The 133,312-nt window shown below is 36.7% G+C and overlaps 1 protein-coding gene across 2 annotated transcripts; it reads right to left on the bottom strand.

The window, feature by feature from the left end:
- Nucleotides 1-42,205: 42,205 nt before the first annotated feature.
- LOC100367740 (polycomb group RING finger protein 5-A-like) lies at nt 42,206-94,587 on the bottom strand. 2 transcript variants are annotated; one of them, XM_085504803.1, is made up of 10 exons: nt 94,333-94,587; nt 54,233-54,369; nt 48,352-48,448; nt 48,069-48,124; nt 47,437-47,508; nt 46,255-46,393; nt 43,489-43,549; nt 43,211-43,309; nt 42,928-43,008; nt 42,206-42,706 (listed from the first exon to the last, which is right to left on the bottom strand). In XM_085504803.1, exons 2-10 carry the CDS (start codon nt 54,336-54,338, stop codon nt 42,659-42,661), a joined length of 759 nt encoding a protein of 252 aa, XP_085360929.1. In that variant the 5' UTR covers nt 54,339-54,369; nt 94,333-94,587; the 3' UTR covers nt 42,206-42,658. The 2 variants fall into 2 exon arrangements, with proteins under 2 accessions (XP_085360929.1, XP_085360928.1); XM_085504802.1 differs by lacking the exon at nt 94,333-94,587 and adding an exon at nt 91,650-91,697.
- Between the last annotated feature and the right edge of the window lie 38,725 nt (nt 94,588-133,312).

Genomic DNA, 133,312 nt, shown 5'->3' with positions numbered 1-133,312 from the left:
GATTTCCACACCCCAGACCGTGTTATTAGATACTACTGGTGATTTCCACACCCCAGACCGTGTTATTAGATACTACTGGTGATTTCCACACCCCAGACCGTGTTATTAGATACTACTGATGATTTCCTCACCCCAGACCGTGTTATTAGATACTACTGGTGATTTCCACACCCCAGACCGTGTTATTAGATACTACTGATGATTTCCACACCCCATACCGTGTTATTAGATACTACTGATGATTTCCACACCCCAGACCGTGTTATTAGATACTACTGGTGATTTCCACACCCCAGACCGTGTTATTAGATACTACTGGTGATTTCCTCACCCCAGACCGTGTTATTAGATACTACTGGTGATTTCCACACCCCAGACCGTGTTATTAGATACTACTGGTGATTTCCACACCCCAGACCGTGTTATTAGATACTACTGGTGATTTCCTCACCCCAGACCGTGTTATTAGATACTACTGATGATTTCCTCACCCCAGACCGTGTTATTAGATACTACTGGTGATTTCCACACCCCAGACCATGTTATTAGATACTACTGGTGATTTCCACACCCCAGACCGTGTTATTAGATACTACTGGTGATTTCCACACCCCAGACCGTGTTATTAGATACTACTGGTGATTTCCACACCCCAGACCATGTTATTAGATACTACTGGTGATTTCCACACCCCAGACCGTGTTATTAGATACTACTGATGATTTCCACACCCCGGACCGTGTTATTAGATACTACTGGTGATTTCCACACCCCAGACCGTGTTATTAGATACTACTGGTGATTTCCACACCCCAGACCGTGTTATTAGATACTACTGATGATTTCCACACCCCAGACCATGTTATTAGATACTACTGGTGATTTCCACACCCCAGACCGTGTTATTAGATACTACTGGTGATTTCCACACCCCAGACCGTGTTATTAGATACTACTGATGATTTCCACACCCCAGACCATGTTATTAGATACTACTGGTGATTTCCACACCCCAGACCGTGTTATTAGATACTACTGGTGATTTCCACACCCCAGACCGTGTTATTAGATACTACTGGTGATTTCCACACCCCAGACCGTGTTATTAGATACTACTGGTGATTTCCACACCCCAGACCATGTTATTAGATACTACTGGTGATTTCCACACCCCAGACCGTGTTATTAGATACTACTGATGATTTCCACACCCCGGACCGTGTTATTAGATACTACTGGTGATTTCCACACCCCAGACCGTGTTATTAGATACTACTGGTGATTTCCACACCCCAGACCGTGTTATTAGATACAACTGATGATTTCCTCACCCCAGACCGTGTTATTAGATACTACTGGTGATTTCCACACCCCAGACCGTGTTATTAGATACTACTGGTGATTTCCACACCCCAGACCGTGTTATTAGATACTACTGGTGATTTCCACACCCCAGACCATGTTATTAGATACTACTGGTGATTTCCACACCCCAGACCGTGTTATTAGATACTACTGGTGATTTCCACACCCCAGACCGTGTTATTAGATACTACTGGTGATTTCCACACCCCAGACCATGTTATTAGATACTACTGGTGATTTCCACACCCCAGACCGTGTTATTAGATACTACTGATGATTTCCACACACCAGACCATGTTATTAGATACTACTGGTGATTTCCACACCCCAGACCGTGTTATTAGATACTACTGGTGATTTCCACACCCCAGACCGTGTTATTAGATACTACTGGTGATTTCCACACCCCAGACCGTGTTATTAGATACTACTGGTGATTTCCACACCCCAGACCATGTTATTAGATACTACTGGTGATTTCCACACCCCAGACCGTGTTATTAGATACTACTGGTGATTTCCACACCCCAGACCGTGTTATTAGATACTACTGGTGATTTCCACACCCCAGACCGTGTTATTAGATACTACTGGTGATTTCCACACCCCAGACCGTGTTATTAGATACTACTGGTGATTTCCACACCCCAGACCGTGTTATTAGATACTACTGGTGATTTCCACACCCCAGACCATGTTATTAGATACTACTGGTGATTTCCACACCCCAGACCGTGTTATTAGATACTACTGGTGATTTCCACACCCCAGACCGTGTTATTAGATACTACTGGTGATTTCCACACCCCAGACCGTGTTATTAGATACTACTGGTGATTTCCACACCCCAGACCGTGTTATTAGATACTACTGGTGATTTCCACACCCCAGATTGTGTTATTAGATACTACTGGTGATTTCCACACCCCAGACCATGTTATTAGATACTACTGGTGATTTCCACACCCCAGACCGTGTTATTAGATACTACTGGTGATTTCCACACCCCAGACCGTGTTATTAGATACTACTGGTGATTTCCACACCCCAGACCGTGTTATTAGATACTACTGGTGATTTCCACACCCCAGATTGTGTTATTAGATACTACTGGTGATTTCCACACCCCAGATCGTGTTATTAGATACTACTGGTGATTTCCACACCCCAGACCGTGTTATTAGATACTACTGGTGATTTCCACACCCCAGACCGTGTTATTAGATACTACTGGTGATTTCCACACCCCAGACCGTGTTATTAGATACTACTGGTGATTTCCACACCCCAGACCATGTTATTAGATACTACTGGTGATTTCCACACCCCAGACCGTGTTATTAGATACTACTGGTGATTTCCACACCCCAGACCGTGTTATTAGATACTACTGGTGATTTCCACACCCCAGACCATGTTATTAGATACTACTGGTGATTTCCACACCCCAGACCATGTTATTAGATACTACTGGTGATTTCCACACCCCAGACCGTGTTATTAGATACTACTGGTGATTTCCACACCCCAGACCATGTTATTAGATACTACTGGTGATTTCCACACCCCAGACCGTGTTATTAGATACTACTGGTGATTTCCACACCCCAGATTGTGTTATTAGATACTACTGATGATTTCCACACCCCAGACCATGTTATTAGATACTACTGGTGATTTCCACACCCCAGACCGTGTTATTAGATACTACTGGTGATTTCCACACCCCAGACCATGTTATTAGATACTACTGGTGATTTCCACACCCCAGACCGTGTTATTAGATACTACTGGTGATTTCCACACCCCAGATTGTGTTATTAGATACTACTGATGATTTCCACACCCCAGACCATGTTATTAGATACTACTGGTGATTTCCACACCCCAGACCATGTTATTAGATACTACTGGTGATTTCCACACCCCAGACCGTGTTATTAGATACTACTGGTGATTTCCACACCCCAGACCGTGTTATTAGATACTACTGGTGATTTCCACACCCCAGACCATGTTATTAGATACTACTGGTGATTTCCACACCCCAGACCGTGTTATTAGATACTACTGGTGATTTCCACACCCCAGATTGTGTTATTAGATACTACTGATGATTTCCACACCCCAGACCGTGTTATTAGATACTACTGGTGATTTCCACACCCCAGACCATGTTATTAGATACTACTGGTGATTTCCACACCCCAGATTGTGTTATTAGATACTACTGATGATTTCCACACCCCAGACCATGTTATTAGATACTACTGGTGATTTCCACACACCAGAGCATGTTATTAGATACTACTGGTGATTTCCACACCCCAGACCGTGTTATTAGATACTACTGGTGATTTCCACACCCCAGACCGTGTTATTAGATACTACTGGTGATTTCCACACCCCAGACCATGTTATTAGATACTACTGGTGATTTCCACACCCCAGACCGTGTTATTAGATACTACTGGTGATTTCCACACCCCAGACCGTGTTATTAGATACTACTGGTGATTTCCACACCCCAGACCATGTTATTAGATACTACTGGTGATTTCCACACCCCAGACCATGTTATTAGATACTACTGGTGATTTCCACACCCCAGACCATGTTATTAGATACTACTGGTGATTTCCACACCCCAGACCATGTTATTAGATACTACTGGTGATTTCCACACCCCAGACCGTGTTATTAGATACTACTGGTGATTTCCACACCCCAGACCGTGTTATTAGATACTACTGGTGATTTCCACACCCCAGACCGTGTTATTAGATACTACTGGTGATTTCCACACCCCAGACCGTGTTATTAGATACTACTGGTGATTTCCACACCCCAGACCGTGTTATTAGATACTACTGGTGATTTCCACACCCCAGACCGTGTTATTAGATACTACTGGTGATTTCCACACCCAGACCGTGTTATTAGATACTACTGGTGATTTCCACACCCCAGACCATGTTATTAGATACTACTGGTGATTTCCACACCCCAGACCATGTTATTAGATACTACTGGTGATTTCCACACCCCAGACCGTGTTATTAGATACTACTGGTGATTTCCACACCCCAGACCGTGTTATTAGATACTACTGGTGATTTCCACACCCCAGACCATGTTATTAGATACTACTGGTGATTTCCACACCCCAGACCGTGTTATTAGATACTACTGGTGATTTCCACACCCAGACCGTGTTATTAGATACTACTGATGATTTCCACACCCCAGACCGTGTTATTAGATACTACTGGTGATTTCCACACCCCAGACCGTGTTATATGACACATTGGCACTAAGTAACACTATTGAATTATTTATACTAAATGGAAGACATATAGGATACAAATTATGTTATTTCACCTTCTACGAGTGAAATTGTACAAGCATAGTTACTCAACTTCATGAATATATAATGAACTTCAAAATTCATAGCAGCAGATCACTGCACATTTTCTACAAAACTGTAATCACCACCATTTCTATTGAACAATAGCAACAAGAACCAATGTTGTATACTAACAAATTGTGAAAAAGACTTCACAAAACAACCTTAGGTTAGACTAATGAGTTTCGCCAAATTATCGAACAACTTAAAGTCGATTGTTTGATGAACAAGACCAAAATCAATTCTAGGAGCTCAAAATCTCTCTACCAGTGTTATAAATTCGCACAAATAATGTGGTAGACAAAGTTAACAGTGCTGTAAAAATCAGTATAGACAACGTACATTATATGTACATAAATAAATGCAACATTATCATTAAGGCTGTGTTTCTTTGACACTGGTATATGTGATAGAACACATAATGATACTGTATTGCTGGCACTTTCACAGTGATAGTTTTAGATGTATTAAGGATGTATTAGAGGTTTCTAGGACATAAAATTCACAATAATTATTTATCAAACTATATATTTCACAAAAGCTCATAATTCACATTAAAATGTAAATTAAATGTGACCACTGTTTATGCATGTTCCATTTATGATAGAGCTCTGAAATGTTCATATAATATTAGATATACTTATAGATTCTATAAAATATAAAAAGTTCTCTTTGATTAACATGTAACAAAAAACTACATCCTTAACCACCAACATTCAGCATTTCATTCCCAAATTGAATAAGTATTAAATGTCTTGGTATTGAGCTGTAGACTTATTCACTCTGCATGGCTTTCACTTTTACATCTTTAATTTTCTAGAAATTTAGAGTCAATTGGTGACCTTCACTTTTATCATGCTTTTCGACCCTTCCTCTTGTGAGATAGGTAGAAACAAACTTGTCTTGCGCATATTTCTAGTACTTATTCCTATACTCTCAATTGACAGCGAGGGCACCATAACTTGAATCCACTTTTGGCTTCTTACTATGTACGATTTAAGATGCCGGTAAACTTTAGGAAACAGAACGTAAAACCACAGTAAACCTTGCCGTGCTCTCGTTTGAGTTGCCGCCCACGCATAATTATTATTTTAGTTACCAGACTCGCCCAGATTATTGCAGGACGGCATTAGATAACACATCCACCCAAATTGCCAATATTTGCATATCATGACGTGATATTTTATATTATTACTATTACTACAAGCAGAAAACAATTGTTATAAAAACAATATTTGTCGCCCAGCATAACACTTGCTGGTCTTGGGACACTGCTGACACTACGTATGTATTATACAATGTAATTCAAATGATAGCATCATGGGTACAATGTATTATATCAGAAAAAGTCGCTATAGCAGATGAAATGAACAAAGTGGGTAGTCTAGTCTGGGAAGTCTAATTGTTGCCCTTCACAAGCTTAGCAATGATGTACAGAGAATATCCAGGAAGCTGAAATGCCAATGATGCAATTGCAATTCACAAGAAACCCTGTGATACAACTACAGAGGCATTGCAACAAGCAGCACAACTGGCAAATGTTTGGCATGGCTATCAATGTAGGAATTACAAACTACCTGATAGATAGATAGCCATATATTTAGATATATACCTGATATAATACACAACATTTTGATTGATATTAATTTACTGAAGGGTGCGTCTTTTGAGGAAACCTGGGGTTAGTGTGACGGTGTTCGATCGTGCATGTTTAATGTCGGGATAGCGCATTGCCACGTGTCCCTTTGATAGGAAAAAGGTTACACATCCTTAATCACGCACTCGCACATAAAAAGTATCTAGATATAGTAACATTCAATGTCATGAACTGTCGCTTTCTACAAAAATATTTTTTAAAAGATGAACTACGATTATTCATTACGTTGTAATATCGATTTAAATTACAGAGACCAGCGGCTGTTTAACTGTTTGAAGTTTTATCGAGAATGGCACTCCAAAAATACAAATACCGAATCTCAACGCGTCTGGAAGGAGACATTTTCACAACATCAGAATTGATTATGATACTCACGTTCTCTGCATCTTTACTTTGTGTACCAACGTTACGTTGTACTTGGTTACGCTGTTATCGACTGTGTAAGAGTTATCTGCCATGGTCGCCGAAATTACCACATTCACAACATTCTTTTCGTAACATATGACCTGACCCGAATTACATCTACGCGGAAAACCTTGTTAGGAAGTCCATTGCTTTCTTGGTTGTTCAAGTTCCCTGTCTCCCTACCCCCCTGAACCCTAACAGTACGAGGTGTTAACTATGATATAGAAATTCCTCTCAATACAATGTGAAACCCTACAGTAGAATATTTGCATAGCGGATTTTTTCGACGTTTTTCTCATTACTACTGTAATGAAATTACTCTCATATTACAAACGTTGGATACACTATATATTGGATTGTATTGTGACGACGAAGAGATGATTAAGCTTGAATCAGTGTATCAGGGTTAAAAGTAAACACAGAAAAAACTGAAGCCCTTTGGCTTGGGCCCTGGAAAAGTCGAAAAGACACACCTTTTGGTATTAAATGGCCTAAGGAGCCAATCAAGATTGTTAGTGTTTATGTTTCCTATGATACAAATTGGGCTGCTACTTTAAATTACGCCAAGCCAATGGAACATTTACAGTTAACCTTGAATCTGTGGAAGCAAAGAAACTTAACTTTAATTGGTAGAATACAGATTGTGAAGAGCTTTGCTATATCAAAGTTTGTGTATCTTATGAGAATGGTCTCTGTACCAAAGACAGTTTTACTTGAGGTAAATAGAAAGTGTTTCAATTTTATTTGGCAAGGTCATGACCGGGTGGCCCGCAATGTTATGATCGCAGACATAGGAGAAGGTGGCTTGAAAGCCCCTGATATCTTTACAATGTATGGTACATTTCGTATAATGTGGTTGAAAAGGTACTTTGACCCTTCAGTGACCCATGCATGGAAAAAAATATTCTTAAAAAGGTTAAAGCCTGTTGGAGGCAACTTAATATTTAGTTGTAACTACGGACTTGAATATTTGAAAATCAACCTGTCCGAATTTTATCGTGAAGCCTTGGTAGCTTGGTCTACTTTTCAAAATTTAGATATTAAAAATCAAATATCACATCATATAATTTGGAACAACAAGGATATCCTAATTGATAACAAATCTGTGTTTTTCCCTACAATTGCCAATAAGGGTATCAGTTGCATTGGTGATTTATTTCCAAATAACACACCCGTTAGTATTGCTGTCTTATCTGCTAAACATAAGGGACGACGTCAAAAGATCGATGTCGGATAAAAAACTTAATTCCTTTAGTTTTTTCCAAACCCTCCTACCCCCCACTGAAACTTAATTGATAAATATATTGGTCATGGCGTCAGACTACATTCACCATTAAATACAAAATGATAATCGGACAGTAGTATTGCATAGCAGTTGGGTGTCGGGTGGGTGTAAACAGATTTTACAAATGCACCTAAATTGACGCACAGATTTACACTCGAAACAAACCATTTTTCTGTGTTTTTTCCTTTTTCGGTTAATTCTGTCCATGATTGGATAGAAAAAATGAACTACAAATACTCCAAGATTATTTTAACTTCATTAAAAAATAAAATCGTTTTTGTAGGATGGAAACTTTTTGAAGTCAAAACCCCCCACCCCCAAACTAAAGGAAATAAGTTTTTTATCCGACATCGATCTTTTGACGTCGTCCCTAACCTAACCAGACTTAAAATATATCTTGTGAGTTGTGTTTTTAATGCAATTACAAAAAACACGAGGGAAGCTTGGTCACATGTTTCTTATCCTATCCGAAGGTTTTCGTACGATTCAGTGCCAAATATTTGTATTGACGGTAAGAATATACTGGCATCTGTGCTTAGTAAAAATTGTATAAAAAATAACTTTCTTCGTGCAAAGACTATTTATCCAAATAGTTCAGAGTATTTTATAAAAGATTTTAAACTCAACTTTGCTGCAATGTCTAAATATTACGTTTTACCATTTAGGACAGCAATCGACACGAAATCAAGAGAATTTCAATTTAAGTTACTACATAAAATTCTGTTTACTAATTATGATCTTTTTAAAATGAAATCATCAAAAGTTAGTAGTCCGAATTGTTCGTTCTGTCATCAGGAAACGGAAACTATTTACCATCTTTTTTATTATTGTAAATATACAAAAAAAATTTGGTTTGCCTTTAGTGATGTATTTAAAAACATCTTTGGTCCAGATGCTCTTTCCCTCAGGCAGATAATTTTAGGCTGTACTGATTTTTCAGTGTTGGCAAATATTTTGTAATTTTAGGGAAGCAATATATTTATAATTGTAAAATGAGTAAGAGTATACCGAGTGATGTATATTTTCGTAAGGTGGTAACTGAAGCATGCGAGATTGAAAAGCTCGAGCTATATCTAAAAACAAATTGGAATTACATTTACGGAAGTGGTCTATTATCTCTGATAGTGTGTAATTTTTTTTGATTTCAGTGAATTAGCAATTATCTTGTTTTGTTTTATTTTTGTTACTCTTGTTTGCTTGTCTTTGTCGTTTTGTATTATGTAATTAATGTTTACTGTAATGTATGTAATTAAATGAAATAAAATTGTGTAAAGGAAAAAAAAAGTTTGAATCAGTGTTCGCTGGGGACGTTGACTGACATGAGACATCGCCCCCACATGATTCGAGTATTTTACAGTATTGAGTTTTTAAAAGTGTATACGGCATAAGGATATTGTCCCACATGATCCTAAGAGTTTTCCAGAGTTGTCAATTAATGTACTGTTTTTGGAATAGTTTATTTATAAATGTACTGATTTAACAAATAAGATAAACAGTTTAAGATTTCACTAAAACAGGAATGTATTATAAATGACTTAAATAACTAATTATATTTATCTTGCTATCATGGGAAACAATTTTAGAAATTTTTCTCATTCGACAAATTATTACAAAATACGCCACTCAGAACCATAGAAAAACACAAAAACTGTTTTCATACTAATTAACATAAAATAGTTACGTAATTCATTCTTATCACTCATAACCATTCTGATGTTATATCAACTCAATGTTATATCAAAAGATTGTCTTTGAGACTGTAGTAGAACATCAGTTTTATGTCATTATTTTTGAGCTAAAAATAAATTCGCCTTATATGTTTGCGACATCAATGTGACATGCATAATATTGTTATTTCAAAACGTATTACGGGGGTCTAACTTTTGTGTTTGTATCTTATATAATGAAGATTACATTATTAAAAATAAATAAATGGCAGAATATCGCTTGCTCGCAAAACAATCCAAGATCTACATACCAATGTCAGTGTCATGAAGGCATGCGAGAGAGGTCATGTACTAGTTACCTATAACATCTATTTCCAAGAAAATTAATCGATGTTTTACTTCATCTACTACTTAAGTACAAGATCTACAATTACGTACCCCCAATCGCCGCAGTAACAACTTTTCTGTCGAAGGTTTTAGAACATATTCTTTTTGCTATAAATAAAGAGCACATTTAATGTGATTATCTGACACTCAGTTCGGTTTAAAAAAAAGTGACTCTACCGACATGTATGCGTTTCTGCTGAAGGAAATTATTCGTCATTAATGGGTAGCCGTGTTCAAATTATTGAACAGGGTAAACCATTAGAGCAATTTTAATTAGCTCAATAAGACGTACCAGTGTATTTTGCGAGTGTTTTAATTAATTTGTAGCTCTATCGCGTCTCCTCAATGTCTCTAATAGATTCTGCGTTTAAAGCGCTTTGGTCTTCGTGCAGAGCGTGTTCGAATTTCATGTAAATAAACAATGTATTTTACACGCGTTGTATACGTCGCTATGAGTCCCATATCTAACAGAACGCGGCACGACTGCCGCCCTTTAACCATGTGAAGTGTATTTATAGAAATTCGGGAAAGCTCATCGACCAGCGAGATACTGTCTAATTGATGTATGGCCTTACCCGCGCCGGCACTTGAATAAAAAAATGTTTTTTTTTTTAAAACAATTGACAGCCTGAAATTAATAAACAATCAAAATATATTGGTACAGTTGCCATGGAAATAACAATTTCTGATATTATATGAATTCGAATAATCTATGAATGGATTCTCTTGAAAGTTTTTGAAGATGTTGCCCTTTACACAAGGTCAAAACCATGGAAACAAGCAAATTCTAGAACTATTTATATTTTATACCTGAAAAAAGTGGTAAATGGCCCGGATGCTTGTAAAGTTTCCACCAATGAAGGATTACCCTGACACATGACTTGACATTTTGAGAAACAACTGCATGTGCCAATCGGTTGGAGGTTGTTTGAGATTCGGATCTCGTTGCCATAGAAACTTGAACGTGTTTAATGACTATTCATTGCAATATAACTAGAGATCCGTATTCATTTGTCATGAAGAAATGTTTGAAGGATTCTTCACCATTGCCATGTAATAATCATTGTATGGTACGTCAAGTGAATAAATATTACTGTCATCGCCATATTGTTCCGAACACCAAAACAGCAACATTGCCAGCTAAGTTGCTGATTGCTTTGGTGTGCGCGTCTAAAGATCGTTATCTTACTTGACCTCCTCGGATCAACTCACTTTTAAGAGGCGGTGCCACTCGACTCAATGTGGGCAGTGTAAGTAAGCTCAAGTTAACACCGGTTTATTATTAAATAGCTTGTTCAATGTTCATTAACATTGATTAATAAAAATAAGTTGAACCAATAACTTGATTGTGTCCCCCACAATTAGTTCCCATGACCGACAACAGTTGTGTCGCAAGGAAGCTTCGTATATAGATTGCCACATCTTTCTTACCCAAGCCAAAATCATAATGTACCAATTTCAGGTGAGATATCGTGGCAGGATTCGCCAGTTTTATGTTGAAGTGGTTCCAGGTTATGCTGCTCTGGTGAAACTAATCAAAGAGAAAATAGTTTCACTTGAAAGCTGTGACTTTCAAATCACCTATCGCAATGAACCACAGGGAGCCCAGGAACTATAATCAACTGTAATACGCAGTCTCTATGAGCGCGGGGGGGGGGGGTATCCGCTGGTATCTAGTGTAAGAAATAGACAAGGGATGAAGACTCCAGTCAGCTCACATTTTTTAAACTCGAAAAAACAGACGAAAAGAATGAAAAATAAAATCTAAAAAAAATACCAGGTTGAAGAATATTAGTTGCTCCTTCAAATTTCGCCAAAGCCTTGCCTACATTTTACCGATATCTGCAGAATAAATCAAGAAAACTACACAAATTGACTCCATTTGTCGGAGAAAGTTACTCCGAGTTATATGAAATTCAAGGACAAGCGACTCCACACCCGTTTCATGTAGTACCAGCTGTGATACTAATAGTTTATATATCAGCCTTTTATATTAGCCAGCCGGATTCTAAAAGTAAATCCTCTTGTTAATTACGTGTGTTTAATTAGTCTTGTTACCATGGTATTTATAGAGCCAATCACGACATAGTATTTTCATAGACATGGCCAATCACTGATCGTAAGTTTGTCCTTCAAGCTTTCCCGCCTTTTTTCACTCTGTTTTTGTGGGCTATGTTTCCTATGACGTTCGATTTAAGGGTATATAAGAATGAAACACACGCTTCTCGATATGTATTTCTTCAGTTTGTAACTCGTTACTATGTTCCAGCATTCGCTGTTGAATAAACCATTAGTTTATTAGTTTCTTAGACGAATTGCTGTCTCCGTGTCTGACATTTGTATACCCCCGCTCAAGGAGTCCGGTTTTTAACTGCATTCCCCCACAAGGACAAACTTACGATCAGTGATTGGCCATGTCTATGAAAATACTATGTCGTGATTGGCTCTATAAATACCATGGTAACAAGACTAATTAAACACACGTAATTAACAAGAGGATTTACTTTAAGAATCCGGTTGGCTAATATAAAAGGCTGATATATAAACTATTAGTATCACAGCTGGTACTACATGAAACGGGTGTGGAGTCGCTTGTCCTTGAATTTCATATAACTCGGAGTAACTTTCTCCGACACATTAATTGGTCCATAACACATGCACATTCACCATTCAGATAAAGTGACGGGGGAGACCAGCATGCCATTAGGGGCACGTAGCATGACTTGCTATCATACATTTGTACGTTGGTGTTAAAAGTGGGGGAGCAATGGGGGAGAGCTGGTACAGATTACAGAAAATAAAAACAGCATTTTACGCTCCATTTACAGTAAAAAATAGGTTTTTACATTTTACAGATAAAGCAAATTCCTAATTACATTTTACATTTTTATAACATTTTTGATAATTTGAGTTTAAGAATAAAAATTGGAAATTGAATTATGACATCTAATTTGGAAAATGCTTTATACGCTTCCAAAAAATATCTTTTGTACAAATTACGGACGAATAAAATAGCTACATTTCACACCTTGCCCATGTCTACAAATTTACGTTTTTTTTATTTATTTAAATTACATTATTACGAAAACAAAAACAATTGATTACAGCTTAAGAAAATACCCTTTGTTGACCCTCTTAAAAGCACCTAACTTTACTTGTTCTGAGTTTGGGCTGTTATCAGTTTATACTATGATAATAAAGGGGAAACATGTGATTGAGTAAGAGGTTGAAGGTCGTATCCGAAAATGTCAATAAGCTCGGTGATTTAGATTTTCGGTGTAACATTCTAGAAAAGCATTGACATTGACAGACGGTACCTGACCTCCCAACACACCGTGACATCCTGATCCCGATATGCAGTACATCTTTCCTATAAATCGCGCACTGATTCGAGCTGCTGTTTCGGCTGAACGCACACGTGACGTCACCATGACGTAGTTGAATGTAATGCAATTTTGGATGTGTAATCATTCGTCATTGAAAATACAGCAAATCTCATAGAAATGACCGAGATGAAAACAATATCGAGAGAGAGAATCGGATACCCTTAACCGTGGTGGCGCTCTGCATTTTAAATATTTTTCAATTTTGCCCTAACAATTTCATTTGGACGTAAAAAATGCGGCCGGCTACATAGGGCTATAATTTCACAGCTAGTTGGGCACCAGCCACAAACCGCAGAAGAATTCATTTTCAGTATTTTTAATGATTGGATGAATGAAAGACTGAATGATTGGATGAATGAAAGACTGACTGATTGGATGAATGAAAGACTGAATGATTGGATGAATGAAAGACTAACTGATTGGATGAATGAAAGACTGAATGATTGGATGAATGAAAGACTGACTGATTGGATGAATGAAAGACTGAATGATTGGATGAATGAAAGATTGACTGATTGGATGAATGAAAGACTGACTGATTGAATGAATGAAAGACTGAATGATTGGATGAATGAAAGACTGACTGATTGGATGAATGAAAGACTGACTGACTGATTGAATGAATGAAAGACTGAATGATTGGATGAATGAAAGACTGAATGATTGGATGAATGAAAGACTGAATGATTGGATGAATGAAAGACTGACTGACTGGATGAATGTAAGACTGAATGATTGGATGAATGAAAGACTGAATGATTGGATGAATGAAAGACTGAATGATTGGATGAATGAAAGACTGACTGATTGGATGAATGAAAGACTGACTGATTGGATGAATGAAAGACAGACTGACTGGATGAATGTAAGACTGACTGATTGGATGAATGAAAGACTGAATGATTGGATGAATGAAAGACTGACTGATTGGATGAATGAAAGACTGGATGAATGAAAGACTGAATGAATGAAAGACTGACTGATTGGATGAATGAAAGACTGACTGATTGGATGAATGAAAGACTGAATGATTAGATGAATGAAAGACTGAATGATTGGATGAATGAAAGACTGACTGATTGGATGAATGAAAGACTGAATGATTGGATGAATGAACAATTGAATGATTGGATGAATGAAATACTGACTGATTGGATGAATGAAAGACTGACTGATTGAATGAATGAAAGACTGAATGATTGGATGAATGAAAGACTGAATGATTGGATGAATGAAAGACTGACTGATTGAATGAATGAAAGACTGAATGATTGGATGAATGAAAGACTGAATGATTGGATGAATGAAAGACTGAATGATTGGATGAATGAAAGACTGACTGACTGGATGAATGTAAGACTGAATGATTGGATGAATGAAAGACTGAATGATTGGATGAATGAAAGACTGACTGATTGGATGAATGAAAGACTGGATGAATGAAAGACTGAATGAATGAAAGACTGACTGATTGGATCAATGAAAGACTGACTGATTGGATGAATGAAAGACTGAATGATTGGATGAATGAAAGACTGAATGATTGGATGAATGAAAGACTGACTGATTGGATGAATGAAAGACTGACTGATTGGATGAATGAAAGACTGACTAATTGGATGAATGAAAGACTGGCTGATTGAATGAATGAAAGACTGAATGAATGAAAGACTGACTGATTGGATGAATGAAAGACTGAATGATTGGATGAATGAAAGACTGAATGATTGGATGAATGAAAGACTGACTGATTGGATGAATGAAAGACTGACCGATTGAATGAATGAAAGACTGAATGATTGGATGAATGAAAGACTGAATGATTGGATGAATGAAAGACTGAATGATTGGATGAATGAAAGACTGAATGATTGGATGAATGAAAGACTGACTGATTGGATGAATGAACGACTGGATGAATGAAAGACTGAATGAATGAAAAACTGACTGATTGGATGAATGAAAGACTGACTGATTGGATGAATGAAAGACTGATTGATTGGATGAATGAAAGACTGAATGATTGGATGAATGAAAGACTGACTGATTGGATGAATGAAAGACTGACTGATTGGATGAATGAAAGACTGACTGATTGGATGAATGAAAGACTGGCTGATTGATTGAATGAAAGACTGAATGAATGAAAGACTGACTGACTGGATGAATGAAAGACTGAATGATTGGATGAATGAAAGACTGAATGATTGGATGAATGAAAGACTGACTGATTGAATGAATGAAAGACCGACTGATTGGATGAATGAAAGACTGACTGACTGATTGGATGAATGGAAGACTGAATGATTGATTGGATGAATGAAAAACTGAATGATTGGATGAATGAAAGACTGACTGATTGGATGAATGAAAGACTAACTGATTGGATGAATGAAAGACTGACTGACTGATTGGATGAATGAAAGACTGACTGATTGGATGAATGAAAGACTAACTGATTGGATGAATGAAAGACTGACTGACTGATTGGATGAAAGACTGACTGATTGGATGAATGAAAGATTGACTGATTGGATGAATGAAAGACTGACTGATTGGATGAATGAAAGACTGACTGATCGGATGAATGAAAGAATGAATGATTGGATGAATGAAATATTGACTGATTGGATGAATGAAAGACTGACTGATTGGATGAATGAAAGGCTGACTGACTGGATGAATGTAAGACTGAATGATTGGATGAATGAAAGACTGAATGATTGGATGAATGAAAGACTGACTGATTGGATGAATGAAAAACTGGATGAATGAAAGACTGAATGAATGAAAGACTGACTGACTGGATGAATGAAAGACTGACTGATTGGATGAATGAAAGACTGAATGATTGGATGAATGCAAGACTGAATGATTGGATGAATGAAAGACTGACTGATTGGATGAATGAAAGACTGACTGATTGGATGAATGAAAGACTGACTAATTGGATGAATGAAAGACTGACTGACTGATTGGATGAATGAAAGACTGACTGATTGGATTAATGAAAGACTGATTGATTGGATGAATGAAAGACTGAATGATTGGATGAATGAAAGATTGACTGATTGGATGAATGAAAGACTGACTGACTGATTGGATGAATGAAAGACTGACTGATTGGATTAATGAAAGACTGACTGATTGGAAGAATGAAAGACTGAATGATTGGATGAATGAAAGATTGACTGATTGGATGAATGAAAGACTGACTGATTGGATGAAAGAAAGACTGAATGATTGGATGAATGAAAGACTGAATGATTGGATGAATGAAAGACTGACTGATTGAATGAATGAAAGACCGACTGATTGGATGAATGAAAGACTGACTGACTGATTGGATGAATGAAAGACTGAATGATTGATTGGATGAATGAAAAACTGAATGATTGGATGAATGAAAGACTGACTGATTGGATGAATGAAAGACTAACTGATTGGATGAATGAAAGACTGACTGATTGGATGAATGAAAGACTGACTGATTGGATGAATGAAAGACTGACTGATTGGATGAATGAAAGACTGACTGATTGGATGAATGAAAGATTGACTGATTGGATGAATGAAAGACTGACTGATAGGATGAATGAAAGACTGACTGATCGGATGGTTGTAAGAATGAATGATTGGATGAATGAAATATTGACTGATTGGATGAATGAAAGACTGACTGATTGGATGAATGAAAGACTGAATGATTGGATGAATGAAAGACAGACTGATTGGATGAATGAAAGACTGAATGATTGGATGAATGAAAGACAGACTGATTGGATGAATGAAAGACTGACTGATTGGATGAATGAAAGAATGAATGATTGGATGAATGAAAGATTGACTGATTGGATGAATGAATGACTGATTGATTGGATGAATGAAAGACTGAATGATTGGATGAATGAAAGACTGAATTATTGGATGAAGGAAAGAGTGACTGATTGGATGAATGAAAGACTGACTGATTGGATGAATGAAAGAAAGACTGATTGGATGAATGAAAGATTGAATGATTGGATGAATGAAAGACTGAATGATTGGATGAATGAAAGACTGACTGATTGGATGAATGAAAGACAGACTGATTGGATGAATTGAGACTGACTGATTGGATGAAGGAAAGATTGACAGATTGGATGAATGAAAGACTGACTGATTGGATGAATGAAAGAATGACAGATGGGATGAATGAAAGATTGACTGATTGGATGAATGAAAGACTGATTGATTGGATGAATGAAAGATTGACTGATTGGATGAATGAAAGACTGATTGATTGGATGAATGAAAGACTGACTGATTGGATGAATGAAAGATTGACTGATTGGATGAATGAAAGACTGAATGATTGGATGAAGGAAAGACTGACTGATTGGATGAATGAATGACTGAATGATTGGATGAATGAAAGACTGACTGATTGGATGAATGACAGACTGAATGATTGGATGAAGGAAAGACTGACTGATTGGACGAATGAAAGACTGAATGATTGGATGAATGAAAGACTGACTGTTTGGATGAATGAAAGACAGACTGATTGGATGAATGAAAAACTGACTGATTGGATGAATGAAAGATTGACTGATTGGATGAATGAAAGACTGAATGATTGGATGAAGGAAAGACTGACTGATTGGACGAATGAAAGACTGAATGATTGGATGAATGAAAGACTGACTGTTTGGATGAATGAAAGACAGACTGATTGGATGAATGAAAGACTGACTGATTGGATGAATGAAAGATTGACTGATTGGATGAATGAAAGACTGACTGATTGGATGAATGAAAGACTGGCTGATTGGATGAATGAAAGACTGAATGATTGGATGTATGAAAGACTGAATGATTGGAAGAATGAAAGAATGACTGATGGGATGAATGAAAGATTGACGAATTGGATGAATGAAAGACTGAATGATTGGATGATTGAAAGACTGAATGATTGGATGAATGAAAGACTGACTGATTGGATGAATGAAAGACTGAATGATTGGATGAATGAAAGACAGACTGAGTGGATGAATGAAAGACAGACTGATTGGATGAATGAAAGACTAAATGATTGGATGAATGAAAGATTGACTGACTGGATGAATGAAAGATAGACTGATTGGATGAATTGAGACAGACTGATTGGATGAATGAAAGATTGACTGATTGGATGAATGAAAGACTGACTGATTGGATGAATGAAAGACTGACTGATTGGATGAATGAAAGACTGACTGATTGGATGAATGAAAGACAGGATGATTGGATGAATGAAAGACTGGATGATTGGATGAATGAAAGGCTGACTGATTGGATGAATGAAAGACTGAATGATTGGATGAATGAAAGACTGAATGATTGGATGAATAAAAGACTGACTGATTAGATGAATGAAAGACTGAAAGATTGGATGAATGAAAGACTGGATGATTGGATGAATGAAAGACTGAATGATTGGATGAATGAAAGACTGACTGATTGGATGAATGAAAGACTGACTGAATGATTGGATGAATGAAAGACTGAATGATCGGATGAATGAAAGACTGAATGAATTGATGAATGAAAGACTGACTGACTGATTGGATGAATGAAAGACTGAATGATTGGTTGAATGAAAGACTGAATGATTGGATGAATGAAAGACTGACTGATTGGATGAATGAAAGACTGAATGATTGGATGAATGAAAGACAGACTGAATGATTGGATGAATGAAAGACTGAATGATTGGATGAATGAAAGACTGAATGATTGGATGAATGAAAGACAGACTGAATGATTGGATGAATGAAAGACAGACTGATTGGATGAATGAAAGATTGACTGATTGGATGAATGAAAGACTGACTGATAGGATGAATGAAAGACTGACTGATCGGATGGTTGTAAGAATGAATGATTGGATGAATGAAATATTGACTGATTGGATGAATGAAAGACTGACTGATTGGATGAATGAAAGACTGAATGATTGGATGAATGAAAGACAGACTGATTGGATGAATGAAAGACTGAATGATTGGATGAATGAAAGACAGACTGATTGGATGAATGAAAGACTGACTGATTGGATGAATGAAAGAATGAATGATTGGATGAATGAAAGATTGACTGATTGGATGAATGAATGACTGATTGATTGGATGAATGAAAGACTGAATGATTGGATGAATGAAAGACTGAATTATTGGATGAAGGAAAGAGTGACTGATTGGATGAATGAAAGACTGAATGATTGGATGAATGAAAGACTGACTGATTGGATGAATGAAAGACAGACTGATTGGATGAATTGAGACTGACTGATTGGATGAAGGAAAGATTGACAGATTGGATGAATGAAAGACTGACTGATTGGATGAATGAAAGAATGACAGATGGGATGAATGAAAGATTGACTGATTGGATGAATGAAAGACTGATTGATTGGATGAATGAAAGATTGACTGATTGGATGAATGAAAGACTGATTGATTGGATGAATGAAAGACTGACTGATTGGATGAATGAAAGATTGACTGATTGGATGAATGAAAGACTGAATGATTGGATGAAGGAAAGACTGACTGATTGGATGAATGAATGACTGAATGATTGGATGAATGAAAGACTGACTGATTGGATGAATGACAGACTGAATGATTGGATGAAGGAAAGACTGACTGATTGGACGAATGAAAGACTGAATGATTGGATGAATGAAAGAGTGACTGTTTGGATGAATGAAAGACAGACTGATTGGATGAATGAAAAACTGACTGATTGGATGAATGAAAGATTGACTGATTGGATGAATGAAAGACTGAATGATTGGATGAAGGAAAGACTGACTGATTGGACGAATGAAAGACTGAATGATTGGATGAATGAAAGACTGACTGTTTGGATGAATGAAAGACAGACTGATTGGATGAATGAAAGACTGACTGATTGGATGAATGAAAGATTGACTGATTGGATGAATGAAAGACTGACTGATTGGATGAATGAAAGACTGGCTGATTGGATGAATGAAAGACTGAATGATTGGATGTATGAAAGACTGAATGATTGGAAGAATGAAAGAATGACTGATGGGATGAATGAAAGATTGACGAATTGGATGAATGAAAGACTGAATGATTGGATGATTGAAAGACTGAATGATTGGATGAATGAAAGACTGACTGATTGGATGAATGAAAGACTGAATGATTGGATGAATGAAAGACAGACTGAGTGGATGAATGAAAGACAGACTGATTGGATGAATGAAAGACTAAATGATTGGATGAATGAAAGATTGACTGACTGGATGAATGAAAGATAGACTGATTGGATGAATTGAGACAGACTGATTGGATGAATGAAAGATTGACTGATTGGATGAATGAAAGACTGACTGATTGGATGAATGAAAGACTGACTGATTGGATGAATGAAAGACTGACTGATTGGATGAATGAAAGACAGGATGATTGGATGAATGAAAGACTGGATGATTGGATGAATGAAAGGCTGACTGATTGGATGAATGAAAGACTGAATGATTGGATGAATGAAAGACTGAATGATTGGATGAATAAAAGACTGACTGATTAGATGAATGAAAGACTGAATGATTGGATGAATGAAAGACTGAATGATTGGATGAATGAAAGACTGACTGATTGGATGAATGAAAGACTGACTGAATGATTGGATGAATGAAAGACTGAATGATCGGATGAATGAAAGACTGAATGAATTGATGAATGAAAGACTGACTGATTGGATGAATGAAAGACTGAATGATTGGTTGAATGAAAGACTGAATGATTGGATGAATGAAAGACTGACTGATTGGATGAATGAAAGACTGAATGATTGGATGAATGAAAGACAGACTGAATGATTGGATGAATGAAAGACTGAATGATTGGATGAATGAAAGACTGAATGATTGGATGAATGAAAGACAGACTGAATGATTGGATGAATGAAAGACAGACTGAATGATTGGATGAATGAAAGACTGAATGATTGGATGATCGAAAGACTGAATGATTGGATGAATGAAAGACTGACTGATTGGATGAATGAAAGACTGACTGATTGGATGAATGAAAGACTGACTGATTGGATGAATGAAGGACTGACTGATTGGATGAATGAAAAACTGACTGATTGTATGAATGAAAGACTGACTGATTGGATGCATGAATGAAAGACTGACTGATTGGATGAATGAAAGACTGAATGATTGGATGAATGAAAGACTGACTGTTTGGATGAATGAAAGACAGACTGATTGGATGAATGAAAGACTGACTGATTGGATGAATGAAAGATTGACTGATTGGATGAATGAAAGACTGAATGATTGGATGAATGAAAGACTGACTGATTGATTGGATGAATGAAAGACTGAATGATTGGATGAATGAAAGACTGACTGATTGGATGAATGATAGACTGACTGTTTGGATGAATGAATGAAAGACTGACTGATTGGATGAATGAAAGACTGACTGATTGGTTGAATGAAAGACTGACTGATTGGATGAATGAAAGACTGAATGATTGGATGAATGAAAGATTGACTGAATGGATGAATGAAAGACTGAATGATTGGATGAATGAAAGACTGAATGATTGGATGAATGAAAGACTGACTGATTGAATGAATGAAAGACCGACTGATTGGATGAATGAAAGACTGACTGACTGATTGGATGAATGAAAGACTGACTGATTGGATTAATGAAAGACTGACTGATTGGATGAATGAAAGACTGAATGATTGGATGAATGAAAGATTGACTGATTGGATGAATGAAAGACTGACTGATTGGATGAAAGAAAGACTGAATGATTGGATGAATGAAAGACTGAATGATTGGATGAATGAAAGACTGACTGATTGAATGAATGAAAGACCGACTGATTGGATGAATGACAGACTGACTGACTGATTGGATGAATGAAAGACTGAATGATTGATTGGATGAATGAAAAACTGAACGATTGGATGAATGAAAGACTGACTGATTGGATGAATGAAAGTCTAACTGATTGGATGAATGAAAGACTGACTGACTGATTGGATGAATGAAAGACTGACTGATTGGATGAATGAAAGACTGACTGATTGGATGAATGAAAGACTGACTGATTGGATGAATGAAAGACTGACTGATTGGATGAATGAAAGACTGACTGATTGGATGAATGAAAGACTGACTGATCGGATGGTTGTAAGAATGAATGAGTGGATGAATGAAATATTGACTGATTGGATGAATGAAAGACTGACTGATTGGATGAATGAAAGGCTGAATGATTGGATGAATGAAAGACAGACTGATTGGATGAATGAAAGACTGACTGATTGGATGAATGAAAGAATGAATGATTGGATGAATGAAAGATTGACTGATTGGATGAATGAAAGACTGATTGATTGGATGAATGAAAGACTGAATGATTGGATGAATGAAAGACTGAATTATTGGATGAAGGAAAGACTGACTGATTGGATGAATGAAAGACTGACTGATTGGATGAATGAAAGAAAGACTGATTGGATGAATGAAAGATTGAATGATTGGATGAATGAAAGACTGAATGATTGGATGAATGAAAGACTGACTGATTGGATGAATGAAAGACAGACTGATTGGATGAATTGAGACTGACTGATTGGATGAATGAAAGATTGACTGATTGGATGAATGAAAGACTGACTGATTGGATGAATGAAAGACTGACAGATGGGATGAATGAAAGATTGACTGATTGGATGAATGAAAGACTGATTTATTGGATGAATGAAAGACTGACAGATTGGATGAATGAAAGACTGAATGATTGGATGAATGAAAGATTGACTGATTGGATGAATGAAAGACTGACTGATGGGATGAATGAAAGATTGACTGATTGGATGAATGAAAGACTGATTGATTGGATGAATGAAAGACTGACTGACTGATTGGATGAATGAAAGATTGACTGATTGGATGAATGAAAGACTGAATGATTGGATGAAGGAAAGACTGACTGATTGGATGAATGAATGACTGAATGATTGGATGAATGAAAGACTGACTGATTGGATGAATGACAGACTGAATGATTGGATGAAGGAAAGACTGACTGATTGGACGAATGAAAGACTGAATGATTGGATGAATGAAAGACTGACTGTTTGGATGAATGAAAGACAGACTGATTGGATGAATGAAAGACTTACTGATTGGATGAATGAAAGATTGACTGATTGGATGAATGAAAGACTGAATGATTGGATGAAGGAAAGACTGACTGATTGGACGAATGAAAGACTGGCTGATTGGATGAATGAAAGACTGAATGATTGGATGTATGAAAGACTGAATGATTGGAAGAATGAAAGAATGACTGATGGGATGAATGAAAGATTGACGAATTGGATGAATGAAAGACTGAATGATTGGATGATTGAAAGACTGAATGATTGGATGAATGAAAGACTGACTGATTGGATGAATGAAAGACTGAATGATTGGATGAATGAAAGACAGACTGAGTGGATGAATGAAAGACAGACTGATTGGATGAATGAAAGACTAAATGATTGGATGAATGAAAGATTGACTGACTGGATGAATGAAAGATAGACTGATTGGATGAATTGAGACAGACTGATTGGATGAATGAAAGATTGACTGATTGGATGAATGAAAGACTGACTGATTGGATGAATGAAAGACTGACTGATTGGATGAATGAAAGACTGACTGATTGGATGAATGAAAGACAGGATGATTGGATGAATGAAAGACTGGATGATTGGATGAATGAAAGGCTGACTGATTGGATGAATGAAAGACTGAATGATTGGATGAATGAAAGACTGAATGATTGGATGAATAAAAGACTGACTGATTAGATGAATGAAAGACTGAATGATTGGATGAATGAAAGACTGGATGATTGGATGAATGAAAGACTGAATGATTGGATGAATGAAAGACTGACTGATTGGATGAATGAAAGACTGACTGAATGATTGGATGAATGAAAGACTGAATGATCGGATGAATGAAAGACTGAATGAATTGATGAATGAAAGACTGACTGATTGGATGAATGAAAGACTGAATGATTGGTTGAATGAAAGACTGAATGATTGGATGAATGAAAGACTGACTGATTGGATGAATGAAAGACTGAATGATTGGATGAATGAAAGACAGACTGAATGATTGGATGAATGAAAGACTGAATGATTGGATGAATGAAAGACTGAATGATTGGATGAATGAAAGACAGACTGAATGATTGGATGAATGAAAGACAGACTGAATGATTGGATGAATGAAAGACTGAATGATTGGATGATCGAAAGACTGAATGATTGGATGAATGAAAGACTGACTGATTGGATGAATGAAAGACTGACTGATTGGATGAATGAAAGACTGACTGATTGGATGAATGAAGGACTGACTGATTGGATGAATGAAAAACTGACTGATTGTATGAATGAAAGACTGACTGATTGGATGCATGAATGAAAGACTGACTGATTGGATGAATGAAAGACTGAATGATTGGATGAATGAAAGACTGACTGTTTGGATGAATGAAAGACAGACTGATTGGATGAATGAAAGACTGACTGATTGGATGAATGAAAGATTGACTGATTGGATGAATGAAAGACTGAATGATTGGATGAATGAAAGACTGACTGATTGATTGGATGAATGAAAGACTGAATGATTGGATGAATGAAAGACTGACTGATTGGATGAATGATAGACTGACTGTTTGGATGAATGAATGAAAGACTGACTGATTGGATGAATGAAAGACTGACTGATTGGTTGAATGAAAGACTGACTGATTGGATGAATGAAAGACTGAATGATTGGATGAATGAAAGATTGACTGAATGGATGAATGAAAGACTGAATGATTGGATGAATGAAAGACTGAATGATTGGATGAATGAAAGACTGACTGATTGAATGAATGAAAGACCGACTGATTGGATGAATGAAAGACTGACTGACTGATTGGATGAATGAAAGACTGACTGATTGGATTAATGAAAGACTGACTGATTGGATGAATGAAAGACTGAATGATTGGATGAATGAAAGATTGACTGATTGGATGAATGAAAGACTGACTGATTGGATGAAAGAAAGACTGAATGATTGGATGAATGAAAGACTGAATGATTGGATGAATGAAAGACTGACTGATTGAATGAATGAAAGACCGACTGATTGGATGAATGACAGACTGACTGACTGATTGGATGAATGAAAGACTGAATGATTGATTTGATGAATGAAAAACTGAACGATTGGATGAATGAAAGACTGACTGATTGGATGAATGAAAGTCTAACTGATTGGATGAATGAAAGACTGACTGACTGATTGGATGAATGAAAGACTGACTGATTGGATGAATGAAAGACTGACTGATTGGATGAATGAAAGACTGACTGATTGGATGAATGAAAGACTGACTGATTGGATGAATGAAAGACTGACTGATTGGATGAATGAAAGACTGACTGATCGGATGGTTGTAAGAATGAATGAGTGGATGAATGAAATATTGACTGATTGGATGAATGAAAGACTGACTGATTGGATGAATGAAAGGCTGAATGATTGGATGAATGAAAGACAGACTGATTGGATGAATGAAAGACTGACTGATTGGATGAATGAAAGAATGAATGATTGGATGAATGAAAGATTGACTGATTGGATGAATGAAAGACTGATTGATTGGATGAATGAAAGACTGAATGATTGGATGAATGAAAGACTGAATTATTGGATGAAGGAAAGACTGACTGATTGGATGAATGAAAGACTGACTGATTGGATGAATGAAAGAAAGACTGATTGGATGAATGAAAGATTGAATGATTGGATGAATGAAAGACTGAATGATTGGATGAATGAAAGACTGACTGATTGGATGAATGAAAGACAGACTGATTGGATGAATTGAGACTGACTGATTGGATGAATGAAAGATTGACTGATTGGATGAATGAAAGACTGACTGATTGGATGAATGAAAGACTGACAGATGGGATGAATGAAAGATTGACTGATTGGATGAATGAAAGACTGATTTATTGGATGAATGAAAGACTGACAGATTGGATGAATGAAAGACTGAATGATTGGATGAATGAAAGATTGACTGATTGGATGAATGAAAGACTGACTGATGGGATGAATGAAAGATTGACTGATTGGATGAATGAAAGACTGATTGATTGGATGAATGAAAGACTGACTGACTGATTGGATGAATGAAAGATTGACTGATTGGATGAATGAAAGACTGAATGATTGGATGAAGGAAAGACTGACTGATTGGATGAATGAATGACTGAATGATTGGATGAATGAAAGACTGACTGATTGGATGAATGACAGACTGAATGATTGGATGAAGGAAAGACTGACTGATTGGACGAATGAAAGACTGAATGATTGGATGAATGAAAGACTGACTGTTTGGATGAATGAAAGACAGACTGATTGGATGAATGAAAGACTTACTGATTGGATGAATGAAAGATTGACTGATTGGATGAATGAAAGACTGAATGATTGGATGAAGGAAAGACTGACTGATTGGACGAATGAAAGACTGAATGATTGGATGAATGAAAGACTGACTGTTTGGATGGATGAATGAAAGACAGACTGATTGGATGAATGAAAGACTGACTGATTGGATGAATGAAAGATTGACTGATTGGATGAATGAAAGACTGACTGATTGGATGAATGAAAGACTGGCTGATTGGATGAATGAAAGATTGACTGATTGGATGAATGAAAGACTGACTGATTGAATGAAAGAAAGACTGAATGATTGGATGTATGAAAGACTGAATGATTGGAAGAATGAAAGAATGACTGATGGGATGAATGAAAGATTGACGAATTGGATGAATGAAAGACTGAATGATTGGATGATTGAAAGACTGAATGATTGGATGAATGAAAGACTGACTGATTGGATGAATGAAAGACTGAATGATTGGATGAATGAAAGACAGACTGAGTGGATGAATGAAAGACAGACTGATTGGATGAATGAAAGACTAAATGATTGGATGAATGAAAGATTGACTGACTGGATGAATGAAAGATAGACTGATTGGATGAATTGAGACAGACTGATTGGATGAATGAAAGATTGACTGATTGGATGAATGAAAGACTGACTGATTGGATGAATGAAAGACTGACTGATTGGATGAATGAAAGACTGACTGATTGGATGAATGAAAGACAGGATGATTGGATGAATGAAAGACTGGATGATTGGATGAATGAAAGGCTGACTGATTGGATGAATGAAAGACTGAATGATTGGATGAATGAAAGACTGAATTATTGGATGAATAAAAGACTGACTGATTAGATGAATGAAAGACTGAATGATTGGATGAATGAAAGACTGGATGATTGGATGAATGAAAGACTGAATGATTGGATGAATGAAAGACTGACTGATTGGATGAATGAAAGACTGACTGAATGATTGGATGAATGAAAGACTGAATGATCGGATGAATGAAAGACTGAATGAATTGATGAATGAAAGACTGACTGATTGGATGAATGAAAGACTGAATGATTGGTTGAATGAAAGACTGAATGATTGGATGAATGAAAGACTGAATGATTGGATGAATGAAAGACAGACTGAATGATTGGATGAATGAAAGACTGAATGATTGGATGAATGAAAGACTGAATGATTGGATGAATGAAAGACAGACTGAATGATTGGATGAATGAAAGACAGACTGAATGATTGGATGAATGAAAGACTGAATGATTGGATGATCGAAAGACTGAATGATTGGATGAATGAAAGACTGACTGATTGGATGAATGAAAGACTGACTGATTGGATGAATGAAAGACTGACTGATTGGATGAATGAAGGACTGACTGATTGGATGAATGAAAAACTGACTGATTGTATGAATGAAAGACTGACTGATTGGATGAATGAAGGACTGACTGATTGGATGAATGAAAAACTGAATGATTGGATGAATGAAAGACTGACTGATTGGATGAATGAAAGACTGAATGATTGGATGAATGAAAGACTGAATGATTGGATGAATGAAAGACTGACTGATTGGATGCATGAATGAAAGACTGACTGATTGGATGAATGAAAGACTGAATGATTGGATGAATGAAAGACTGACTGATTGGATGAATGAAAGACTGAATGATTGGTTGAATGAAAGACTGAATGATTGGATGAATGAAAGACTGACTGATTGGATGAATGAAAGACTGAATGATTGGATGAATGAAAGACAGACTGAATGATTGGATGAATGAAAGACTGAATGTTTGGATGAATGAAAGACTGACTGATTGGATGAATGAAAGATTGACTGATTGGATGAATGAAAGATTGAATGATTGGATGAATGAAAGACTGAATGATTGGATGATCGAAAGACTGAATGATTGGATGAATGAAAGACTGACTGATTGGATGAATGAAAGACTGACTGATTGGATGAATGAAAGACTGACTGATTGGATGAATGAAAGACTGAATGATTGGATGATTTTATGCTTGAATGATTGGGTGAATGAAAGACTGACTGATTGGATGAATGAAAGACTGACTGATTGTATGAATGAAAGACTGAATGATTGGATGAATGAAAGACTGACTGATTGGATGAATGAAAGACTGACTCATTGGATGAACGAAAGACTGACTGATTGGATGAATGAAAGACTGAATGATTGGATGAATGAATGACTGAATGATTGGATGAATGAAAGACTGAATGATTGGATGAATGAAAGACTGAATGATTGGATGAATGAAAGACTGAATGATTGGATGAATGAATGAAAGACTGACTGATTGGATGAATGAAAGACTGACTGATTGGATGAATGAAAGACTGACTGATTGGATGAATGAAAGACTGACTGATTGGATGAATGAAAGACTGAATGATTGGATGAATGAAAGACTGACTGATTGGATGAATGAAAGACTGAATGATTGGATGAATGAGAGATTGAATGATTGGATGAATGAAAGACTGACTGATTGGATGAATGAAAGACTGACTGATTGGATGAATGAAAGACTGACTGATTGGATGAATGAAAGACTGAATGATTGGATGAATGAAAGACTGAATGATTGGATGAATGAAAGACTGAATGATTGGATGAATGAAAGACTGACTGATTGGATGAATGAAAGACTGAATGATTGGATGAATGAAAGACTGAATGATTGGATGAATGAAAGACTGAATGATTGGATGAATGAAAGACTGACTGATTGGATGAATGAAAGACTGAATGATTGGATGAATGAAAGACTGAATGATTGGATGAATGAAAGACAGACTGATTGGATGAATGAAAGACTGACTGATTGGATGAATGAAAGACTGAATGATTGGATGAATGAAAGACTGACTGATTGGATGAATGAAAGACTGACTGATTGGATGAATGAAAGACTGACTGATTGGATGAATGAAAGACTGACTGATTGGATGAATGAAAGACTGACTGATTGGATGAATGAAAGACTGACTGATTGGATGAATGAAAGACTGACTGATTGGATGAATGAAAGACAGACTGATTGGATGAATGATAGACTGACTGATTGGATGAATGAATGAAAGACTGACTGATTGGATGAATGAAAGACTGACTGATTGGATGAATGAAAGACTGACTGATTGGATGAATGAAAGACTGACTGATTGGATGAATGAAAGACTGACTGATTGGATAAATGAAAGACTGACTGATTGGATGAATGAAAGACTGACTGATTGGATGAATGATAGACTGAATGATTGGATGAATGAAAGACTGAATGATTGGATGAATGAAAGACTGACTGATTGGATGAATGAAAGACTGAATGATTGGATGAATGAAAGACTGAATGATTGGATGAATGAAAGACTGAATGATTGGATGAATGAAAGACTGAATGATTGGATGAATGAAAGACTGACTGATTGGATGAATGAAAGACTGACTGATTGGATAAATGAAAGACTGAATGATTGGATGATTGAAAGACAGACTGAATGATTGGATGAATGAAAGACAGACTGAATGATTTGATGAATGAAAGACAGACTGACTGAATGATTAGATGAATGAAAGACAGACTGAATGATTGGATGAATGACAGACAGACTGAATGATTGGATGAATGAAACACTGAATGATTGGATGAATGACAGACTGAATGATTGGATGAATGAAAGACTGACTGATTGGATGAATGAAAGACTGACTGATTGGATGAATGAAAGACTGTCTGATTGGATGAATGAAAGACTGAATGATTGGATGAATGAAAGACTGAATGATTGGATGAATGAAAGACTGACTGATTGGATGAATGAAAGACTGACTGATTGGATGAATGAAAGACTGAATGATTGGATGAATGAAAGACTGACTGATTGGATGAATGAAAGACTGAATGATTGGATGAATGAAAGATTGAATGATTGGATGAATGAAAGACTGACTGATTGGATGAATGAAAGACTGACTGATTGGATGAATGACAGACTGAATGATTGGATGAATGAAAGACTGACTGATTGGATGAATGAAAGACTGACTGATTGGATGAATGAAAGACTGTCTGATTGGATGAATGAAAGACTGACTGATTGGATGAATGAAAGACTGACTGATTGGATGAATGAAAGACTGACTGATTGGATGAATGAAAGACTGACTGATTGGATGAATGAAAGACTGAATGATTGGATGAATGAAAGACTGACTGATTGGATGAATGAAAGACTGAATGATTGGATGAATGAAAGATTGAATGATTGGATGAATGAAAGACTGACTGATTGGATGAATGAAAGACTGACTGATTGGATGAACGAAAGACTGACTGATTGGATGAACGAAAGACTGAATGATTGGATGAATGAAAGACTGAATGATTGGATGAATGACAGACAGACTGAATGATTGGATGAATGAAACACTGAATGATTGGATGAATGACAGACTGAATGATTGGATGAATGAAAGACTGACTGATTGGATGAATGAAAGACTGACTGATTGGATGAATGAAAGACTGACTGATTGGATGAATGAAAGACTGAATGATTGGATGAATGAAAGATTGAATGATTGGATGAATGAAAGACTGAATGATTGGATGAATGAAAGACTGAATGATTGGATGAATGAAAGACTGAATGATTGGATGAATGAAAGACTGAATGATTGGATGAATGAAAGACTGAATGATTGGATGAATGAAAGACTGACTGATTGGATGAATGAAAGACTGACTGATTGGATAAATGAAAGACTGAATGATTGGATGATTGAAAGACAGACTGAATGATTGGATGAATGAAAGACAGACTGAATGATTGGATGAATGAAAGACAGACTGACTGAATGATTAGATGAATGAAAGACAGACTGAATGATTGGATGAATGAAACACTGAATGATTGGACGAATGACAGACTGACTGATTGGATGAATGAAAGACTGACTGATTGGATGAATGAAAGACTGTCTGATTGGATGAATGAAAGACTGTCTGATTGGATGAATGAAAGACTGAATGATTGGATGAATGAAAGACTGAATGATTGGATGAATGAAAAACTGACTGATTGTATGAATGAAAGACTGAATGATTGGATGAATGAAAGACTGACTGATTGGATGAATGAAAGACTGAATGATTGGATGAATGAAAGACTGAATGATTGGAAGAATGAAAGACAGACTGATTGGATGAATGATAGACTGACTGATTGGATGAATGAAAGACTGACTGATTGGATGAATGAAAGACTGACTGATTGGATGAATGATAGATTGACTGATTGGATGAATGAATGACAGACTGACTGATTGGATGAATGAATGAAAGACTGACTGATTGGATGAATGAAAGACTGACTGATTGGATGAATGAAAGACGGACTGATTGAATGAATGAAAGACTGACTGATTGGATGAATGAAAGACTGACTGATTGGATGAATGAAAGACTGAATGATTGGATGAATGAAAGACTGACTGATTGGATGAATGAAAGACTGACTGATTGGATGAGTGAAAGACTGAATGATTGGATGAATGAAAGACTGAATGATTGGATGAATGAAAGACTGACTGATTGGATGAATGTTTGACTGACTGATTGGATGAATGAAAGACTGACTGATTGGATGAATGATAGACTGACTGTTTGGATGAATGAATGAAAGACTGACTGATTGGATGAATGAAAGACTGACTGATTGGATGAATGAAAGACTGACTGATTGGATGAATGAAAGACAGACTGAATGATTGGATGAATGAAAGACTGAATGATTGGATGAATGATAGACTGAATGATTGGATGAATGAAAGACTGACTGATTGGATGAATGTTAGACTGACTGATTGGATGAATGAAAGACTGACTGATTGGATGAATGATAGACTGACTGATTGGATGAATGAATGAAAGACTGACTGATTGGATGAATGAAAGACTGACTGATTGGATGAATGAAAGACTGACTGATTGGATGAATGAAAGACTGAATGATTGGATGAATGAAAGACTGACTGATTGGATGAATGAAAGACTGAATGATTGAATGAATGAAAGACTGAATGATTGGATGAATGAAAGACTGAATGAGTGGATGAATGAAAGACTGAATGATTGGATGAATGAAAAACTGACTGATTGTATGAATGAAAGACTGAATGATTGGATGAATGAAAGACTGACTGATTGGATGAATGAAAGACTGAATGATTGGATGAATGAAAGACTGAATGATTGGAAGAATGAAAGACAGACTGATTGGATGAATGATAGACTGACTGATTGGATGAATGAAAGACTGACTGATTGGATGAATGAAAGACTGACTGATTGGATGAATGATAGATTGACTGATTGGATGAATGAATGACAGACTGACTGATTGGATGAATGAATGAAAGACTGACTGATTGGATGAATGAAAGACTGACTGATTGGATGAATGAAAGACGGACTGATTGAATGAATGAAAGACTGACTGATTGGATGAATGAAAGACTGACTGATTGGATGAATGAAAGACTGAATGATTGGATGAATGAAAGACTGACTGATTGGATGAATGAAAGACTGACTGATTGGATGAGTGAAAGACTGAATGATTGGATGAATGAAAGACTGAATGATTGGATGAATGAAAGACTGACTGATTGGATGAATGTTTGACTGACTGATTGGATGAATGAAAGACTGACTGATTGGATGAATGATAGACTGACTGTTTGGATGAATGAATGAAAGACTGACTGATTGGATGAATGAAAGACTGACTGATTGGATGAATGAAAGACTGACTGATTGGATGAATGAAAGACAGACTGAATGATTGGATGAATGAAAGACTGAATGATTGGATGAATGATAGACTGAATGATTGGATGAATGAAAGACTGACTGATTGGATGAATGTTAGACTGACTGATTGGATGAATGAAAGACTGACTGATTGGATGAATGATAGACTGACTGATTGGATGAATGAATGAAAGACTGACTGATTGGATGAATGAAAGACTGACTGATTGGATGAATGAAAGACTGACTGATTGGATGAATGAAAGACTGAATGATTGGATGAATGAAAGACTGACTGATTGGATGAATGAAAGACTGAATGATTGAATGAATGAAAGACTGAATGATTGGATGAATGAAAGACTGAATGAGTGGATGAATGAACGACTGAATGATTGGATGAATGAAAGACAGACTGAATGATTGGATGAATGAAAGACAGACTGACTGAATGATTGGATGAATGAAAGACAGACTGAATGATTGGATGAATGAAAGACAGACTGAATGATTGGATGAATGAAACACTGAATGATTGGATGAATGACAGACTGAATGATTGGATGAATGAAAGACTGAATGATTGGATGAATGAAAGACTGACTGATTGGATGAATGAAAGACTGTCAGATTGGATGAATGAAAGACTGAATGATTGGATGAATGAAAGACTGAATGATTGGATGAATGAAAAACTGACTGATTGTATGAATGAAAGACTGAATGATTGGATGAATGAAAGACTGACTGATTGGATGAATGAGAGACTGACTGATTGCATGAATGAAAGACTGACTGATTGGATGAATGATAGACTGACTGATTGGATGAATGAAAGACTGACTGATTGGATGAATGAAAGACTGACTGATTGGATGAATGAAAGACTGACTGATTGGATGAATGAAAGACTGACTGATTGGATGAATGAAAGACTGACTGATTGGATGAATGAAAGACTGACTGATTGGATGAATGAAAGACTGACTAATTGGATGAATGAAAGACAGACTGATTGGATGAATGATAGACTGACTGATTGGATGAATGAAAGACTGACTGATTGGATGAATGATAGACTGACTGATTGGATGAATGAATGAAAGACTGACTGATTGGATGAATGAAAGACTGACTGATTGGATGAATGAAAGACTGACTGATTGAATGAATGAAAGACTGACTGATTGGATGAATGAAAGACTGACTGATTGGATGAATGAAACACTGAATGATTGGATGAATGAAAGACTGACTGATTGGATGAATGAAAGACTGACTGATTGGATGAATGAAAGACTGACTGATTGGATGAATGAAAGACTGACTGATTGGATGAATGAAAGACTGACTGATTGGATGAATGATAGACTGACTGATTGGATGAATGAATGAAAGACTGACTGATTGGATGAATGAAAGACTGACTGATTGGATGAATGAAAGACTGACTGATTGGATGAATGAAAGACTGACTGATTGGATGAATGAAAGACTGACTGATTGGATGAATGAAAGACTGACTGATTTGATGAATGAAAGACTGACTGATTGGATGAATGATAGACTGACTGATTGGATGAATGAATGAAAGACAGACTGATTGGATGAATGATAGACTGACTGATTGGATGAATTAAAGACTGACTGATTGGATGAATGAAAGACTGACTGATTGGATGAATGATAGACTGACTGATTGGATGAATGAATGACAGACTGACTGATTGGATGAATGAATGAAAGACTGACTGATTGGATGAGTGAAAGACTGAATGATTGGATGAATGAAAGACAGACTGAATGATTGGATGAATGAAATACTGAATGATTGGATGAATGAAAGACTGACTGATTGGATGAATGAAAGACAGACTGAATGATTGGATGAATGAAAGACTGAATGATTGGATGAATGAAAGACTGAATGATTGGATGAATGAAAGACTGACTGATTGGATGAATGATAGACTGACTGATTGGATGAATGAAAGACTGACTGATTGGATGAATGATAGACTGACTGATTGGATGAATGAATGAAAGACTGACTGATTGGATGAATGAAAGACTTACTGATTGGATGAATGAAAGACTGACTGATTGGATGAATGAAAGACTGAATGATTGGATGAATGAAAGACTGAATGATTGGATGAATGAAAGACTGAATGATTGGATGAATGAAAGACTGACTGATTGGATGAATGAAAGACTGAATGATTGGATGACTGAAAGACTGAATGATTGGATGAATGAAAGACTGAATGATTGGATGAATGAAAGACTGAATGATTGGATGAATGAAAGACTGAATGATTGGATGAATGAAAGACTGACTGATTCGATGAATGAAAGACTGAATGATTGGATGAATGAAAGACTGAATGATTGGATGAATGAAAGACTGAATGATTGGATGAATGAAAGACTGAATGATTGGATGAATGAAAGACTGACTGATTGGATGAATGAAAGACTGACTGATTGGATGAATGAAAGACTGACTGATTGGATGAATGAAAGACTGACTGATTGGATGAATGAAAGACAGACTGATTGGATGAATGAAAGACTGAATGATTGGATGAATAAATGAAAGACTGTCTGATTGGATGAATGAAAGACTGACTGGATGAATGAAAGACTGAATGATTGGATGAATGAAAGACTGACTGATTGGATGAATGAAAGACTGAATGATTGGATGAGTGAAAGACTGAATGATTGGATGAATGAAAGACTGAATGATTGGATGAATGAAAGACTGACTGATTGGATGAATGAATGAAAGACTGACTGATTGGATGAATGAAAGACTGAATGATTGGATGAATGAAAGACTGAATGATTGGATGAATGAAAGACTGACTGATTGGATGAATGAAAGACTGACTGATTGGATGAATGAAAGACTGACTGATTGGATGAATGAAAGACTGACTGATTGGATGAATGAAAGACAGACTGATTGGATGAATGAAAGACTGAATGATTGGATGAATAAATGAAAGACTGTCTGATTGGATGAATGAAAGACTGACTGGATGAATGAAAGACTGAATGATTGGATGAATGAAAGACTGACTGATTGGATGAATGAAAGACTGAATGATTGGATGAGTGAAAGACTGAATGATTGGATGAATGAAAGACTGAATGATTGGATGAATGAAAGACTGACTGATTGGATGAATGAATGAAAGACTGACTGATTGGATGAATGAAAGACTGACTGATTGGATGAATGAAAGACTGACTGATTGGATGAATGAAAGACTGACTGATTGGATGAATGAAAGACTGACTGATTGGATGAATGAAAGACTGACTGATTTGATGAATGAAAGACTGACTGTTTGGATGAATGATAGACTGACTGATTGGATGAATGAATGAAAGACAGACTGATTGGATGAATGATAGACTGACTGATTGGATGAATTAAAGACTGACTGATTGGATGAATGAAAGACTGACTGATTGGATGAATGATAGACTGACTGATTGGATGAATGAATGACAGACTGACTGATTGGATGAATGAATGAAAGACTGACTGATTGGATGAGTCAAAGACTGAATGATTGGATGAATGAAAGACAGACTGAATGATTGGATGAATGAAATACTGAATGATTGGATGAATGAAAGACTGACTGATTGGATGAATGAAAGACAGAATGAATGATTGGATGAATGAAAGACTGAATGATTGGATGAATGAAAGACTGAATGATTGGATGAATGAAAGACTGACTGATTGGATGAATGATAGACTGACTGATTGGATGAATGAAAGACTGACTGATTGGATGAATGATAGACTGACTGATTGGATGAATGAATGAAAGACTGACTGATTGGATGAATGAAAGACTTACTGATTGGATGAATGAAAGACTGACTGATTGGATGAATGAAAGACTGAATGATTGGATGAATGAAAGACTGAATGATTGGATGAATGAAAGACTGAATGATTGGATGAATGAAAGACTGACTGATTGGATGAATGAAAGACTGAATGATTGGATGAATGAAAGACTGAATGATTGGATGAATGAATGACTGAATGATTGGATGAATGAAAGACTGAATGATTGGATGAATGAAAGACTGACTGATTCGATGAATGAAAGACTGAATGATTGGATGAATGAAAGACTGAATGATTGGATGAATGAAAGACTGAATGATTGGATGAATGAAAGACTGAATGATTGGATGAATGAAAGACTGACTGATTGGATGAATGAAAGACTGACTGATTGGATGAATGATAGACTGACTGATTGGATGAATGAATGAAAGACTGACTGATTGGATGAATGAAAGACTGACTGATTGGATGAATGAAAGACTGGCTGATTGGATGAATGAAAGACTGACTGATTGGATGAATGAAAGACTGACTGATTGGATGAATGAAAGACAGACTGATTGGATGAATGAAAGACTGACTGATTGGATGAATGAAAGACAGACTGATTGGATGAATGAAAGACTGAATGATTGGATGAATGAATGAAAGACTGACTGATTGGATGAATGAAAGACTGACTGGATGAATGAAAGACTGAATGATTGGATGAATGAAAGACTGACTGATTGGATGAATGAAAGACTGAATGATTGGATGAGTGAAAGACTGAATGATTGGATGAATGAAAGACTGATTGATTGGATGAATGAAAGACAGACTGAATGATTGGATGAATGAAAGCCTGAATGATTGGATGAATGAAAGACTGACTGATTGGATGAATGAAAGACAGACTGAATGATTGGATGAATGAAAGACTGACTGATTGGATGAATGAAAGACAGACTGAATGATTGGATGAATGAAAGACTGAATGATTGGATGAATGAAAGACTGAATGATTGGATGAATGAAAGACTGAATGATTGGATGAATGAAAGACTGAATGATTGGATGAATGAAAGACAGAATGATTGGATGAATGAAAGACTGACTGATTGGATGAATGAAAGACTGACTGATTGGATGAATGAAAGACAGACTGAATGATTGGATGAATGAAAGACTGAATGATTGGATAAATGAAAGACTGAATGATTGGATGAATGAAAGACTGACTGATTGGATGAATGATAGACTGACTGATTGGATGAATGAAAGACTGACTGATTGGATGAATGATAGACTGACTGATTGGATGAATGAATGAAAGACTGACTGATTGGATGAATGAAAGACTGACTGATTGGATGAATGAAAGACTGACTGATTGGATGAATGAAAGACTGACTGATTGGATGAATGAAAGACAGACTGAATGATTGGATGAATGAAAGACTGAATGATTGGATAAATGAAAGACTGAATGATTGGATGAATGAAAGACTGACTGATTGGATGAATGATAGACTGACTGATTGGATGAATGAAAGACTGACTGATTGGATGAATGATAGACTGACTGATTGGATGAATGAATGAAAGACTGACTGAATGATTGGATGAATGAAAGACTGAATGATTGGATAAATGAAAGACTGAATGATTGGATGAATGAAAGACTGACTGATTGGATGAATGATAGACTGACTGATTGGATGAATGAAAGACTGACTGATTGGATGAATGATAGACTGACTGATTGGATGAATGAATGAAAGACTGACTGATTGGATGAATGAAAGACTGACTGATTGGATGAATGAAAGACTGACTGATTGGATGAATGAAAGACTGAATGATTGGATGAATGAAAGACTGAATGATTGGATGAATGAAAGACTGAATGATTGGATGAATGAAAGACTGACTGATTGGATGAATGAAAGACTGAATGATTGGATGAATGAAAGACTGAATGATTGGATGAATGAAAGACTGAATGATTGGATGAATGAAAGACTGAATGATTGGATGAATGAAAGATTGAATGATTGGATGAATGAAAGACTGAATGATTGGATGAATGAAAGACTGAATGATTGGATGAATGAAAGACTGACTGATTCGATGAATGAAAGACTGAATGATTGGATGAATGAAAGACTGAATGATTGGATGAATGAAAGACTGAATGATTGGATGAATGAAAGACTGACTGATTGGATGAATGAAAGACTGACTGATTGGATGAATGAAAGACTGACTGATTGGATGAATGAAAGACTGACTGATTGGATGAATGAATGAAAGACTGACTGATTGGATGAATGAAAGACTGACTGATTGGATGAATGAAAGACTGACTGATTGGATGAATGAAAGACTGACTGATTGGATGAATGAAAGACTGACTGATTGGATGAATGAAAGACTGACTGATTGGATGAATGAAAGACTGACTGATTGGATGAATGAAAGACAGACTGATTGGATGAATGAAAGACTGAATGATTGGATGAATGAATGAAAGACTGACTGATTGGATGAATGAAAGTCTGACTGATTGGATGAATGAAAGACTGACTGATTGGATGAATGAAAGACTGACTGATTGGATGAATGAAAGACTGACTGATTGGATGAATGAAAGACTGACTGATTGGATGAATGAAAGACTGACTGATTGGATGAATGAAAGACAGACTGATTGGATGAATGAAAGACTGAATGATTGGATGAATGATAGACTGACTGATTGGATGAATGAATGAAAGACTGACTGATTGGATGAATGAAAGACTGACTGATTGGATGAATGAAAGACTGAATGATTGGATGAATGAAAGACTGACTGATTGGATGAATGAATGAAAGACTGACTGATTGGATGAGTGAAAGACTGAATGATTGGATGAATGAAAGACTGATTGATTGGATGAAGGAAAGACAGACTGAATGATTGGATGAATGAAAGACTGAATGATTGGATGAGTGAAAGACTGACTGATTGAATGAATGAAAGACAGACTGAATGATTGGATGAATGAAAGACTGACTGATTGGATGAATGAAAGACAGACTGAATGATTGGATGAATGAAAGACTGAATGATTGGATGAATGAAAGACTGAATGATTGGATGAATGAAAGACTGAATGATTGGATGAATGAAAGACTGAATGATTGGATGAATGAAAGACTGAATGATTGGATGAATGAATGACTGACTGATTGGATGAATAAAAGACTGACTGATTGGATGAATGAAAGACTGACTGATTGGATGAATGAAATACAGACTGAATGATTGGATGAATGAAAGACTGACTGATTGGATGAATGAAAGACTGACTGACTGATTGGATGAATGAAAGACTGAATGATTGGATGAATGAAAGACTGAATGATTGGATGAATGAAAGACTGAATGATTGGATGAGTGAAATACTGAATGATTGGATGAATGAAAGACTGACTGATTGGATGAATGAAAGACAGACTGAATGATTGGATGAATGAAAGACTGAATGATTGGATGAATGAAAGACTGACTGATTGGATGAATGAAAGACAGACTGAATGATTGGATGAATGAAAGACTGAATGATTGGATGAATGAAAGACTGAATGATTGGATGAATGAAAGACTGAATGATTGGATGAATGAAAGACTGAATGATTGGATGAATGAAAGACTGAATGATTGGATGAATGGAAGACTGAATGATTGGATGAATGAAAGACTGACTGATTGGATGAATGAAAGACTGAATGATTGGATGAATGAAAGACTGAATGATTGGATGAATGAAAGACTGAATGATTGAATGAGTGAAAGACTTAAGCTTATTCCCAAACATATCAGTAATTTCTAGAAGATGTGCTCGCCCAATTCAACATGTTCAATTTGTGTTGCGTCGATACCATGGTGCTAGTAATTAACTGCAGTCTCATGTACTTCAATTGGAGTACATTTCCCAGGGTATTCATACAGCAAGTGACTATTTATTGTGAATGTGTTACTGTAATACAACTAAAGTTATACTAAAGTTATACAACAGTCAATGATAATGTATTTAGGTATTTCAGATTTGATGTGCTATTTTGCTTACTGGAATGTACCGTAGTCATTGGGCACCATGGCCAAATTAGTCTATATTAATTTTATTTTTATTTTATTTTTCCATAATTTTGAACATTTTTGAAAAAATGTAAAAACAACTTATGCAGCTATATCAAGGATACCCTCTACAGGTAGCTACTGATGTAGATTTTATCATTCAGTCCATCCAGCCTCTGCCTCGTTCAGATATGGTAGCATATTAAAAATAAACAAATACACATTTATAAATATAATATAATTTAATATTTATATTGTAATCTAATACCTTCTACTATCAACAGCCAAATATTTGTGTTGTGTGTCTTTCCAACAACAACAACAACAACAACAAACACATTTATAATTTTACACAAGTAAACATAAGCGGTGCTCTCCAACATTAAAATGTCCCACTTTGCATACACTGTACTAATAAAATTGTACTCTATTCAGTATCGGCAGTTCATTATATAAACTATTGCTGCTCAGGATATTTACAAAACATTCGACAACAAAATATAACAACGGACTGTCATCTTGACAATCAAATTTACATAAACCAGGAGTTATGTGTCATTCCTCTGAAGTTAAGTTATATACGATATACAGTAGTGATTATCATGGTTTTGAATTGTGTGATTGTTGCCAAGGTGATAAAAGTCAAATATTGGCATTTTGTCCACAGGTGCCACTGTCACGTGAAATTGATTTTCGGTCTGTATTGCAACGTCATCGGGTATTTCTGTGAAATGAAATAGACAATTGTTATGTATCTAATATGCATATCTTGTGTCATGTATATCCATTTTACCTTATTAGTGAGACATGGGATCGTTCAGGTTTTCTCGCCACTAGCGTCTAAAACTACCGGTACTATGAGATGACATCATTACTGATGCAACTAATCGAATCCACCCTAACAACCAGCAACAAAATTATAATAGCATGGTCAAGTTCACTTACCTGCAGCTTCCCTCGTGTTCTATATATAAATTCCAGTGTATGGTCTTTGCCCATTATTTCACCATTACATAGTAGATCAAGCTGTAATAAAACATTTTATGGTTAATAACAATTTCTGTATTGTCCAACATTGTCTTACTCAAAAAGTGATGACAACTTATACAACACCAAATAAGGGATTGCCATACACATTCTGAATAACTACATACTGTATAGCACGTGTATTTCAAATAACCGTTGTAATGTAATACTTTGCTGTGTCCGTATTGTAGTAATTTCTTACCTCCAAATCTTTGGAAAGTTCAAGTTTGCGAACAATAAACTTCTTGATTAATCCAACAGTTGCACGGGACGAACATCTAATAAAGCGGCGTGGCAAGGCCTGGCATGAAAGAAGTGAGTTACATTTTCTAATTATATTACGAACACAACAAGTTAAATCAAAATTATAATCTAGAGTGAAATGATTTAGTATTTTGTAGGTTGTTACTATGCATGTCAGTCGCGATGACTAGCGCCCTCAACATTCACTGCCCTATCATGAAAATCCATCGGACTCACCTGAATCATAGTAATGGCGGCTGTGTTTGTATTGTTATTATTTTCACCTTCATCCTGTGGACTGAAACATCAATAAATAATAGATAAAGACTATATTGAATAATTTATGTCATGTTTTAATATGTATGGCCAATACAAAGTACTATTACAAGCATTGCTCAAAGAAGGTTATTAAACTGTAATTTTAATGTAATAAAAATACAGTTACATACTCAGTAGTGCAGAATTTGAATTTCTATCCCATAATGCATTGTATATTGTGCAGTGACATACTCAGTAGTGCAGAATTTGAATTTCTATCCCATAATGCATTGCATATATGTGCAGTTACATACTCAGTAGTGCAGAATTTGAATTTCTATCCCATAATGCATTGCATATATGTGCAGTTACATACTCAGTAGTGCAGAATTTGAATTTCTATCCCATAATGCATTGCATATATGTGCAGTTACATACTCAGTAGTGCAGAATTTGAATTTCTATCCCATAATGCATTGTATATATGTGCAGTTACATACTCAGTAGTGCAGAATTTGAATTTCTATCCCATAATACATTGCATATATATGCAGTTACATACTCAGTAGTGCAGAATATTAATTTCTATCCCATAATGCATTGCATATATGTGCAGTTACATACTCAGTAGTGCAGAATATGAATTTCTATCCCATAATGCATTGTATATATGTGCAGTTACATACTCAGTAGTGCAGAATTTGAATTTCTATCCCATAATGCATTGTATATATGTGCAGTTACATACTCAGTAGTGCAGAATTTGAATTTCTATCCCATAATGCATTGCATATATGTGCAGTTACATACTCAGTAGTGCAGAATATGAATTCAACTCCAGCTTCCTTATATTGTTTGTTTACACAAATTTTGAAAACACTCGACTAATACTATTCATTAAAAGTTATTTTAGCTAGGTTATACAATTATTTTGTTGAGAACATACTTTACAAGAGAAAAAGTTTCACCCATTGTTCTAACGATGGATTGGGGTCGTCAGGTTGCAAAAACAAAACAATTATTTCATTAATTTGGTGAAGTCTTCTCTCTATAAGCTGCCTTTTTAACACAATGAGCGATTAACATGAATTTTGGAACAGAGTGGTACAATAGGGCCATGCTCCCTTCACTAGACAAATTTAGCATTCATTTTCAAACAAATATTCTCAGCAAATAAGGTTCTCAATGGGACATACTAAAACTATATAAAACAAATGAAACGCACGAGTATCATTTAAAAAAACATCAATCTAGGGAGTCTTGTCTCATTGGTCCTGTTTTTACATTCTGCCATACAGCCAAGTAGTGATGTCAGATATATGGACATCAAGGCATACAGCCAAGTAGTAATGTCAGTATTACAATACATGGTGAAATCAGAGAGAGAAAGATATATGAACCTCAAGGCATACAGCCAAGTAGTAATGTCAGTATTACAATACATGGTGAAATCAGAGAGAGAAAGATATATGGACCTCAAGGCATACAGCCAAGTAGTGATGTCAGTATTACAATACATGGTGAAATCAGTGAGAGAAAGATATATGGACCTCAAGGCATACAGCCAAGTAGTGATGTCAGTATTACAATACATGGTGAAATCAGAGAGAGAAAGATATATGAACCTCAAGGCATACAGCCAAGTCGTGATGTCAGTATTACAATACATGGTGAAATCAGTGAGAGAAAGATATATGGACCTCAAGGCATACAGCCAAGTAGTGATGTCAGTATTACAATACATGGTGAAATCAGAGAGAGAAAGATATATGGACCTCAAGGCATACAGCCAAGTAGTGATGTCAGTATTACAATACGTGGTGAAATCAGAGAGAGAAAGATATATGGACCTCAAGGCATACAGCCAAGTAGTGATGTCAGTATTACAATACATGGTGAAATCAGTGAGAGAAAGATATATGGACCTCAAGGCATACAGCCAAGTAGTGATGTCAGTATAACAACACATGGTGAAATCAGAGAGATGAGGATATAACATGAGTATCAAATAGATGTGGTCGATATTTTCGTGAGTAACTAGTAAGAATCGATGATGGGTACCATATGATGATGAGCATTAGTTTTAAAAGGTCCATATATATATATATATATATATATATATATATATATATATATATATATATATATATATATATATATATATATATATATATATATGAACTGAAGTGTTAAATGTAAATGAAATAATGAAAAATGGAAAAAAAAATTATTCGTTAATTAATTGTTACATGTATACATAGCCTAATGGTTGACCAGTCCTGTAAAGCTATTGACTGACCTGTCAACCCGATGGCTGACCTATGAACCAATGACTGACCTATGAACCCAATGGCTGACCTATGAACCCAATGACTGACCTATTAACCCAATGACTGACCTTTGAACCCAATGGCTGACCTGTCAACCCACTGGCTGACCTGTCAACCCAATGGCTGGCCTGTGAACACAATGGCTGACTTTTCGACTCAATGACTAACCTGTCAACTCAATGACTGGCCTGTGAACATAATGACTGGCCTGCCAGTCAATGACTAACCTGTCAACTGAATGACTAATCTGTCAACTGAATGACTGACCTGTCAACTCTAAGGATGGCCTGTGAATTCAATGACTGAACTGGGAACTCAATTGCTGTTCTGTGATCTCAATGGCTGTCTTGTGAACTCAATCACGCAAATACATTGCACGTGAATTGAATGTTTGTCGTTTTTATGAATAACTTACTGTGAGCAATCGAGACAGAAAGCAATTTGAGGATCTCCCCTGTGATAGTCATTCTCTTTATTGTACGTCGTTGTGTGGTTGTTATATTCTTCGTTCGCCTCACCGTTATCAGTCTTTAATCGTTTAGCATCTGGTTCATCTGAAACAAATATACAAATATACATATATATATATATATATATATATATATATATATATATATATATATATATATATATATATTACAAGTAATACACAGTCACTCATATCACAGGGAAAGTTGTCAAAAATTGATCGGTAGTGTCATTCCACATGTTGAATTAACGCTATTCAACAAACATCAATTTTATTTCAAAGACGATGTTAACGCGGTATGTGAAAAAATCACACATGATAATAATACCATTAACCCATAAATTACAGTAATCGTGATCCTAGTACATCACTGATTTGTATGTCACTGTTGCAGTGCAAGCGTTAACTGTGCATGCAGTGCATTTTGTTACATAAACTATATTCCACTACTGCACTACGTACAGGGCCACAGTGTTGTCGTATTTCGCTCATGCTGATATTGGATCCCTAACACTACTGTGGCGCCAACCAGGTCTGATGGAATACAGTCATCCGAACATTAAACAAAGTTGGACCATTATTATAATATTCGGTAGTAGTCGACCCCTTTCTACTGGCGATGGTCAACAAGGAGCCGCGATTAAAGATACATATTATTTAAACTCAATTAAACTGCAATCCCATATGGGAATGAAATTTAATTGCAATTTAATAAAACTTAATCAAAATAATCCCCTTTATATGATTGTAATTTAATTCGACTCAATTAAATTACAGTCCTACATACAATTTAATTAAACTCAATTAAAATGCAACCTTATAAAATAATGACATTTACTTAACCGTATTTAGCAATAATGCCTTTAATTCTGTGAAATTTAACGTTAAATTTAATCTAACTGGTCTTGGCATTTGCATTACGGCGAAGTGATGGGTAGGAATATAGTTTATCAAAATAAACCACGATTATTGAAAAGGTGAAAGTTTTTACTTATGACAGGATAGCAGTTCGCAAATCGTTGTTTGGAAGTTTTTACTTATGAGAGGATGACATTTCGCAAATCGTTGTTTGTGATGGCCCGGCGATGACCATAAAGCTAATCAATGACATGCAGTGAGCGTACGAACCGTTGCCGCCCCCTTGCTTGGGTTCTTCCGATTCCCTTGACGTCCAAAAATCTCGTTCTCGCTGTTTTTCTCCTGCAAAAAGATCGGAAATATAACTGTTAATAGTTGCCAAGCATACCAATGGTTACAACACTTTAATTTAATTTAATTTAATTTAATTTAATTTAATTTAATTTAATTTAATTTAATTTAAGAGACCGTCACTATCGGCAACTTCTATATCAAACTCAGAAGTGACGCTACTAGATGCGTGACGTCCCTACCCCTAGTTGTATTCGAATTCGTAACTCCAACCTAATATTCAAACACCATGTTCTTGTCAACGCGACTTTAATGCCCTGTCATGTTCAAAGTTCAGTGATAAATATTGATAAGTTGATTATGGAACAATGGAAACAAGTCCGAAGTATTACCAATCGAGCAAGATTGCGTAGTACAAATCCCGGTGCAGTTGACTAATGATTATTATAATCGAGCATTGTTCAACTTAGTTTAATAGCGATTGCACTCCCAGTGTGCACGTTACCAGTCTAGAGGTGACAATGGATGACGCGTAAGATTTAATTTATATTAACCTATTATTACGCTGTTTTTGGAGGATATGGTTTCACAAATCACGTGACACCACTTACTTTCTTGGATACCGGGAACTAATTTAAATACGATGTCTTCCATGGTTTTATCCATTCTAAAAGATGAAAGCAAATATTATTAACATGTTATACCATGTAAAATCCACTAAGTTCATGTTTTTTAATCAAATATTGCAGATATATAACGACGACTAAGACGAACAGATATATGAAAAAACGTCAACAGCCGACAACAGCCGACAATCGTTAACAGGAGTGGATTTAATGAACATCCAACTTTAACAATGAAATAAAATATAACTTTTAAGATGTACTGTATTACCTGAGCATTTCACAGGGATGGGTTTCGTGGACTTGTATGCCACATCGTGGGCAGTTTTTACTTTCTTCGAAATGTCTGACGATACAACTTTTGCAAACTAAAAATACAACATAAATTAACTTTGAGTTACGGGCAACATAGATTTGTTGTTTCCTTTAACGTTCAAAATTAGTAACTCAAATGTTAATTAAATATTAACAGAACTTCGGGAAACGGGAAGTTACGGGAATCTCAAAACGTTAGAGATACAAAAAATCCGTGTTTCTCGAAGTTCGGTTAATAGTTAATTAAATATCGAGTTACAATTTGGGCGTGGTTTATCAAAAATGGGCGTGGTTTCTAAAATATTATAATCCGATGTTTTCGTAACTCGATGTCTATAACTCGAAGAATCCAGCATCTATTTTGAACTTACATTCAGTGTGTGTATAATATTATGCATGTGCAAATGTACATTCACTAATACCACACATGAGGTGTATTATAGCAAAAAAAATGCGCCGTTAATAATGAAACATTGTTTCCGTTTGAGTGTTCGACAGTCACTTAAATGCCATTAATATCTACAACTAATGCGAACGTCCGCGATGATTGTTATTTTTTATGATCACACTCAAAGATAGCGAAACTAATATACATCCGCATACGTTATATTGTAATAAAGGTCACACAAAACACGAGTTGGGGGTTGACATGGTATACGTTTAAGGGTCAGCAGACAGCGTTATCCGTTACGACAGGCAATTATAATTTATCTGCAAATCAACCATAACGAAATATGAGATTCGAGAGATTATGCGCATCTACAATAGTGAAAGCTTTTTTGCAATTATTTTGGCTATCGGCATGCATGCACATCATCCAACAACTACAGAGATGTTGGTTCTCGCCATTTGTCAATAACACGGATAGATGTGACTACTATTATTTCCCTGCAATATCTATATATGGTGATATGTATGTGTTCTTGTCACAGTACCTCGGGGAAGATAGGGTTATGTGTTCCAGGGAGGGGTCTCGGCGATGTGTTGGCGATGGTAGTGCCGCTCTAAAACAGATCAAGCATTAGTAGCGTGAAACCCATTTTGACGGCATTGCTATGTTATAATGATATAATTGCAAATTGTACTTCAATAATAAAACAAAACATACACGATAAAGTAAAGAAATGGAATAGTAACAAAACCCACAAATACAGAGGGAAAACTCCTTCCATTTGCTCGATTGGTATTGCTACTTTATTTTAAAACCTTATTTTAGCTATGTGCCCCAAGTACCGAATTCCGTGATACAGGGTAGTGAAATATTTGTAATGCATTAATCATGAAACATACCATTTTGTTAAGGTCTCGTATAGTCAAAGAAAACGTTGCTGTCAAGTTGACGTACATATGACGTATATGACGTAGCAACGATGCGAGGTGTGCATATTGTATCGATAAAATTGAACAGTCCATTGTAAAAATTGTGCGTGTTGTCTGTGCACACAATTGGAAATAATCGTATTCGCACGAGTGCATCTCAGAATAAATCTACATCCCTCTTTGGAAAACGATGCTTTGGTGTCAGTAGAACGATCCACGTAAACAGTCGTGGACAACCTGCATCGGCACTGTTTTGGTAATACAAACCGATTTTACTTTAGACTAAATCCCGACACCGACTATACATACTTGGCATTAACACGAGTTCACAAGTTGAGCCCCCGACCCCCCGTCCCTGAATATATTTTACCGACACCAGAATAATTTACTTCCATGCGAATAAAAATAATAGATTGCAAGTCAGAACACGACTTCGGCACGCTAAGTAGACTATTGATGGGCGTGGTTCAACGTTTGTTGTATGCCTCTCTTCACTAACATTATATTCCATGGCGACAATACTACTTTTATTCTAATTATCTCTGTCATTATGACCATGTTTTCGAATAGTTAACTTTACGCAATCACCAACTCATATGAACTACATTAGATCATCGTTAAGGCCTACCTAGGTATCTACCCAACTTGTATTTTGCGAGTGAGATGTATTACTAGCCATTAAGCGAACATGTGACAAGTAACGATGACAACTGCATACGTAATAGGTCGATCAATGTTTCAATGGGGATTCGAGACCCTCAACGTATGCATCACGTTCGACTAGATTCCGTCACAATATGGCGACGTGATTATTGCTTTATAAGCGTACGGATTCAAAACGATTACACACAATTGGCATAATTTACAATGGAACGATAATAACTAGTATTCCCTCCCTTTGATGATCATAAGATCGTGGTTTATGTGGCGCAATTTTATAAGCAGATACAATTACATCATTGAAGTCGATATAATGACGCATTGTGTGAAGTCTATTGACAATGTTGTGATCCCAAATGCAAAGGTCTGATAAAACGTGTTGTATTTAATGAACAATGCAGTTTTATTTGATTCCACATGCATACATTGATTGTTGCCAGATTTGTTATTGGTTCCATGTGGTATGGGTCTCATGCGACGACTTTTTGATTCATAGAAACAGTTGTGATTGAGAGAGAAAGGTGGCACTGGCATTGATGATTGCGACAAGGTTCGTCACTAACCTCGTGTGACGCGGGGACCAGCATGTCACCACAATACGTTATTTTAGCCTAATATCTTTGAGCCGTTTGTTGTTATTTTAAGGTTATTTTGTACATGACGTACGCGCCGAATTATGGTTTATGGCAAATATGTATATATTTATATTCATACTCGAATTCATTATGATATAACTTACTCAAAAGACGATTTGTGGGTTTCACCATCAACGGCTCATGTTTACGCAAATTTTTACAAGACAACTGTACAATCCAAGGCGTTTTGGACACTTTCAGTCGAACATACGAACTTTTGGTGTTAAATAAGTACTTGAAAAATTATCTCAGTTGTTTTGAAAGAGCCAACTACGAAGAAGAGCAACGAAACCAACCGTGAACCGCAAGTCGTAAACTGTGATCTCTTTACTAGGAGAATGGCTTACATGTGGCGGTATGCCTAGACACTCAGTGCGTGAAGTACCCAAGATTCTAGCCACTCATTGCGTGGTGTACCCAATTCTAGGCATTCAGTGCGTGATGGACCCAAGGTTCTAGGCACTCAATGCGCGGTGCACCCAAGGTTCTAGGCACTCAGTGCGCGATGTACCCAAGGTTCTAGGCATTCAATGCGTGGTGTACCCAATTCTAGGCACTCAGTGCGCGATTTACCCAAGGTTCTAGGTACTCAATGCGCGGTGCATCCAAGGTTCTGGGCACTGAGTGCGCGATGTACCCAAGGTTCTAGGCATTCAATGCGTAGTGTACCCAATTCTAGGCATTGCCACATCATAACAGGTACTCACTTTATATTAATGTCTAGTGACGCGCGATTGATGATGTCATAAAGTCACGTGATGTATTTCTTCACTAGAATGTAGCGATCTGTGTTATAGTATAGACCTCAGAAAACAGGGACATGCTACTGCAGGTATTCCTTTCATGAAACCTTAGTTATAATCCTCTACCCAATTAACACCTTAGTGAAACTGACAATAAAGCTATGTCAACACCACTGTAACATCCTCTCCTGTTCCATTAGCCAAACATGGCTGCCAGGGAGTAGCTACACAAAATGAGCCAACTTTGTGGTTAGAATAAAATCAGAAAAAATACATTTGATTAAAAACGTAAACAATGACCTGTCAACATTTGTGTCATTATAACCAGTGGATTTGTCATCATATTTAGAACAGATATAGCATAGTACACCCGTTATACACTGACAAATGTGAATATTGGCACAGCATAACTTATTAAACATATAAAAAAGCGTAGAAAGGTAAGAACTAAAACTGTTTCAGATGTATAGGTATATATATTAATGGGATTATCTATACAAGAGATTATAACCCACGTTGCACACAGGAAACTGGATTTTCCTTTGTCTCAGACAGAAGTTGCATGTCCCTGTTTTCTAAGGTCTATGGTTATAGACAGTGTAATCTATGTTCTATAGAAAATTGTAGAGTATGTTTTAAATATTGTTACTAGTCGGAGCAGTGAATCACACATCGAATGACAACCCAGGTGGTATTCACCCAACCCACACCGCGGAAAGATGAAATTCATGTAAACACACACAGTTTACACTCATTGTATACGTTGTATGGAACCGACAGCGATCGTAAGTGGTTGTGCATAACCAGTACAGCTCCCTGACATAACGTATTTGGAAGTGTCACACAAACAAATGAGTCTACTTATTCCCTCTCGCCACGCAGCGCGCTTTCAAATTAACAACGTGTTTTACGGGTCGCGACGACCGTGGCGGTCCTTTATATATGTAACCACAACATCCACACATAACTGTCCGTATAGCGATATCATTGTTGGCGAGTAATCGCCTGGAACAGTGTTTCGACGAGTCAGTGAACTCGACACTTGAATACCACATTGAGACGACCATTGAAACATTTCAACTACTGAGAGATGTGTTAAACACACCAACCCAGAGATAAGTTAGAGAGGTATTGACGACGTCGAAGAAAAGGCGACTCAGATACAGCACGACCCACGGCTAATGATAAGAAATAAAAACACACTATATGTAGTACAAACTATAGCCGCAATGCCTACGTGAGCGGAGATATTAATTCATATAAATCAACACAGAATTCCGCTAGCAATTCTTAAGTAGGTCGCATACATGAGAAACACAGTTAATTGCATTTTAGAAAATATTTCAGTAGGGTTATTTTGATATCGCAATATTCTGTTTATGAACTCACTCATTGTAAACAGAGCGACGTGTTTCAGATATTGCGATGACTGCGATACAAATGAGCACTCGAGTTACGGTTGAAATGCTTTACACTGCAGGGAAATCATATGTTTAATGAACTCATACAGAATCATAGCAACGGGCGATATTTCCTAAATTTATAATCGTCATACATATAAAATTCATTAAACCCGACAGTTCTAAAATTATCCTCCGGATTACGTTGTTATTCAAGATGGCTTCCTGCCCGCTTCCGTCATTCCATCTTTATCCCTGAACGCACTGATCGCGGCTGATTGAATTTAATTGCACTGTAAGGACAATCAAATAGCTTTGGGTGTTAACACTACTTTAGTTTAACATGGCTGATACATGACAATTCAGCACTCAGTATGAATAAAGGGAAGTGAAAAAGGGACATGCCGTTTTGGTGTTCAACTTTCAGTGCGACGTATAAGCGGCGAAATAAGATCAGCCTGTGTGGCGTTAGTGTAAGTATGACAGGCTTTGTCAGGTATATTATTTAGAAATAACACAAAAGCTACTGAACGCATGCTAGCGGATAATGCTATTGGTGATTGCCACTCTATAAACAAATTGCGTCGTGTCAATAGTGAACAAGTAACCCCCTGTGTGTGTGTGTGTGTGTTAGTGATCGTAAAACCTATGCTTATATATCACATGTAGTTATCCATATATGTAATTCCATGGGTGTGTCTTACCTAAAGGGAATATTATGAGGGTGCTCGGGTAGGTGGCAGTGATAAAACAACGACACAGGTGGTGCCCGCACAGACGGGTAGCGTACACATGTAATACTGGCGTGTAAAACGTCACATACGGGGAACAAAGCAAAGAAGAGTTTGTACTGATTTCCAAACATTTGGAAAATCGCATATATGACTTTGTTAATAAAAATCACGAGATTTGAAGTCGGTAATACGCGGCGTATTCACATTGCGGTAACCGTGGTTCTCTATGTGTGGTATTGATTAAAAAAACATGATGCGTATTGACAAACAACAGCTTGTAACAAGAAAGGAGCAGCTGGCTATGCTGTGAATGCCAAAATGGAACAAACGGATAGACCCACTTACATGTATGCAGGCACTCAGCAATGGTGGACGGCTTGATAAGGTAACCGCCACAGATAGAACACGTGATAAAATGATTGAATTCACGAACCAGAAAGGCCTTCTTCATGATAGTATCTATCGGCGTGTGTGGACGAGACCTGTGCGTAAAAGGAAAAAAATAAGGCGTTGAAAACAATAGTCTAAAAACGGAACCGATTACCGGTGAGATTTACATACAAATAGACTGATCAACCTAAGCCCTTTTTAAACAGTGACAGTCTGAGGCTAGTCGTGCAACAGGCCGGGCCACTCAGTGTCGCGTGTGAACTCACAATCGTTCGTGATCCCTTGTGGCACAATAAATTAACTCAACCCAGTGTGTAGGTCTGCCATGTGTGTATACACCGTGTACCGTCTGCCATTTTGACTATTAGACATCGTAGTGGCTGTGACGTATGTTATACACTGTCATGACATCTACTAATAATAAAGACACACTATTCAATTTGTCACATTTACCCCACAATGCACACCGATCTAGCAATCCATACATCAAAAAGACATATGCGTATGTATTATTTTATACTACCACCCTGTCGACACAAGCATGCCAAGAATTTACATGGAGGAATTCATATCATTTCAGTAACACCATTTTGCTAAGGGCAACGAAAGACACCCGCCAATTAATTGTGGGTGCAAATTTAAGGCGATATTCTAGTACCATTATGCGTGTGAAATGATTCAACACCGAGCATTGTTTTCTGCTTCCATGGCAACCGATTGGCACGATCCACAGTAAGCAGTAGCGCGGTACAACACGGTGATGTTACCATTATATAAGGGTACATACTTGTAGAAAATCTCAATACCGGTACGGCTACACGAACTGGCTCAGTAAGCATCTGACTCGCAATGCTCGGTGGCTCAACAGTTTCATCGAGTACGAATGCATGATGTATATGGTAATCAAGCGGCTCACTTATCACCGCTATTATACCAAACTCGTTAGGTTTACTTAGGTCACACGGTGCATATTGACATATTGTTATCATTATTTGATTAGTTGTTGAAATAAAAGCGATAAGTCTTCAGTGGTAGCCTACCTCAGTTAAGGTCATCTACCTGACACCCAAACCATACTCCCTTATACAGTAACAATATTACACAAAGACCAACGAGAACTTGTCGCTGTGTTTCACATGGTCAATTATCGACATATAAGATTAAATCTTTACGAATTCGGCAACGTCATTTTATTGTATTTAATCACTTAGCATCTATTAGAATGAATGATAATAGATACAATGTACAAAAAACAGACAAAAAACAAACAAATAGCGACATGTCAAAGCTAATAAAACACAGAGAAATTTGAAACAACAAAAAGTAAAATTAGTCACATCAATGTCTAAGAAGGGTTACTGTCTGAATTCAAAACATATTTTCAAATACTAGTTTGAAGAATTAATCATTGATTTATTTGATTGAAATTTGTGCATATTTCTTTCTATTTTCATAAGTGTAAAACATTTCTTTGTTGAGCAAAGACATGGCATCACAAAACGTTGTTCATCTTCAATCTGATTTGTGTTACTGAGAAGATATACCCGTTCATTTGCCAGCAACTGCGGTATGACGCCCTGTTTCAATTTTTAGAGTGAATGGTTACTTAGACGAACCTTAATAATTAATTAATTACCGGAGTATAATATTTTTATTTTTTGTCAATTAATCCTCTAAACTATTTTTTTTTCAAAGTGGTCGGTTCTTAGTTTATTTTCCCGTTACTACACCTTTTGATACATATTTTATTTAAAAAAAAAGAGTTTTAAAGTTTCTGTCTACTATAAGTCATTTTTCGCATTTCACAGCGAGGTTCCTCATTAGTCTTCATTTGCACACCTTTATTCCCCTGGTGACGTCACCAGGGCACATTGCTGCACAACGCAGATATGGTAGTGGGACTATGACACGGTTCCCGAGAACGCTCCATGTTTCAATTTTTTGTCTATTGGCTTTTAAATAATCTAAAATAAACTACCACTCATTTTCTAACAAAGCTTGGATAACAAATATTACGGTATATTATTAGTACAGTAATAATTTATTTGTTTACGGGAGTTCGGATCCATTTGTCCTACGTTAATTTCGCAAAGTGTCACCTTGGCTTGCATTGGTATATTATGAGTTTACTTTCTGTTTGATACATACAAAAACGAGGAAGTCACCAGAGGACAAACTCAATTGTTGGATAACATTAGGTTTTGCACCCAAGAAATAAAATAAAATAACAGACAGACATTTTAAATTCATTTCTTCAAGTAATCTATTAATTTTCCGAGAATAAAATCAAGATTTTCTTCAGCATACTAGTAATTCCCACACTTGTAAAATGAATAGTTTTACTACGAGTTTTTATGGTATTCAGTGCTTGGCACTTGCATGGCTTCCCCTTTGACTGACGTTTGGTGGCGCAGTTTCATTTGTGAAGAAGTCGGAAAGCCGGAAACAGTCGACTGCGACAGGAAAGGGCGTGACCATAACTTGAAAACTTTTTTGTTCAATTTATTCAAAGATGATTCATTATTTAATTTAATTTTTTTTACAAATGCTTATTTCATGGCAATCGAAACCAGAAACACAAATATGTTGGTGTGCATTTCACATGCACTTTAAATATGAATTCAGGTTCTTCAGCCTGCCTTCTATGCAAGTATTGTATATAAGCTACCTTTCCTATACATCACCCCTCATGCATCTCATGCAAACTACATTGTTTATTTACATTTGGAGACGCGCTGTACGACGACTACCGCCATTTAAATTGGGTCAATATTAAAAGGAAATAACAAAATATAGAATTTACATAAAAACGTGAATATATACACTGTAGATTACTTGATACCTATCCAGTGGCGGATCCAGAAAGGGGGGGGGGCATGACGATATATTATCTGGATTTCGCATAGCTTCTCTGCGATTTACGCTCCGTATATCTTAAGCGAAGCTTGGACCCCCCGATACATTTTGCTGGATCCGCCACTGTAACTATCTCCCTAACGAACTAAGATACAATACATTGTAATATGTCAAATTGAATTTACAAAGTAGCTAATTATTAGATAAATATTTGTATTAACTACGTCGGATAATATTCTCTTTGCGTTGAAATTAAATCAACAGCTCTTCGATATACAACGACGAGAAAAAGTGTTTTTATAATCCGAGCTGACTGAGCCCTGTAATTATGAAAATTAACCACTGATATTGACCACTGTATTATGTGGTGTGTACCAATGTGAGTAAGATGCAGAAAAAAACATATTCGCCATATCTCCCCCATATCGTGTGGTGTTTACCAGTGTGAGTGAGATACAGCATACAACACAGTCGCCATATCTCCCCCATATCGTGTGGTGTTTACCAGTGTGAGTGAGATACAGCATACAACACAGTCGCCATATCTCCCCCATATCGTGTGGTGTTTACCAGTGTGAGTGAGATACAGCATACAACACAGTCGCCATATCTCCCCCATATCGTGTGGTGTTTACCAGTGTGAGTGAGATACAGCATACAACACAGTCGCCATATCTCCCCCATATCGTGTGGTGTTTACCAGTGTGAGTGAGATACAGCATGCAACACAGTCGCCATATCTCCCCCATATCGTGTGGTTTTTACCAGTGTGAGTGAGATACAGCATACAACACAGTCGCCATATCTCCCCCATATCGTGTGGTGTTTACCAGTGTGAGTGAGATACAGCATACAACACAGTCGCCATATCTCCCCATATCGCGTGGTTTTTACCAGTGTGAGTGAGATACAGCATACAACACAGTCGCCATATCTCCCCCATATCGTGTGGTGTTTACCAGTGTGAGTGAGATACAGCATACAACATAGTCGCCATATCCCCATATCGTGTGGTGTTTACCAATGTGAGCGAGATACAGCATACAACACAGTCCCCATATCCCCATATCGTGTGGTGTTTACCAATGTGAGTGAGATACAGCATACAACATAGTCACCATATCCCCATTTCGTGTGGTGTTTACTAATGTGAGTGAGATACAGCATACAACACAGTTACCACATCTCCCCCATATCGTGTGGTGTTTACCAGTGTGAGTGAGATACAGCATACAACACAGTCGCCATATCTCCCCCATATCGTGTGGTGTTTACCAGTGTGAGTGAGATACAGCATACAACATAGTCGCCATATCCCCATATCGTGTGGTGTTTACCAATGTGAGTGAGATACAGCACACAACATAGTCACTATATCCCCATTTCGTGTGGTGTTCACTAATGTGAGATACAGCATACAACACAGTCACCATATCTCCATATTGTGTGGTGTTCACCAATGTGAGTGAGATACAGCATACAACATAGTCGCCATATCCCCATATGTGAGTGAGATACAGCATACAACATAGTCACCATATCTTCATATTGTGTGGTGTTCATCAATGTGAGTGAGATATAACATACAGCATAGTCACCATATCCCATATCGTGTAGTGTTCACCAATGTGAGTGAGATACAGCTTACAACATAGTCACCATATCTCCATATCGTGTGGTGTTTACCAATGTGAGTGAGATACAGCATACAACATAGTCACCATATTTCCATATTGTGTGGTGTTCACCAATGTGAGTGAGATACAGCATACAACATAGTCGCCATATCCCCATATGTGAGTGAGATACAGCATACAACATAGTCACCATATCTTCATATTGTGTGGTGTTCATCAATGTGAGTGAGATATAACATACAGCATAGTCACCATATCCCATATCGTGTAGTGTTCACCAATGTGAGTGAGATACAGCTTACAACATAGTCACCATATCGTGTGGTGTTCACCAATGTGAGTGAGATACAGCTTACAACATAGTCACATCATATCCCCATATTGTGAAGACTTTCTGGCAAATTATTCTTCTAGCTAAACGCCATATCTACTTTTCTAAAATGAGAAACGAAAAACCTTCTTTCCATGGATGTCTATATCTCATTAGGCAAGTTTATAATTTTGAAAAAGAGATAGCGATAGGGGGAGGCAAATTAACGAAGCACACTGGCAAATGGGAATCATTTAATATGCTGTGACGTTGACATACATGTACCTCCTTTTTCGTTTTACTTTATATTTTTTTGTAGAAATTTTATTCCTTTGAGGGATGAATTTATGTATATATATATATATATGTGGTTAACGCAAAAATAAACTAAAATATAAAAAAAACATAGTCACCATATCCCCATATCGTTTGGTGTATCACTAAGGCGTCACCTTTTCGCGGTTTTACCTGGTAACACATAGGCATCGCAATTAAAAGACTCGCTTCACAACAAAGTTTAGTAGGAACAAAAACGTACCACTTCAATCACGCCGGCCACAAGTGAGAATGTGACAAATGTTGTCGTGTTTGGACGATTTTGTCACTACGACGAAGATTTTTGATTGGTTCGCAAAGTGACATGCGCGAAATCATGCTGATTGGCTGAACGCCCTTTTAAATACGAAAGCCGTTTACAGTTTTCCATCAGATACTGTCATACTTGTATGAACTGCTCTGCGATCTCCTGCAAACAGCGGTGCCCTCCAGAATACCAGCGTTTCTCTGCAAGAAAGACTCCTGTATCTTCGTTGTTGTGTTGCAAGAAGCAATTGACTGTCGTCCATTATTACACCCTGGCACTGTGAGTTATCACCAATGCACATTCCCTAGGCAATCCCCTATTTTAGTCAATTTATTCATTGTATTATTCTGTACTTTGTTTCTCATCATTATTTTTGAGAATTATTAAAGCTAGGAGCTTTAACTTGATATTTTGGTGTATGTGCATTTCATTTCTAGTTCTATTGTATTGTCTACTCAATTCTAGCAGTGAAAGAACGCATGTCCAAGGTGAGTTATGTGGGTGTCCCTCTCAATATCAATAAGCAGGCCTTACATAGTGACACACAGAGCGTTTATTACCTACTGTTTTTGCTAGTGTTCTAGCGTGTTCACATAGCGTTTATCACATACTGCGTTTGCTAGTGTTCTAGCGTATTCACATAGCGTTCATTACATACTGTGTTTGCTAGTGTTCTAGCGTATTCACATAGCGTTTATTACATACTTTGTTTGCTAGTGTTCTAGCGTATTCACATAGCGTGTATTACATACTGTGTTTGCTAGTGTTCTAGTGTATTCACATAGCGTTTATTACATACTTTGTTTGCTAGTGTTCTAGCGTATTCACAGTGTTCTAGTGTATTCACATAGCGTGTATTACATACTGTGTTTGCTAGTGTTCTAGCGTATTCACATAGCGTCTATTACATACCGTGTTTGCTAGTGTTCTAGCGTATATTACATACTGTGTTTGCTAGTGTTCTAGCGTATTCACATAGCGTTTATTACATACTGTTTGCTAGTGTTCTAGCGTATTCACATAGCGTTTATTACATACTGCGTTTGCTAGTGTTCTAGCGTATTCACATAGCGTTCATTACATACTGTGTTTGCTAGTGTTCTAGCGTATTCACATAGCGTTTATTACATACTTTGTTTGCTAGTGTTCTAGCGTATTCACATAGCGTCTATTACATACCGTGTTTGCTAGTGTTCTAGCGTTTGTTACATACTGTGTTTTCTAATTTTCTAGCGTATTCACATAGCGTTTATCACATACTGTGTTTGCTAGTGTTCTGGCGTATTCACATAGCGTTTATCACATACTGTGTTCGCTAGTGTTCTAGCGTATATTACAGACTGTGTTTATTACATACTGCGTTTGCTAGTGTCCTAGCGTATTCACATAGCGTTTATTACATACTGTGTTTACTAGTGTTCTAGCGTATTCACATAGCGTTTATCACATACTGCGTTTGCTAGTGTTCTAGCGTATTCACATACCCTTTATTACATACTGTTTGCTAGTGTTCTAGCGTATTCACATAGCGTTTATTACATACTGTTTGCTAGTGTTCTAGCGTATTCACATAGCGTGTATTACATACTGTGTTTGCCAGTGTTCTAGCGTATTCACATAGCGTGTATTACATACTGTTTGCTAGTGTTCTAGTGTATTCACATAGCGTGTATTACATACTGTGTTTGCCAGTGTTCTAGCGTATTCACATAGCGTGTATTACATACTGTGTTTGCTAGTGTTCTAGCGTATTCACATAGCGTCTATTACATACCGTGTTTGCTAGTGTTCTAGCGTATATTACATACTGTGTTTGCTAGTGTTCTAGCGTATTCACATAGCGTTTATTACATACTGCGTTTGCTAGTGTTCTAGCGTATTCACATAGCGTTTATTACATACTGTGTTTGCTAGTGTTCTAGCGTATTCATATAGCGTTTATTACATACTGTGTTTGCTAGTGTTCTAGCGTATTCATACTGTGTTTATTACATACTGTGTTTGCTAGTGTTCTAGCTTATTCACATAGCGTTCATTACATACTGCGTTTGCTAGTGTTCTAGCGTATTCACATAGCGTTTATTACATACTGTGTTTGCTAGTGTTCTAGCGTATTCATATAGCGTTTATTACATACTGTGTTTGCTAGTGTTCTAGCGTATTCACATAGCGTTTATCACATACTGTGTTTGATAGTGTTCTAGCGTATTCACATAGCGTTTATTACATACTGTGTTCGCTAGTGTTCTAGCGTATATTACATACTGTGTTTATTACATACTGTGTTTGCTAGTGTTCTAGCGTATTCACATAGCGTTTATTACGTACTGTGTTTGCTAGTGTTCTAGCGTTTATTACATACTGTGTTTGCTAGTGTTCTAGCGTTTATTACATACTGTTTTTAGTGTTCTAGCGTATTCACATAGCGTTTATTACATACTGTTTGTTAGTGTTCTAGCGTATTCACATAGCGTTTATTACATACTGTGTTTGCTAGTGTTCTAGCGTATTCACATAGCGTTTATTACATACTGTGTTTGCTAGTGTTCTAGCGTATTCACATAGCGTTTATTACATACTGTGTTTGCTAGTGTTCTAGCGTATTCACATAGCGTTTATTACATACTGTTTGCTAGTGTTCTAGCGTATTCACATAGCGTTTATTACATACTGTGTTTGCTAGTGTTCTAGCATAGTCACATAGCGTTTATTACATACTGTGTTTGCTAGTGTTCTAGCGTATTCACATAGCGTTTATTACATACTGTTTGCTAGTGTTCTAGCGTATTCACATAGCGTTTATTACATACTGTGTTTGCTAGTGTTCTAGCGTATTGACATAGCGTTCATTACATACTGTGTTTGCTAGTGTTCTAGCGCATTCACATAGCGTTTATTACATACTTTGTTTGCTAGTGTTCTAGCGTATTCACATAGCGTGTATTACATACTGTGTTTGCTAGTGTTCTAGCGTATTCACATAGCGTTTATTACATACTTTGTTTGCTAGTGTTCTAGCGTATTCACATAGCGTTTATTACATACTGTGTTTGCTAGTGTTCTAGCGTATTCACATAGCGTGTATTACATACTGTGTTTGCTAGTGTTCTAGCGTATTCATATGGCGTTTATTACATACTGTTTGCTAGTGTGCTAGCGTATTCACATAGCGTTTATTACATACTGTTTGCTAGTGTTCTAGCGTATTGACATAGCGTTCATTACATACTGTGTTTGCTAGTGTTCTAGCGTATTCATATAGCGTTTATTACATACTGTTTGCTAGTGTTCTAGCGTATTCACATAGCGTTTATTACATACTGTTTGCTAGTGTTCTAGCGTATTCACATAGCGTGTATTACATACTGTGTTTGCCAGTGTTCTAGCGTATTCACATAGCGTGTATTACATACTGTTTGCTTGTTTTCTAGCGTATTCACATAGCGTGTATTACATACTGTTTGCTAGTTTTCTAGCGTATTCACATAGCGTTTATTACATACTGTGTTTGCCAGTGTTCTAGCGTATTCACATAGCGTGTATTACATACTGTGTTTGCTAGTGTTCTAGCGTATTCACATAGCGTGTATTACATACTGTGTTTGCTAGTGTTCTAGCGTATTCACATAGCGTGTATTTAATACTGTCATGGAATGGCAAGTGCGAAACTCGAAACCAAAATATGAATAATCTAAGGAACCGTGATAATGAGACAGTTTTCAGTTTTAATGACGTATTATAATTTTATCATATATTAAACTAGAGCTAATAAGCCAAGGTGGGTCTTCCAAATAGTTCAATTTTCCTTTGCTTGTTAAATGGATTACATTTGTCACTGACAATTATCTCTACATATCAAACACTGTATCCATCTCAAAATATTGCTTAGACAACTCAATATTCAGTGGAGTACACACGCCACGCGTGACCCCAATTTAAAGATGGGTTCTGCAAAACTGAATATTGTTAGACTGTGAGCGTAATTGTTTATGATACTAATATGGAAATCGCCTGTGTTTCGCAGAGATCTATCAGAAAAATATCATCTCATCTCATCAATGCAACTAATATCACAAATATAGAAAAACAGAGAATCTGAAAACATTAAAATTGAAAAGAATAAATTATATCTTTGAAATATACGTAAAATACTTTACGCGAAACTTCCTTTCATTTAGAGACGTGTTCCATACGCACATTGATGTAAATCACGAATTCTCATTGAAAGAAAGCTTAGAAAGAACTCTTGTGCGCCGAGTGTATTTGAGAAATATTAAAAATTTAGCTTTTCAAACAAGAATATTGGCAACTAATATTTGCCTGCTATTTTTATTACTTAAAATAAATTTGATTTTACATCTGTGGTTTTCAGTCTACTTTATTTCAGACACCTTTGCTACAATTTAAATCTGCTTTTTTTGAGATACCAGAAATTGGCTAATATTAATTATATAATCAATATGAATATTTTTCATTATTAAACTAATCATGTCTGCGGATTACACCAGTGAATATATGAACCAAATTTCAATGAAATGTGATGATTATGCACATTATGCAAATTAGGCAATTAGTATGCTCGAATTTCAATCCAAAAGTAACCCAGTCTTTGCATTGTTCTGAAATGCAATAATTGTTTTTGAGGTAATTTTAATTAATTATTATGCAAATTATAAACAATTATTATGCATATATTTCAACAGAAAATCAATTAGGTCTATGTATTAGTATTGTTTCAAATTGCATTGTAATGTGATGCTTAATTAGTAAAAATCGATGGAAAGACGACGAGAAAATTGACAAATTGTGTCCCAGTTTTCTAAGAACTGATTAACGGCAAGAAAAACCAAAAAAATCGACATATTCAAACTAAAATACAAATAAATATAATATAAAGGGTTATATATATATAAAAAAAAAAAAAAATTGGAGCCTCATACCTACATCGGATTTTAATCAGATTGAACTAGTTCCCTAATTTGTTAAAGTGTAATTTAGCCTTCATTCTTTACTTTGCACTGTATGAAGTATCTGATAGTCAACGGGTGCGTTATACGAATGAAATTCAAACAATCGATAACTCGCTAAAGTTAAACAACTTGTGAAAACAGTGCATACTAATTTAAAATCGGCAAGTTGTAATAAACTTCCTGGCTAGATTCTCGCTAGTGTCCATAACCCGTATGCGACTGAATTTGCGTGATTTTAACATGCGTGGGTGACACATTCTTCCATGTTCCCGGAACAGTTACATTCATTGTGATGATACAATTGTTCATAATGGCGCCGGCGAACATAATCTGAAACTTGTCATTTTCGGTTCCCATTGGTGAGACAGGGTCAAGTTTATTTATACCCTGATCGCGAGGTACAACTTGCTTGTTTGCATCGCTCACATAATTCGACAATTCTTTCTGTTCAGTTAGATTGAGTTCGTGATCGTAGTGTTGGAGACTAGCTGGATTCTGGTGACAGGTCAATTTTGCAATTTTATGGGCGGCGACACCAGAAGATGACAAACGTCTAACGCAAGTCTTGCGTAAAGAATGATTAGTTTTTCTGCCGGATATACCGGCCAAACGTGTAGCATCTGCCATCAATTTCCCGAGGCTATTCTGTCCGAGCGGCCGTGGATAATACTAAACGCCAGACTTGATCATATGTGGTGGAAGTGAAGTGAGATAAAAGTCCGAGGCGGGCTTGCAGGCATTTTCGAAATGTTTTATGTACTCATAATATAGTGATACCGGGTCTCGCCCGCTGTTTCCAAGAGTGGAAAACATCTTCGGAGAAAATTCTCGTACGTTTGCTGTTGTCCCATCTCTTGTTTTCGCACTTCTCTCGTGAAATTCTAAATATTCAGTACCATCTGCATCATGACAAACGACGATATCATATTGTAGTTGACGGTACTCCTGCCGACGTCTCATGCCGTAATGTTTGCCGAGAAAAAACATTGTGAAATTAGCACTTTAGAGGTTATGGATTCCCAGCACACCGGTTTGCCACATAACTTCCTCCTCCTCAGCCGAGATTTCTTCCGATATGTGCTTTTTTCCACCCTTTCCTTGACCTTGAAATCGACTTGTTTTGCTCGTGTAGCTTGATTTAACTTGACATATTGTGGAAAACTCGATCATTTCAAGACTTGTGATTACTTTTTATCGCGAAGATAGCGCCCCAAACTACACTTCATGTTGGCGACGGAAGCTGGCTCATATTCGTCCCCGTCCTTCTTCTTTATGCTGATGAAAAATTAGCCAAGAAGCTCATTCAACTCGACCGGTGGTATGTCTTCGAGGCGCAGCAATTCTCCGGTATTCTGAGTTAGCCACTCGGTACTGCGACGGACATGACGTTCGGTAGTTTTAACGGTACTTTGCTTCTGGTGTGCTTTTATAAAACCGTCCACTTCGTCTTGTACTTCATTTTCTGCTGCTGGTCCAAGAATTTCATAAAGTTGGACCTGTCCTATCGACCGCACCCACTGCATAATATCCATTTCGTCTGCTGCAGACATTATCGTCTGCAGGTTGTCACGGGAGCCGGTTAACATGATGCGTAAACATATCCATCCGCAGTGCCAAACTTATCGACTAACGCGATTGCATGCAAACCTGTGTTAGTGCTTATGAAAAATGTACCTTTTTACCAATAAGAATTACCTTTAAACATTAAGATATAAACCCTGTATTCTTTATGTTATTAAAGGCATGTAATAACAATATCACAGCCCGAATATGGGGGTTATTGCCCTCGCGCAAGGAGAGCATTTGCCCTCCTCACGTCGGGCAACTGATCACCTGCGCTCTGACACAAATGCCCATATTCGGGAAGTAATATACATGTGAATAGTCGAGTGACATTTTTCCTTTTTCCAACGGGTGAATAAATAGTTTCGGCAGGTATCTAGTGACGCACTTTCCAGAAGGAATTAGGCATCAGCGTCTGCACCTTGTTGACAATATGGGAAGGAGGAGTCAGATAGTTGAAATGATACTACAGTTGTAACAAAACGGCATTGGTGACAAAACGACCTTTGTATGTAATTTTGGATGTGAAGAGCACAGAAATATAACTTTTTGTGTACTATACGAGTTCTGCCCAACTTTTCTTGATCAGGTTGATAACAGTAATTGTAGTGCCATATATTTCTATTCAGTATCAAGGAGGAGAAGTTCAGTTTCAGTTATTATTACACCTTAACCTTCCGATTTTTAAAAAGTCACTCTAGAATTGAAAGCTTACTGCCCAGTTGAATGATTTAGTAAAGGAATACTGTTGACGTGTAACGAGGAACTCAACATTTAAGCATATACTGAGAGTTTACAAGGTCGGTTGTTACTTTCGTTGACAATACAAATTTCATCTCGCGTGATTTTATGAAGTAGAGGCTCGATCACAATTACTTAGAGGGCAGTAAACAGTGATCATATTAGCCGAATACCCCACTGTGTATATGGGTTAGGGACTGGCCATTTGCATAAATGAGTTGAATATATGAAATAAAATGTAAATTATGCAACCATAATGGCATGAGGTTCTACCTGACCGATTAACTACGATCTTCAAAGATGGTGACCTCGTCAATATCAAGTTGTGGCAATCCCGTAAAATGGAATGATAGTATTTTCCTCAATGTTATCAGAAGTGTAGAAATACGTTACGGATGCCTTGCTATTATTATTGTTATTTACCAGTTCATTGGTGAGTTTCTCAGTTTGATCAATATTGTTATTTACCAGTTCATTGGTTAGTTTCTCAGTTTCATCAATATTGTTATTTACCAGTTCATTGATTAATTTCTCAGTTCCATCAATATTGTTATTTACTAGTTCATTGGTTAGTTTCTCAGTTTCATCAATATTGTTATTTACCAGTTCATTGATTAATTTCTCAGTTCCATCAATATTGTTATTTACCAGTTCATTGGTTAGTTTCTCAGTTTCATCAATATTGTTATTTACCAGTTCATTGATTAATTTCTCAGTTCCATCAATATTGTTATTTACCAGTTCATTGATTAATTTCTCAGTTCCATCAATATTGTTATTTACTAGTTCATTGGTTAGTTTCTCAGTTTCATCAATATTGTTATTTACCAGTTCATTGGTTAGTTTCTCAGTTCCATCAATATTGTTATTTACCAGTTCATTGGTTAGTTTCTCAGTTTCATCAATATTGTTATTTACCAGTTCATTGGTTAGTTTCTCAGTTTCATCAATATTGTTATTTACCAGTTCATTGGTTAGTTTCTCAGTTTCATCATAATTGTTATTTACCAGTTCATTGGTTAGTTTCTCAGTTTCATCAATATTGTTATTTACCAGTTCATTGATTAATTTCTCAGTTCCATCAATATTGTTATTTACCAGTTCATTGGTTAGTTTCTCAGTTTCATCAATATTGTTATTTACCAGTTCATTGATTAATTTCTCAGTTCCATCAATATTGTTATTTACCAGTTCATTGATTAATTTCTCAGTTTCATCAATATTGTTATTTACCAGTTCATTGGTTAGTTTCTCAGTTTCATCAATATTGTTATTTACCAGTTCATTGATTAATTTCTCAGTTCCATCAATATTGTTATTTACCAGTTCATTGATTAATTTCTCAGTTTCATCAATATTGTTATTTACCAGTTCATTGGTTAGTTTCTCAGTTTCATCATAATTGTTATTTACCAGTTCATTGGTTAGTTTCTCAGTTTCATCAATATTGTTATTTACCAGTTCATTGGTTAGTTTCTCTACTCTGTGCCGTAGGATACGTGCGGATTAAGAAATACAGATTATTTATAGAAACTTAATCCTCTTTGGCGGGTGTTATGCTGGGCAAAACATACGCATTGTTTGCGACAGGAAGATTATTACCCCTTATGTTAGAATCACCAACAATAGATAAACATTATGCAAATATCCACGTAACGGCAGTTGTAGTTATTTTTGAAAAGTTGGGATGATGTATCAAGGTTCAAAGTAATCGTTTTATCATTTTTTGAAAAATCTAGAAAAAACCCCACAAATTTCCCGTTATGCAGTTCATTCTTTTTGTTATGCCCTCCTGTCTTTATGTTATGCAGTTCAATCTTTATGTTTTACAGTCCCGTCTTTATGTTATACAGTCCCGTCTTTATGTTATGCTCTCCCATCTTTATGTTATGTAGTCCCGTCGCCATGTTATGCAGTCCCATCTTGTTGTTATGTTAGTAGTCCCATTCTGATGTTATGCAGTCCAGTCTTTATGTTATGTAGTCCCGTCTTTATGTTATGTAGTCCAGTCTTTATGTTATGCAGTCCCGTCTTTATGTTATGTAGTTCCATCTTTATGTTATGTAGTCCCGTCTTTATGTTATGCAGTCCAGTTTTATGTTACGTCGTCTCATTTTTGTTATGTAGTCCCGTCTTTATGTTATGTAATCCCGTCTTTATGTTATGTAGTCCCGTCTTTATGTTATGCAGTCCAGTCTTTATGTTATGTAGCCCAGTCTTTATGTTATGTAGTCTCATTTTTATGTTATGTAGTCCCGTCTTTATGTTATGTAGTCTCATTTTTATGTTATGCAGTCCCGTCTTTTTGTTATGCAGTCCAGTCTTTATGTTATGCAGTCCAGTCTTTATGTTGTGTAGTCCCGTATTTATGTTATGTAGTCTCATTTTTATGTTATGTAGTCCAGTCTTTATGTTATGCAGTCCAGTCTTTATGTTATGTAGTCCCGTCTTTATGTTATGTAGTCTCATTTTTATGTTATGTAGTCCCGTCTTTATGTTATGTAGTCTCATTTTCATGTTATGTAGTCCAGTCTTTATTTTATGCAGTCCAGTTATTATGTTATGTAGTCCCGTCTTTATGTTATGTAATCTCATTTTTATGTTATGCAGTCCCGTCTTTATGTTATGTAGTCCCGTCTTTATGTTATGTAGTCTCATTTTTATGTTATGCAGTCCAGTCTTTATGTTATGCAGTCCAGTCTTTATGTTATATAGTCCCGTCTTTATGTTATGTAATCTCATTTTTATGTTATGCAGTCCAGTCTTTATGTTATGTAGTCCCGTCTTTATGTTATGTAGTCTCATTTTTATGTTATGCAGTCCCGTCTTTTTGTTATGCAGTCCAGTCTTTATGTTATGCAGTCCAGTCTTTATGTTATGTAGTCCCGTATTTATGTTATGTAGTCTCATTTTTATGTCATGTAGTCCCGTCTTTATGTTATGTAGTCTCATTTTTATGTTATGTAGTCCCGTCTTTATGTTATGTAGTCTCATTTTTATGTTATGTAGTCCAGTCTTTATGTTATGCAGTCCAGTCTTTATGTTATGTAGTCCCGTCTTTATGTTATGTAGTCTCATTTTTATGTTATGTAGTCCCGTCTTTATGTTATGTAGTCTCATTTTTATGTTATGCAGTCCAGTCTTTATGTTATGCAGTCCAGTCTTTATCTCATGTAGTCCCATCTTTATGTTATGTAGTCTCATTTTTATGTCATGTAGTCCCGTCTTTATGTTATGTAGTCTCATTTTTATGTTATGTAGTCCCGTCTTTATGTTATGTAGTCTCATGTTTATGTTATGTAGTCCAGTCTTTATGTTATGCAGTCCAGTCTTTATGTTATGTAGTCCCGTCTTTATGTTATGTAATCTCATTTTTATGTTATGCAGTCCCGTCTTTATGTTATGTAGTCCCGTCTTTATGTTATGTAGTCTCATTTTTATGTTATGCAGTCCAGTCTTTATGTTATGCAGTCCATTCTTTATGTTATGTAGTCCCGTCTTTATGTTATGTAATCTCATTTTTATGTTATGCAGTCCAGTCTTTATGTTATGTAGTCCCGTCTTTATGTTATGTAGTCTCATTTTAATGTTATGCAGTCCAGTCTTTATGTTATGCAGTCCAGTCTTTATGTTATGTAGTCCCGTCTTTATGTTATGTAATCTCATTTTTATGTTATGTAGTCCCGTCTTTATGTTATGCAGTCCCATCTTTATGTTATGCAGTCCAGTCTTTATGTTATGCAGTACAGTCTTTATGTTATGCAGTACAGTCTTTATGTTATGCAGTCCAGTCTTTATGTTATGCAGTCCAGTCTTTATGTTATGTAGTCCAGTCCTTTTGTTATGTAGTCCCGTCTTTATGTTATGTAGTCTCATTTTTATGTTATGTAGTCCCGTCTTTATGTTATGCAGTCCAGTCTTTATGTTATGCAGTCCAGTCTTTATGTTATGTAATCTCAATTTTATGTTATGTAGTCCCGTCTTTATGTTATGCAGTCACATCTTTATGTTATGCAGTCCAGTCTTTATGTTATGCAGTCCAGTCTTTATGTTATGCAGTCCCATCTTTATGTTATGCAGTCCAGTCTTTATGTTAAGCAGTCCAGTCTTTATGTTATGCAGTCCAGTCTTTATGTTATGCAGTTCAGTCTTCATGTTATGTAGTCCAGTCTTTATGTTATGTAGTCCCGTCTTTATGGTATGTAGTCTCATTTTTATGTTATGTAGTCCCGTCTTTATGTTATGCAGTCCCATTTTTATGTTATGCAGTCCAGTCTTTATGTTATGTAGTCTCATTTTTATGTTATGTAGTCCCGTCTTTATGTTATGCAGTCCCATCTTTATGTTATGTAGTCCCGTCTTTATGTTATGTAGTCTCGTTTTTATGTTATGTAGTCCCGTCTTTATGTTATGCAGTCCCATCTTTATGTTATGCAGTCCAGTCTTTATGTGATGCAGTCCAGTCTTTATGTTATGCAGTCCAGTCTTTATGTTATGCAGTCCAGTCTTTATGTTATGTAGTCCAGTCTTTTTGTTATGTAGTCCCGTCTTTATGTTATGCAGTCCCGTCTTTTTGTAATGCAGTCCAGTCTTTATGTTATGTAGTCCAGTCTTTTTGTTATGTAGTCTAGTCTTTTTGTTATGCAGTCCAGTTTTATGTTACGTAGCCTCATTTTTGTTATGTAGTCCCGTCTTTATGTTATGTAGTCCCGTCTTTATGTTATGTAGTCCCGTCTTTATGTTATGCAGTCCAGTCTTTATGTTATGTAGTCCAGTCTTTATGTTATGTAGTCTCATTTTTATGTTATGTAGTCCCGTGTTTATGTTATGTAGTCTCATTGGTATGTTATGCAGTCCCGTCTTTTTGTTATGTAGTCCCGTATTTATGTTATGTAGTCTCATTTTTATGTCATGTAGTCCCGTCTTTATGTTATGTAGTCTCATTTTTATGTTATGTAGTCCCGTCTTTATGTTATGTAGTCTCATTTTTATGTTATGTAGTCCAGTCTTTATGTTATGCAGTCCAGTCTTTATGTTATGTAGTCCCGTCTTTATGTTATGTAGTCTCATTTTTATGTTATGTAGTCCCGTCTTTATGTTATGTAGTCTCATTTTTATGTTATGCAGTCCAGTCTTTATGTTATGCAGTCCAGTCTTTATCTCATGTAGTCCCATCTTTATGTTATGTAGTCTCATTTTTATGTCATGTAGTCCCGTCTTTATGTTATGTAGTCTCATTTTTATGTTATGTAGTCCCGTCTTTATGTTATGTAGTCTCATGTTTATGTTATGTAGTCCAGTCTTTATGTTATGCAGTCCAGTCTTTATGTTATGTAGTCCCGTCTTTATGTTATGTAATCTCATTTTTATGTTATGCAGTCCCGTCTTTATGTTATGTAGTCCCGTCTTTATGTTATGTAGTCTCATTTTTATGTTATGCAGTCCAGTCTTTATGTTATGCAGTCCATTCTTTATGTTATGTAGTCCCGTCTTTATGTTATGTAATCTCATTTTTATGTTATGCAGTCCAGTCTTTATGTTATGTAGTCCCGTCTTTATGTTATGTAGTCTCATTTTAATGTTATGCAGTCCAGTCTTTATGTTATGCAGTCCAGTCTTTATGTTATGTAGTCCCGTCTTTATGTTATGTAATCTCATTTTTATGTTATGTAGTCCCGTCTTTATGTTATGCAGTCCCATCTTTATGTTATGCAGTCCAGTCTTTATGTTATGCAGTACAGTCTTTATGTTATGCAGTACAGTCTTTATGTTATGCAGTCCAGTCTTTATGTTATGCAGTCCAGTCTTTATGTTATGTAGTCCAGTCCTTTTGTTATGTAGTCCCGTCTTTATGTTATGTAGTCTCATTTTTATGTTATGTAGTCCCGTCTTTATGTTATGCAGTCCAGTCTTTATGTTATGCAGTCCAGTCTTTATGTTATGTAATCTCAATTTTATGTTATGTAGTCCCGTCTTTATGTTATGCAGTCACATCTTTATGTTATGCAGTCCAGTCTTTATGTTATGCAGTCCAGTCTTTATGTTATGCAGTCCCATCTTTATGTTATGCAGTCCAGTCTTTATGTTAAGCAGTCCAGTCTTTATGTTATGCAGTCCAGTCTTTATGTTATGCAGTTCAGTCTTCATGTTATGTAGTCCAGTCTTTATGTTATGTAGTCCCGTCTTTATGGTATGTAGTCTCATTTTTATGTTATGTAGTCCCGTCTTTATGTTATGCAGTCCCATTTTTATGTTATGCAGTCCAGTCTTTATGTTATGTAGTCTCATTTTTATGTTATGTAGTCCCGTCTTTATGTTATGCAGTCCCATCTTTATGTTATGTAGTCCCGTCTTTATGTTATGTAGTCTCGTTTTTATGTTATGTAGTCCCGTCTTTATGTTATGCAGTCCCATCTTTATGTTATGCAGTCCAGTCTTTATGTGATGCAGTCCAGTCTTTATGTTATGCAGTCCAGTCTTTATGTTATGCAGTCCAGTCTTTATGTTATGTAGTCCAGTCTTTTTGTTATGTAGTCCCGTCTTTATGTTATGCAGTCCCGTCTTTTTGTAATGCAGTCCAGTCTTTATGTTATGTAGTCCAGTCTTTTTGTTATGTAGTCTAGTCTTTTTGTTATGCAGTCCAGTTTTATGTTACGTAGCCTCATTTTTGTTATGTAGTCCCGTCTTTATGTTATGTAGTCCCGTCTTTATGTTATGTAGTCCCGTCTTTATGTTATGCAGTCCAGTCTTTATGTTATGTAGTCCAGTCTTTATGTTATGTAGTCTCATTTTTATGTTATGTAGTCCCGTCTTTCTGTTTTGTAGTCTCATTTTTATGTTATGCAGTCCCGTCTTTTTGTTATGCAGTCCAGTCTTTATGTTATGCAGTCCAGTCTTTATGTTATGTAGTCCCGTCTTTATGTTATGTAGTCTCATTTTTATGTCATGTAGTCCCGTCTTTATGTTATGTAGTCTCATTTTTATGTTATGTAGTCCCGTCTTTATGTTATGTAGTCTCATTTTTATGTTATGTAGTCCAGTCTTTATGTTATGCAGTCCAATCTTTATGTTTTGTAGTCCCGTCTTTATGTTATGTAGTCTCATTTTTATGTTATGCAGTCCAGTGTTTATGTTATGCAGTCCAGTCTTTATGTTATGTTGTCCAGTCTTTATGTTATGTAGTCCCGTCTTTATGTTATGCAGTCCAGTCTTTATGTTATGTAGTCCCGTCTTTATGTTATGTAATCTCATTTTTATGTTATGCAGTCCCGTCTTTATGTTATGTAGTCCCGTCTTTATGTTATGTAGTCTCATTTTTATGTTATGCAGTCCAGTCTTTATGTTATGCAGTCCATTCTTTATGTTATGTAGTCCCGTCTTTATGTTATGTAATCTCATTTTTATGTTATGCAGTCCAGTCTTTATGTTATGTAGTCCCGTCTTTATGTTATGTAGTCTCATTTTAATGTTATGCAGTCCAGTCTTTATGTTATGCAGTCCAGTCTTTATGTTATGTAGTCCCGTCTTTATGTTATGTAATCTCATTTTTATGTTATGTAGTCCCGTCTTTATGTTATGCAGTCCCATCTTTATGTTATGCAGTCCAGTCTTTATGTTATGCAGTACAGTCTTTATGTTATGCAGTACAGTCTTTATGTTATGCAGTCCAGTCTTTATGTTATGTAGTCCCGTCTTTATGTTATGTAGTCTCATTTTTATGTTATGTAGTCCCGTCTTTATGTTATGCAGTCCAGTCTTTATGTTATGCAGTCCAGTCTTTATGTTATGTAATCTCAATTTTATGTTATGTAGTCCCGTCTTTATGTTATGCAGTCACATCTTTATGTTATGCAGTCCAGTCTTTATGTTATGCAGTCCAGTCTTTATGTTATGCAGTCCCATCTTTATGTTATGCAGTCCAGTCTTTATGTTAAGCAGTCCAGTCTTTATGTTATGCAGTCCAGTCTTTATGTTATGCAGTTCAGTCTTCATGTTATGTAGTCCAGTCTTTATGTTATGTAGTCCCGTCTTTATGGTATGTAGTCTCATTTTTATGTTATGTAGTCCCGTCTTTATGTTATGCAGCCCCATTTTTATGTTATGCAGTCCAGTCTTTATGTTATGTAGTATCATTTTTATGTTATGTAGTCCCGTCTTTATGTTATGCAGTCCCATCTTTATGTTATGTAGTCCCGTCTTTATGTTATGTAGTCTCGTTTTTATGTTATGTAGTCCCGTCTTTATGTTATGCAGTCCCATCTTTATGTTATGCAGTCCAGTCTTTATGTGATGCAGTCCAGTCTTTATGTTATGCAGTCCAGTCTTTATGTTATGCAGTCCAGTCTTTATGTTATGTAGTCCAGTCTTTTTGTTATGTAGTCCCGTCTTTATGTTATGCAGTCCCGTCTTTTTGTAATGCAGTCCAGTCTTTATGTTATGTAGTCCAGTCTTTTTGTTATGTAGTCTAGTCTTTTTGTTATGCAGTCCAGTTTTATGTTACGTAGCCTCATTTTTGTTATGTAGTCCCGTCTTTATGTTATGTAGTCCCGTCTTTATGTTATGTAGTCCCGTCTTTATGTTATGCAGTCCCGTCTTTTTGTTATGCAGTCCAGTTTTAATGTTATGCAGTCCAGTCTTTATGTTATGTAGTCCCGTCTTTACGTTATGTAGTCTCATTTTTATGTTATGTAGTCCCGTCTTTCTGTTTTGTAGTCTCATTTTTATGTTATGCAGTCCCGTCTTTTTGTTATGCAGTCCAGTCTTTATGTTATGCAGTCCAGTCTTTATGTTATGTAGTCCCGTCTTTATGTTATGTAGTCTCATTTTTATGTCATGTAGTCCCGTCTTTATGTTATGTAGTCTCATTTTTATGTTATGTAGTCCCGTCTTTATGTTATGTAGTCTCATTTTTATGTTATGTAGTCCAGTCTTTATGTTATGCAGTCCAATCTTTATGTTTTGTAGTCCCGTCTTTATGTTATGTAGTCTCATTTTTATGTTATGCAGTCCAGTGTTTATGTTATGCAGTCCAGTCTTTATGTTATGTAGTCCAGTCTTTATGTTATGTAGTCCCGTCTTTATGTTATGTAGTCTCATTTTTATGTTATGTAGTCCCGTCTTTATGTTATGTAGTCTCATTTTTATGTTATGTAGTCCCGTCTTTATGTTATGCAGTCCCATCTTTATGTTATGCAGTCCAGGCTTTATGTTATGCAGTCCAGTCTTTATGTTATGCAGTCCAGTCTTTATGTTATGCAGTCCAGTCTTTATGTTATGTAGTCCAGTCTTTTTGTTATGTAGTCCCGCCTTTATGTTATGTAGTCTCATTTTTATGTTATGTAGTCCCGTCTTTATGTTATGCAGTCCAGTCTTTATGTTATGCAGTCCAGTCTTTATGTTATGTAGTCCAGTCTTTATGTTATGTAGTCCAGTCTTTATGTTATGCAGTCCAGTCTTTATGTTATGCAGTCCAGTCTTTATGTTATGCAGTCCAGTCTTTATGTTATGTAGTCCAGTCTTTTTGTTATGTAGTCCCGTCTTTATGTTATGTAATCTCATTTTTATGTTATGCAGTCCTATCTTTAGGTTATGCAGTCCAGACTTTATGTTATGTAGTCCCGTCTTTATGTTATGTAGTCTCATTTTTATGTTATGTAGTCCCGTCTTTATGTTATGTAGTCTCATTTTCATGTTATGTAGTCCCGTCTTTTTGTTATGCAGTCCAGATTTTATGTTATGCAGTCCAGTCTTTATGTTATGTAGTCCCGTCTTTACGTTATGTAGGCTCATTTTCATGTTATGTAGTCCCGTCTTTATGTTATGTAGTCTCATTTTTATGTTATGCAGTCCCGTCTTTTTGTTATGCAGTCCAGTCTTTATGTTATGCAGTCCAGTCTTTATGTTATGTAGTCCCGTATGTATGTTATGTAGTCTCATTTTTATGTCATGTAGTCCCGTCTTTATGTTATGTAGTCTCATTTTTATGTTATGTAGTCCCGTCTTTATGTTATGTAGTCTCATTTTTATGTTATGTAGTCCAGTCTTTATGTTTTGCAGTCCAGTCTTTATGTTATGTAGTCCCGTCTTTATGTTATGTAGTCTCATTTTTATGTTATGTAGTCCCGTCTTTATGTTATGTAGTCTCATTTTTATGTTATGCAGTCCAGTCGTTATGTTATGCAGTCCAGTCTTTATGTTATGTAGTCCCATCTTTATGTTATGTAGTCTCATTTTTATGTCATGTAGTCCCGTCTTTATGTTATGTAGTCTCATTTTTATGTTATGTAGTCCCGTCTTTATGTTATGTAGTCTCATTTTTATGTTATGTAGTCCAGTCTTTATGTTATGCAGTCCAGTCTTTATGTTATGTAGTCCCGTCTTTATGTTATGTAATCTCATTTTTATGTTATGCAGTCCCGTCTTTATGTTATGTAGTCTCATTTTTATGTTATGCAGTCCAGTCTTTATGTTATGCAGTCCAGTCTTTATGTTATGTAGTCCCGTCTTTATGTTATGTAGTCTCATTTTAATGTTATGCAGTCCAGTCTTTATGTTATGCAGTCCAGTCTTTATGTTATGTAGTCCCGTCTTTATGTTATGTAATCTCATTTTTATGTTATGCAGTCCAGTCTTTATGTTATGCAGTCCCGTCTTTATGTTATGCAGTCCAGTCTTTATGTTATGTAGTCCCGTCTTTATGTTATGTAGTCTCATTTTTATGTTATGTAGTCCCGTCTTTATGTTATGTAGTCTCATTTTTATGTTATGTAGTCCCGTCTTTATGTTATGCAGTCCCATCTTTATGTTATGCAGTCCAGTCTTTATGTTATGCAGTACAGTCTTTATGTTATGCAGTCCAGTCTTTATGTTATGCAGTCCAGTCTTTATGTTATGTAGTCCAGTCCCTTTGTTATGTAGTCCCGTCTTTATGTTATGTAGTCTCATTTTTATGTTATGTAGTCCAGTCTTTATGTTATGCAGTCCAGTCTTTATGTTATGCAGTCCAGTCTTTATGTTATGTAATCTCAATTTTATGTTATGTAGTCCCGTCTTCATGTTATGCAGTCACATCTTTATGTTATGCTGTCCAGTCTTTATGTTATGCAGTCCAGTCTTTATGTTATGCAGTCCCATCTTTATGTTATGCAGTCCAGTCTTTATGTTAAGCAGTCCAGTCTTTATGTTATGCAGTCCAGTCTTTATGTTATGCAGTCCAGTCTTTATGTTATGTAGTCCAGACTTTTTGTTATGTAGTCCCGTCTTTATGTTATGCAGTCCAGTCTTTATGTTATGTAGTCCAGTCTTTATGTTATGTAGTCCCGTCTTTATGTTATGTAGTCTCATTTTTATGTTATGTAGTCCCGTCTTTATGTTATGCAGTCCCATCTTTATGTTATGCAGTCCAGTCTTTATGTTATGTAGTCTCATTTTTATGTTATGTAGTCCCGTCTTTATGTTATGCAGTCCCATCTTTATGTTATGTAGTCCCGTCTTTATGTTATGTAGTCTCGTTTTTATGTTATGTAGTCCCGTCTTTATGTTATGCAGTCCCATCTTTATGTTATGCAGTCCAGTCTTTATGTGATGCAGTCCAGTCTTTATGTTATGCAGTCCAGTCTTTATGTTATGCAGTCCAGTCTTTATGTTATGTAGTCCAGTCTTTTTGTTATGTAGTCCCGTCTTTATGTTATGCAGTCCCGTCTTTTTGTAATGCAGTCCAGTCTCTATGTTATGTAGTCCAGTCTTTTTGTTATGTAGTCTAGTCTTTTTGTTATGCAGTCCAGTTTTATGTTACGTAGCCTCATTTTTGTTATGTAGTCCCGTCTTTATGTTATGTAGTCCCGTCTTTATGTTATGTAGTCCCGTCTTTATGTTATGTAGTCCAGTCTTTATGTTATGTAGTCCAGTCTTTATGTTATGTAGTCTCATTTTTATGTTATGTAGTCCCGTCTTTATGTTATGCAGTCCCATCTTTATGTTATGCAGTCCAGTCTTTATGTTATGTAGTCTCATTTTTATGTTATGTAGTCCCGTCTTTATGTTATGCAGTCCCATCTTTATGTTATGTAGTCCCGTCTTTATGTTATGTAGTCTCGTTTTTATGTTATGTAGTCCCGTCTTTATGTTATGCAGTCCCATCTTTATGTTATGCAGTCCAGTCTTTATGTGATGCAGTCCAGTCTTTATGTTATGCAGTCCAGTCTTTATGTTATGCAGTCCAGTCTTTATGTTATGTAGTCCAGTCTTTTTGTTATGTAGTCCCGTCTTTATGTTATGCAGTCCCGTCTTTTTGTAATGCAGTCCAGTCTCTATGTTATGTAGTCCAGTCTTTTTGTTATGTAGTCTAGTCTTTTTGTTATGCAGTCCAGTTTTATGTTACGTAGCCTCATTTTTGTTATGTAGTCCCGTCTTTATGTTATGTAGTCCCGTCTTTATGTTATGTAGTCCCGTCTTTATGTTATGTAGTCCAGTCTTTATGTTATGTAGTCCAGTCTTTATGTTATGTAGTCTCATTTTTATGTTATGTAGTCCCGTGTTTATGTTATGTAGTCTCATTGGTATGTTATGCAGTCCCGTCTTTTTGTTATGCAGTCCAGTTTTTATGTTATGCAGTCCAGTCTTTATGTTATGTAGTCCCGTCTTTACGTTATGTAGTCTCATTTTTATGTTATGTAGTCCCGTCTTTATGTTTTGTAGTCTCATTTTTATGTTATGCAGTCCCGTCTTTTTGTTATGCAGTCCAGTCTTTATGTTATGCAGTCCAGTCTTTATGTTATGCAGTCCCGTCTTTATGTTATGTAGTCTCATTTTTATGTCATGTAGTCCCGTCTTTATGTTATGTAGTCTCATTTTTATGTTATGTAGTCCCGTCTTTATGTTATGTAGTCTCATTTTTATGTTATGTAGTCCAGTCTTTATGTTATGCAGTCCAGTCTTTATGTTTTGTAGTCCCGTCTTTATGTTATGTAGTCTCATTTTTATGTTATGCAGTCCAGTGTTTATGTTATGCAGTCCAGTCTTTATGTTATGTAGTCCAGTCTTTATGTTATGTAGTCCCGTCTTTATGTTATGTAGTCTCATTTTTGACTCCCATGTGCGAAGCACAAAATGGGAGTCTTTGCAGTTAGTGTGTCTGTATGTGTGTGTATGTGTGTATGTGTGTATGTGTGTATGTGTGTATGTGTGTATGTGTGTGTGTGTGTGTGTGTATGTGTGTCCGACTGTTCCACTGCTATCTCAAGAACCATACATCGGTTTTTGATGAAACTTGGTGCATAGATGCTCTGGGCCAATGCGCAGATTTGATTAGGTTTTGGTAAAAATCCATGCTCGTTAATTACCTAATTTGCATGATAATTAGCTAATTTTTAGCTGTTCTATGACTGTTCCACTGATATCTAAAGAACCACTCATTGGATTTTGATGAAACTTGGTACATAGATGCTCTGAACATATGCGCAGATTTGATTAATTTTTGGTAAAAATCCGTGCATATTAATTACCTAATTTGCATGATAATTAGCTATTTTTTAGTGGTTCCATGACTGTTCCACTGATATCTAAACAACCACTCATTGGATTTTGATGAAACTTGGTACACAGATGCTCTGAACTAATGCTAGGTTTTCATTAGTTTTTGGTAATAATCCGTGGATACTAATTACCTAATTTGCATAATGATTAGTCAATTTTCGGTTTTTCCACTGATATCTCAAGTACTAATCATCACATTTCAATGAAACTTGGTACATAGATGTCATACGACACTGCACAGACCTGATAGTTTTTATGGTAATATCAGTACATATTAATTACCTAATTTGCATAATTAATTAATTTTCAGCATTTGATATTAGTTAGCATTACATTTCAATGAAACTTGGTACTTACATACTCAAGGACTATGCAGAGATTGATTGTTTTCGATAAATATTTGTGCATATTAATCACCTAATTTGCATAATTAGTTAATTTTCAGCTTTTCCACGGGTATCTCAAGTACTAATCATCGCATTTCAATGAAACTTGGTACATAGATCCTTTAGGACTATGCAGAGACCTGATTAGTTTTAGGGTAAATAATTGTGCATATTAATTACCTAATTTGCATAATTAATTTTCAGCTTTTCTACTGATATCTAAAGTACTAATCATCACATTTCAATGAATCTAGAATTATGCAGACCCAATTAGTTTCCGGTAAATATTTGTGCATATTAATCACCTAATTTGCATAATTAACCAACTTTCACACTGATATCTCAGGTACTATACATCACATATCAATGAATGTACATGGATGCTGTAGGACAATAGACAGACCTGAATAATTGTGGGTTAAAATCTGTACATATTAATTACCTAATTTGCATAATTAACCAATTTTAAGCTTTCACACTGATATCTAAAGTACCGTAAAAACTCCAAAATTTCGACCGGTTTTAAATAATTGGTGTTAGAAATGTGACGTGTTTTTAGAGTCAAAATTAAGGTGCATTTTCGGACGGTCGAATTTTTCAGAATAGAAATCAGCAAAAAAAAATGGGGATGATAGACAGTGTGCTTCATTAGTTTTTAAAAAAATGCAATGTCCGTCAATTGACGTAAACTTCCTCATGTTTCACCGTAAAAGCAAAGGTCGTGGCCGAGTTGTAACTCAAATTCTAAACAAAGTCATCAATCAGTGAGTATTATGACAAGCAAAACAAAACATCAAGACGCGGAGAAGAGGTCAGCACAAAACTAATAGGTCAAAAGACAAAGCTGTCTCGCACTACCTAGGAAAACTTGCGAATGTTCGAAGTACAGGTACCCATTGGACAAAAGATACATGGAAGTTTAGCAAACGATCTCCCCGACCCAGTGCAATGTATCCGGTTAGAATCAAAGCTCACGTGTCCCTTATTTGAGGGACCAAATTCTGCCGTAAATTCGCCCTTGGATTAAAAAATAAAATGGGATTTAAGAAAATAAAATGGGACTTTTAAGGTGTATTTTGGCGTCATTTTTCGGACATTTCAATCAATCCTGCCGGCTAAAATAGAGTCTAAGTTTTACCGTAGTCATTGACATCTGTCTATTCAAGAGTACACGTGTATGATTTTTATCGTGACTAGCGTGAGCGGGTAAGCTTCCTTTCGAGAATGAGCTGTTATCACTGTGAACAATGTTAAATTATTCTTCAGTTGACCAGTTTATTTTTTAAAAACAACTAATTTTTTTATTTAAAAAAAATCATGCCGTTTTCGCATCAAAATCCAAGCCAAAATATCGTACTACAACATCAATCTCTTCCGCATTGCGTTCAATAACATTAACATATTTAAATAAGCTATGGTAATTTGAACACGTTGGCATCATCCAGCTTTTTGATTGGTTAATTAGCGATTTGACCTATTTGACCTAAGGGAACATGGCGGATATCCAACAGCATCAAACGTTTATGCGAGACCGGAATCATTCGCTTACGATGAAACTAAGTTGACTTTTATTTGTATTTCATAACCATTCAACTAATTTATTTTGTGTACATTATTATAATCACTACTGAGTACAGTAATAATCAACAATTCAGAAACGCAGCATGCCGAGATTTTTGTGTTCGTTTTGCGACTAAGAATGAGTCGGCAATTTTTAGTGGAGTCGAAAATTTGGAGGTAAATAAAACACCGAAACCCGGCAAATAAATAGGCGCTCGAATTTTTAGAAGGGTCGAAATTTTGGAGTTTTCACGGTACTAATTATTCCATTTCAATGAAACTTAGTACAAAGATGCTCTAGGACAATGTACAAACCTAATTAGTTTGGGGTAAAAATCTGTTCATATTAATTCCCTAATAAGCATAATAATTCATAATTTTTTGGTTCTAATCACATTTCAATTAAACTTGGAGACATAGATTTTCTGTTACATTGCGCAGACCTCATTAGTTTTACACTCAAATCTGGTCATATTAATTTTCTGATTTGCATAATTAGTTTTCAGCTAAGTAATTTCGAATTATATTTAATGTGTCTCCAATACTCTCAGCACATGGGAGTTCTTTCTAAGCTTTCTTTGATTATGTTATGTAGTCCCGTCTTTATGTTATGTAGTCTCATTTTTATGTTATGTAGTCCCGTCTTTATGTTATGCAGTCCCATCTTTATGTTATGCAGTCCAGGCTTTATGTTATGCAGTCCAGTCTTTATGTTATGCAGTCCAGTCTTTATGTTATGCAGTCCAGTCTTTATGTTATGTAGTCCAGTCTTTTTGTTATGTAGTCCCGTCTTTATGTTATGTAGTCTCATTTTTATGTTATGTAGTCCCGTCTTTATGTTATGTAGTCCAGTCTTTATGTTATGCAGTCCAGTCTTTATGTTATGCAGTCCAGTCTTTATGTTATGTAGTCCAGTCTTTATGTTATGCAGTCCAGTCTTTATGTTATGCAGTCCAGTCTTTATGTTATGCAGTCCAGTCTTTATGTTATGCAGTCCAGTCTTTATGTTATGTAGTCCAGTCTTTTTGTTATGTAGTCCCGTCTTTATGTTATGTAATCTCATTTTTATGTTATGCAGTCCAGTCTTTATGTTATGCAGTCCAGTCTTAATGTTATGTAGTCCCATCTTTATGTTATGTAGTCTCATTTTTATGTTATGTAGTCCCGTCTTTATGTTATGTAGTCTCATTTTTATGTTATGTAGTCCCGTCTTTTTGTTATGCAGTCCAGTTTTTATGTTATGCAGTCCAGTCTTTATGTTATGTAGTCCCGTCTTTACGTTATGTAGTCTCATTTTTATGTTATGTAGTCCCGTCTTTATGTTTTGTAGTCTCATTTTTATGTTATGCAGTCCCGTCTTTTTGTTATGCAGTCCAGTCTTTATGTTATGCAGTCCAGTCTTTATGTTATGTAGTCCCGTCTTTATGTTATGTAGTCTCATTTTTATGTTATGTAGTCCAGTCTTTATGTTATGCAGTCCAGTCTTTATGTTTTGTAGTCCCGTCTTTATGTTATGTAGTCTCATTTTTATGTTATGCAGTCCAGTGTTTATGTTATGCAGTCCAGTCTTTATGTTATGTAGTCCAGTCTTTATGTTATGTAGCCCCGTCTTTATGTTATGTAGTCTCATTTTTATGTTATGTAGTCCCGTCTTTATATTATGTAGTCTCATTTTTATGTTATGTAGTCCCGTCTTTATGTTATGCAGTCCCATCTTTATGTTATGCAGTCCAGGCTTTATGTTATGCAGTCCAGTCTTTATGTTATGCAGTCCAGTCTTTATGTTATGCAGTCCAGTCTTTATGTTATGTAGTCCAGTCTTTTTGTTATGTAGTCCCGTCTTTATGTTATGTAGTCTCATTTTTATGTTATGTAGTCCCGTCTTTATGTTATGCAGTCCAGTCTTTATGTTATGCAGTCCAGTCTTTATGTTATGTAGTCCAGTCTTTAGGTTATGCAGTCCAGTCTTTATGTTATGCCCTGAAAAAATCGAACAGAGCTTGACATGTATGAATAATTTATTGGGCTTAAATGAAAAACGTGTCAAATTTAGTTATAGCCATAACTATTTGATGGCCAGTCCATGAACAATTCAAAGTCCTTCAGGGCTGAAAATCATCGACGCTACTCTGGTTTACTTTATTTCACAACTTGCAGAGAAAACTGATTCGCGTGAGCTCTAATTTATCTTAGCCTAGTATTTTCTTTTTGAACTAAGGTCAAATTCCATTAGTTTGTCAAAATATATGTTTTTCAGCGAATAATTTTGAAGCCTGTCACAGCACAAACAACTACATGTATGTGAATCGACGCCGGTGATTGGATTGTACGACGACCCTTCAATTAGCGTCAAATATGCTTTGTTACAACATCATTGATTGGCTGAGAGTCGCCTGATCGGAGCACGAACTTGGTCACAGAACCATATTTGTCCGTATTATCAACAGGACTTTGCAAAATAACCACACCCACATTTTCAATCATTTTTAGCGCGGAAGTTGCCAACAAATGTTAAAAAAATCGTAAATTTCATGGATTCGAATAAAATAAAGCAAGCGATTGATAAGGATGATTATTAATATTTTCCCCGATGCTCTTCGAATTTTTATTTTTTTTATTTCAAGGTAAGAAATGGCTAGCTGAAGTTGCATCGTCTTCAATGCGGTTGTTTCACCGCGAACAACTCTAGCTCTGTTTTGGGCATGGTTTAGTTTTGCGATGTAAAATAAAATATATATTAAAATAATAATACTTGATTAATTATTTGGGGTTACAGCTCACAAATTACGGACATGATCTCCATGAATTACGGTCAATGTTTGTCTTCTCTCGGCTGATTGTCACGGTGTTGATCGACGCCCTTCCTAAACTCAGTATGGAGAAACCAACGGGGATCGACATTCCAAACAAACAATCGAAATTATCAACGAAAGACGAGATTTTTCTAGATATTTACAAACATACTGTCATGACAAACATATGTAAAATTAACAAATACACAAAGAGGTGTAATATTAGGTTTTATTTTAGGCTTAGAAATATTTTCTTTCACTCAGCCCATGCATGTAACTGCCATTTAGCTTTACGGTCCTTCAGCATCGGGGGAAAACAACAATAATTATACAAAACACATTGCGAAGACTCAACAATCAGGAAAGAAACCCCAGACAACCTTGTCGTACTTGTGTTGAAATACATTTTGTATTTCACGTCAGAATATTGTTTAAAATAAAATATTCAGTCCAAGCCAAATCGAGGTCAAAGGGTCAGGTTGCGTGCATATAATTATATATAGTTAAAACAAAAAGTATTTGAACTTTTGTCAGCTGTTCAACATCTATAAAAACCAGAAAGACAATTATAAGACAATGTGAACCTCGGAAATTATTCTGTTAGTCCGAATTTTAAATGCGCGCGAGCGAGCAGGTGGGCGGTGATATTTCGGGGTTTGCGCGGTCGAAAATAAAGCGGAAATTGTCCGGTCGAATTCAACAAGCAGTCGCAAAAGCGAGAGAAAAAGGTGATTGGAAAGCGGAAGCGGGCGGGAGGTTGTGCGAAAGGAGTACTGTAACTTTGCACAACTTTCTTTTAAATCGTTTTATTTTCCAAGTCAATATTCTATTTTACTAATACATTTTTTTTCTAACGCAATGGCGAAGAAAAGAAAGAAAGCGTTGACAGACGAGGCAAAGAAAAATCTGCCACTCAGTGTCGCACTCTGACACAGCAATTTTTTTTCAAACATCGGCCATTTTGTTTCACCATGAAAACCGTTTTATTAGATGTCTTATCTGAGACACTTGAAGGATTAGCTTGTTTGTAAACTGTCAGCGTGTACAGTGGGACAGTAATGTTTGTCAGAGGATTATCCCTCGTTGTTCGTTTGCATAACAATGGAAAACCCGAACGTTCCTGGAGTACGGACTCAAATGCCAGCAGTTTTCTTCATTTTTCGCGCTCGAGCTTGAAATTATTCATTATCTGACACTCTTTATGAGTTCTATGATATCAGTGGTTAATATGTTTGGCCATTTTTAGTGTATATTTATAATAATGCAGCAAATCTACAGTGTTTTGTTAACCAAAACTGTTTTTCGCGTTTTTCTCGAGTTGAAGTTTTGATCGAGAACGACTCATTGGGACCGCCGCCAAATCAAGTGCGTTCGGACTAGGACATTCATACTCGCAGTTATCGTTCAAAAGATAATGATGGTGCGAAATATGTCTGGGTTTTTAAGGAAAATGCTTTGTCACAGAATAATAGTCTGTTAAAGGTGCCAAGTATGAAATAATTTGGGGACAAAAAAACAAACCTGCATAGAAATCGGAATAATAAGTCTTTTGATTATCGGAGACGCATTTCAATGGACTTGATTACGGACAATGCATAACTTAAATTTCACCAGGAAATTCCGCAGTGTGCTCTCGCAATCGCGTACTTAGTCATTTTTACAAGGTTCGCCATTTTTGATGTCACGTGATAATTATGTAAACAATGTCTGTCCAGTTTGTGCGAACTTGCACCTCGATACTTAGTCTTTTGATATATATAACCTAAATTACTGTTCTGAACGAGACAACAGACAGAGAATGTTTTATTTAAAAACGTCACAAAACCTTCTCGCTACCTTAAGTGGAATGTTGCATTGCATAGAAATGGGAAATGATATACATCTTCTATGCCACTATGACACAACTTACAAATGCCATTCCCTTTGTAATTTACCCATTTCAGTTTATTTCCTTCTAAATCCAGTGAGTTAGACCTAACCTTAAACATTAATGATATGCTATAATGATCATAGGGATCCTCAATATAATTTTCTTTTTTGTTATTTCTTTTGACCCAACAATAGTGTTCAAGAGATTTCATGTTATTTATTTTATCTGTAAAATGTTTCAGTTCATTCTCTTCACTTATTTTATGAATGCTTTTGATCCACTGTTATTAGTTTGTGTTTCAGTCCCATAAACATGATCTAGTCCATTAGAAACAAGAATTTTGTTTATATATTTTGGCAATACGCTTAAAGTTATTTTCCTGGGATTTATGTAACTCTATAAAAACAACTTTGGTCCACCTGCCATTGTCCATATGTTGTAATCTATTTAAGTACTGTATCCTAAATTTATCAACAATATAGCCTGCAACATTTCTATTCACATTGAAAAGAAATTTGCCAAATTAGTATTGTAGGCTCTTCAACTTTTTTATGTCTTCCTTACTTTCCAAAAAACATACACCACACCCATAGCTAGTAGAAGCATTATTATATTGTGCCCCAATACATCACCATATTCAAATCTATTATAACTATTATGTTGATTTATAATTGATTTACAATACGCTATTAGTTTCATCCCTTTTGTTATACATTTCAGTGAACTATGCATGGTCTTTTTAGAAATAATAACGCCTAAATATTTATATGTGTTTGTTTCTTCTAATAAAAAAATTCCTAATTTCCAAAGTGTGCCCTTTTTAAGCAATTTCTTACCGAAGTACATTATTTGAGATTTAGTTTGGTTAAAACTTAGTTTCCATTGTTTTGCAAATTTATCTGCTATATTCAGCATGTTTTGTAATTGCACTGCATTGTTTGCGATTATAACAATTGGTGATTGAATCAGTTCTGCATCAGATATACCTGACACGATTTACAGCTCTACCATCTTTGTAGTAAAGTTAGTAGCACAAGTTTTAAAAGGCGCTCGTTACTAAACTGCCCAGGCCATCAAAATGTAAATACAACCGAATGCGCAAGGTCCCCCATTTTACGACACAGTGCCGTAAAGTACAGAGCGGTAGTATTTTACGATTAGCACTACCACACAACGAATGGACCACACACAACGATGAAAGCACCACACAACAGCGGCTAACTACAGGCCAATAAGACGCACGTGCATTACAACACACCCGACCTTCAGTACGCCACACGGAACATACAAATGGGACTCTATAACATAAAGATGGGACTGCATAACGTACATGTATAAACTGGAATGTATAACGTAAAGATAATACTACGTAATATAAAAACGCGTAGACACGGGACTGTTTAACATAAATACGTGAGTGTATATAACAAATATAAGACAGCATAACAATAATACGATACTGTGTAATATTATAATAAGACTGCATAACATGAATACGTGACTCCATATTACAAAGATGGGGCTGCATCACATTAAAGATAAAAGTAAATAACGTAATATGGGACTGTGAAACATAACAATGGTAGCACATAATATAATGACAAAACATCATATAAGATAGTTACGGCGTTCCATAATCGTTTGTTATCGTACTTTACAATCAATCACTCACTTATAAGTGCGAGCAGAGGTTTTAGTCATAATGGATAATATTTTGAATAGCAATGGCAACACTGTCCTGGTATCAATGGTTGATCCTGCTATTGTATCGCCAAAGTTATAACATTACCCTGGTATTGAAGGGGCAATAGTTGCAATTCTACCCTAGCATTAACATTTGGCATACTACCCTGTTATTAAAGGGGCAATAGTTGCAATTCCACCCTGGCATTAACATTTGGCATACTACCCTTGTATTGAATGGGGCAATAGTTGTAATTCCACCCTGGCATTAACATTTGGCATACTACCCTTGTATTGAAGGGGCAATAGCTGAAATTCTACCCTTGCATTAACATTTGGCATACTACCCTGGTATTGAAGAAGCAATAGTTGCAGTTCTACGCTTGCATTAACATTTGGCATACTACCTTTGTATTGAAGGGGCAATAGTTGCAGTTCTACCCTTGCATTAACATTTGGCATACTACCCTGGTATTGAAGGGGTAATAGTTGCAATTCTACCCTGGCATTACCACTTCGCATACTACCCTTGTATTGAAGGGGCAATAGTTGCAATTCCACCCTGGCATTAACATTTGGCATACTACCCTTGTATTGAAGGGGCAATAGCGCAATTCTACCCTTGCATTAACATTTGGCATACTACCCTGGTATTGAAGGGGCAATAGTTGCAGTTCTACCCTTGCATTAACATTTGGCATACTACCCTGGCATTGAAGGGGTAATAGTTGCAATTCTACCCAGGCATTACCACTTCGCATACTACCCTTGTATTGAAGGGGCAATAGTTGCAATTTCACCCTTGCATTAACATATGGCATACTACCCTTGTATTGAAGGGGCAATAGTTGCAATTTCACCCTGGCATTAACATTTGGCATACTACCCTTGTATTGAAAAACAATAGTTGCAATTTCTCCCTGGCATTAACATTTGGCATACTACCATTGTATTGAAGGGGCAATAGTTACAATTCTACCCTAGCATTAACATTTGACATACTACTCTTGTATTGAAGTGGCAATAGTTGCAATTCTACCCTGGCATTAACATTTGGCATACTACCCTTGTATTGAAGTGGCAATAGTTGCAGTTCTACCCTGGCATTAACATTTAGCATACTACCCTTGTATTGAAGTGGCAATAGTTGCAATTCTACCCTGGCATTAACATTTGGCATACTACCCTTGTATTGAAGTGGCAATAGTTGCAGTTCTACCCTGGCATTAACATTTAGCATACTACCCTTGTATTGAAGTGGCAATAGTTGCAATTCTACCCTGGCATTAACATTTGGCATACTACCCTTGTATTGAAGTGGCAATAGTTGCAATTCTACCCTGGCATTAACATTTGGCATACTACCCTTGTATTGAAGTGGCAATAGTTGCATTTCTACCCTGACATTAACATTTGGCATACTACCCTTGTATTGAAGTGGCAATAGTTGCAATTCTACCCTGGCATTAACATTTGGCATACTACCCTTGTATTGAAGTGGCAATAGTTGCAATTCTACCCTGACATTAACATTTGGCATACTACCCTTGTATTGAAGTGGCAATACTTGCAATTCTACCCTGGCATTAACATTTGGCATACTACCCTTGTATTGAAGTGGCAATAGTTGCAATTCTACCCTGGCATTAACATTTGGCATACTACCCTTGTATTGATGTGGCAATAGTTGCAATTCTACCCTAGCATTACATTTGGCATACTACCCTTGTATTGAAGGGGCAATAGTTGCAATTCTACCCTGGCATTAACATTTGGCATACTACCCTTGTATTGAAGTGGCAATAGTTGCAATTCTACCCTGACATTAACATTTGGCATACTACCCTTGTATTGAAGGGGCTATAGTTTGAATGCCACCCTTGCATTAACATTTGGCATACTACCCTTGTATTGAAGGGGCAATAGTTGCAATTCCACCCTGGCATTAACATTTGGCATACTACCCTTGTATTGAAGGGGCTATAGTTGCAATTCCACCCTGGCATTAACATTTGGCATACTACCCTTGTATTGAAGGGGCTATAGTTGCAATTCCACCCTTGCATTAACATTTGGCATACTACCCTTGTATTGAAGGGGCAATAGTGGCAATTCCCCCTTGCATTAACATTTGGCATACTACCCTTGTATTGAAGGGGCAATAGTGGCAATTCCACCCTTGTATTAACATTTGGCATACTACCCTTGTATTGAAGGGGCAATAGCTGCAATTCTACCCTGGCATTAACATTTGGCATACTACCCTTGTATTGAAGTGGCAATAGTTGCAATTCTACCCTGGCATTAACATTTGGCATACTACCCTGGTATTGAAGTGGCAATACTTGCAATTCTACCCTTTCATTAACATTTGGCATACTACCCTTGTATTGAAGGGGCAATAGTTGCAATTCTACCCTGGCATTAACATTTGGCATACTACCCTTGTATTGAAGTGGCAATAGTTGCAGTTCTACCCTGGCATTAACATTTAGCATACTACCCTTGTATTGAAGTGGCAATAGTTGCAATTCTACCCTGGCATTAACATTTGGCATACTACCCTTGTATTGAAGTGGCAATAGTTGCAATTCTACCCTGGCATTAACATTTGGCATACTACCCTTGTATTGAAGTGGCAATAGTTGCATTTCTACCCTGACATTAACATTTGGCATACTACCCTTGTATTGAAGGGGCAATAGTTGCAGTTCTACTCTGGCATTACAACTTTTTGATATTTGCAATTTCAACCTGACATTGAGGGCAATAGTTGCAATTCCACCATGGTATTAAAGGGCAATAGTTACAATTCAACTGTGCATTGAAGGGAATATATATATATATATATAAACATAAGGCTCCCCTAATGAGTGAGATACTTGTACCTTACGAAACAGTGCTGTCGAGTTTCAATATTCATGTAGTTGTGTATTAATTCCTCTATCACCGCATTCACTCGCTCTACATATACTTTGTATTGAGTACTTTTGTTTTGGAATAATCGACTTTCGTATCTACACTATATATATATATATATATATATATATAGTAAAACACAGAAACTAGTAGTTCTTTGATATAATGTGTGCATAATAATTTGCCGCCATACCATCGCCGTTCATTCAGTCATAAAAATAGTAATATTTTTAAATTCAGCATTCAGCAGCATGACAATCACTATATCTGGGGTGTGTATATTTTATTTATCCATCGAAGAAATGTCTGGGGTGTTAAATGATTTAATAAATGTCCACTATCAGATGTCGTAGATTCTAGAAGGTTTATTTCCTAGGAATAGTCCGTGCAACCTATAACTACCATCGTTATTCAAAGTCATTACTTGTTGCTGTGGCTCCTATATAAGTATATCTTTTGTATTGTTTCGTCATTACCCATATTGTTTGCAGTGATATAACGATATGTGCTGTGCGACGTCGTGTTTCTGTTAGCCGTGACGTATGTACACAATAGCACTACAGCGATGTATATTTCATGTTTTAGTAATATTCAGTGAACGGGAACGTATTTGTTGACGGTCACATTTCCACTTATTGGAGTATCATGATTTGCTTGAAGCGACTCTCCTGGCATAGAACTGTTTATGGTTGACGTAGTTTCCGTGGTCATTACACTATGCTAAGTTTAATTCGTATATAAACGTTTCTGTATAACGCATTTGTAACACTGTTCAAAACTGGTAATGTTTTCCTGTCGATCGTCTGCCATTCTTTGGCGCAGAAGGTCACGGTGGGTGCAGGAGTGACATTTGATTGTTCCAAACTTATGTTACGATCATAAAACGTCGCAAAATGTGCTGCATACCATGTATGGACTTTCGTATACCCACACAAACTGCCATCACCCGAGACTGTCACACTTGAATAAGGAGTTGTTTCTACCGCATCCCCAGCCTCATTGTTTTCTTTGTCACTCGCCCTGGTCTTGTTAGTAGAACTTTAACGAGTGATTCAAATTGGGGTGCAATTGCGCATAAATTGGGATGGTTTCGGATTGTGAGGGTAGTGGTACAGCCGACAATACCTGATATCCAACTCGTCAAAGTTCGTGAGTACGTGAGCACTGAGACTCGCCTGAGTGACAACAAAATATATGTAAATGTACGTGTTTTATGTTGATCACAGATAACAAGCTTGATATTACGCAATAAAGTATAATTACAAGACTAGTACTAAGTAGAATTTGTGACTTTAATACTATATTAGCAAAAATGTGTTTAAATTATGCTTTCCACGACTGCCCACACACATAACTAAGAAAAGAGACGCCAACAACACGGTTTAAAGGTGTAAAACACCAGTAGTCAGCAGTGAGTCTGAGTTATGCATGGATGACTTCAGATACACACCACAAAACACATCAAATCAACCGCGAAGAGTATCTTTCAACAACAAATGCTATAATTTGGGTAGTTTTAAAAGGTGCCTGTATGTTACTACTACTCGGGAGGCGCCGATCAATGCGTTAATCGTACACGACGCCAACCAAACTGCAGCCTATGCCGTCACACATAGACCTCGCGTTCAAGCAAGTAGCCTAATACTTTTAAAATAGAAAGATCTCTATTTTTTAAGAAGGTGTTTATAAATCGACACACCATCAAGCGGAAATTAAATGCTCAATAAATAGTACGATATTGTTATGATCATCATTTATTCATCCGTCACTCATCCGAGTCCCAGAAGCATACGCTATAATTACGAAACCGTGCGATTCGGACGAAGCACAAAAATGGTTATAAGAATATCCACGCTGAAAACCCAACGCATAAATATAATATCCATTCTATATAAAGGAACTGAATATAGCCACTGGGGTTGTTCCTCGTATGCTGTGTTTTTCGTCCTTCTTTAATTATAAAAGTATACACGACCTTCTCCACGTCCTCTATGAAATTATTGTTAATGCATTTAATGTATTTCAATACTAAACAGTGATTGCGTGACAGCGATATTTACCGTAGATGATCACCTACACATGACACCAGGGAACGTCGTGAGCTAAATGTCAAAATAAACGTGTTTCAGAAAGGCCACACAATAAACATGCCGGTATACAGGTTAATTAGTATTCGCGATGTACACACAGGTGACTAAAATCATTAAATATAATTCGTGAACACGCACAATCCCCACCAGGGATCGATCTACCGTGTCCCCCGTGCGTTGCATGGCACTGGTATATAGACAATGTAGTTAATTTAATTTCAAACATAGCTGAGTGCGATCTTCCTAAATCGATTCGTGTGACGTCACAGCGAGTAAAGCTGGCACGCCATACAGCTGAGTCCAAACGTTAGCACAAATTAAACGCTACAGTTATTAGCACGACACCACACTGTATGTTTATATGGGATTGTATCGGTAATACGATTGAAACTATCGCCCCCTGTATTTCGACCAATTTGGAAGAGAACACAGCGATACTAACCGTGTATAGTACAATCGCGTTCGTGTTTAACCTCAAAATGAAGTGATTACTTAAAAGGAAAACGTATACAATTTACAAGGCCGGATATCTGCACCTTGCCAGCTATATAGAGCAACTTACCTTAATATGCGATGTTAAACCATCAAGCCAGCGATGATACACAAACTACTTGCCGGTCACACGTGAAATGACAGCGACGACAAAGCGTTCTACACGAGAAACGACACTCCCTTGCAGTCAGCGATCGATGGCACACGCCGCTACGTACTGTTATCGGTTGTTAAAATACCACACTAAGAAAATAACAACAACTGTCAGTGTATTACACGTATACACACACTTGGCGCGCCGCGATACGATCCGATAGCATACGACTCACTCCGGATATTACGTCACGGATTTCTCGATTCATAGATGTCACGTGACCATCAGGTGTTTTTATCACATTCTCGTAATTGTCTCTATACTATTTGAAACGATACATACTTCAAGCATAGCTATGTAATTAAAGTAATAAAGCGTATCAATGGTATGTTTTAAAGCATAACGACTAATCCACACGTCGGTATGCCAGCCGATATAGCATAGCGTGTAAACTATTTCTATACCTCACGGCTATTAGTCGACCTACCCTGCTTTAACGATCGCCACCTTTTAGCAACTATGTACATAAATAAGACATTGTTTCCCTATCGAATTGCATCTCAATATTACAAACGAATATCGACTTCTTGTCATGGTTGATTTGATATGAATCATTAACACGCGTTATTGGGTTTTAACGAGGCTGTATTGAGTCCCTAAATAGCTCTGACTGACCGTGGATATATTACAATTACATTTTGGAATATTTCTACTACGTTGTTTCTGTTCCCACAGGTAAATCGTTCGCATAACATCAAATTTATATTTTTAGCATACTAAGGGATCATATCAAACTATTTCATTTGTGGTTATACATACCAATAATTTGTGCCAATAAAATCAAATAAAGTAAAGTACGATATGAATGGCACAGTACAATACATATTGTACTTACACTATCAATTCCTGTCATGGTATATTAATCTTAACATATTTATCAGGTCAAATAGTCAGGGCGGGGAAATGCAGAAAGACAAAATAACCTTTCTGTAAGCCGGCATCAGGCGGTGTTGATATTACTTTGTTGGTTGGATTTGGGCGAACAATACATAGCTTTAATTTCAAGTATATGTCATAAATTGTTATTAACTGGATTTGTCAATTGCCTTTTATCTTTTTTTTCCAAATAGTAGAAGTATCAACTTACATAACCGATATCTGAATTCATGAAATTTACGTTAAATTTCTAAGATCGTGTGACAGTTTTGTGCTTGAAAAAAATCCCTGACCGAAGAACGAGGGTTAGAATACACATACTGTCGCGTGATCTACCTAGAACTCAAAGAGCGAGCGTTAGGATACACCCTATCGCGTGATCTACCTGGAACTCAAAGAGCGAGCGTTAGGATACACCCTATCGCGTGATCTACCTGGAACTCAGAGCGAGCATTAAGATACACACACTGTCGCGTGATCTACCCCGGGGATATACCTGGAACTCAGAGAGCGTGCATTAGGATACACACACTGTTGCGTGATCTACCCCGGGGATATACCTGGAACTCAGAGAGCGAGCATTAAGATACACACACTGTCGCGTGATCTACCCCGGGGATATACCTGGAACTCAGACAGCGAGCATTAAGATACACACACTGTCGCGTGATCTACCCCAGGGATATACCTGGAACTCAGAGAGCGTGCATTAGGATACACACACTGTCGCGTGATCTACCCCGGGGATATACCTGGAACTCAGAGAGCGTGCATTAGAATACACACACTGTCGCGTGATCTACCCCGGGGATATACGTGGAACTCAGAGAGCGTGCATTAGGATGCACATTATCATGTGAACTACCTGGAACTCAGAGAGCGAGAATTAAGATACACACTATCGTGTGATCTACCTGGAACTCAGAGAGCGAGAATTAGGATACACACACTATCGCGTGATCTACCTGGAACTCGAATAGAGAGCGAGGACACACACTGTCGCGTGATTTTCCTGGAACTCAGAGAGCGAGCGTTAGGTCCGGTTCTTTTATGCACAATGTTTTTTAAAAGGTGAACTAATATATATCACCAGCTTTGTTTTATAAATAAACCTTGCGGTCTACAGTTAGTTATTCCCGAGTTCGTATTATACTGGTAAAAATCTTCCCGTGTTCGCATTATATTGTTAAAGGCTCGGGCGGGGCGCGGCACGCGTTAGAAAAAAAACTTTGAGCTGCGCCCCGGGGCTGCGCCCCGGCACGCGACACTCTGCCAGTCGAAAAAGTGACGCATGGCTGTAGTAAACGGCGCCCGGAAGTCTCACTTGGTAGCCCGTGGATGACGCCGACCAAGCGCCGACACAGTCCCTTAATGTCATCACCGTGTCATATAAAGCCAGCCGCTGGACATGATGTTGTTTCACCCATTTCTAAGAGGGAAAACATTGTAGAGCATCCAGTTTTCGTCCCGGTGGTCGGATACAAATTGAATGTGGTATCAAAGCCAGTTCGGAGTAGGAAGTGATCACGACATGCACAGAAACTTGTTCCTGTTAAGAATATGAAAACCATAAGGATATTATGTGTTAGGTTAATAATTAAGACCATCGAGGCATTGGGTTAGAACATATATGTTTTATATCAAAAAGTAACTAAAATCTTGAGGCCATTTCATAACTGTTATATTCAACCTTTCGTTTTCATCCAATAGAATATTGTCTGAAGCAGTTATGCGAGTGTCTCTGATTTTCCCTCTGAAATCCTCTCAAAGACACAGGAAATGCCATTTCAGAAAGTTCAATTTTCAAAATTTTCCCTCAAGCAAAATCCTGGATACGGGCATGGCGTGATCTACCTGGATATCAAAGAGCGAGCGTTAGGATTTACATACTGTCGCGTGATCTACACAGTCATATTTTTGAGACATCACGTGACAAAGGGCATCTTGATGCGCTAAGACATAACTCAATATATACAATGAAGTAGAACGTGGGCGTCTTTTTCAAGTTTTTCTGTTTAAAAATTTGTATTTCATTTTTTTTATCTGCGTGAAATTATGCTCCGTTCCGTTAAAACGTCGTTTAATGTTTTGGCAACAGAAGTCGGTCATGTGATACAAAGATTATCACTAATTAGTGGGGAGACGTGTAGTGCATTCTGGGACTGCATTGTCAATGCATTCTGGGAGTACAACGTCAATTCATATGTATGGAATTCATGGCATCCATTCAACAAGAAAGTAATGTCAGGTGTGTTGAGACAGTGAACAGATCTTGCACCTATCGAGTAGACCTTGTTGGCAAGAAATCCCGATGTTAATTTTTTATATTCAGATAATGATGTCAAAAGACGGAAATGAGTATGCTTAATTATGTGACAAGCATTCTGTTTGACTGACACATTGTTACGGAAGAAAAAAATATAACAAAAATATCAGATGATCTTTTGTAGATAAATACTCCATCATGGTATTGGGAAACAAACAAACCATAAACCACAATTCTAGGATCTAATTAAGTTCAACTTACCTTATTAAATGTGAAACAAACGTTGGGAGAATGACTAATTTGCCTAACCATTCAACCAAAGAAAATGTATACACTTATAATAAAGTAGCCAGAACTGTCACATAAACTGACCGACTACTGTTCTGCAAAATGTTATTTATAGCAAATGACATAAATGGTAACAAATTACACTTTTCATTAATTAATGTAATTTAATGGTTATTTGAGTTTTCCACTTATGGCGGAGCTCCAAAATGTTAACAGTTCAAAATCCGTGTAAATATACGACATGCAAAAATAAAACATTTGTATGACTTGGAGAGCACGTGCCCACGAATATACATTTGGACCTTGTACCATGCATTCATACCTAAACCGTGCAAACGTTAATTTTTAAGTTAGTCAATATCGTATCAAGTCAATGGAACAAATGTCTCGTAGTACAGTATGACAAACAAAGTTGTCAGTGGGTAAAATCCAACCTGCACTGAGAAACAGCTGTACTGTTCAGTGATAATAATTGATTGACAACAAACACGTCAAAAATAGATAAATATGATGAACACTGCCTTGTTCTTGACAATTGTTGTTATTGACCATTACCAGCGGCAGTCGTCGTGCCGCGTCCTGTTCGATATGGGACTCATGGCGACGTATACAACGCGTGTAAAATACATTGTTTATTTACATGAAATTCGAACACACGCTGCGCGAAGACCACCGCGCTTTAATAAGGATATATCATAATAAGCTTTGGTGAACTCATCGTCCGAATCGCACGGTTTGTTGGTGCCGACTCATTGCCGACTCCGCCAAGTTTGGAGGGGTGACCCGAAACAAACCCTTGGCTGTCGTAGATGTGGTGAACTAAATATCGTGCATAGGTTTTTTCACACCAAGTGAAGTGCGTATATCGCTAAGATTATACACGTGTGGTGTTGAATATATAATTAATATGTTCATATATTACGTATGTTCATATATTACGTATGTTCATATATTACGTATGTTCATATATTATTTCTGACAAATAAAGAAGTAGAATGTAAGAAGGTGAAAAATGTAAATATTTTTCTGGATATTATAATATTTCTATGTCAATATATTGAATATATGGAAATGCCAATAACTTCTGAACTAGAAATGTACACACATGTGAGGCTGTTGCTAGGACAACATATCAAACTTCAGGTGAGTACATTATCGATCGTATGATTATCTAAATATATATAATCAGAGGTAAATTACTTGGGGTTTGCAACTACGGTGACATGATACCAAGATCCCGTTACAATCTCGCTCTCGCATAAGCGTTCCAACTCAGAAAAATGCGAATGCGCATGCCCGAGGTAACTAGGATACTGGGATGTCCAGGTGGTTCAAAATAGCTGCCCACGATATGACGGATTACGAGAACTATATTTTCTGTACATTTTCGATGTATTACATTTTTCACTACGATAGTGGCAAGAAAAGTTTTATTTTTTCATTACAAACCTGGAACATTGATATATATATATCATGTCAGAAGGTCGTAGCCTCAGTCTCGCTATCTACGAGATATGACTTCAATGGGATCTTGACATGATGTCACCATACAGTACTATGCGAGTTGCAAACCCCAAGTAATGTGCCTCTGATATAATATAACACAATAAATTATTGCTATTGTGATTAACTACTAATGAACCTGAATTTATTTCTCATCACGTGACAGTGAGACTCGCATGATACGCAGCGTGGAACCACAGTCAGCTGGCGCACACGTGATAATAAAATAAATACGATATTTACTACATGGGGCCGCCATATTGAATGACGCATAACATTAAATAAGAGACAAGTTGTGTGAAACGCGTTTTTCAGATTCCTACAAATCAGGACAAAAATACCAATCTTTCACAAAAATACGGTCCATTGGGGTTATATTAAGCCAACCGATAACAAAATTCGACCTAATTCGTCGTTTTTGTGTGGTAAAATCCCTTGGATACGAACACCTAATTACACGAAGAACCTAGAACACTTTCTTGGGGTATTTAAAACTAAAAATTTGCATTCCAGCTCAGCAGCCAATCAGCGACGGCCTAACGCTTAGATGACAATTTCGGTTTCAAATACCCCGGCTTAGTGTTCTTGGTTCTTTGCGTAATTAAGTGTTCGTATGCAAGGGACTTTTCCACACAAAAACGACGAATTAGGTCGAATTTTGTTATCGGTTGGCTTAATATAACCCCAATGGATCGTACTTTTGTGAAAGATTGGTATTTTTGTCCTGATTTGTAGGAATCTGAAAAACGCGTTTCACAACTTGTCTCTTATTTAGTTTTATGCGTCATTCAAGATGGCGGCCCCCATGTAGTAAATATCGTATTTATTTTATTATCACGTGTGCGCCAGCTGACTGTGCGTGGAACGTATATAGATGTGCTTTAACACGCTGACGTCACAATGAGCTATAACGCCAGGTAATGGGAATGTGATACATGCTTGACGTGAAGTATTCACTTCATTCATATCATTATATTTCACGTACAATCCTCAACCCACTCCGCTAAGCCAGGCGACATAATTTAAAATTACATTATGCATGTTAAGGGCGCGATAATGTAAGTATTGACAAATGCATTGACGTCACATAATGCCTTAAAGTATAGGCAATACTATAATATGCTACACAAGGTCATGGGTCAAGCTACTAAAGATCCATACCTGCCACGAATTCACCCGTGATTAATATGTAATATATTTTGAATTATACTCACACGTGCAGCTGCTACAATGAATACTACATTTTATTATTAAATACAATTATATCACTGTTACAGATGGATATGACGTATTTAATTCCATATAATTTGAAGAACATATCATTGCATCTGTAGTTTTTGGAACTGAGACGCTTTCTTATATAGTCTTAGTGTTTACGCTGACGATACCAAGCTTTATATGTCTACTACATCTTCAACTGACAGTCACACTTAGCATAGTGATCTTAATAAGTTTGTAAAGTGGTGCAACCTTTGGAAATTATCACGCAATTTAGAGAAGTGTAAATTTATTACCTTTACCCTTAAGAAAAAACCTATTTCAAGCTATAAACATTCTATCAAAGGTATACCCTTGCAGCAAGTTTCCATCATTGATGACTTGGGTATCCATTTAACCTCTAAACAGTCATACAATTATCATGTCAATTCTAGTGTTTCTAGGGCCTTAACATCTCTGGGTTTTATTAATGATATTTCTGCAATTATTTCTTTGTATCTTGTTTATTTCAGATCTATTCTTGAATATGGTTCTGTGGTGTGGTCCCCCCCATCAAAAAGGGCTTTCTAACAAAATTGAAAATGTGCAATGTAAATTTGTTAAATATTTATGTAGAAAGTTACGTGTGCATTGTAGTATTTTATTTTTAATTCTTCTTATGACTGCCCTGCTGTTCTTGTCAATATTTACTGAGACGCAAACCATTTTTAAACCTGACCGTGGAAGCATTCGTCACTTTCAAGGTGTATGACATTATTTAATGACATTTCATTCAAATGTAATATGGATATTTTTCATCTTTATATAATTTTAAATCTGTACTGTTACTTTGTCATTTTGATGTATATGGAAAAAATAAACAATACATAAAGAAAACACATACAAATACAAGAATAAGCAGATGCCTATTCATGTATTTGTATGTATTTTCTTCATGTATTGTTTATTTTTTCCAGTTCTGTTAATGGGTTTGCCCGTTGAACTGTGTATTGAATTAATAAAAAAATAAAAAAATCGGTGTTAACAAAGCGTGACGCATTGTACGTAGTAATCGCGACGCATTTTACGAAGAAAGCGTAACGGATTGTAGTAATCGCGACGCATTGTAAGAAGAAAGTGTAACGGATTGTACGCAGTACTCGCGAAGCGTTGTAAGAAGAAAGCGTGACGCATTGTACGTAGTAATCGTGAAGCGTTGTAAGAGGAAAGCGTAACGGATTGTACGTAGTACTCGCGAAGCGTTGTAAGAAGAAAGCGTAACGGATTGTACGTAGTAATCGCGACGCATTTTACGAAGAAAGCGTAACGGATTGTAGTAATTGCGTCGCATTGTAAGAAAAAAGCGTAACGGATTGTACGTAGCACTCGCGAAGCGTTGTAAGCAGAAAGCGTAACGGATTGTACGTAGTAATCGTTAAGCGTTGTAAGAAGAAAGCGTGACGGATTGTATGTAGTACTCGCGAAGCGTTGTAAGCAGAAAGCGTAACGGATTGTACGTAGCACTCGCGAAGCGTTGTAAGCAGAAAGCGTAACGGATTGTACGTAGTAATCGCTAAGCGTTGTAAAAAGAAAGCGTAACGGATTGTATGTAGTACTCGCGAAGCATTGTAAGCAGAAAGCGTAACGGATTGTACGTAGTAATCGCGAAGCGTTGTAAGCAGAAAGCATAACGGATTGTACGTAGCACTCGCGAAACGTTGTAAGCAGAAAGCGTAACGGATTGTACGTAGTAATCGTTAAGCGTTGTAAGAAGGAAGCGTAACGGATTGAACGTAGCACTCGCGAAGCGTTGTAAGCAGAAAGCGTAACGGATTGTACGTAGTAATGGCTAGGCGTTGTAAGAAGAAAGTGTAACGGATTGTACGTAGTACTCGCAAAGCGTTGTAAGAAGAAAGCGTAACGGATTGTACGTAGCACTCGCGAAGCGTTGTAAGCAGAAAGCGTAACGGATTGTAGTAATCGCGACGCATTGTAAGCAGAAAGCGTAACGCATTGTACGTAGTAATCGTGAAGCGTTGTAAGAAGAAAGCGTAACTGATTGTACGTAGTAATGGCCACGCTTTGTAAGCAGAAAGCGTAACGAATTGTACGTAGTAATCGCGACGCATTGTAAGCAGAAAGCGTGACGGATTGTACGTAGTAATCGCGACGCGTTGTAAGAAGAAAGCGTAACGCATTGTACGTAGTAATCGCGAAGAGTTGTAAGAAGAAAGCGTGACGCATTGTACGTAGTAATGGCCACGCTTTGTAAGCAGAAAGCGTAACGAATTGTACGTAGTAATCGCGACGCATTGTAAGCAGAAAGCTTACTGATGAATGTTTTTTTTATAATATTGTAGTACGTTTTACATCTGACGTCATAATATAAAGAGCATACCAGGCCAAGAAATAAGATAATTTTATTTTACGGAGAAATACTCAGATGGCGACCAGGCTAGAATCATGCTGGCTAGAAAATCGGTAAATCTTTGTTTTTGTATTTTAACAGTGAATGATATTCAGCTCCAATGATTGAGGGAAGGTCCTCGTAATATCTCAACGATTTATTTAAAATATGTTTATATTCAGAATCAAACAATAAAATGATATTGAAAATGCCATGCTTTGTATGGACATATTTTGATAGAATGGAGTATATATACTACCAGCATGTAAATAAAGAATCAACTTTCAATTGTGGCAAGAATTGGCCTTTAATTGTCACCTATGCCAAATGTCTGCCTTCAATTGTCCTGTGTGCCAAAAACCAGCTTTCAAATTAGCATCTGTGCCAAGAACCAGTCTTTAATTTTCACCTATGACAAAAGTTTGCCTTCAATTGCTCTGTGTGTCACGAATCAGTTTTCAATTTTACAAGAATCAGCCTGTAATTGTCACCTATGACAAAACGCAACCTTTAATTGTCACCTATGCCATGAACCAGCTCTCAATTATCAATTATCACTTGTGCCAAAAACTAGCTTTTATCTGTAAGTTTCATCTCCAGGTTTTATCTGTTACCTCTATCAAAATGTCTGTTAACAGCTTGTAATTGATAAGAAATTCACACAATCAATGTTCACACAGGATTAACCACCTCCTAACACAACCACCTCCTAACACAACCACCTCCTAACACAACCACCTCCTAACACAACCACCCGAATACCCGTACAAAGCACACCCACCCACCTCTGTATGAATACTTGGAGCAAGTGTAATTAATGCAATGTGTCCACGTTTGATTGATTCATCTTATAATATAATGATGGCAAAATGAGTGGAACATCGATAAAAAGATTAACTGCGCCCTCTGTATATTTGACTATTTATTGACAAAAGTCTTTAATGACTTTCTCCATAACTAAGCGAGACATGCCAGAATTTATTGACCACAAACAAGCGAGTTCACGAATTATAATCTCATTGGTCGTTTAGATTTCTTGCACTGACAATTATTGTTCTGAAAACCCAGGAAACAGTTCGTCTGGAAAATGTTCACACCAACCATTCAAATATATGGTGTTCTTTAAAACTACAAAAATTTACATATCCGAAAACAGAGACAGGTCACAATGATTTCCCACAGTATGCAAAAATATACTAAATGTTTTATGATGTTATCAAGTAGCAATAAGATGTGGGTAATAGTTAAGAAGAACAAGTTATTGCAAAGAGGTATGATAACAACTGCAGCAATAGTTAAAATAAAATATTAGAAACTGCATGAGAAAATTATATTATATTAGCATAATTGACAAATGAGCTAAATAAGCCAATTAGAAGAAAGCTAGAGCAATATAATTTTTAGTGTCGTGACATAGCCACAACCTCTAATGATTAAAGAGAAAGAAACTCTGATTACATTCCCCAGTACTTTTCACCTGTAGTCATACATTTTAATCAGACACCAATAGGCTGGACCTAGGGAACAAAATTATGGGACGAGCAGTCTCACTCTTGATATTAACATATGGCCCCAGTTGACAGGTTTTATCAATCAAAACGGATAGCTAAGAATATAGGTTCAACAGAAAAGTTGAATATTTAATTAACTTAAACACACAACCAGGTTGCCAGGAACCTGCACTTTACACTGACTGACGTGTTGGGATGTATACTTTGAGATGTACAATTTGGGATGTACACTTTGTGACGTTGTTGAGACTACTGTATTGCAAGCGTCAGAATACGTTCATTTGTAATCGTGTTATATGTCACCACTCTCCCTTGCAGAGTCTTCTTGACATAGGGAGCCACAGAGAGCTGCACCTAGACTCTGCCACAGGCGACATTTTACACCAAAATTGTTGGTATTCCGCGTTTTTTTTTTAATTCATTTGTTTCTGATATCCTAAGCTTCTGTTGAAAAAAAAATGTGTGTTATTTAAAATAAATATGTCAAATATTTTTACATTCAGTGCTAAAATCTTTTCAAAATGTTAAAATAATGAAAAAGTAGATCGTGCGGTAGGAGACGTAGATGTGAATCGTCAGTTCAAATCGTCTGTGCGTTCGCGTCGTTGCCTCGGGGTGACGTGGGCGCCGCGCGCCTGCCCAGTTTTCGTTCGCCTGCTATATGACGTCACAACTGGGCGATGTTAGAAAAGAGATAGCGAACTAGGAAATCGATAAGTACAAACGTGTTTCGGTAATTTTCTCAAACATAAAATGCCAGTGGGCGTGATTTCAAAATAAATTTTATACATTTTATACGATTTTCGCTTGCATAGCAACGGACCAATACATCTACTTTCTGCCACGTCGTTTGGGACACCCTCATAGCAAAGCAAAATGTAGGTCCGGTCATTAATATTTAAATTAGCCTGTGGCAGAGACGAGTGGGACGTTCCCTGGCGACTACCTAGCTTAGTGATAAAAGACCCATCGTCTCTGCGACGGAGAATGATATGTCGCCTGTTAAGCCACTATTTTGGTATTTGCCACTATTTTGGTACCCGGGAAAATTAAAACCAACGTTCTCTTGCTTTTTGTTATTATTTTTCTTCACAAATCAATAAATCTCATAATTCTGAATAATTCTGGACAGTTTGTGTATAATTTGGAGTAATTTGTTATGTTTAGTTTAAGTTTTCTTTGCTTGCGCATCTTTTCCGACCGAATTGTCATCTTTTTGACGCAGACACAGTGACGCTAACTTAGGGGGTATTACAATCAGCTGTCCTAACAGCCAAATCACGGAGCTCAACTCAACTGTCGTACTTTTAAAAATCAATTGTATAGCATATCCGTCGCCGATTGAAATGGTATTAGTGCATCGAAACTGTTCGGCAAAGCTGCTAGCTAAGTATATGGCGATTCAATACTAATATTGATATTTACTAGCTAGCTATCCCACTATGACTTGTTCAGTGTGCCTGCTCAGACTGCTGCGGCGTCTCGAGTCGTCCATTTGATTCTATCATCATCATCATCATCATGTTGTGTTCAATTCCAATTTTAAATGTGCATCGATTTCTCAAAACAGTAATTTATAGACATGTATATAGTTCATCTGATCCAGAAAGTGATAGTTTAAACTTCATGTACATGTCCAGCTTGAATTACATGTAAATAATCTATATGCGGACGTTGAGCAGGCGGACAACAACAGAGCCACCGAGCGAAATGATATTTTCCGTTTTGTGTTTCTTCCATTTGAGATGCATTTCTGTAAAATATTCCATATATGATGACTTTCCAGAATTTGCTGGTGTTGTCAAGAGTTGTAGCATCCATTCTGGAAAATCCATATTTTAGCAGCTATTTATTTTCTTGAAATTAAAATGTTTTAATACGCAAGATTTACAGTAATTAATGAGGTCTTGATGTTAGTAATTTATATCCATAACCTCAATGGTATTCTTGTATAAAACATGTCAGTCACTTTCTTATTTTATCATATTTTTCTCTATAACATGACGAGATAGAACAATTTGTATAATATATTATGCACTTGCGTAAATGACAAAGGTGTGTCAATAGTCAATAAAACAGCCTAGGCAATACTATAGTCATTTAGAAAAGACATACAATTTTGTTATTAATCTTATTATTATCTTATCTTTGTATTACATTTTAATTTGTTTAATAAGTTTTACAATACAAAAACCATCTTTATTATTGCTGCATTGTGGATATACATTTGTAAATGTAGCTCCAGAATGTGAGTAACCACTTGGAATTCCTACTGAATTTTGGGACGCCATGAATTCACAGAAATGCTTTCTTAATTTCATTTCCAAATACTTGCTGTGATAGATGAATGTTTAAACTATACTTTATACATGTACCATAAGTGAATGAATAATATTACTAAAAAAATCCTTTGAAAATAAAAAAGTTTGCCATGCAATCTATTTGTATCTAACTACCTTGGCCTGTCTCACTGACCTGATGATCAATGGGATAGTGGCTTCCTATAGAGGAGAAATGTGTTAACTCAATATTGGATTTTGCAAAGAATTGTGGGATTGAAAATTCAACTGAACAATATAACCATAACATTTTTAAAAATAACTTGCATGTTGCTTGAAAACAGGAGAGGTAAAAAGCTTATTTTAACGGAGGGCTCTATGGAAAAGATGTGAGCCCCCCTCCCCCCAAATGCCCTCTTCAGTTCAATTATCTATCCCACAACTTTTTGCAAAATCAAATATGGAGTTAACACAGTTCTTCCCTATACATGTATATCTAAAACTGGATATTATGAATCACTGCCTTAACTATGAACTAAATAATAAGGTATAATTATTCCCTTAGAACCTAACCTGACTCACTGCACTAACAACCAATAAGACATTTGTTACTCATAATTAGGACTAGGTATTATTATTATTTTTAATAATTTTTTTGTGCCAGGCAATGTGAATGTCACTGTTGTCTCTCCTGACTTTTTTTTATGTGCAAATTGCAAGTGCTGACACATAGTGCATTTTTGCCACAGAAGTCATATTCAAGTTTGGGACTACATGACAGGGCTGTGCGGCCATTTTCCTATCAAATGGCAATTTAATGCGCTATCCTAGTGGACCTTAATCAAGGTTCCCCCAAAGTCGCATTTGTTAGTGAATAAATCTTGGCCAGTGGAATTGGGCTTTCCATGTTCAGCCTAAGTAGGATTTGAACTTGGGTCTACAAATCATGAGTCTGATGCGACAACCACTATGCTACCAGTGACCGGTAGGACTAGGTATTATTAATCGAAGACGACCTGACCCGACTCACTGCACTAACAATAAAACTAATAATAAGGTATTATTATTCCTCTAGAACCTAACCTGACTCACTGCACTAACAACCAATTGGACATTTTTTACGTACATGTATAACAACAGTGTTCTCCCCAGACCTCTAAAGCGTCATAGTACAGTGATGTGACCCTGTGAGAAGTTCTTTCAAGGGTGTGGCCCCTCTAAATCCAAATCAAATACTAGAATATAAATAATTTGCCCATTGCACGTAACAGCAACAATGTGACAAAATAAGTCTCACAAATCACAAATGCTGCATACGTCTGGAAAATATACTGATTTGGTATACTGCTGTTATTTGCAGTTTTTGCTTTAATTTAAAAAAAACAAGTGAAATTAAGTCCCATTGAAAATAAATAAAACTGTACATAAATCGAAGCAAAAATTATTCAACTGCAGGCGAGATCGCCAAAGAAAAAAACTGACTGGCAACACTATTGTTTGGAGGTGTCAATCTGCCAAACGAATGTGTGTCTTGGCTACGCTGGTGGCTCACGCTTTGCCAAATTTTGCCGAATGGCGAGTACACACATTGAGTTTTAAGTTGAGTTGCCAAATAATATATTTTATAGCCAAAATTGACCATATTTTAGGAAAGTAATGATTATTTGAATGTATAAACCATCTTTATAGTAATGTTCTTGAATGTATAATAAAGAAAAATGAACGACTTTTACCATAACATTTTTTCTGATAGTTGATTTTTCTAGGATAGTTGACGTCGCAATTTCTACAACAGAGCTGGTATTATGTTACTGTATTTTGCCGATCATGTATTAAAAAACTCTTGAAAATATGATACATCAGGGCAAAATGTAAGATAAAATATTAAACTTCGGCCTGACCTTTTGCATCACTTCCTGTTGAAACACCATAGTTCCTCACAAAGTCGTATGTTATCGCTTGACTTTGTGGACATTTTTTTTATCATCCCCAGTTCTTTCTAAGATTAAAACATTAACTCGAGACACATGTTAGATCAAAAGAAATACCTGGATTGCCAAGTCTGTTTATTAGTGGTTCTAAGATAATCGCCAATGAATCATTTTCAGGAATTTTTTAGCTCCGCTGTCGACTTTGTCGAGCGGAGCTTATCATATGAGTGATTGTCTGTCGTCGTTCGTGTCAATGTTTTACTTTTTCGACTTCTTCTTGAAAACTACAAGCCTGAATGCTTTGATACTTGGTGTATAAGTACCTTGGGTAGACTTCTCTTAGATTTGTTCATTTCATGATGATATCTTCAATTCTCTAATTTTGGTGAATATTTTTGTTATTTTTGATAAAAAGTGATATTTTCAACTTCTTGTTAAAAACCGCAAGTCCAATTGCTTTGATATTACATATATAGATACTACATGTGGACCTCTCTCAGATTTGTTCATTTTGTAATGATATCTTCAATTCTCTAATTTTGGTGAATAATTTTGTCATTTTTGGTAAAAAGTGATATTTTCGACTTCTTGTTAAAAACCGCTAGTTCGATTGCTTTGATATTACATATATAGGTTCTACATGTGGACCTCTCTCATATTTGTTCATTTTATAATGATATCTTAAATTCTCTAATTTTGGTGAATATTTTTGGTAAAAAGTTATATTTTTGACTTCTTGCTGAAAACAGCAAGTCTGATTGCTTTGCTATTATATATATATATATAAGTGCTACATATGGACCTCTCTCAGATTTGTTCATTTTGTGATGATATCTTTAATTCTTTAATTTTGGTCAATATTTTTGTAATTTTTGATAAAAGGTGATATTTTCGACTTCTTGTTAAAAACTGCAAGTCTGATTGCTTTGATACTATACATATAGGTACCTCAGGTAAACCTCCCTCAGATGTGTTCATTTCATGATGATATCTTCAATTATCTAATTTTGATGAATATTTTTGTCATTTTGAGTAAAAAGTGATATTTTTGAATTCTTGTTGAAACAGCAAGTCCGATTGCTATACATACTATATTGTTCATTTTCTTATATGATATCCTCAGTTCTTTAATTGAAATGTGCCTTGTTAACAGCGGAGCTATCTCAGCCGACAGGCTGCTTGTTTTGCTGTTCTATTTCAAACTTTATTTGACTTGATAAATACATAAAAGACAATGGAGTAAAATGATATAAAATATCAGACTGTCTCGTCTTTATTTAATTGTAGATAGATTGTTAAATAATTTTATACCAACAGTTATTGTATCAGAATGTTCAATGGGGAAAATTATGCAAATTAGATACAGTGTTTGACATGGGGTCTGGGGAGAACACTGAACTTGGACTGGATTTTATTAATCCTGAGGCCCTGACCTGAATCACTGCACTAACAACCAATGAGACATTTGTTATCTATAACTAGAACTGGGTTTTACATGTATTAATCCTGAGACCCTGGCCATAATCATTGCACTGATGACCAATGGGACACAGGTTACCTATAACTAGAACTGGGTATATTAGTTTCAGAGGACCTGACTTGACTCAGTGCACTAACTACCAATGGGTAATTTGTTATCTATAACCAGGACTGGGTATTATTATTACCAGAGAACCTGACCTAACTCACTGCACTAACTAGCAATTAAACTTTTGTTACTTATAACTAATACTGGGTATTATTAATCCCAGAGGACCTGACCTAACTCACTGCACTAACTAGCAATGGGACTTTTGTTACCTATATTTTGGACTGGGCATTATTATACCGAGGGAACCTGATCTGACTCACTGCACTAACTAGCAATGGAACTTTTGTTACCTATATTTTGGACTGGGCATTATTATACCCAGGGAACCTGACCTGACTCACTGCACTAACTAGCAATGGGACTTTTGTTACCTATATCTATGACTGGGCATTATTATACCCATGGAACCTGACCTAACTCACTGCACTAACTAGCAATGGGACTTTTGTTACCTATATCTAGGACTGGGCATTATTATACCCAGGGAACCTGACCTAACTCACTGCATTAACTAGCAATGGGACTTTTGTTACCTATATCTAGGACTGGGCATTATTATACCCAGAGAACCTGACCTAACTCACTGCATTAACTAGCAATGGGACTTTTGTTACCTATATCTAGGACCAGGCATTATTATACCCAGGGAACCTGACCTAACTCACTGCATTAACTAGCAATGAGACTTTTGTTACCTATATCTAGGACTGGGCATTATTATACCCAGAGAACCTGACCTAACTCACTGCATTAACTAGCAATGGGACTTTTGTTACCTATATCTAGGACTGGGCATTATTATACCCAGAGAACCTGACCTAACTCACTGCACTAACTAGCAATGGGACTTTTGTTACCTATATCTAGGACTGGGCATTATTATACCCAGGGAACCTGACCTATTTCACTGCACTAACTACCAATGGGACTTTTGTTACCTATATCTAGGACTGGGCATTATTATACCGAGGGAACCTGACCTAACTCACTGCATTAACTAGCAATGGGACTTTTGTTACCTATATCTAGGACCAGGCATTATTATACCCAGGGAACCTGACCTGACTCACTGCACTAATTTCATGTACAAATCAGACTTTTGTTACTTATACTAATACTGGGTATTATTAATCCCTGAGGCTCTGTTCTGGCATTTGTTAATGAGGACTGGGTTTTATTAATCCCAGAGAACCTGACCTGACTCACTGCACTAATGACCAATGAGTCATTTGTTACTTATAATTAGGACTGGGTACTACCGGTATTAATATTAATTCCCTGACCTGCCTCACTACACTAACTACTAATGGAAGACTTGTTACCGATAACCCTTAGGCCCTATACTGGGATAAATTAGCATAACATACAAGCTTTGTATTTTGATAGATATTTTAACAATTATTTTTTTTTATTATTGTAGGAAACTTGGAAATACTATACAGAGAAATGAAAGAATATGGTATCAATGGCTTCAGTACCCATAACAATGATTTAGTAATTGTTTAGTGTCGCATACGACTTATGTACCACTTCCGTGTCACTGAGAATGTTCTAGAACCGTACTGTGTCTGGGTGGAATATTCTAGATTTTGTTTAGAAACTGGTTGAATAGGTAATAGAACACTGTAGGAGGCAATAGAAGGTAATGGAACATTCTAGAAATTGGTAGTAAGTTCCAGACTCATTATGTATGCTGATGTAATGGTCTATTCATAGACAGTGTGGGTATATATAGGGGAGTTGTTCAGCACTGAGTTCAGATCGGAGATCTCGTTGAATTGTATTGGAGTTTAAGTATCTAGTTATTGGAGTAGTGGAGTTTTACCGCGTTATTGTACTTGATGTTTGCAGAGTATAATAATACCAGTACCAGTTGAAACCTCATCTGTTGGCTCCGTGTGCGTATTTTATCATCGCCGCCAGGGAAGTCTTTCTGTTACTGTTGCCATTTTGGTATTTGAACCATCACACCTGTACTATACCAATTACGGTAATATTACGTTGCGTGTGACATTTAGTAATTTTTAGTAATTGCATTACCACTTTTTCAGTTTTCTGATTATTTCGTGACTACTAGTATATGGTGTATTTTGTTATAACATGATGATAATAACAAAAATATTATAAAACTGTATTACAAGTGTATTACATAATGAGTGAGATGATAAGTAAGATGGTGCATTGTTTATTTTCAAGCATGCTATATATTAAATTGCTCAGTACTATGGAAAATTCTATAATATTTGAAATTGCAGTGTTAGATTCTTTAATTGGGCAAATAATACAGTTTGTACACCTACAAGACAAAAATATATTATTTCTGATTCTTGCAATACCACATTGTGTTGTGTTTATATTCTACAAAATGTTTGCTTTAAAAATTTAAACTTGATTGAAAAAGCTTTGATCTTTATGATTTATGTCTAATAATTTAAAAACAACTGTTCATATGTACCTGCATTGTTAACATGCCAGGACTGCTAACATTCTAACTGTACACGTGCATCAAACATCTTGTGATATACCGGTATATATCAATATGTATATACATTGTGCTGAAAAAAGAATTAGATATTTCTATCATTCTGAAACCAGATTCTGGTCGTGTGTATGGGATTCTTTCAAATTTGGTATAAACATGGGATCATCCAATATGACAATAAAATTGATCATGTGTGGGGTCCAGTGCCCTTTAGTTTAGTTCTATATTTTCTGATGAGTCAAGTCTACTCAAAAAATGTAGCCCAAATAGAAAAATTCTTGGGATAGATAAGTATATGAGGTGACTGAGGTGGTACAATAACCTCAGTGTAGATCCACTATTACACTACTGCCACCTGCTGTTGATTCATTCGTCGAGCAGAGGGCAGGGATATTAGGTAGGGTTGCAAATTCCACACCATGCCAAAGCATCATTAGATTACAAGTGGGAACATCAGTACTGTATTTCTGGTGACAAACCAGATTGTAAAGGAGACCCTGTATCATATGATCCAGTACTGTTGGTGGGCCCAGATGTACCATTCTTTTGCAAGGAAGAATGTCTAACCTTGCGCATGGTGTTAAAGAAATTTTAATTTCCACATAAGTTGCATTTTTCTGATTTACCAAGTGCTGCTGCAGTCTCTGGCTTTAAGCTGGCACTCAATGGACAATACAAGAATTTGCTGATCGTAACATGTCCCTTTTTTTACATGGCTAACATCACCCAGAATGTTGTATTTATGGTAAAAGGATATTCACTGAACAGGGGCATGCAAAACTATTTTGATTCAATGGGACCAAATATAAGGAATTAGTTTGGCCCAGTCCTGCCTAGGTAGCTTGCCATTTTGAGGGCCTCAACAGAGGCAGCAGTCAACCACATTGCCAGAACCAATGATGCTAGGCATAGATGCACCAATATAATATGTGTTCTAAATATGGTAATCTGAAGACAGATACACACGAACAGTAATCTCATTCATAGGGTCAGAATGCCCAATAATGACAGTCTGGTCGAGGGAAATACAGGAACAATCATAGCAACCAAGGAAATGATCGTTGAGGTGGATGTGGTTGGGGTCAGGTGTTTTCAGTGGTATGAATTAAAGGATTCATTTTGTTTCCCAACCCTTATTTCCTGTGGCGTTAAATTGTTCAGTTACCGTAGCTAACTGGCTAACTATCACAATGACCCTGTAGGACCTTTCAGAAGTTAAGCACAGCTACAAGATCAAGTTGGCCAAAAAGCTTCAGTTGACTACATCACCAGTGTCTATGGCTCTGATTTTCCAGGAAGTGAGAGAATTATTGGCAAATGGCAGCAGTGCAGTGCCTGTTATTCTCCCATATTTTTGGTAAACAATAAAGAACAATATAGACCCAAGCCAACTGAATCAGTATATTCTCTCAGAGCATTTCATGATGGTGACCCCAGCAGAGGTACACTGCTGTGTACATCAGGGGATTTCCTGATATCACTCAATCTCATACATTTGATTTAAGATATTAGTTCAATGTTTGCCCATTGTAGCCTCACAGGTTTTTTCCAAAATTAATGGTAGTGCCAGTTTTGTGGCTGCACAGCAGGCCAACAATGTGAATCCATTCTATCAATATCTGGTTGATACAAGAGCAGTTATTTTAGCGCACATCCTTCAAACAATCACATTTAGTATTTCCGGGAATGTATTCTTGGGAGTGTTTCAGGTTGAGAGACCCGGCAGCCACACTTTTTGGCATGCAAGCACAGCTCAGACAATTAATGAGCTTTGTGGAAATGGCTTTGTGCCTCAAACAGCTCTCAGGAGTATGCTCGTCCAGGTCCACACACTCCAGTTGTGTGGGTCGCCACATGGGAAATATCATGGATCCCACAAAGCTTGACTGCCCTCAAGTGGATGGACTCAACCAACATGAGACGGAGATAACAGATTGCTCCATCAACTCCGGCTATAACACTGGTCATGGACGCCTTGAAAATAGAATGGGGAGTGGTTCCCTTGGAAAGCACAGCTCCACATAAACATACCTAATATGTTGGGAGGGCACTAGATTGCTTTCTAGATGAAGTATAAAATAAAACGGTTCCCATCCATTGCGACAACACAACTGTATTAGCATATATCACAAAACATGGGTGGACAAATCCCACAAACTAGCCAGCTCGTGGAGGAGATAAAGAGTGGGAAATAGAAACAGTGTGGCCAACACAACGTGCAATGCGTGTTGCACATTCCAATCTTGTGTTTCAGTTTATATGTTCATATATGTGCCTGTAATTTTGAATAGATAATTATTTAGCTGCGCCCCTTTCCCCGTTTTGGAATTTACTTGAGGGTCACTAATGGGCTTGAACTCCCGCAGTTCACCCACCACCAGGGTATACTTTGTACCCATTGAACATACATACAATACATTGGTTTTGGCAAGGTAGGTATGGCTTCACTATGCAAAATTTCGAATAATTCCCCGGGAATCTGATAATGCAATGATCAGTACATTAACAAAGGGAATTATGAATTGTTGTGGGTCATGAGACAACAAAAGAATGCACACTCCTATGTTGGCACCTTTCATATATCGATTAATTACAGATCCCGACAAGAGAATAATACATGCCACTATTTTCGTACCAATCGTATATTGAATAACAGATCCCGACAACAGAATAATACATGCCACTATTTTTGTTCCAATCCAATATCGAATAATAACATATACCGACAACAGAATATTACATGCCACTATTTTTGTACCAATCCTATATCGAATAATAACAGATACCGACAACAGAATAATACATGCCACTATTTTTGTACCAATCCTATATCGAATAATAACAGACCCCAACAACAAAATAATACATGCCACTATTTTGGTACCACCCCTATAGTAAAGTATAGGAGTTCCCACCAACTAAATTATATGTGCTACTATTTTGGTACCATCACCATAGTGAAGTATAGCAGTTCCCGTCAACTAAATTATATGTGCTACTATTTTGGTACCATCCCTACAGTGAAGTATAACAGTTCCCGACAACAAAATTATATGTGCCACTATTTTGGTACCATTCCTATAGTGAAGTAAAGCAGTTCCCGCCAACTAAATTATATGTGCTACTATTTTGGTACTATCTCTATAGTAAAGTATAGCAGTTCCCACCAACTAAATTATATGTGCTACTATTTTGGTACCATCCCTATTGTAAAGTATAGCAGTTCCAGACAACAAAATTATATGTGCCACTATTTTGGTACCATCCCTATTGTAAAGTATAGCAGTTCCAGACAACAAAATTATATGTGCCACTATTTTGGTACCATTCCTATAGTGAAGTAAAGCAGTTCCAGACAACAAAATTATATGTGCCACTATTTTGGTACCATCCCTATAGTGAAGTATAACAGTCCCCGACAACAAAATTATATTTGCCACTATTTTGGTACCATCCCTATAGTGAAGTATAGCAGTTCCCGCCAATTAAATTATATTTGCCACTATTTTGGTACCATCCCTATAGTGAAGTATAGCAGTTCCCGCCAACTAAATTATATGTGCTACTATTTTGGTACTATCCCTATAGTAATGTATAGCAGTTCCCACCAACCAAATTATATGTGCTACTATTTTGGTACCATCCCTATTGTAAAGTATAGCAGTTCCAGACAACAAAATTATATGTGCCACTATTTTGGTACCATCCCTATTGTAAAGTATAGCAGTTCCAGACAACAAAATTATATGTGCCACTATTTTGGTACCATTCCTATAGTGAAGTAAAGCAGTTCCAGACAACAAAATTATATGTGCCACTATTTTGGTACCATCCCTATAGTGAAGTATAACAGTCCCCGACAACAAAATTATATTTGCCACTATTTTGGTACCATCCCTATAGTGAAGTATAGCAGTTCCCGCCAATTAAATTATATTTGCCACTATTTTGGTACCATCCCTATAGTGAAGTATAGCAGTTCCCGCCAACTAAATTATATGTGCCACTATTTTGGTACCATTCCTATAGTGAAGTAAAGCAGTTCCCGCCAACTAAATTATATGTGCTACTATTTTGGTACTATCCCTATAGTAAAGTATAGCAGTTCCCACCAACTAAATTATATGTGCTACTATTTTGGTACCATCCCTATAGTGAAGTATAGCAGTTCCCGCCAATTAAATTATATGTGCCACTATTTTGGTACCATTCCTATAGTGAAGTAAAGCAGTTCCTGGCAACTAAATTATATGTGCCACTATTTTGGTACCATCACTATAGTGAGGTATAGGAGTTCCTGCCAACTAAATTATATGTGCTACTATTTTGGTACCATTCCTATAGTGAAGTAAAGCAGTTCCTGGCAACTAAATTATATGTGCCACTATTTTGGTACCATTCCTATAGTGAAGTAAAGCAGTTCCCGCCAACTAAATTATATGTGCTACTATTTTGGTACTATCCCTATAGTAAAGTATAGCAGTTCCCACCAACTAAATTATATGTGCTACTATTTTGGTACCATCCCTATTGTAAAGTATAGCAGTTCCAGACAACAAAATTATATGTGCCACTATTTTGGTACCATCCCTATTGTAAAGTATAGCAGTTCCAGACAACAAAATTATATGTGCCACTATTTTGGTACCATTCCTATAGTGAAGTAAAGCAGTTCCAGACAACAAAATTATATGTGCCACTATTTTGGTACCATCCCTATAGTAAAGTATAACAGTCCCCGACAACAAAATTATATTTGCCACTATTTTGGTACCATCCCTATAGTGAAGTATAGCAGTTCCCGCCAATTAAATTATATTTGCCACTATTTTGGTACCATCCCTATAGTGAAGTATAGCAGTTCCCGCCAACTAAATTATATGTGCTACTATTTTGGTACTATCCCTATAGTAAAGTATAGCAGTTCCCACCAACCAAATTATATGTGCTACTATTTTGGTACCATCCCTATTGTAAAGTATAGCAGTTCCAGACAACAAAATTATATGTGCCACTATTTTGGTACCATCCCTATTGTAAAGTATAGCAGTTCCAGACAACAAAATTATATGTGCCACTATTTTGGTACCATTCCTATAGTGAAGTAAAGCAGTTCCAGACAACAAAATTATATGTGCCACTATTTTGGTACCATCCCTATAGTGAAGTATAACAGTCCCCGACAACAAAATTATATTTGCCACTATTTTGGTACCATCCCTATAGTGAAGTATAGCAGTTCCCGCCAATTAAATTATATTTGCCACTATTTTGGTACCATCCCTATAGTGAAGTATAGCAGTTCCCGCCAACTAAATTATATGTGCCACTATTTTGGTACCATTCCTATAGTGAAGTAAAGCAGTTCCCGCCAACTAAATTATATGTGCTACTATTTTGGTACTATCCCTATAGTAAAGTATAGCAGTTCCCACCAACTAAATTATATGTGCTACTATTTTGGTACCATCCCTATAGTGAAGTATAGCAGTTCCCGCCAATTAAATTATATGTGCCACTATTTTGGTACCATTCCTATAGTGAAGTAAAGCAGTTCCTGGCAACTAAATTATATGTGCCACTATTTTGGTACCATCACTATAGTGAGGTATAGGAGTTCCTGCCAACTAAATTATATGTGCTACTATTTTGGTACCATCCCTATTGTAAAGTATAGCAGTTCCAGACAACAAAATTATATGTGCCACTATTTTGGTACCATTCCTATAGTGAAGTAAAGCAGTTCCAGACAACAAAATTATATGTGCCACTATTTTGGTACCATCCCTATAGTGAAGTATAACAGTCCCCGACAACAAAATTATATTTGCCACTATTTTGGTACCATCCCTATAGTGAAGTATAGCAGTTCCCGCCAATTAAATTATATTTGCCACTATTTTGGTACCATCCCTATAGTGAAGTATAGCAGTTCCCGCCAACTAAATTATATGTGCTACTATTTTGGTACTATCCCTATAGTAAAGTATAGCAGTTCCCACCAACCAAATTATATGTGCTACTATTTTGGTACCATCCCTATTGTAAAGTATAGCAGTTCCAGACAACAAAATTATATGTGCCACTATTTTGGTACCATCCCTATTGTAAAGTATAGCAGTTCCAGACAACAAAATTATATGTGCCACTATTTTGGTACCATTCCTATAGTGAAGTAAAGCAGTTCCAGACAACAAAATTATATGTGCCACTATTTTGGTACCATCCCTATAGTGAAGTATACCAGTCCCCGACAACAAAATTATATTTGCCACTATTTTGGTACCATCCCTATAGTGAAGTATAGCAGTTCCCGCCAATTAAATTATATTTGCCACTATTTTGGTACCATCCCTATAGTGAAGTATAGCAGTTCCCGCCAACTAAATTATATGTGCCACTATTTTGGTACCATTCCTATAGTGAAGTAAAGCAGTTCCCGCCAACTAAATTATATGTGCTACTATTTTGGTACTATCCCTATAGTAAAGTATAGCAGTTCCCACCAACTAAATTATATGTGCTACTATTTTGGTACCATCCCTATAGTGAAGTATAGCAGTTCCCGCCAATTAAATTATATGTGCCACTATTTTGGTACCATTCCTATAGTGAAGTAAAGCAGTTCCTGGCAACTAAATTATATGTGCCACTATTTTGGTACCATCACTATAGTGAGGTATAGGAGTTCCTGCCAACTAAATTATATGTGCTACTATTTTGGTACCATTCCTATAGTGAAGTAAAGCAGTTCCTGGCAACTAAATTATATGTGCCACTATTTTGGTACCATCACTATAGTGAGGTATAGGAGTTCCTGCCAACTAAATTATATGTGCTACTATTTTGGTACCATTCCTATAGTGAAGTAAAGCAGTTCCTGGCAACTAAATTATATGTGCCACTATTTTGGTACCATTCCTATAGTGAAGTAAAGCAATTCCCGCCAACTAAATTATATGTGCTACTATTTTGGTACTATCCCTATAGTAAAGTATAGCAGTTCCCACCAACTAAATTATATGTGCTACTATTTTGGTACCATCCCTATTGTAAAGTATAGCAGTTCCAGACAACAAAATTATATGTGCCACTATTTTGGTACCATCCCTATTGTAAAGTATAGCAGTTCCAGACAACAAAATTATATGTGCCACTATTTTGGTACCATTCCTATAGTGAAGTAAAGCAGTTCCAGACAACAAAATTATATGTGCCACTATTTTGGTACCATCCCTATAGTGAAGTATAACAGTCCCCGACAACAAAATTATATTTGCCACTATTTTGGTACCATCCCTATAGTGAAGTATAGCAGTTCCCGCCAATTAAATTATATTTGCCACTATTTTGGTACCATCCCTATAGTGAAGTATAGCAGTTCCCGCCAACTAAATTATATGTGCCACTATTTTGGTACCATTCCTATAGTGAAGTAAAGCAGTTCCCGCCAACTAAATTATATGTGCCACTATTTTGGTACCATCACTATAGTGAGGTATAGGAGTTCCTGCCAACTAAATTATATGTGCTACTATTTTGGTACCATTCCTATAGTGAAGTAAAGCAGTTCCTGGCAACTAAATTATATGTGCCACTATTTTGGTACCATCACTATAGTGAGGTATAGGAGTTCCTGCCAACTAAATTATATGTGCTACTATTTTGGTACCATTCCTATAGTGAAGTAAAGCAGTTCCTGGCAACTAAATTATATGTGCCACTATTTTGGTACCATTCCTATAGTGAAGTAAAGCAATTCCCGCCAACTAAATTATATGTGCTACTATTTTGGTACTATCCCTATAGTAAAGTATAGCAGTTCCCACCAACTAAATTATATGTGCTACTATTTTGGTACCATCCCTATAGTGAAGTATAACAGTTCCCGCCAATTAAATTATATGTGCCACTATTTTGGTACCATTCCTATAGTGAAGTAAAGCAGTTCCCGCCAACTAAATTATATGTGCTACTATTTTGGTACTATCCCTATAGTAAAGTATAGCAGTTCCCACCAACCAAATTATATGTGCTACTATTTTGGTACCATCCCTATTGTAAAGTATAGCAGTTCCAGACAACAAAATTATATGTGCCACTATTTTGGTACCATCCCTATTGTAAAGTATAGCAGTTCCAGACAACAAAATTATATGTGCCACTATTTTGGTACCATCCCTATTGTAAAGTATAGCAGTTCCAGACAACAAAATTATATGTGCCACTATTTTGGTACCATTCCTATAGTGAAGTAAAGCAGTTCCAGACAACAAAATTATATGTGCCACTATTTTGGTACCATCCCTATAGTGAAGTATAACAGTCCCCGACAACAAAATTATATTTGCCACTATTTTGGTACCATCCCTATAGTGAAGTATAGCAGTTCCCGCCAATTAAATTATATTTGCCACTATTTTGGTACCATCCCTATAGTGAAGTATAGCAGTTCCCACCAATTAAATTATATGTGCCACTATTTTGGTGCCATTCCTATAGTGAAGTAAAGCAGTTCCTGGCAACTAAATTATATGTGCCACTATTTTGGTACCATCACTATAGTGAGGTATAGGTGTTCCTGCCAACTAAATTATATGTGCTACTATTTTGGTACCATTCCTATAGTGAAGTAAAGCAGTTCCTGGCAACTAAATTATATGTGCCACTATTTTGGTACCATCACTATAGTGAAGTATAGGAGTTCCTGCCAACTAAATTATATGTGCTACTATTTTGGTACCATTCCTATAGTGAAGTAAAGCAGTTCCCGCCAACTAAATTATATGTGCTACTATTTTGGTACTATCCCTATAGTAAAGTATAGCAGTTCCCACCAACTAAATTATATGTGCTACTATTTTGGTACCATCCCTATTGTAAAGTATAGCAGTTCCAGACAACAAAATTATATGTGCCACTATTTTGGTACCATCCCTATAGTGAAGTATAACAGTCCCCGACAACAAAATTATATGTGCTACTATTTTGGTACCATCCCTATAGTAAAGTATAGCAGTTCCCGCCAATTAAATTATATGTGCTACTATTTTGGCACCATCCCTATAGTGAAGTATAACAGTCCCCGACAACAAAATTATATGTGCTACTATTTTGGTACCATTCCTTTATTGAAGTATAACAGTCCCGACAACAAAATTATATGTGCTACTATTTTGGTACCATCCCTATAGTAAAGTATAGCAGTTCCTGCCAACTAAATTATATGTGCTACTATTTTGGTACCATCCCTATAGTGAAGTATAGGAGTTCCTGACAACAAAATTATATGTGCCACTATTTTGGTACCATCCCTATAGTGAAGTATAGCAGTTCCCGCCAATTAAATTATATTTGCCACTATTTTGGTACCATCCCTATAGTGAAGTATAGCAGTTCCCGCCTATTAAATTATATGTGCCACTATTTTGGTACCATCCCTATAGTGAAGTATAGCAGTTCCCGCCAATTAAATTATATGTGCCACTATTTTGGTACCATTCCTATAGTGAAGTAAAGCAGTTCCTGGCAACTAAATTATATGTGCCACTATTTTGGTACCATTCCTATAGTGAAGTAAAGCAGTTCCCGCCAACTAAATTATATGTGCTACTATTTTGGTACCATCCCTATAGTGAAGTATAGCAGTTCCCGCCAATTAAATTATATGTGCCACTATTTTGGTACCATCCCTATAGTGAAGTATAACAGTCCCGACAACTAAATTATATGTGCTACTATTTTGGTACCATCCCTGTAGTAAAGTATAATTTGTGTGCAATTTTACTGTTAAAGAATTTTTGTCATCAAATCCATTTTCAAGAAACATTTAATTTGGTACACACCTTCAATTTATTTTATTTTCATGCTAAACGTTGATACTTTTACAATCCACCAATGTCCAAACAAGCTGCAGGTATTTTTGTTACTAGTGGCGGTCTTTATTGTCGAAGTAGTTATTGTCCGCTTGCTCATTAGTAGTATTCAATGGGCTTTACTGCCACCTCCTAGGTCGCTCATTATTGACACGGTACCAAAATAGTGGCAAATACCAAAATAGTGGCTTAACAGTCGCCTGATCACCCGAGTGTATTGATATGTAAAAAAAAGTTGTGTCGTTGGTGTAACAGATAATAGCGGAATAAACAAGAAGTCAAACGTGAAAGCTTTCTGGTTTCTTTGATGTTTCGTACATTCCTGAGTCAACACATCACAGGGAGATAAACTTTTTGGGATATACACTTCAGGATGTGCACTTTGGGTGTACATTTCGGGTTATACACTTTGAGATGAACAATTTGGGATGTACATACACTTTTGGGGTGTACACACTGGAATGTACACTTGGGGAAGTGCACTTAATAATAATAATAATAACTTTATTTAATTAAGCGCAACAATTCCAACATATGAAGATCAAAGGCGCTGATACAATAAACAATCAGTCAAATATTAAAAGCACATTTAAATAAGTGCGTTTTCAGTCTGGATTTAAAAATGTCTACTGAAGGACTAGAACGAACAGACAGAGGTAATTCATTAAAAAGTTTAGGACCTAAATTTTCAAAAGCACGGTCTTTGTATAACACCTCGGACTTTTTACTACTCATCTGACGAGTTTTAATAAGAAACTTCGATTCAGATCTTAAACTACGACTCGGTACATAAAATTCGATTAATTCACATAGATAATTTGGGGCAAAACCATACAAAGATTTATACACTAGTAAAAGTAATTTGAAATTGATTCTTTGTACAACTGGTAACCAATGAAGTTAAATAAAAATGTCTGTAATGTGGTCATATTTTCGAGCACGAGTGACAAGGCGGGCTGCTGCATTTTGTACACGAATAAGAGGTTTTATCTTAGTTACAGGGAGACCAGACAATAATGAATTACAGCTGTCTAAGCGAGAAGATATGAAAGCATGTACCAACTTTTCAGTATCAGATTGGGATAATGATTTACAAATACGATTAATATTTCTTAGATGGGAATATCCAGATCTACAAATAGTAGAAATGTGTGTTTCCATTGATAGCTGCGAATCAAACAAGACACCTAAGTTTCTAGCACTTGACGAAGCACTAACCAATTCTTCACCAATTGCGATACTAGACAAAGGACACGAGTCTTGTGAGAATCTCCGAGACGACATGCACACAAATTCAGTTTTCGACACATTCAAAAGTAGGAAATTACAAGACATCCAATCGCTAACATCTTGAATACATGTCTGAAGTATCACCCGGGCGCGAATTTGATCATCTTCAGAAACCGATAAATAAATCTATGTGTCATCGGCGTTCACTTCGGGAACATTCAGCTCCAAATATGCTATTTATGAACGCACCTTCATAGTGACTGGATAAACACGCAAAGAAAATAACGACATACATATAAAGCAAGTATTCATGGTCAGTATGATCTACTTAGTTGAGTTACTTCTCTGAGACGAGTTACATGCCCGCCAGCCGTGGGAAACATCTGCATGGTACTAATACAAGTACAGGTAGATTATAAGCATAGGAACACAAATACACGAGATTCAAAATCATGATAGTGAACATTTACAATATATAATGTTATGAGACTGTAATGTAATTCAAAACCGTTTAGTATAGTGATATAGCAACATAGTATAATTATATGGGATATACGACAATAGACTGTGACTGGGATACAATGAAGCAACTCAACTGTTGTAATTCATGGATGCAACATAGACGACATTGTTATTATTTATAGGAGTTAAGGAAAACGCTGTTTTTGTTTGACCATTACAAATATTATTACTACTGAGTAAAATATCATAACTGACAAAGGGCTTGAAACTATATTTGCCCACTTTCATTACGATGTAATAAAACACATCTTTACATTACACTCGTTTAAATACCTAACTCTAGTTAAATTACATTTAGGATTAATATGAAAAAAAAACAATTATTAATAAAAAATCATAAAGTTTCAAATTCGCTGACAATCTATTGTTTTAAACTGACAAGACAGGTGACAATGATTGTTGTGAAAGTGTAGGACATTCTCTCACACTTGGTGCAGTGGTTCAGAGAAGACTTGTATCAGTCTGCATGATGCATATATACTATTTGCATGTGTATGTAGAAACAAGAACTGAAACCTGTGTATAGGATAACTGCACCCGTTTCTATCAGTGATGCAATCTCTGATAAAAATTATCCCTGCATCCCCGATGACAGAGCAGAATTGACTGTGATTGACCTCTTCCATCACTCAGTAGGCACTGACTCACAGGGATACGAGGGTGTGGGGTGGAGGTAAGATGTATAGGAAGAACGGGAGTCAAATCTCTCTTTTTAACGCCTCAATGCTGTGCATTGATGTAGTTGATGTTATCAGGGTCGAAAGTTAGTGATATCACAGAAGAACATAGTAATTTAGAGGCTGGCTTTGATTAAGTCTGATGAAGGTGGTTGACAAATGACGCTTGGACAATTTCCCAAATACATGATCATGATCAGCATCATTATAATTCCTGTATGATAGTCCAGGCCCAAATTACCACCCCAAGAACATGATGGGTAGTGAATGGTAGTTACCAGAAGGTGAACAAACAGCAGTATTTGATTCACACCTCGGCAGACTAATTTTTACATGGACTGGGTAGCATAAAATAACAGACTTAACTTGGCATACACCGACAGAACCACGAGAAGACAATCTATCATGGTTCCGCCGTTTGGATGGTAATGAATGATGCATAGAGTATGAGGTTATCCGCCATTCCAAGGGAAAAGCTGTAAATTTATAAGCAATGAAATGGGTGCATAAGTTTTTTCTTCAGTTTTTCTGTTATCAAATCTGAGAGAGTCAACAATAACAGAAGCAGCTTCCTCTTAAACAGAACAAGAAAAAAAACAATTAAAAGGCTCACAGTTTTGACAAACCTTGTTGGCAAAACCGGTGAAAATAGTATAGTTAATAGTGATATCCAACCAGACAGCGTTGAGCTGAACACAGTTCTGGTACAAATTTGAAGGATTTCTTAGCTGTGACTGATAAATTTTATGTGGGATCACTAACCCCCTTCCCCCTGGTCGACAGAGGGCGCCATGGCTTGTCAAATTACTCACAATTTAACTAACTATGATAGTATCTGTTGAAATTATGTGAAATTATGTGAACTAAGCTACAATACAATTGTAACAAATTAAAAAGCTGGACACACTTTCTGACTTCCACTACCAATGGAAGATCTACTGTAATTGAATAAAATGCTATCTATGGCAATGCAATCACAATGAGTAATTCTGCTCAACTAATGATAAGCAGGAAATCTGAGATGCAATACATGATTGAGATAGTGTTAGTGTGAAATTGCTCTGGATGCTGTAAGATTAAAACTAATTACCTACTAATTACCAAATATTGTTGACTACCTGCAGTCTACAGTCTAGACGTATTTACATTGTTTTGATGTGCAATAGTCTTCAGGTACTTGACAATATTTTAAAGCAATGTAGGGAATCAGCTATTCTAATTTTACATCCCCAGAGCAATCTCAATGACAATGACAAAATCCAGGTGATTTTCACTGTAAAGATATAATATATGAATACAGCTTCAGCAACTTCAGATGATTCATGCAAAATCATTGAAATGTGTCTTATTTTGACCATAGACTTGCCGTTATCCTCTTTTTACAGTAAGCACATGTGCTTCTAATAGAACAAACGAATATGGTGGTTCCAAGCAGCTATGGCTTGACAATTATAAATGTTTAATGAAATAATGCCTTACTATTTTGGTCACATACAACAAAAAGCACTGGCTACATCATGTCCCTATCTGCAACTGTATTTAGTACATTACAGTTACGCATAGTAAGAAACAAATATGAAACTAATAACAAGCAATTAATATGCATAAATTTCAACCCTGATTTAATCAGAACTGTGGATTATATAAAAGCACCTAGTGCCATTTATATTTGATCAGTGATTAGTAAGCACAAAATTTAACCCTAAACTGAACATGTATATGGCTTATCCCTGAGTATTTACTTGTGCATGTACCAAGTATTGTTGAATCTGACGAGTGGTTGAGATATTGTAGAGTCGAATTCGAAAATATCACTTTTTACCAAAAATATTCATCAAAATTAAATAATTGAAGATATCATCAAGAAATGAACAAATTTGAGATCTGAGGTATACCTGAGTACCTATATGTATAGTATCAAAGCAGACTTGCGGTTTTTAACAAGAAGTCAAAAATATCACTTTTTATCAAAAATATTCACCAAAATTAGAGAATTGAAGATATCATCACGAAAGTCAGAGGTTGAAGAAGTACCGCCAACCCTACACATCGAAGAAGTGCCTTCGGAGGGGAAAAACGCCATCATCACGCTCATATTTAAGAAAGGTGACAAGAAAGATCTAGCAAACTACTGACCTATTAGTCTGCTATCCCACATCTACAAGCCATTTATGAAGATCCTGAAAAACAGATTAAACGACACATTAGAAGAACATCAGCCAGTGGAACAAGCTGTTTATCGAAGGGGTCATTCCACTATTGATCACCTGCATACAGTTACACAAGTACTTGTATTTCTGTCAACATGGCTGTTGTAGATTACAAGAAAGCCTTTGATTCTATACAACACAAGGCTGTGTTTGATGTCTTAAAACGACATGGCGTCCCATTGAAATACATCAACATATTGAAAGAAACATACAGAGAATGCACAGCTCAGATATGAACAGAAAATCAACATCATGAAGGGCGTTCGACAGGGAAATACGCTATCACCTGTTATGTTTACATCAGCAGTTGAAGAAATCTTCAAAAGGGTGAACATCGAGACTGGTATCAATATCAACGAAAAATTTGTTAAACAAATTAAAATTTGCAGATGATATCATCCTGTTTGCGGAAAGCGAAGAAAAACTAGAGACCTTGCTCAAAGATCTAAACTTCAAAGGGAAAGAAACGGAATAAAAATGAACAAGAGGAAAACTAATATCATGTGCATTGAAGTAGCCAGAAAACAACGTAGACGAGGAATAACACTTGACAGAGAACAGCTGGAAGAGGTAAATGAGTACAACTACTTAGGTCGACTGCTGACCTCAGAGAACGAAATAGCAAAACAGATTGACCAAAGACTAATAGCAGGTTGGCGAAGATTTTGACTGTATAAAACATTCCTTCAGGTAATTTTTAATAATAGTAATTTTTCTCTGTTCCATGACTGTTTCATTGATATCTAAACAAGCAGCCTATCGGCTAAGATAGCTCTGCTGTTAGCAATGCACATTTCAATTAAAGAACTGAAGACATCATTAGAAAATGAACAATATGTATAGTATCAAAGCAATCGGACTTGCGGTTTTTAACAAGAAGTCGAAAATATCACTTTTTACCAAAAATGACAAAAATATTCACCAAAATTAGAGAATAGAAGATATCATCACGAAATGAACAAATCTGAGAGAGGTCCACATGTAGTACCTATATATGTAGTATCAAAGCAATTGGACTTGCGGTTTTTAACAAGAAGTCGAAAATATCACTTTTTACCAAAAATGTTCACCAAAATTAGAGAATTGAAGATGTCAACATGAAATGAACAAACCTAAGAGAGGTCTACCCAAGGTACATATACACCAAGTATCAAAGCATTCAGGCTTGTAGTTTTCAAGAAGAAGTCGAACAAGTAAAACATTGACACGAACGACGGACGACAACGGACAATCACTCATATGATAAGCTCCACTCGGCAAAGTCTACAGCGGAGCTAAAAACCACTCATTGGATTTTGATGAAACTTGGTACATAAATGCTCTAAAACAATAGACAGCCCTGATTTATTTTGGGTTAAAATCATATATGTTCATATTATTTACCGAATTAGCATAATTGTTTGGTTCTAATCACATTTCAATAAAACTTGGAACATAGATGGTATGTTACATTGCGAAGACCTTATTAGATTTAAAGTCAAATTTGTTTTCTCTAAGCTTTCTTTGATCAGAGTTTGTCAGGCATGTTCAAACTTACAATGGCTTGTAGGGTTTGCCTTATTTGAAAGTGTGTTATGTTCTCCTGTAGGAACAGGTAAACAGGTAGTTAGCCATATAATTAAGCCCACTCAACTATTCAACAATGCTGGTATGTTTATTTGTAAGCATAACACTATATAGAAAAGCAGGACAGTATTTTAGATAAATACACCACCTACATATTGCAAGATCTTTCAAATCAATTGGACAAAATCTACTTGGGTTTAAATCTTCTTCTTCAATTTAAAGAGACATAATAACTGTTTATTGTTATTTATTCATTGAAAAACACAAGATATAATTTTAGGGCCTACTGAACCCAATTGCAATCAAAATGACAAGTACACTGGACACAATTGCAATCACAGGACCAGACAGCCTACGGACACAATTGCAATCACATGACCATACATTCTACTGAACACAATTGCAATCACAAGACCAGACAGTCTACTGGACACATTTGAAATCACAGGACCAGACAGTCTACTGGACACAATTGCAATCACAGGAACAGACAGTCTACTGGACACAATTGCAATCACATGACCAGACAGCCTACTGAACACAATTGCAATCACAAGACCAGACAGTCAACTGAACACAATTGCAATCACACGACCAGACAGTCTACTGGACACAATTGCAATCACAGGACCAGACAGCCTACTGGACACAATTGCAATCACATGAGCATACATTCCACTGGACACAATTGCAATCACAAGACCAGACAGTCTACTGGACACATTTGCAATCACAGGACCAGACAGTCTACTGGACACAATTGCAATCACAGGATCAGACAGTCTACTGGACACAATTGCAATCACATGACCAGACAGCCTACTGGACACAATTGCAATCACAAGCCAGACATTCTACTGGATACAATTGCAATCACAGGACCAGACAATCTACTGGACACAATTGCAATCACAGGACCAGACAGCCTACTGGACACAATTGCAATCACAGAACCAGACAATCTACTGGACACAATTGCAATCACAAGACCAAACAGTCTACTGGACACAATTGCAATCACAGGACCAGACAGCCTACTGGACACAACTGCAATCACAGGACCAGACAGCCTACTGGACACAATTGTAATCACAGGACCAGACAATCTACTGGACACAATTGCAATCACAAGACCAGACATTCTACTCGACACAATTGCAATCACAGGACCAGACAGCCTACTGGACACAATTGCAATCACAGAACCAGACAATCTACTGGACACAATTGCAATCACAAGACCAGACAGTCTACTGGACACAATTGCAATCACAGGACCAGACAGCCTACTGGACACAATTGTAATCACAGGACAAGACAATCTACTGGACACAATTGCAATCACAAGACCAGACATTCTACTCGACACAATTGCAACCACAGGACCAGACAGTCAACTGGACACAATTGCAATCACACGACCAGACAGTCTACTGGACACAATTGCAATCACAAGACCAGACATTCTACTGGACACAATTGCAATCACAGGACCAGACATTCTACTGGACACAATTGCAATCACAGGACCAGACATTCTACTGGACACAATTGCAATCACATGACCAGACATTCTACTGGACACAATTGCAATCACAGGACAAGACAGCCTACTGGACACAATTGCAATCACAGGACCAGACAGTCTACTGGACACAATTGCAATCACAAGACCAGACAGGCTACTGGGCACAATTGCAATCACAGGACCAGAAAGTCTACTGGACACAATTGCAATCACAGGAACAGAAAGTCTACTGAACACAATTGCAATCACATGACCAGACAGCCTACTGGACACAATTGCAATCACAGGAACAGACAGCCTACTGGACACAATTGCAATCACAGGACCAGAAAGTCTACTGAACACAATTGCAATCACATGACCAGACAGTCTACTGGACACAATTGTAATCACAGGACGAGATAATCTACTGGACACAATTGCAATCACAGGACAAGACAGCTTACTGGACACAATGGCAATCACAAAACCAGACAGTCTAATGGACACAATTGCAATCACATGACCAGACAGTCTACTAGACACAATTGCAATCACAGGACCAGACAGCCTACTGGACACAATTGCAATCACAAGACCAGACAGTCCACTGGACACAATTGCAATCACATGATCAGACAATCTACTGGACACATTTGCAATCACAGGACCAGACAGTCCACTGGACACAATTGCAATCACATGACCAGACAGTCTACTGGACGCAATTGCAATCACAGGAACAGACATTCTACTGGGAACAATTGCAATCACAAGACCAGACAATCCGCTGGACACAATTACAATCACATGACCAGACATTCTACTGGACACAATGGCAATCACAGGACAAGACAGCCTAATGGACACAATTGCAATCACATGACCAGACAGTCTACTGGACTCAATTGCAATGAAAGGACCAGACAGCCTACTGGACACAATTGCAATCACAGGACCAGAAAGTCTACTGGACACAATTGCAATCACAGGACCAGAAAGTCTACTGGACACATTTGCAGTCACAGGACCAGACATTCTACTGGACACAATTGCAATCACAGGACAAGACAGCCTACTGGACACAATTGCAATGACAGGACCAGACAGCCTACTGGACACAATTGCAATCACAAGACCAGACAGCCTACTGAATACAATTGCAACCACAGGACCAGAAAGTCTACTGGACACAATTGCAATCACAGGACCAGAAAGTCTACTGAACACAATTGCAATCACATGACCAGACAGCCTACTGGACACGATTGCAATCACAAGACCAGACATTCTACTGGACACAATTACAATCACAGGACCAGACAGTCGACTGGACACATTTGCAATCACAGGACCAGACAGTCTACTGGACACAATTGCAATCACAGGATCAGACAGTCTACTGGACACAATTGCAATCACATGACCAGACAGCCTACTGGACACAATTGCAATCACAAGCCAGACATTCTACTGGATACAATTGCAATCACAGGACCAGACAATCTACTGGACACAATTGCAATCACAGGACCAGACAGCCTACTGGACACAATTGCAATCACAGAACCAGACAATCTACTGGACACAATTGCAATCACAAGACCAAACAGTCTACTGGACACAATTGCAATCACAGGACCAGACAGCCTACTGGACACAACTGCAATCACAGGACCAGACAGCCTACTGGACACAATTGTAATCACAGGACCAGACAATCTACTGGACACAATTGCAATCACAAGACCAGACATTCTACTCGACACAATTGCAATCACAGGACCAGACAGCCTACTGGACACAATTGCAATCACAGAACCAGACAATCTACTGGACACAATTGCAATCACAAGACCAGACAGTCTACTGGACACAATTGCAATCACAGGACCAGACAGCCTACTGGACACAATTGTAATCACAGGACAAGACAATCTACTGGACACAATTGCAATCACAAGACCAGACATTCTACTCGACACAATTGCAACCACAGGACCAGACAGTCAACTGGACACAATTGCAATCACACGACCAGACAGTCTACTGGACACAATTGCAATCACAAGACCAGACATTCTACTGGACACAATTGCAATCACAGGACCAGACATTCTACTGGACACAATTGCAATCACAGGACCAGACATTCTACTGGACACAATTGCAATCACATGACCAGACATTCTACTGGACACAATTGCAATCACAGGACAAGACAGCCTACTGGACACAATTGCAATCACAGGACCAGACAGTCTACTGGACACAATTGCAATCACAAGACCAGACAGGCTACTGGGCACAATTGCAATCACAGGACCAGAAAGTCTACTGGACACAATTGCAATCACAGGAACAGAAAGTCTACTGAACACAATTGCAATCACATGACCAGACAGCCTACTGGACACAATTGCAATCACAGGAACAGACAGCCTACTGGACACAATTGCAATCACAGGACCAGAAAGTCTACTGAACACAATTGCAATCACATGACCAGACAGTCTACTGGACACAATTGTAATCACAGGACGAGATAATCTACTGGACACAATTGCAATCACAGGACAAGACAGCTTACTGGACACAATGGCAATCACAAAACCAGACAGTCTAATGGACACAATTGCAATCACATGACCAGACAGTCTACTAGACACAATTGCAATCACAGGACCAGACAGCCTACTGGACACAATTGCAATCACAAGACCAGACAGTCCACTGGACACAATTGCAATCACATGATCAGACAATCTACTGGACACATTTGCAATCACAGGACCAGACAGTCCACTGGACACAATTGCAATCACATGACCAGACAGTCTACTGGACGCAATTGCAATCACAGGAACAGACATTCTACTGGGAACAATTGCAATCACAAGACCAGACAATCCGCTGGACACAATTACAATCACATGACCAGACATTCTACTGGACACAATGGCAATCACAGGACAAGA

This window comes from Saccoglossus kowalevskii, chromosome 10 (assembly GCF_978046115.1).
Source record: "Saccoglossus kowalevskii chromosome 10, keSacKowa6.1, whole genome shotgun sequence".
In the NCBI taxonomy this organism is placed as follows: Eukaryota; Metazoa; Hemichordata; class Enteropneusta; family Harrimaniidae; genus Saccoglossus; species Saccoglossus kowalevskii.
Note: the sequence above shows the minus strand (reverse complement) of the source record. Positions and strands in the feature narration are given on the sequence as shown.

Coding starts and splice junctions, on each gene's coding strand:
- LOC100367740 (XM_085504802.1), bottom strand. CDS start 91,684: ATGAATATTGAAACTCGACAGCACTGTTTCGTAAG. Junction 54,370..91,649: donor CGACAGCACTGTTTCGTAAG/GTACAAGTATCT, acceptor TTTTACGCACAG/GTCTCGTCCACACACGCCGA. Junction 46,394..47,436: donor CAAGCAAGGGGGCGGCAACG/GTTCGTACGCTC, acceptor TATTTGTTTCAG/ATGAACCAGATGCTAAACGA.